The sequence below is a fragment of the Puntigrus tetrazona genome, chromosome 18, assembly GCF_018831695.1.
Source record: "Puntigrus tetrazona isolate hp1 chromosome 18, ASM1883169v1, whole genome shotgun sequence".
In the NCBI taxonomy this organism is placed as follows: domain Eukaryota; kingdom Metazoa; phylum Chordata; class Actinopteri; order Cypriniformes; family Cyprinidae; genus Puntigrus; species Puntigrus tetrazona.
This window is the reverse complement of record NC_056716.1, coordinates 13,270,592-13,414,770: the sequence shown is the minus strand read 5'-3', so window position 1 is coordinate 13,414,770 and position 144,179 is coordinate 13,270,592. Positions and strand designations below refer to the sequence as shown.

The window sequence follows — 144,179 nt, the reverse complement described above, 5'->3', positions numbered from 1 at the left end:
GTATGAGACAGTGATGAAGGGTTTGGACCGTAACGCCCCCTCAGTGCCGCCCCAGAACTCCCCACAGGAGGCCCAGCAGGTGGAGATGTGGAAGAAATACATCCAGTGGGAAAAGAGCAACCCACTGCGTACCGAAGATCAGACACTCATCACCAAGAGAGGTGACTAACAGGAAGATTCATAAACTAGGAGCTGCAGGTTTTGACAGTCGATCATTTGCTGAGTGTCTTCTTACTTCTATCTTACAACACCCATCATTTTACAGCAGCTTTGCACAAAATCATGATGTTATAAATATATATATATATATATATATATATATATATATATATATATAATCCCCATTATGTGTACATTAGAATTGAACAGGTTAGAGCTGGGTTTTGCAACCATGCATTACATTTTGCAACGATATAAACATAAATGTGCTAAAGTGCATCGCAAAATACGGTCTCAAATCTTCTCTGGTAGAGTTTAGTCTCAGGTCTTTTTTTGTACCTAATAATTTGTAATTTGTGGCTTGCAGTGATGTTCGCCTACGAGCAGTGCCTTCTGGTGCTCGGCCATCACCCGGACATCTGGTACGAAGCAGCCCAGTACCTGGAACAGTCCAGCAAACTACTGGCAGAAAAAGGGGTTGGTTTGCAGATGGTTTTGGATGAACCCTGTTTGACCTCTGTGATGGACAGGGGACTGCTTAAAAAGAGTTACCTTTTTTTCTCTCTTGTGCTGCATGTTAATCTTATTGCGCTCTCAATCTCCTCGTTCAGGACATGAACAATGCCAAGCTGTTCAGTGATGAGGCAGCTAACATCTACGAACGTGCCATAGGAACTCTGCTCAAGAAGAACATGTTGCTATATTTCTCTTTTGCAGATTACGAAGAGGTAAGATCTCGTACTGCATTAAAGGACGACCTGAGCCAAAGACTCAGAATTTAGTTTTTTTTTGTATTAATCTTTCACTTATTTTCTATTGTCTCACTTTTACAGTTTTGCTACTCTACCTTTCTGAATGTAAATGACCTATTTTTTAACATTGTATTCATAATTATAGTTTACTCTTATGCAAGATGGACCTGTTTAGTACTTAATGTGGATGAGTGCAGTCATGTTTTACTTTATTATAGTTATCATCAATATTTTAGAATTTCATTTGCGGTTTTCAATTTAAATTTCATTTTTAATAATTTAATTTTATGTTTGACATCTTATACATGCAGTTATGTGTTTTATGTAGTTTTTTATAGTTTTATATAATGTTGTTTTAATTTAAAAAAAATTTTTTTGACTTAGCTGACATTAAATACTAATTTTAGTTAGCTAATGTTTCTGGTTATATGATTATTTTCTGTTTAGCTTTTATTTTTCAGTGGGAGCTTAAACAATAAAACTCTTTTATAAGAGCAAAGAAGTCCTTTCTCTTCCCTGTAAACTGACAGTTTGACCTCTTTCTCAATTCATATTTTTAACTTGTGTTTCGCAGAGTCGCATGAAGTACGAGAAGGTTCATAGTATATACAACCGTCTTCTGGCCATAGAAGATATCGATCCTACATTGGTGAGCTCAGCTCTCTTTAGAGACAAATGCATGCGATATTATAATAATAATAATAAAAATGCTGGTTTGGAGAAAGTGCCTATTTTGTCTGATTCCTGTGTGATTCACCAAATATTTAAAATCAGTTCCTGATATTTCACCAGAAACATCAGGGGAATTTCGTTCTTTTTTCACTGTGAATAAAGAGAGAATGACCTTTCGATGTTCTTGAACTGATGCTCAGGTCTACATCCAGTACATGAAATTTGCCAGAAGAGCCGAAGGCATCAAGTCTGGCCGCGCAATCTTTAAGAAGGCCAGAGAGGATCCTCGCACGCGGCATCATGTTTACGTCACTGCTGCTCTTATGGAGTACTACTGCAGCAAGGTAACTTCATCAACACGTGTCTCTCTTTTATATTTATATATATATATATATCTACACATGTGTTTGTGTGACCCTGGACCACAAAACCAGTTTTAAGTCGCTAAAAATACATTGTATGGGCAAAAAAATAATGTTTCTTTTATGCCGAAAATCATTAGGATATTAAGCAAAGACCATGTTCTATGTAAATTTCCTACCATACATGTTTTAAAACTACGTGTTTATTGTATTGCATTCTATTGTATTTAATTATAATACAGTAAAACTGCAATTTTGCGCAGTAATACAATTTAAAATATACTATATTGCCAAAAGTGTACTGTCACCCCCTTCCAATGAACAAAGTTGAATTTTCATCATCATTACTCCGATCCTCACTGTATGCCAATTTTTGATTCTAAAGAAACATTTCTGATTCTCATCAATGTAAAAATATGCCATTGCTGGTTAATTTTAGTGTGGAAACCGTGTTTTTCCATAATGCCGTCTTCACAATAACACTACACACCTAAATGTATATCCTTTGCCTACAGGACAAATCTGTGGCCTTTAAGATATTCGAGCTTGGACTGAAGAAGTACGGTGACATTCCTGAATACATTTTGGCGTACATTGATTACCTGTCTCACTTAAACGGTAAGAACGCGATTCCCTCCATGCACACGTCTGATGAATTCGTGTCCTTTTAATCTACTGCCGATCAATCGGTGATTATATTTCTTACACCTGTACTGCTCCGTCACATTTTATCTGGCCTGTATCACTTTGGGTGAAACATTGGAGAAAAACAATTGCCGCCCAAACGCTGCGTATCCTTGACATGCCCTCGAGATGGCTGTTTATTTACACGCGTAGATGATGATGATATCTGACACAGGAGCGCTTATCAGACCAAACAAACCCTCCGTCTCCTTCATGAAGCGGATAGCTAGGAGACGGTGTTTGCCATGCAGTAAACATCGGCCGTGTTTATCTTGTCGCTAAGCCATTACCAAAAAAAGATGCATAAAAAGCCATTTTTGAAAAAGCATTTCAAAAACGAGGATGAATTATTGAGCTGTTTGCCCTTTCCTCCATCACAGAGGACAACAACACCAGAGTCCTGTTTGAGAGAGTCCTGACGTCCGGCAGTCTTTCCCCTGAGAAATCTGGGTTAGTGGGATTTTATTGATCATTTTTTTGCAAATATACCAACTTTTTGAACCTTTTGAATTTGCTCTTAAATGTTGAAAAGAGGTTGACTGAGCTCAATCAGAATGAGATTTGAATGGGATCGGAAGGAGGTTGTAAACCTGAAGTAATCTGACAGAAGCAAGGAAATGTTTTAAATCTGGCTTTTCTCGGTTGGATTCAAAAGCACCTTGATATGTAAGATGTGCAAACAAATAGTTTTTATAATGTTGTTATTTTTTTTTCTCTAGAAACAAATGTTTACATACTCCAAGAAAAAATGACTGAATTTATAAAAATAACCCCGTTCAAGATTTACCCTTGAATCTTCAGTTCCTGGATGAGCCATGATTCAGATTAAGGTTAAAAATGTATATCAACGGAACATTAAAAATCTGATTGGATTTGGATTAATTCAAGTCTGTGTAAACGCGTCCACTTTTCATATTTGAACCCTTTAAAGCCATGCAGTTAGTAATTGCGCAATACACACATTAGTCAACCTCACCCATATGTTTTTTTGCACTGGCTGATAATGATATTTAGAGATCATGTAGGCCAATATAATTTCCCTTATGTAAAATAAAATGTGTACTTAATATAAAATGAGACATTAACACTCACTTGCCATAAACGTTTTGGTATTATGCGAACTGAATATGAAAAGGCTGTTGGTAAATCCTGGATCTGATACAGTCTGAATTAAAAGTGTGAAATGTATTTTCTAAATGCATATTATTGTTTCGTTACACGTTTTATTTTTAAATGATGCTTTGGCTTTCAATTAGTTTTCTTCTATATTGTTTCGTCGCGGCTTTAACACAGGGTTCAATGTAATTTGAACATTCCTGATGTTGTCGCGTGATCTTTTTTGGTGTAACAGGGAAATCTGGGCACGCTTCCTGGCCTTTGAAAGCAACATTGGAGACCTGGCCAGTATCCTGAAGGTGGAGCGAAGGCGCTTCATGGCCTTTAAAGACGAGTACGAAGGAAAGGAGACGGCTCTGCTGGTGGACAGATACAAGTTCATGGATTTGTATCCCTGCTCCCCTAGCGAGCTCAAAGCCCTCGGCTACAAGGTTAGACAGGAAATGGAATCATTTCAGCTTTTTGCACAACGATGATACCAGTGGAGAGTAAACGTGCTGTAAATACGATTGCACTGTATGAAGCACGGCGCTCCTCTCATCGTCTGAACGTGTTGATTGGCAGGACGTGTCTCGTGCCAAATACGCAGCACTGATCCCCGAGGCGGTGGTCACTCCTTCTGCCCCTGCGCTGAAAGACGAGGCCGACCGCAAACCCGAGTATCCCAAACCTGACACCAGCCAGATGATCCCTTTCCAGCCCCGTCACCTGGCGCGTGAGTACCGGTTCAAGTTCGAGGGTCCCTGCTCTAGGGCTTATGGAAGCTTGCTTCTACCACAGATTCAAAATATAAGTCTTTACATTCATAAATATAATTTAAAAATAGATATTTTTCAGATTTTAGATTTTTATATATATATATATATATATATATATATATATATATATATATATATATATATATATATATATCAGATGAAATATAAAAAAATTACTTCTTGCAATTGAGGTTCTCTTGCTGTTCTGCCTTTTTCTTTGAATCCTAATGTCTCCGAATTTTTATTTATTTTATTTTTTTTTTTTTTCCAAAAGTTTACAACCCACAATTCTGACTTTTTCTCAGCTGCAAGTTATATATTTAATATATATATTTGATGTATAATTGATATTTAATACTAGTTTAATTTTGTAAAGTTTAAATTGACTTTTTTTTGTCTTGGAATCCCCGAGTTTACATCCCACGCAGTTGGAACTCAAAATTGCGAGAGGATTCTTTCTTGGAATTCCGAGATTGCACAATTAAGATTTTCATCTTAGAATTTTCTTCTAAATGTGTACATCTTAAAATTGTGGTAACAGTTTATTTTGTCAGTCCACTTCGTATTCATTCTACCAACGCAAGTAATTTAGCAACTGCATATCAACGAGGCGGTCTGCTTCAATCTCTTCTAACAATAAGTGCATCTCAGCTTTATCTACCGACCCTAAACCTGCCCTAACGGTCTGCTCTGAGAGGATTAATGGGAGTTAGTTGACATGTAGTTACTCATAGTTGGGATATCTAAAGTGGACTATCAAATTAAAGTGCCACCGGAATTGTTTTTTGTGTCTACCTTTTATAATAAAAAAAAAAAAGGAAATGGTTTATCTCAAAGTCTGGCCTGTTCCTCTCAGATTTGTGATTTCTCATAAGTCCTAATTCTGAGCGAGACTGTTTGCAGGGTATGTCCGTAGATCATTCTCGGTTGGCAGTTGTGGCTTTGAGCCGATCGTGTGCATTGATAAGTGTGGTGACGTGTCGTCCTGACAGCTCCCGGCCTACATCCTGTTCCTGGAGGAGTGTTTCCTGTCCCTCCCACTGCTGTCATCCTCATGAAGCTGCTGCCTCCTCCCAGCTGCTTTACAGTCAGTTCAACACCTCTTCTTCTTTTAAATGCTTTCCACCGAGCTGTAGGATGAAGTATCATCGAGATATATAAACTTATATGCGATCGTGTGTGTGTGTGTGTGTGTGTTTTTAGGGTCCGTTTGTTCAGGTTGATGAGCTGATGGAGTCTCTCAGAAGATGTGTGTTACCTGAGAGTAAGTCCGTGATTATCCTCAATACAGTATCACAACAGTTTAACAATAACCGTAACTTATACACGTTTAAAACTGAAATCATGTACTTGTTATCAAATGTTTAAGGCCAGTAAGATTTATTGTCGTTGAAGAAAATTAATATTTTTATCAAGTTGCGATGTTAAATTGATCAAAGTTAAGAAATGTGTATTTTGAACTATTCAAAGAATCCTGAAAAATGGTCGATTTCCACAAAAATATGAAGCTGCACAACTTTTATAATACATTTCTATTATTATTTTTTTTTTGAGAGCAACATATCATATTAGAATGGATTCTGAAGGACTAATGGGGTAATGATGCTGAATATTCAGCTTTGCGTCACAGAAATAAATTACGTACTGTAAAATATGAGAATAGAAAATCGTGATAATTCACAATGTAATTGTTTTTACCGCATTTTAAAAAAAAAGTTATTAAATTCACCATCGATGAGCAGAAAAATTTTTAAAATCTTGCCAGCCAAAAAAATAAATGGTATTAATATAATAAAATACACTGTGTAATTATACTGATGAGAAGAGAAAGTGGCTTAATTGCCATGAAAATATTATTATTATTATTATTATTATTATTACTTAAAAAAAGGAAATGTAGTTAAAATCAGAATAAAGGCAGTGTATTACACGTTCCACTGTTTGATGAAATGATTGGCATGGAAGATAAAACTCCTCCTCTCTCCAGCGGTAGATGCTGCTGTAGAGCTGATCACCGGGAAGCAGTTAGAGATGAGCAGCGAAGGAAACGGACCCGTGGAAAACCACGCCGTGGCTAACAAGTCCTTGAAGCGGCCCAACGCCGATTCAGACGAGGAGGAAGACAAAGGATCGATCGCACCTCCCATCCACGACATCTATCGAGCACGACAGCAGAAGAGGATCCGATGAGCCGACTCACACACACACACACACACACACAGAGACTATGAAGCGGCGTCCGGCGCACTGACTCCAGCCTCCACCCTGGTTTACTGTGAAGCCTGCACTCCCACGGCGATACGAAATCATGGCTCATCTCCATTCGGTTCAGTGCTTTCAAAGTTTCTTTTTAACAGTTTTATTTTTTAAAACTGGGTGGTTTATACTGTATAAAGTTTTTATTCTTGTTTGCCTCATAGTTCTGAACTTGCCATGTGTAGTTGCTGGTGATGGAAGAGTTGAATTCATTTTGTAGTGAACTGAGGATCACACACAACTTGCTTCCAATAAAACAAAATGATCAAGTGCTTGTGTTGTTTGTTACGGTTTGAGGAGCTTGTGCTCACCACTAGGATGCACTGTAGTGCAGTGGATGTCTTTACACTAGGGTAAGTACACCAGAACACAGCTTGAAGACATTTGTAAGGACTTGTCAAAAAAACAACACAAACCCCTTTTGAATTTATCTTTTTAACTGAATGTGCTGAAAATGTTCCACAACAATTATACAAAGTATCATTATTCACTACACATGTATTTGTCTTTTGGGACAAAGAATGGTGAAAATTAAAATTGAAAATTAATTTTATTTGATTTACATTTTTTTATCAATATTTTTAAATTTCTAAAAGTTTTTTTTTAGGTAGTTTGTTAGATGTCTCTAATATATATATATATATATATATATATATATATATATATATATATATATATATATAAATAAATAAATTATTATAGTGACTAAATAACTTCTAAAAAATATATTTTTTTTAATTACAAATAAAATGTTTCCGTTAACTATGCTAATCCTGATCTGGAAGTGAATATTTCTGGATGAAGCCACACACAAAAAAAGTAAAACTTATCTATTATAACTACCAGTAAGAATTTTTTTTCTTTTTAAGGCCGTTTTCAGACGCTTTCTCACCTCCAGTCAGCATAAAACCAACATCATCTTCACCAACCTTACTTTTTTAAAACAAGGCCACAGAAAATCTATATTAAATTGCCTTTGATATAACAGGATAATTATATAGACATTTGATACGATTTAAACATGCTTTTTTTAACACTAATCTATGCCTTTAAATGAAACTGATGATGGTGCTTCAGCATCTGTCTGTAATTACTAACCCACCTATTTCCTGCCTTTATATTCCGAACACATGTCGTCTTGTGTTTTGTCTTTTCTAATCCACCATCGTCAGTCTGTTGTTTAACCATTAGCAGCCCGTGATGTTTGCTGCCAGGGTCCCGTCCTTTTCTTGACGCCACGCTTTATTTTGTGCAGCAGGCTGCAGACAGACCAAATGTTCCCTTCAGAGCTCCGTCACGTCACAAAGAAAAGATTCATCCGAGACAGGAACCTACTGGCCCTGATTATACCGAGCACATGGGTTTATATGGAAAGACAAAAAAAAATGCACGTATTCTACAAGAATCTGAACTCTTTTTTTGGATGACAATGGACTGACTATTGAGTAACACTAAATAATGTGATCATGCCCAAGTATTTAATGTTTATTATATTTGTCGTGGCTTGTTTTAATTGCCTCTTTTTTTGTGCATATGAAATATATATCTAATTCTAATGCTGTTTGAACAATAAAAAGTATCGCAATGAGAGAAATGAATTAGAAGTATGAATGCATTTCTTCGGTTTGTAGAGCTGGCACGTTATGGCTATAATTCTTTAAATCATTTTTAATCTCACCAAAGCCTGTGACCTTGTTAAAACTCCAAGAAGCTTGGACTCACTTTTGTAACCCGTTTTATTCTTCGAAAGACACATTTAGTTTTTCTGAAGTATTTTAACGTAGGACCGTGTTCTAAGAACGTTGTTTTCTGGGCAGCGCGTGGTAATATAATATCATATCTTTGATGAAGAATAGAAAAACGATCAACAGATCTCATTTGACATAACAGCGGTATAAATACACACATATTTACAATACTTTTTACATATTATACATACATATAAAAAAATGAACCGCGTATCTTTAAATATAAACATTGGATATTCTGTTGCCAAAATATTGCACGAATATTTCGGGGTGTCCTTTGTAGAACTGTCCGAGCAGACGGCGCTTCTCTTTCAGAGAGAGCTTGGAGTTCTCGTGAATGGTTTTGAGTAACGTCCACAACTCTTCTCTGGTCGTTTTCTGCACCGTTTCCAGGTAATCTTTTCCGCTCAGACGCTGACAGTACGTCGTTCCTGAGAGACGGGAGACTCGTTTAAATGATCACGTTCTCATTTGTTAACATGAACCAACAATCGAGGACACTTTGAACGCGGTTCACTAATATTTCATTGAATCAAAAGTTGTATCTTTTAGTATACAAAATCAATACAGTATGTTTTTGTCTGAGTGTAAAGTGTCAGGATGTTTCATTACAGTAAAAATTTTTTGTAAAGATTTATTTGTTAAATTGTGTGTATGCTTAATACTTCTTTTATTATATCCGGTATGTATTTTTTACACGCTTGACGTAATCCGTATTACAGTACAGTTGCGTATTAAGCAAAAACGTATCTTCAATTTAGCTCAATTTAATTTTTATTTTATTACTGATTTATTTTAGCTTAAGGTGGAGCGAGCATGATACCTGTTTCACTATTCTCCTGTACTTTCACGCCGTTATATATAAATACAAATATATATATTATATATTTATAAATTATATAAATACAAGTTGTATTTTACGTGTATCTGTGGACTCACCTGTCATGAGATCGGGGTCTGATCCTTTGATGATGCCGGCCAGTTTATCACTTACAAGTTTGTGCAACGTGACGGGAATCTAGGCAGCACAAACGAATTATTGCAAACACTGTCAGTTCACTTGCGTCGAAAAACACAATTTTATGAAATTATAAAATTGCGTCAGAAACGCAATTTATTAAGAATACGATGAGCCGAATTATTGACGAGGCAAAGACTTTTTTAGTCGTCTCTTCTACTCATCAAGGCATTTATTTGATCAAAAATACAGTAAAAATAGAAATAATATTAACAATTTAAAATACCGTTTTTTATGTTTAATACATTTTAATTAATACATTTTTTTTCTGTGATAAAAGCTGAATTTTCAGCATCATTAGCTAGACTTCAGTGTCACATGATTCTTCTTCTTATTTTTATTATTCACCAACACTGAGAACGTTTTTTACTGTTTAATTTTAGTTGAATCCATTCTATTTTTTGAGGATCCTTTGACGTATCAAAAGTCTAGCTGTATTTCGTTAGCAGCACTGTTTAAATCGTTTTTGCTGTTTCAGAGGCCGGCTGCTGACTCACCTTGAAGAGGTCATGGTGGTTGTCCATCATGAAAAGAACCAGAAGATCAACCTTTCCTTTGGCTAGTTTGGTCCCGTACACAATAGCATTCGAGAACGCCCTCTTCACCGCCATTCTGTTCTCTACCTACAGAACAAAACAAACAGCTCGTCAAGTTTCTGTAGGGATGTAGGAACGGCATTTTCTGTAGGCGTGATAAACCATGTCCAGGCAAAAGCGGAGAAGAGGCTGTTGTTTCGAACTGCGAAGCTCGCTTTAGTTTCTGTTCGTAACAATGACACTTTTGTGTGACACAAACACTGCCGTAATTCACCAGAAGACCTCAGATCCGGTGCGGACGCGGTGATCCGTGATGGTTTTCGAATCGCGTTATGTCATCCATTTCTGGTTTTGCGAACACTTGAGTTGCCTGAGCATAAGAACGCACGCTGTGCAGTGTCTGATTCGTACCTCTTTGTGTAGTTTGATCTCCTGAGGGCCGGCGGCGAGGGCCATGAAGCGCAGTAACCTGCGGAGCTCCTCTCTGCTGCGTGAATCCTGCAGCTTCAGACAGAGCTGAAGAGACTCCAGAGCCTGCTCCCGCTTCCCATTCACTGCACACACACACACACACACACACACACACACACACACAATAATGTTACGTTAGCTTGTTAATAATGCCGGGTGATATTGGGTGATATTGGTAAACCGACGGTCACATGGTCTGATTTTTCTAAATAGCTAACATAGAGGTATAACTGGCTAAGCAACATTAACTGAAGTGAAAGGAAATACTTGTTAACAGCAACTAATTGCTTAACGGTGCAAATAAACAAGCTGGAGACACTGAAGCAAGTGTTATTATCCTAATGCAAACGTTACACAATAAGAAGCATGCTAAAGTACACTTCTTCACAGGGGCCACTAACAAGCCAAGTTTCATTTCGTATATCTTACCGAGCAGCTCGGAGACACCCGAGTGTATGTCAAAGACGTGGTTGCTGAGCAGCGGGGGGTAGTCGGACTGGCCGTAGTGCTGGACCAGGGCTCCGTACAGGAGCTGCTTGTACTGAGACGTCTCCTCCGCACACTTGGCCAGTCCTCGGCTCACCTCCACCACCAACTGATCGGGAAGAAACTCCAGACAGTCCACGGCCGCTGACAACCAGCTATCCGCTCTGTTAGCGAGAAGAAAAAGGAAAGAACGTGACGCAAAGATAACGCAGAATCAAAGACGCAGCCATCTAAACATACACGACTAAAGAAAATCAGAAAATGGGTGTTAGGCGGAAAATATGAGCGGGAGAAAACAACGTGCCCCATGTTCAATATAGAGCACAATATACAGCAGATGTGCATTTAAAAACGGAAAAAAATGATGTTATTGAAAATCTTCCAAAGCATGTTTTTACCGAAACACTTATTATTTTGTTATTTTAGGTTGGACGGATTTTGTAAGAATTGACGTATATGTCATTCACCCCATGCACGTCAAAAGTAGCTGAGAGTGACGATAAAACCAGAAAATAGTTACAATGCATCCCCCAAAAGGCTAGTCTCTGTTTATGTAAGCATCCATCCGTTCTGAATTCACGTGCGCACTGGCAAGGAAACATATTCAGACGAGCAGAGCTGATGCACAACAAAAATAATACTCTTCCGCGTGCATTTTTATTTTTTATAAAAATCACATAGTGTTCCGAGTACGCTCTGAGATTTTTTTAACATTTATGCTTTTTTTTACTCAACACTTTTGCAGTGCGGCAAGCACATCTCTAATAATCTCTTGCATGAAATAGACGCCCCAGAATAAAAAGCAGAGAGTTAAACGAGCATGTAATGGAACGAATCAGCGTACTGAGCTTCGCTGAAGGCCTTGAGGATCTCGCGGTCCAGGTAGCTGCTGGTGTAGAGGAGGTCTGGGTCGCTGTCCATGCTGTGAAGGGACGGGCGAGGGCTCTCCTGGCCCTCCAGCAGACTCTCCAGAAGCGGCAGCTCGATCAGCTGGAGGAGCCTCAGCACCGTCTGCTGCTGCCATACTTCATCCATCACTGACACAGACACACGTCAGCTTTAATACTTTCAAGACAGATTCGCCATCGTGCGACACAAAGCACGCACATCCAAAGAAAACGTACGTTCTTGCGACAACCCCAGATTCATCATCTGCGGCGAGACGGTCGTGCTCATGTTCAGATTTCCAAACACATCCTCGAGGGACTTGTCCGTTTTGACCGGCGAGCTGTTTGAATACACCGAATCTTCTTTCCTGGGAAAAAAATGAATCAGACGATATTAACGGGAACTTCGTACGTCTGAAACGGCTTGCGATCTGCGAAGGACCAGGCCGAACGGGTTTCTCGTAGGAATCGCCCAAATAAGGATTTTTAGTTCATGATTCACTGAGATCTCGACGTTTACAGAGAACTGGCTTTTAATAGCAACCTCGGTCGAGCTGAGGTATTTCAAAGTATAAAATCTCTAAGGAAAAACAATTCAGAGAATTTACCAGCCATCCTGTAAGATTTCTAGGCAACTAATGAAAGGTAAATGATTAACTAGTTTTACCTCGCAACACTTGACCTACTGTAAACAGAAACACAATTTTCGGCACTGATTTTCACAAATTGTTTCGAAGATATTCCCGTAAGGAGTTTTTTTCTCTCAAACCTCAACATTCTGTTACGATTCGGGCTTGTTGTAATTCTTCAGTATGACCGAAAATGAAATTGCAGTGAATGGGAGCTAATGCTTTCAGGGTTAAAAAAAGGATGCCAAACCATTGCAAAAATCACCATAAATCATAACATGTGGGCATTATAATACAAGTGGTCTGAAGTCAAGAATCAAATTAATAAATCCATCAGGTTATTCACGGAAACGTTTGACTTTATTAGCTTTTCATCAAATCAAAATAAATCCTAAATCAAACTTTTTGTTGATGAAGTTCATAACACCGAATGATTCCTTCACTTATCTGATTTAGTCGCAGAAGTAGGGAAGGTTATCAATGAAAACACTGCAAAAATGGCTTATTTTACTTTTTGTCTTGTTTCTTGTCAAAATATCTAAAAAATTAAATCATCTGCCAGCGGGGAAAGTAAAACACTTTTTATACGTAATTACATATTATAATTATTCACCACTAAGAAATAAATATCTTGAATCATTTAGCTTATCTAGTATTATCTCGATTAAAGAATTTTTCCATATTTTTCACTAGAAACAAGACATGTTCATCATGTTTTTGCCTCCTTTAGAAGCTTTTACGTTTCACAGATGAAATAAGGGTCTGAAAAGACACGGATTCCTTTCAGGACGCTGTCAGAGGTCTACAACCTCTCACACGTTTCTCCTAAAGCTATAATAAGATAATGTTTCTTATTACATTGACGTACCTCTTGTAGGGTGGACTGTTTGCGTTCCTGAGAGAATCGTACCCACTCTCGATGGTCTCTGAGCTGGACGCGCTCGGGGTCGGTCTGTTCAGAAACCTGTACAGGCTGCAGCCGCTGTCCTCAAACCTGGCTTGCCTCTTTTCTTTCCCGAACACCTTAGTGTCCACCGCCTCAAAGACTCTGGCCTCCATGAGGGCCTGGCAGAGGCGGACCGCTTTGGACCGAGGCACCTCGGCGTCTCCGCAGAACTTGCTCTGGATGATGTGAGCCAGAACCACGTCCACCGCCTCGGAGCCCAGAAAGCAGTCGTGGTGGATTTTCAGATTGTGGCGTCTCCTCTTCACCTCCACCTGCGTCTGAAGGTTGTTGATGATGTTCGTCCAGATGTACGTGGCTCGGAACGGCTTCCCAGCCATCCCTGTCTCTGTCGGGAGACGGACGGGGTGAGAAAGGCCAGAAGAACGATCTCAGCCGGCGTTCTTGTGCTTCTGATTTCCCACACATTAAATACATCTAGCTCACTGACTGAAAGGAGACGCGTTTAATAAGTTCAGTCAGGCTTTAGAAACTGCGGACGCAAACTAGCCGTTTCATGCCAACATTAGTGAACACTTTGGCGCTGTCTGTTATTAATACTGGAATAAGTCTACAAAACGAAGCTTCTTCAGACTTCTGAAACCGGACCAAGAGGTTTCAGCTTACCCGTATTTAATTTCAGCTCTTTATCATTATAATCAGCTTGACAGTTGCAGAACATGAAGTTTCCCATGTTTTGCTCTCACGGGTTTAACGGCGGACTAAAGAAAGCTTTTACAGATCCGACTTCCAACACAAAGAGCATCCGCTGCCAAGATCAATACTGTACCTCATAAGCTTTATAAATGACACCGGCGGAGGCTGATCTTTTTTCGCGAAGAGGTGCTTCCTGCTGAATTTTATGTGCAGCTCTGAAGTAATGATGAAGGTCTAAATGGCCCGTCAGGGATTGGGATATTTACTAGGGGTGGCTATGAATGTTGTGATTACACAGAGACGCACCCCTCGCACACACACACACACACACACACACACACACACACACACACACACACTCTTAGTCAAGTGGACAACAGCTGGCCGCGATATAAAAGATTCTCTCTAGACTCGAGAGTTTTGCTGGGAAGTCTGAGAGGCAGCGAACGGCAGATTAATGCTAGCTGTGTGAATATACAATATAGCCATTGTTCGACCCTCTAAAAAGCACTTTATAGCATGTTTTAAAATGAATACTTAATACAGAAATAAACTAGAATTTTGCTATTAAATCAAACGTATCATAGTTTAAATTTGTAGTGAATTAGTTGAACATAAGCTTTTTTGAGACGCTTTTACTTATATTAATGTATAAGTCCGTACTGTAATATGGTAAAAGTGCACTGACAAGTATTTATGACAAACTAAAATAAATCATTTCTATTGAAACCTGCATGTCATGCATTTTTAAAAATATTTATAATAATTTATTTGATAAATCCCTAATTTTGTACATTTAAACAAGTCAAGTAAAGTTAAAATTGTACTTTTTATGTATTCAAATTAGGACAAAACACTGCTTTAAAATGCACTTAGATAAAAAATTGTACCTTGACATTATTACAAAACACCTTTTAAATGTGTTAAAGAGCCTTGTAAATACCACTAGCATTACAGTATCTATATGTAATTTCATCTAGAAGTAGTTTTTTTTTCCACCTAACAAATAAATGAGCAAACGCCGCGGGCCATTTTATCGAGCCAGAAACTAAAAAAATAAAAGGTTTCTTTCCAAATGGCTAGATTTGACTAAACTCGTCAGATTCGTCCCTCCATCTGATAAACTAGCCGATAAGGAAACCTTCCTGTTATGTTCGCATCACGTAAGGCAGTTCATTTGCGTACCGCTGTATTATAACTCTGCAGAGATTTTATTTAAAATAATGCACTGCATATAAAAGTAGCTGAATCTTACAAACAAGCATAATGTCAGTGCACTACAAGAATAGAATGGCAATGCCATTGGACTCTACTTGAAGCATGATAAATGTTATATCATTTTTGGCTGATTTGTTAAGTGTGCATGAATAATGCCAGTGTTACAATATCATAGTGCTTCAAAAGTGAATCCAGTATGTACAGAACACCCATTAGAGGAGTCACCATGGTGTTTGTCCCCATGGACAGAGAGCATCTGCCGGGATCACTCCTCTCTTGATGGCCAGCACACACTCATGTGTTTGCCCAACACTCACATAAATAACCCCAGAGGGAGAAGACGGCGCATCTAGGCTATTATTATGACACAGAATCACGTTGAAAACAACTTCTGATGATTTGTCCTAGGCGAACAAGTTTGTCAAGCACAGGCAAGCAGAACGCTTTAAGCCTCCGGCCACTATAAATGCAAAACTGCGTCTGAATGAAAACATCTGCCACCAAAACCTCTAAGTTCACTTTAGAATTTAAATATAACATAAATTGAACGCACCTCAGAAATGCATTACTATTTTAACCCAAGACGAATCTTTAATGTAAAGAAAAACTTGAAACGATATTCGAATCTCGTCTGAGCTGTTTCGCATTTACGCTAAGAACAGCGCGGAAACCTACCTGGAGGTCTGTGCATGTGCTCGGGGTTAAAGTCGGTCGTGTCGCGCCGCCGCTGCATGGAAGCGGAGCATCCCCTTCGGTCTCGCGCTGTGAGCGGCTGAGGTTCACGCTCGCGCGCTCCGAACTCGTCCACAGCCCCGGCCCGCGCGCTCTCACACCCTCGCCGTGACGTCACGGGGGCAGTCCAGAGCTCGTTAGCATAATAATGGCACCTTTACACTGAGGCAGTCACCGAAACTCTGCACAGTGACAAATAAGCATCACGACGTGTACTTAAGTCTATTATAAATAAAGCTAAAAACTTATTTGGGTTTTTAAAAAGTTTTTTTTTTTGCGACATATTGACATTTAACGGCTATACAAGAAATTTCCATAGTAACCACGGTTCCCGCCAAAATACCACAGGATATCGTTGGCATTTCTACTTTAAAACTATGATGATCCTTGTAAAAAAATAAGTCTTATTTTACTGAACGTATACTTGTAGAGTACTTCAAAGCTTGTATATTAAAAAAAACTCGCATATAAGCCTAATATTAATGAAATGAAAATGAAAAAGATACTTAGCCTAAGTGTACTAAGAGAGTAGGCTAGCCTACATCTTTTTGACTGTTTCTTAACACACCTTTAAAAAATAACACTTCGTAATAATTTCAAATTAACTGTTTATTTTACATTTTCATTCATAACATTTTGATATTGTGCTATGTTGACTACTAAAGCGCATACAAGGTTTTTAATTTAAATTGTTGTTTGATATTTAATTTAAAGTTGATGGTGTATATTTTAAATGGCATCAAATTCATCATGTACAAATATAGTTTTAAAAAGCTGTATTGTAATAGAATTGTAATTATAAATAAAATGTAGCCTCATTAAGGGTCCAGAAACATATGTTCAATTTAGTTGAGTGTATTCTTTTAAAATAAGTAGTAGATATGGCCTATGCTGAATTACTTCAAAATATATCTTTCATTTGAAACAAAATTGTATTTAGATTGGATGAGATTCCATTTATGTCTATAACAGCCTTAACTGAAAGGCTATTTCAAATTGAATAAAGTTTGTAAAAAACACTATATTGCAAATACAGGTGATCATTAGTCTCTGGCGGTCAGATGAAGCTCTAAATGAAAGACCTGTGTCACTTGAGTAAATGCGGACGCTTATCAGCATCTTAAACAATTAAAACTTTATTTGCTTCACCTCGGTCTCAACTGGTAGAACAGGAAGAAGTCTCAGAACCGTGAAATAAACAAAGCTCTCAGATCAAGGTCTGTGGTTTTAAATGACATTTCAATTCTTTGAAACACTGAAAAGCGCAGACATGTTTGAACTTCAAGGAATGTATACTCAGAAAATACCTAGAAATATTAACAGGCTGTGGATAATAGGGGTTGAGAAAATTGTAATTTGATATGCATATTTAATGCATCACCGCATAGAGTGACCTCTGCTATAAGAAACCAACAGGCACATTTTTATGCTGTTTACACCCGCCATGTAAATCATTGCCAACGACATCTCCATAAAAACCTTCAGATGCATGTTATGATCTTTAATAGCCACCTTTTAGTGGATTAATGTGACTACAGCTGAATCCAGGAACAGTATAGACAACGTTCATAAAAGTAAGAAAAGGTACAACTTACCAAATGAGAGATTTTAAGCACTGAGCTCACCAGCAATGACATGTATCCTAACCAAAACCTAGTCCCGAGCATCAAAAGAAGAGTAGGCTTGAACTGTATTATTCGTACGTAAGTGTCAGTGTTGAGATAATAGCTAAACGTGGTAAAGAAAGCGGTTAGAAGGGGGAGGGATGGGATTTATCTAGAAAGTCCCTTTCTACGGCTCTTCCTCATCATGCTTTGTCAGAGATTCCAGGCCAAAGGATTGTACGAGAGAATTTGCCTCTCAATGCTAGCTTTCACACTCTTCAGGGGGTCTCATTCACTCCTTTTTCCCAAGTCATTAGCCCTTTTACTGTCCCCCTCAGCCACAGAGCACTTTTGCATTCCAATACACACAAACACTCTGATCCAAACGGTATGCGCCAGTCAGACAACCGCAATCATCCATATACCTCCACGAATCCAATTCCAGCGCCCTGCCATGCAAACTAGTGCATAAAAACGTTTAAAGGACATAGATAGCACACTTTCGAGGTCCGGGATGCCACAGAAAGCCGTAGGAGAGTACCCAGTCAGAACAGACTATGAGAAGTTTCCAGAGCAGAGTTGACCTCATGCAGAAAGCATTGAGTTAAAAGTCTATAAAAACTAAATAAGCTCTTCTTAAAAGTTACGCTTCCAACCACCTAAAACACACGCGTGTCGTCAGAACCGGTTCTGCCGCTTCTGCGTTCTCTTCATGAGTGATGATGTTGTTGTGTAAACCTGTGTCACAGGTTAAAGCGTTTTCTCTCTGCTCTTGAGTCAACACATTCCTACAGCTCAGGTTTAAATCATGCCGGAGAACCTGTCAGCAAGGTCACAGTACCTGGCTGCTGTTCCGGTTTTCTTATCAAGAACCCAGAGCCATCTTCCCTTCCCCTAAACTGAGCCATGTGAGCCCTTTATGCAGGGTGCTTTATCACCTGGGCTTTATGGGAACACAAGGGGCGTGATAAGCAATGGCATGCTAAAGAGGTAATTAATGATGACCGGGGCGTTACGCACGTCGTCACGTTTATTGGTCTGGTCCTGTTTGACGCATCACAGGACAGGTATGGAATGTCTTGAGGAACGCTGGAATCTCTCGGAGAACCAACCAGCTCACGTTTCCCCTGAAATCCAAATAATCTAAGGAGTAAATGGCACTCAACAGTGTTTTTGAGAAGACATTTTTGCACTATGATATGCTTTATGACATTTTTTTTTGGTGAGCCACTCCCCCAATTATACGTTTGCTCAAAAAGACTTAATTTGACACTTAAATATATACATATACAAATATGACAAGTGTAATACAGAGACAGAAAGACAAATACATAGACAACCGCAGAAGAATAGACAGAGAGATACAGATAGATCCATAGACCCAGGCAGACAGATAGTATTCATAGATAGATAAATAGATTCAACCTGCTAAGTTTTATTAGACCTTTTACATTCTGACTTAGTAAAATCTAATCTTGTTAAAACAAAGGCTCTGTTCCTGTCTGTTGTAGAAAGCATCTCCAGGACGGATGGTTAGCGGGTGGATCGCATCAATTGGCCATCGATTGTTCCCCGTAAACGAATTCCAGTCTCAAACCAGAACACTGAGTTGACAGACGTCAAAGAGTCCTTTCAGCTCTGTCCCCACACATCCCCAGCAGCACGTTCCTATCCATATTCATGCGTCTGAGACGTTTGGGACTGGACAAACATCCAGTTCTCCTAGCGATACGCAGCCTGGAATCTACTAACGCCCCTCACTAGACTCAGCTGTACAGTGGCTTCCTTCATGACGGGCCATTTGTGGACATTGAGGTCTTTGTTTTCAGCCACGGAGATGTTTGATTTTGCGGCATTGTGGCGCGCAACAATCATATTTTATTCAACAGTCCACTGACCAGCTGTGTACTGAAGTCACGGTTTTAGTCACGTGACTGAATAGTTTTTCCATGAGACAACTAGAGAGCAGCAAAGACACCCTCGTGAAAAAGAAGTGCACTTAATTGTATTGAATGTGCTACTTAAAGGATTAATTCACCAAAAAATGAATATTAGCCCATATTTTATACAATCTGAGATGTATCCTGGCTCTCCCAAGCTTATTAATGCTTGTAAATCAGATATATAAAGTTCTGCGACGCAAAACTAACCTATACAGCTTTGGGGGGTTATCGCATGTCCTCTGAAGCAGATTGAAGGATTTTTGTAACAAAATTATTTCTAGTTTTAAAATTATAACGTATAGTATATCCGATTTACCAAGCTTGGAAGAGCCAGGATACATTTTTTAAAAACTCATACACACCTAGGATGTCTTCGGGGTGAGTAAAATATGAGGTCATTTTCATTTTTGGGTGAACTATTTCTTTAGAGCAAATTTTTAAAAAACAAAGTAAAAGGCCACCTAACTGCACTTAAAGACACTCTTTCATGACTATTACTTAACGCACTTTTAATAATGTCAAAACAGATGTTTTAATTCAAAGTACACTTTATATCATTATTTTAATAGTCTTTCGTTGCGCTTTTAACAAGCACATGCGTTATATTTTTTAAAGGTTTTAAACCGCTTTACAAATCCAAAATTACAATGATTTGTTTACATACAAAATTCAATAAAAAAATCACGTTACAGTATATTTTAAATGACCATAAATGCTTGTCGGTACATTTGGAGGTACACTTTATCCACATTTCAATTATTACAATTAATATAAAGATTCACAGTTCACACTTAACAATACATTTTTAGATGATATTGTTTGCTAACGTTTCCGAGGGTGTATAGATCCGTTTAGAGATTTCGATTATACTCTCGTAGAGCACAAGGAACGCTTATATTTTATGTAATCATTTTTGTAATGAATCTCATTTTAAATCCAAAGCTTAATTTTTTTGCTTCCTAGATATAACCATTCCCTGTGCAAAAAAAAACAATCAATTAAAAAAAAAAGCTGGTTTGGCATTTAGTTTTCTAATTATGAATCAGATATCAGTACTCTTAACTTCCCAGACCACACAGACAGCGCACTTCATCCCGTAAAGCCGTGTAAAAGCAGCCTAAAGATTAACCAGCCTCTCCCAGTGGAGCTAAGTCAGTATGTCAAGTGATAAATCACCGCTCACAACTTCTGCATCACTGCAGGAAGAGCGAAAAGGGCAACAGAAAGAGATGTCACAGACTATGAAACGCTGCCAGAGAGCCCTGCTCCTTTGGTAAGGTCAAGGTGTAAGTTAGTCGTGTAGTTTGAGTTGTGATAATAAAGCCGAGCACTATCGTTTTCAAATGTTTTTCTCGTTATGGCTCGCCGTTATCTAACGTATGCCGTCACACTTTGTTTTGCCTACGTCAAGGAGCCCTGTGACGGGGTTTCACTGATAGCAGGGAGATCTGAAGTGGACTCAAATGTACAGACAAAACACACTGCTTATTGACCACGAAAGCACACGGTCTGATTTAAAGGGATTGGTCCGAAAAATAAACACGGCGTCAGCATTTACTCACCCTCTTGTAATTTTCACACCCTTATGATTTTCAGATCTGCTGTGGAACGCGAATAAAATTATGATTTTGATTACCGGCGCATAGACAAAATATATTCTTTTATGTTTTACAGGATAAAGAAAGTCAAGAAGCTGCGTAAATGATCCCGGACTGTTACTTTAATTATTTTGTGCAAGCGCACTATTTTAAAAAAGTATGCTTTTAAGATTTCGAGTACACTGCTAGTGATTTTGGACCATCGCGTCAAGTTAAAATGAAAAATGTCGAGATTTTAGTTAGCCTATTTGCACTACAAACCTGCAGGTTTATGCCTGCTATAATAAATTAAATTACAATGTTAATAAATACTAGTTTGCAATATCAAGCAGCATAACGAATACTGAAGTTAAAAATGGCTGTCTGCTTGAACAAAAGGCTAAATGCAGTTTATATCACCTGAGAAAGAACTAATGCATTGCTGCGTTGTAAACAAGTGGACAAATCATACAACGTACATACAACAGTTCAATAAATAACAAGTTATTGCTTACTTTTCCTCGTTTTTGGTCCTACAATGAAAGCGGTTCGAAGAAAAATGAAGACAGGTGCGTTTCCAAGCAACAAGACACATTTTGGTTCGTTCAGGAACGATACACATTTATCAATAAAATCAGTTTAGTAAATGAATCAGTGTCTAAATGTTTCACGAAGCCTCTTGCTTCATGTGCGAACAATTGAGTGAACATTTACTGACTCGCTCAGTCAGCCAGTCACTCGTCGCCACCTAATGGAGTAATGATGTAAGGCACAAGATACGAAACGAATCAGCTTTTAAAATAGTAAAAAAATTACTTGATTTATATTCCGAAGAAAGAATAGAACATGTGTATTTGTTAATAACAAATAAAAAAAAAGGTTATTACTTTTCTGACTTTAAAAAAAAAAAAAAAAAACAGTTTCTCTCAGTGGGCGGAACTAATACTCAAACAACAACGTCATTGGCTGGCGCTCACCTATTGACGTCCCTGACTTCAGCGAATCAATTTGAACGACTACATGATTAATATTCATGAAGCCAGCAGCGTATTAATCTTACTGCGTTTTATATTGTTATTAATAGGATTCGTAGTAGTTTTATTTCTATTATTTTTCAATTTTCCGCCTTTTTATAGAAACACTAAATGAAAAACAATATCTTAAACACAGACACCAGTCCTAAGCTCAGCTGACATGACATGCAGTCATTGTTATCAGTCAACGTCTGTCATCTTATAACGGTTAAATATACACAAAATAATATTATAACGCTAAATAAATATTATTGTGACGATTTTATTGCCAAGGTGTTAGTTGATAACATTTATGATAATATAGAATTTCATAGGTGTCTCTCGCAGTGCCCCACAGAAACATAAAAATAGTGTAGGTTAGTGTACAATGTTTTATAATAATAAATTAATCTATTTGTTGTCCATTTTAACATTTTTTAAAGTAACGTCGCAGCCCTGCTCAGATATAAAGAGATATATATACTGTATATATATATATATATATATATATATACTGTATATATATATATATATATATATATATATATATATATATATATATATATATATATATATATATATATATATATATATATATATATATATATATATATATATATCCTAATTCTGACTTTATAACTCACAATTAAAAGTTACAATTCTGAATTTTTCTCGTAATTGCATCTCTATTTCCCGTAATTCTGACTTAACTTACAATTGTGAGTTTACGTAATTCTGAGGAAAAAAAAAAGGGAGCCTGAGATAAAAAGTCGCAATAACCTTTTTTTTTTTAATCAGTGGCGCAAACGGGTTTCCACCGGTTTTCAGTCATCAAATGATGATTATTCATAAATAAAATACTCACTCAACTTCTCATTTAATAGGAAATTTATTTTCACATGTCAGCAAAAAAACACTGTAGTGTGTACCACAGCTACACCTGAAAAGCCAGAAAAAACTAATCCAATGCTGTCGGCGCAGTATTCGTTCGAATCGGTGGCAAACTCGCAAAGTCACCAAATAAAGAGCTTCCTATGTGTTGCATACAATGTGCATATGACATATAAACGCGTAGGCCGTCTACGAACGTACGACGAATGACCGCAATATTTCCTTCCGTGAAAAATACATCTATCTGTGAGATAAAATAAATGTTTCGAGGAAAAAGAGACGAGAGTATAAAGAGATTTTTACCTCAGAAAAAATATTTTAAGTAAAGGCTTTTTTTATTACAACAAAATATCACAAAAGCGGTATTAGAATTGCACCAACTCTGTTTGAACTAAAACGGAGTTTCCAAAGCACATCGGGTAAGTGTTCTATATTACGTCATGAGACAAGCTCTCTATACAAAATGTACATTTTTATCATATATAAATTTTGGCATTCGGATGTAAAAATGGATGATCTACATATATATCTATGTATAATTTCATTTTTTTAGAATCACCTAGCCCTCCAAACCGTAATTACAGACTGATATTATTCCTTTAAACCGGTTCTCAGCAAGACATACGTATCGCATAACACGTCCTTTTCGATAAGGACCTCGATTCGGTACAGACGACACTCAACTACAGCTAAAGCGGGTTTCCATGTAAAAACCGCAGTCCGCTGCCTCCGCGGATGACAGAAAAAAAAGCAGCCGTTTGGTCTATATATGTCCATTTGTTAAAAACCTCACAGTCTCTTCGTGCTGATGTCTGTCCTCAACAGTGCTTTAAAGCGGGTTCGTTGGGTTTTACGAACGCTCGCTCCCATATATGCTTGTCTATCAGCATAATCTAGGCTTCTGTTCAAAGGCAGGCCTGCTGCACCTGTGTCAGAAGCTCCCCGAAGCGATCGAACAGGCCCTCCACCCAGGCCCCGTTGCCCATGCAAGTCTGAACCGTCTCCTCCTGCCCCAGATCTTCACCTCGAGACTTCAACAGCCCAATCTGATGGGAGAGGAGAGAGAAAGACACTGAAGAAAGCGATACAGCAACATTGTTACATTTTCTAAAGAGCAACTGGATTCAAACCCGAATCTCCCATATGAGCACCGTAGCTACATGTGAGGGAATGTGAGTCGATGATAAGCGATTCATTTATTAAATCGCATGCAAAATTACAAATATAAATAGAGCAGGACAATCAAAATGGAACAGAAAGTGCTAAATACTAATATTTTCAAAAGCTAATTAAATAAGATCAGTATGTATATATTTTGAGTTTATGGTTTGGTTTGCTTTATTCACACACAGGGTCCAAGATGTCAAGAAATTCACAAAAGGGACTTCATGTGCAGAGAAAGCATTAAATGTAAGTGACGCGACTACTTTTAAGGTTTCAAATACGTTCCTGGGGAACAAAATGTCAAATTCTGGTTGAAATTATGTCACATTGTCGTTCGGTTTAACTGTATTTTTGTCAAAATTCAAACAACGTGCTTGTTAAAATATCCAAAAGGATAAGGAAGCGTATTACATTTTATTGTGTTTTAAATTAGTAAAAATATTTTACTGACAAATGGGCAAAACCTTACATAGTGGCAAACTGAAAAAACCTATTCGGGGTGAAAGTAATTCATCTTTTAACGTGTCAAAAATTGATTTCTGTTGTGAATATGACTTATGATGATTGTTACACTGAATGACATTTTAGTGGGGATATTTATTGGATCAGAAAAACAAATCTGATATAAATTTTTTAACAGAAAACAACAATTTAAAGCTGTATTACACTTGTTTTTACGGTTAAACCCTTTATATATATATATATATATATATATATATATATATATATATATATATATATATATATATATATATGTGTTTATAAAAATACATAATAAGAAATTAAGAAATCAATTAAGCGTTTAAAATGTAGTGCTTCAATTCATTATTTCCCTTCAAGTAATTAAGGCGTTCAGCGGACAGAACGTTTGGGAAACCCTGCACTAAACAAACGCTTAGGTCTTCTTTCGATTAAGCAAACAGCTCGAAGAGAAATATTTTACCGCAGAGGATAAAACGAGACACGTCAAAGCTGATACTGATACGAGCGCTGCTAGTCAAAACAAGATCCTTTCACAGATTCCCAAAGCTTGTCAGCGAGGACTAGCAGATTAGTTATCCATCCACGAACTCTCACGAACAAGCAGGTTATTGGCTCACCTCCTCCATACACATCAGGTATGTGTGGTACTTATAGTGTTGTAGAGAGTGATACAGGGAAAACCACTTTGTTTTCTGCTGATCCACCGTGTATTCCTGACAGAGCGGGAAAAAAAAGAACAACAAAGACTTCAGCTGCACATCTACAGGGACCTATAAGACAGTGTGGTATACCTCCTAGTGGCCAAAGGACTTCACTAGCTGATATCAGGATATTTGGTATTATGCAAAAGTGACTTTTACTGCTGGACCTGCAGGACTCACCAGGGGAAGTTTGCTGGGAGATTTGGAGGGCTTCATGGTCTTCCTGTTGTAAGCCCTCCCACTTAACCTCACTTTAAAAACAGGAGTCTCGCAGTCGGTTTTCAGCTCTGTCACCAACGACAGCTCAGGAAAGCTGTCTAACGCATTCTGACGGGATAACATGCATGATTAACAAATCCTGAAATCAATCCTAAGCTCATAATCATAAACTCCTACAAAAATGTCTATATACAGGTGCATCTAAAACTTTTGCCAACTAAGTTTCGAGTGCAGAAATGAACATACAGTACTTTGAAAACTTGAACTTTTCTGCTTTGCAAATACTTTTTTTGATTTGATTTTAGGAAGTATACTAATATTTTGAATATTTTGAATATACTGGATTAAAAAGTTTTACTTTACATGTAATAAATCTAATATATATATATATGTGTGTGTGTGTGTGTGTGTGTGTGTGAAAATATCACCTTTGAAAAGTTACAAAAAATTTTTTTTCACAATATTCAACTTTTTTAGATGCATCTGTATATATTTGTGCATCGAATGTATTTTTAACAAAATGCGTGTTCATGTGAAGAGCAGGGCTTTCTTTCACCAGCTGTATTAGAGAACGATAATGTCATCTAACTAACTAAATAATGTAATTATTCCTATTAGGAGTACATATTTTCAAAACCAATTACTAGTCAGCTGGTAGGTTTTAAAGTAAGAATTTAGCTAAAAATGCTGAAAATATCTTCACTCTCATGAATATGAGTTTGTTTGTTTGAGACATTTCTCATTGCACCACTTCTTCACCAATAGATCCTCTGAAGTGAATGGGTGCCGCCAGAACGAGAGTCCGAACAACAGCTCAATAATCCAGTCCGGTCTATCAGTTAACAATTTGTGAAGCGAAAAGCTGTGTGTTTGTAAAAGACAAATCCATCATTAAGGCATTTTAATTTTAAACTGTTGCTTCTGAAAAAAATGTCCATAAATCCATAATAACACTCCCTCGAGTGAAAAAGTCAACCCCTTGTTGTCTCTCACATCAAAATACAGGCCAATGGTTTTAAACTCTTTTGCTTGCTCTGTGCATATTTATATCCTGATTTAGAGAAAGTAGTATTATGGATCGAGGCAAAAGCAATAGTTTTAAGTTAAAACATCTTGATGGATTTTCTATTCACAAGATGTTGATTGATGGATTGGAGTGTTGTGTATAACTTGTTCTGATGTTTTTATCAGCTGTTTGGACTCTCATTCGCTGCAGAGGATCCACTGGTGAGATCTTGAAAGTGAAATTCTCCTACGATGCACTGACGGCAAAATGGAAACCGGTGACTCATGACTCACTTTGAAGATCTGACCCATGCGCAGTTTGGGCAGCAGCCTCCGTCTGTTGTCTGTGATCATTCCTTCCACCCTCTTCATGTGAGGCAGCAGCAGCTCGTCTGAATGCAGGACACACAGGTCAGCCACGCGCTACTTATTAAAAATCAGACGGTTCGATCCCCGATTTCTCACCGTTCTCTCGCTCTAGCGCGTGCATGACATCGGAGTCCAGGGCTATGCTGATCAGCAGCTCCACGAAGCTCTTGAAGGTCTCCTTCATCGTTCTGGTGTTCAAGAAACGTGAGGCGAACGGAACCGGAGGTGTAAACTCTAAGATGGGGATACATGGGATTGGGCAAAGGATGAGTTTAGACCAGTGCTTCAACTACCTTTTTATCTATATAAAAAAAAATAAAAAAAAATATACATATATATATATATATATATATATATATATATATATATATATATATATATATATATATATACACTTTATTTTAATCAATAAAATGTTTTAATAGTTTTAGATAATATGGAACAAGAAAATATTAGCCACTGCAACCTGAAATATTAAAAATAATTTAATATTAATTATAGTATTAATAATTTATGTATAAATAATTTTCCAATTTGAAAAATTGGTTCATTGCTAGAATTAAATGCATGGTTTTTTTTCGGGAATAGTAGAACCGTCTATGCATTTCATAAAATTTGTATGAAACTTGGTACATAATACGCATGCTATAACGTTAACTAGACATATTATATAATTTTATTTAATGATATTAATTGACATTTTAGATTACTCTTCGCCAAACATGTCATTGAACATATTTGTGCCGCGTTCTTGCTGACGTCCTTCAAATCAGAATGACCCTACTGGATGGCTTTTCCCCATCACTGAAGTACGCTGATGGACATTTGAACACAATAAGGTCACACTTCCTCTGCTATCACATGTCTCACCGTCGTCCTCGCTCACAGCCTCCGGTGAGGAGTCGGAGGGAGATGACGTGAACTCTTCTTTCCATTTCTTTCTCTTCTTAGGCGGCGGTTCAGCCTTGGCTTTCGGCTGCTTGGGTCTGGGTTTCGATAGAGCTCTCTGTTGTGTTGTTTTCTGCGTGGGGGAGTCCGACACAGTCGCCGCGGTGAACCGCTGGGCCAGAAGAGCTTTAGCCTGAGAGCCTCTGGGAAAAAAAACAACAAATAAATAAACGAATGTTATTTATGGAGTACAATGCGGAGATTATCGATAGCGTAGTCAACAAGGGAGCGGTTCTGATGGAAAGTGAAATACTGTGGATTTCGTGCAAGCTGGCTGGAACGGAGTAATGTGTGGGATCAGTCTGATGTTGAAGATTTCAAACACACTGGGCAGGAGATTGATGATCCATGGAAAAATATTTGGCTGAGTGGGATTGCACAATAGAAGCCTGTGGCTCGGCTTGACATTTTAGAATAGCACGCTCAGTTGTATGTGGTTCAGTTATATGTTGATAACTGATAGGAGTCGTACATACACGACAGATGTCAATGAAACAGAAGTGGCGACTGATCTCTTCTTTCATATTGTGACTTTAACTAATGTTGACAAACACAACAGATTTTTGATATATTGAAACAGCAGTCAAATGATTAATCGCATATTATATCATATATGTGTACTGTGTATATTTATTATGTGTATATATAAACACACGCGCATAGAGTATATATATTTGGAAAATATTTGCAGATTTATATATTACATGTAATATATATACATGACATATTTTTCTTAAATACATGGAAGCATTTTTATTTATATACGCATAATAAATATGCACAGTGGGCGTGGCCTTCAAAAATGGAGGCAGATGAATGTTTTCTTGCAGGGGAGGAATTTAAGTAAATGACTAAATGACTGGAAAAAAACTGCAAGAGAGACGTCTGACTTTTTTTTTTACAGATCCAGTAATGAAGTTTTTATTATACATTACAGGGGCAAAAAACTATTGAATGTAAGATATGTTTTTATTTCAACGTGATTTTTTTAGCCGTCTTGGTAATGAGATTTTACCGCAAGTACATGCAGCACTTACACGTACAGCCCACAAATGAGGAAATGAGGAAGTATTTTCTTCATTAGCTGAATTGACACTAATAGAGTAAGACACATAAGGCCTGTACCTCATTGAATGCATGGGCTTGCATCGTGGTTTCCTGCTGCAGACTCGAACATACTCCCGCTTGTTGACAGTGTCAAGAAACTTGACATGCACTCTTCTGTACATCGACTTAGCATCCCCAAAGTACCCCAAATACTATAAAAAAGGATAAGACACTGGCTGTTGTTCATGGCATTTTGAGATATCCATCGTAAACACACTATGATGCAACTTTAATTCATGTTTTGTATGGGCACTCACACTGTTGGTGGCAAAAAACACTCGTTTCCCGTCCCTGAGCTCCGGCACGAACTTCTGAAGCAGGGCTTTCTGAACTTTCCAGATGGCTGGTGGTTCAACCCCTGCCTTCAATGTGATCTACACCCAAAAACAACACACATCAAAGGTTTAAAGAGACAAAGGGTTTGATTAAACAAACAGACAGTCTGCCTTATGTCTCTTATAATTGACAAGAGGTGGGTGAAAACATCAATAATTGCTCAACCACAAATAAAACGTCATATGATGTAATTTTCACAATTTAGTGCCAACATGAAACGCCATTCACAATTTAGCTACATAATATGACACATGGGTCACACTTTGGAGACCAACTGTACTACTTAATAACTATTAACTACAATGTTTCCTCAACAAAAACCTAATTTGCTGCATTTAAAATATGGTTATGCAGAGCAAGGAATTAATATGTGCTTTTTATATGCTAATAAAAAAGAAGGTTTAAACAACAAGTTAAAAAAAAAGTCGGATGATTTTACTATAAGAACAAATGCCGCTTATTTCATACATCAAGTCAAATAGCCGTTGCCAAAAATCAGTGATTTGAGTTTGATTAGTTTAAAAACAGAAATATTTTTGTTGCTAAAACCCTTCAATCTGCTTCAGAAGAGATGTGTTAACCCTCCAGAGGCATATAGGTTAGTTTGATGAAAGATATATTCGATTTATGGAGCTTCAAAATAATGGCCACTATCCATCCTATAAAGTATTCCTTTAAGGGTTGATTGTGCGATGACTTCAACAGGCTAATAAAAGTCCCAGCATACCTCCAGCCTTTCAATATCCTCATTCCTAACGACAAACTCGTCACGTTCCCGGTACATGCCCTCCCCTCCACTATCTGACAGCTCGTCGTCCAGCAGGCCCTCGATAGCAACTGAGTTCAGTTGAGCAGCTAGCTTGTCTGGAGGTACATCCTTGAGTAACTCCTCCGCAGACATCTTTTGTATAGCCAGCCGTTGTTCTTGTGGCTTGGCATCAGTAGGCTGTGTGCTGGAGGTCTGAAGTTGCTTTATATTGTCACCTGAAGGTTTATGTTGAAACAGGAGAGGATGAACTAGGGTTATCATAATAGCAAACTTTCTGTGAATTTATTTACAAAAGGAAAATGTGTACATGAAGGGAGCTTTCATACCTAACTTCTGCTTTTTGTCTGAGGGCTCGTCTAAAGATGACAGTGCGGAGGTGATGCTCTTTTGAAGATCTTGGTTTTTCCCCACTGAATCATCTTCATCAGAGGAAAATGACGGCAGTGTTTCGAGGTTCCTCTGGAACTCTTCTTCAAGTCGTTTCGTAGAAATGACACTATGAGCGTCTGGAGATATCAATGGAGTTGAAGGAGCGGGAGGTTTAAAAGGAATAAGTAATGGATTAGGAGGCCTCTTGGAGGCAGAAGGCTTTCTAGTGCGATTGGGTGACCGCATAGGTGGAGATGATAGGTTTTGTCTGGATCCAGATTTAAGAAAGTCCAGGAAGGAGCCCAAGAATCCAGTTTTAACCTCTGGTTGTTTTTCTTCAACCTCTCTTAACTTCTGACGCATTCTCTCCTGCTGTTGGTAGCTTTCGTTCGAGACCTCTGGGGTGGAAGCTGAACTTGCCTCACTGGCACGTGAATTCTGACGCTTAACTTGTGTGCTTTTCTTCTGAGATTTGGGTTGACCATTTTCATCTTCAACAGATTGCTTTGAAGAACCCTTTGATCTGGGTCGCTTTTTTGTAAAGCCATCTGTAGGATGCTCACTAGCACTATAATCGGTTTTAAGGCCTTTCAATCCCTTCAGCAGGCTTATGTTATTTGATACGTTTTCAGTATTCGAATGTTCTGATTGACTGTGCTCCTGTCCAGACAACTGAAAGTCAGAGGAGGCTGTATTACTAATAACAAGTCCATTAGCGTTCAAAACAGAGCCATGGCTCGAGTTTACAAAATGTCCTTTGGGTAACACATTATTTTTCTCATGAATGCTTGCTGCCTTGCCAGATATATCCTGTGCAGAATCGTTTCTTATCTCAGGTTGGTTATTAGAGTTTGAGAGCGTAAACACTTGACGTCCCTCCGTTTCATCTTTGGAGTATGTCGTCTGAGCACCAATTATAGTCATGGCTTGCGAGTTAGTGATTATCATATGCTGAGATTGGAAACTATCAAGTCTGTTCTCAGCTGACTGAAAATTGCACTTGGAGTCTACAGGGCTGGACACTGATGACATGTCGACATCAGATGATGTGGATTTGACAAAGTCCTGTGGTGTGACGCCACAGGCGGCTGCGGTAGCAGCAAGGATGTCATCGACATTTGACAGGATGTTCCTCTCATCTGCCAAAAGCATGGAATCAGGAAAGCATACAGAACTGAGAGTAAAGTTCTGCTTTGCATCATGAGGATTTGACTGGGTGAAGTTGTCTTTTTGCGTTGGGTCCTGTTTAGTAGACTCTGTTGAGTTGGGCACTTGGTGAGAGACAACTTGCTGATTGTGACGCCCATTAACGGTCAAATTAACTGTGTCGCTGTTCATTTGGAGATACTGGACTGGAACGGACTGCATGTACATTGTCTGCTTGGGCTGATTTTGGCCTGATGTGAGCACGGGCTGTTGAAGGACAATCATGTGAGAGGGATCAAGGAGAACCTGGGCACTGGGAACCCGGATGAACTGTGTTTGGTCCTCAGACAGGTGTCTGGGATCTGTTGGTTGAACTCTGATAATCTGACCCTGAAGGTTCTGCTGCTGAGAGCTCGAGCCTTTCAGAAGCAGCGCATGCTGTTTCAGCTGGTCGGCACTCAAGGGTGCATGGGTGGAGTGCATCAACAAATGGTTACTCTTGGGGTTGGAGGGAGTATTGGCACTGGTAGCGAGCTCCTTTGAGTTTTCCAAATGTGTAAGGATCTGCTCGTCGGTTCGGGAGTTACTACGAATGACACTTTGGGTGTTGTGCCTGTCTTCCATTTTTGAAACTACATAAACATCATTTTTTGGGCTGTTCTGTGCTCCGACTTCATTGGCTGAAAGGGTTTGAGAGGAGGACACCATAGAGCCTTTCTGTAAAGCCTGCACATCCTCAAGAGGAAGCTCTTCAGAGCCCTCTTTTGAGGAAAGAAACATTCGTTCATCTTGTTGATGCGATTTTAACTCAACCGAGGACTGGCTGTTTGGTAAGGCTTGGGTGTGAGTGACAGGAGAGGAGGTTGATGACTGCACAGAAGACAAGTACTTCTGCTGTAAAAGCGCATTGTCTGTCTTGTTACCAGGCGGAGACTGCATTAAGACATAGTCCTGTACTGGGTTAGCGGATGATAAATTTCTGGCATGACTGGGTGAGAAGGAAGGGATGGTTGTTAGGGATTGACTTGACACATAGTTCTGCGAAGGTATGCTAGCAGATGCCAGCCCCTGGGTATAGAAACTAATGGTTGGCAGGCCCTGAGAGTGGCTGGAAGAATAGCTTTGAGAAGGACTTCCCATGCAAAGAGCTTGCACCTGTGTCTCATATCCTTCCCTGCTTCCCGCAGGCGGCAAGTCCTGCTGCTGACTCGAGGAATAAATCAGAGACTGGCTCACAGATGTCTCAGCTTCAGACTGACTAGCAAATGATGGGAGAGTCTTGTAAATGGAAGGAAGCTTCTCAGGCAAGCTAGAGGAGAAGACTTGTGCTTGGCTGAGGTTGCTCGACAGACTTTGAGATGTAATATAAGTGTGCGAGACAAGGCCTGGAAGCTGCGTGGATGTGTACGGCTGTGACTGGCTAGCGATCACTGAGCTTTGTTTCTGTGCTGGGGAGGAGTAGCTCTGCGGCTGCATGCCTGGAGAGCTTGCCTGGGCTTGAGTGTCTGTGTTCTCGCTGGGATGTTGAGCTATTTTGGAAGAACCGTCTTTAACCTTTACTCCAGATGAGCTGGAAAACCCAGGGGAGGGGGCAGAAGAAACGTAGGCCTGAGTTTGCTGCAGCGCTGCCTGAGAAGCTGTCTTCTGTTGTGTGGTGCTGTTTAGAGGCGAAGGGTCGCCCGCAGGACTACAGGGTAAGGGCGTATGCGGGGAAGGGTCCTGTTGATATGAAACGTCACTCTCGTCATGTAGATAACTCTGTAAGGAGTGCTGAGCACCGCTAGCCAGCTGCTCCTGAACTGGCTGGGTGCTAGAAGGCCGCTGATGGTGCTTGATCACACTACATTCACGCTGAAGTGCTCGTTCAATGGAGCCTGAGAAAACCGGGCCACCATAAGGCTGGGGGGCTTGCTGGGAGCTGCCCAAGGCTGTGGACAGCAGGCTGAACTGAGGCTGGAGGAGGTGTGGGGCTGACTCTTGTGCTGAGCGGTAGGTGGAGGACTGGGGTGGCAAGCCAGCCCCTAGAGACGTACCACCGAAAGCAAGTGCAGTTGGCACAGTGTACTGGGAGGATTTGAGCTGCAACAGAGGATCGTTAGGGGAGAGCAGGCCATTCGAAGAGCTGAAAGTGCTGTCCTGAACAGCAGGTGCTGATGTAGTGGTGAAACTTCTGGTAGGAAAGGCACTAGGGTGCTGGTAGGATGAGATCGCAGAAGGCGTCGTGAACGTTCCTGAAGGATGCAGGGCACCGGTGAGATAAAGTTCTGTTGAAGAGCTTGCACCTACAGAAGAAAAAATATAAATTTAAAATACTGCAAGTGGCACATAAATAGCACATTATCTCTAAAACAGTTTCCTTTTGCGTTAACGTGTCACTTTCCGCTGCCATGATAATTAAGAGGCTTGTCAAATTGTGATAAACTTTGCTATGAGGCTATTATTGGGGAATGAAAGAGTGCAAACTATAATGGACACGACAACAAAATCACAGCCTATGTCTAAATGCAGCAATGGACTAATTAATTGCACATGCAAAGAGGGAAGTTTATAAAGTTTATATTTTTTTAAGGGAAGGTGTAAAAGGTTAATCAAATACTAAATGATGGCCGATTGATAAATGAAATGCAGGGGAAATAAAATAAAATAACATTTAATCATTTTTCCTTCTATCAGCAACTTTATTTCACATAACCCCAACTATCTATGACACTTTAAGAGTGACTGGCAACTGAGAAACTCTCCAATTAGAGCTGAAAAGACCTAATGTACTGTATATTTACCAGTTTGCCAGGATGGGCTTCTAAATGAAGGGAGAAGAGTAGAGCCAGCAGGTCCAGCCTGAAGGATTCTAGACTCAATAGAGGAGAGGAAGTTCATGACCGATGATTCAGTAGTGTTGCTACTGGCTGTGCTGTGCTGATTTGAGTCAAACACTCCTAAGAGAGGGATAACATAGACAACAGGCCGTCAATGACTTTAAGCAGTAACTATATCTCATTACAGCCTGAACGCGTTGCTCACCTGCGGGATGGTGGGTGGTGGTAAACGTAGGCTGATGAGAAGAGGCAAAGGTCTGCCGTTGGAGGAGCTCAGAGTCCAACTGTGTAGAATCATAACTAGAACTATAAAGCAAAAAGGCCACCTTTTTCATTTTTGTACATTTAAAAATCCAACCACAACCTGAGCTCAAGCAAAGATCTTTTATCTTCAGTTAAGAAAGGCACATTTATATACACTTTTAGGTGCAACTCTAAACTATTTAGTATAACAAAAAAATTTCAGACATAATAGCAGATATTACACATGTTCTGTGTGATGCAGAGTAGTTTGGTAGTAATAGTGTATGTAATAAGCTAGTAATAGTTGCATATATTGGTTATATGTGTATATCAAGTTTTCTGTCATAACATATAAACATTTTAAATGCAATAATTATACTTTACAGCTAATGAGACAAAACGAAACTACAAAAAACAACGATATAAGCGAAAACATATGGAAGCTGTTTTAGTTGGTTAGTTTGTCTGTTATGATTTTAGCAATGCCACATCGCTTGCTAAACAGAGGAAAGTCCACACTATATATTTAGCCAAATAAACATCTGCGTGAGTAAATGTCACAGCTGGGGAGATTCATTTGGGTTTGTTTCCTGGCTGTTTTGATGGTTTCAGTGTGGATGTGTACGGACATCACACAAACAGACTGAATATCCATCAGCTAGTTCTAGTCTGTTGGAATCAGTGCTGGGTAAGGTACGCTAAAAACAATAATTACTAGTTACTAATTATAACTGCATGCATTACTCTCTCCAAAAAGCATTTAATTACTTAATACAAATTACTTTCTAAATCCGAAATCAATCTTGACTTGTTAATAAAACAAGGATAGACATGAAACAGTTCTTTTAATTCTTTCAAGTGGCAACATAAATTGTTCTGATCACATAGTTAATAGTCAGTAAATTAGTTATGTTTAAGAACTCTGGAGTACTATGGATTTAGAATAAGGTCTTGCAGAATAAGACATAAACATGAGCTTTTTAAGTAATAATAAACAGCCAATATAATGTATGCTAATGACCAATAGTTAATAATAATGAATGCTATGAAGTGTACTGTGTATAAATGTTCTACAGCCTATGCATTGAGTGTTATGCTTAATTACATAAGACATAACTTAAAGCAGCAGCCTAAATGCAACTACTAAAAAGGCTCAAAGTCTGATTATGAATGCTGAACAACATAATCAACCTACTGGAAGCTAATTGTGCTTGTAATATATTCTGATATATATATATATATATATATATATATATATATATATATATATATATATATATATATATATATATATTCTTATGGTACACTACAAGTTGTCATTTAAAGCCTATAAAGCATTCAAAACCATAAGCTGAAAGACGGGAACTTTGATTTTTGCTAGTAAGTGAACAGAACTACCCATTTAATTATTTGCATGCTATTACAGTGTAATAAACTAACTGTTCCTTGTTCTGACCGCCGAAGCACCTGGTGCTTATTTATAACACGTAATGCACAAGCAGGATTATATAACATAATGAACCACATTACAAATGCATATGTAAGGCGTTACGGCACAGCTAATAAGTCCTCATAATTATAACCATAGCAATAATGCACTACATGTTTATCTTTTAATAGTTTCCTGGCTGATGTGTCATGTCATGTGTTATGACGTGTTAGAAATATCCAAGCATGAAAAATACAACACATCCTATTATGAATGGCTCGATGCAGCACACACTTCATGGGAATTTCCAAAAATAAGGTCGCTAAATACCTAAGTGGGTCAGCTATAATGTGTCTGCCAGAACTTTCTTACCTGTCCAGCATCAGGCAAGATGCACTGCCTTAAAAACCAGTGTGTCTGACTACCATGTTTTGCACTCAAACGCAATTTTAATAAGCTATAACGCATAAATCATTCCAAAAGTGCACACCTGATGTCGTTTTCGTGCATATAGATATAATGCACCGGTGCCACGCGTGTGTACGTTTATGGTTAAATCGGTGACAGGCAGAACTAAATAAAAGACTTTGTGTAAAGTTGCAGACACGTGGCCCTTCTGCAACACTGATCGATCAATTGTTTACAAACCTCCTCACCGTCCGCAAACACACTCCGACCGCTGCACAAGTTTATACACGAGACAACAAAACTGACACGGTCCTTATCCCGCACTTTCGGGTGATTCATCGGGAAAAAAAACACACACCCGAACGGATAATTACGCGCGAGCGTTTGAGGTTTAAAGGTGATCGGCGATCTGAGCAGATTCGGCGGACGCAGCGACGAACACCGCGTAACTAAAAACGCATCAACTCCCGTTAAAACCAGCTTTGCGCGCGACTCGACGCTTTTCCGCGCGGGTGTATGCGTGCGTGTTTCGCTAGGCCTCCCAAACACCGGAGTTTTCTTCGGGAGGCGACCCGCCCCTCGTACCTGGGTTTGTAGGCCCAGGCCGCGCTCTGAGCCGCCGCGCCGACCGGCTCTGTGAAGCTGGGGCTCGGGTAGTTCCTCTCCATCATCCGCCTCGGATCGGGAATGACGCGCGTCCCCCGATGCAGCTACACATTCAACCGAGCGTGAGAAAATCACATATTCCTCAGCCGCCGCGCGTCCCGCGGCGATCCGAGCGCTGGTCCCGGGGGTACGACGGATGGTTTGCGCTGTGGATCGAGCGCAGGGTGAGGATCGCTGCTCGTGGCCCCCAAACAGTATCACAGAGACACAGACGCGCCGCCGCTGCCTCAAGTCCCCATTTTGGCGTTTTCTCCCTAACATTCACTTCCGAGAAACTTTTTTTTTTTTTTTTTTTTTTTTGCTTTTCTCCCTCCTCTGTCTCTTTCTCTCTCTCTCTTCACGCAAACATATCCCTGTGGAGACTTCATGTTACTAATATTAATACATTTATTAAACCAAAACACACCTTTACATTATTATTATTATTATTATGAATAGATCGCCCCTACTTTCGCATTCGTTCTTATGCAGGTTATCATTTGGCCCATATATTAAGTTTACTATTCTTCTGCGATTTAGAGAACTGTGAACATCCAACATTAGCAAAACATACAAACACGGCGGCCACAACTAGATACATTAAGGCCATTGCGTGCCAAGTTCATGCAGGTTTACTAATAGAAATGTGGTTTGGCAAAACAGTTAAAACTTTATAATGCAACATTTAGATCAACATAGAGTGCACAAAACGGCAAAAGGTAGGGTATAAACAATATATATTTTTTAAGGCATGGTTTGATGTGGTCCATAATTTTCCACAAAGCATGACTGCATGTTAAGTACATTGTTTTGTCACTTGAAAATTAAAGAGCTTTGTTATGTTTTGAGTACACTTGTGCTATATTTTCTGTAAAAGAAATGTTATGCAATTGACATTCATATTTTTGACGAATAAACACTAGTGGTAATTTTTTTTTTTTTTTAAAAAAAGGTCTCTTATGCTCAGCAAGTCTGCATTAACTTGATGAAAAATAGTAATTATTACAATTTAAAATAGCTATATTTGAATGCATTGTACGAATGCAATTTCTTTCTGTGATGGCAAACCTGTATTTTCAGCATAATTACTCATCTTCAGTCGCGCGATATTTTTGACGATTTTCTTCCGAAGAAACATTTATTTTTATTTTTACCGCTTAATATATTTGTGAACACGGTGATACACCATCATTCGAAAGTTTGGGGTAAGACTGATTTTTTAAAAAAAAAAAAAAATCATACTTTTATTCAGTAACCATGATTGCTTGATAAAAATGTGCAGTAAAGACGTTTATGATCATTCAAAACATTTATATTTTAATGAAATGCATCACAGCTTGCACAAAAATGTTAACCAGCAACTCAAGTACATTTTTCAGGATCCTAATAAAGTAAGTGTACATAAAACGATTTTAAGTAAGCCTCATGTAAATGTAAAATACTCAACATAATCCATAAACCTTGAATCTGCATAATCACTGTACCCAAAACATAATTTGGTGTATTAGCTTTAATGATTGCTATGCCAAGCATTTTCATCATCCACCAAAAGGCAACAAGACAACACTAATATACAAACGAAGAAGAAAGTTTATTATAAAGTGTATTAATATCCCTCTGACAGCAACACCAGAGCCCAGACGTTATCATTCAGAAGGCATCAAAGGGACGAAACCTGTACAGTATCAACCTCTTGGCTAAATGCCCTTTAAAGCTGGGCGCTCATGCCAATAGAATGAAAGGAAATCCCTAAATAAGATAAAAATCAACAATTAGTATGCATCCATATGCATTATGCTCATTGCAAACAGCACAGCCTGACGGAAGTGCCATGGTGTTAGAGGAGGTAATGTTTTTAGTGTGCTGATCACAGAATAAGTTCTCACAAAATGTACACCGAAATACTGATCCAGTAAATACACAAAGTCCCACTCTACTAGATCGTTAAGACGGACTATAGCGTACCGGAATAGGATAAAATTATTTGTCCTTCATAAAATCCCACCATATTAACAGTCAATATAAAACTGGTTTTGGTTATGAATTTGGTTTTAAATGCACACTATTGCAAAGAATTATTTGTCTAGTTAGCTCTGACTATCTACGCCATCTAGAAATGTTTTTAAGTCATTGCCTTGGCTACAACGCAGCTTTGTATTAGTGGTTTATTCCAGGGTATCCAATCCAAACGCCTTTGGTTTAACACCTTTTCAGTTCATAGTCGAGAAAAAGTGGTTTAGTCCATCCTGCTTCAGTTTGGAAAAATGGTGATATGGTTATCGTCGGACGCTGCCTGGCCTGGAACTGCGGACAGATATTAGATACGACCATATTAACATGGTTAATTACACTATAAAAACTAAATTGCAAAATTGATGCAATTTATATAATGCTTATATGAAGGTGTAGAATAGATTTTAAGACGGGCGGAAACATTCGGCTCTCTCAGACCATCCAAGATGCAGGTTTCCTCTCATGGATCTTCTGCAGTCAATGGGTGCCGTCAGAAAGAGAGCTGATAAAAACATCACAATAATCCACAAGTACTCCAAACCACTCCAGTCCATCAGTTACCATCTGAAATGTTTCAAACCCTCTATCACTATTATTGCCTTCTCCGATCAAAAAAGTGTCTTTACTGAAACAAGAGAGAAGTTATGCAATGATCAAGCACCGTTTACAGGAGAAAACAGTCCAAAATCGCTTAAAACTATATCCTGTGGATGGACTTTCTCCACTAGATGAATAGGTATGGATTTATAAGTTGGCCAGAGGTAAAAGTTTGAAATTAAAACGCTTTGATGATGGATTTGTTTCACTTCACAAGACGTCAACTGTTGGCGGTGAGGATTATCGTGATGTTTGGACTCTTATTCTGACGGCACCCATTCACCGAGGATCCATTAGCGAGCAAGTGATGCAATGCTCCAAAACGCGTGGTGATAAAGAAACCAATTCTTCTACGTCTTGGACAACCTTATCCTTATCTCATTCATTTAGCGTTTACGAGCAGAAAGTGATTACAACGCTGTTCTTGAGCGAATGATTTGCTGCCCGTTTTATTAAATGTGTGGTAATAAGCATTAAAATGACATAATAAAGGTGTGATACAACAAAACCATTACATAAGTGCGCAGATCAAATGAAAAGGCGTGTTAGTACCCAGGATACGGCGGAGGCGGGCCATCATGCGGTCCATTGATGGCGATGGCCTGTTCATAAGAAGGTAAACCATGAGCGTCTGGGCTGGCGTCGGAGCCTGTGTGAGGAATAGGATGCAGAGAGACCTCCTCCAGTCTCCGGATGATCACAGAGGCGTTGCTTCGGTTGGACCGACGTCTGATGGAACTACATTTAAAAGGAAAAACAGTGCGATCGGTCTCTCCGGCCCCTACAGTGAACGACGTACTCTTAGTAATTTTCATTCACACTTATTGTAAAGCCTTACCGTCGGAAGCCACGGTCTTTATTCCTCCCCTGGCAGAAGTACCAGATCAGGAGGCCAACTATAACAATAAAGACTCCAGCGGAGATGATGCCCACCAGCAATGCTGTGACATCAACCTTCGTTTGGGAATCAGCCTTATCTACGAAACCAGGTGGAAACGGTTATCAAAAATCTGCTAATCAAATAAATGTAAAATAAATGCAGAAATGGTTATTTATGTGCACTAATTCTTTGAAATAATAGACTTGGTACATACACCACTGGCCAAGGTTTTAAATATTTTATTTTGTCAAGTTTTTTTTTCTTAAAAGACCTATATTATGCATTTATTTGTAAAAAAAAAAAAAAAAACCAAAATACAAATCACAACAGTAACATTTCGAAGCAATTTAGGACTGTTTTCAATGTGAATATACCATCTTAAAAGCTAATTTAAGTTAAAAAGCTACATTTTCTGCAGCCATTAGTCCATTTTTGGTTCTTCAGCAATCACTCCCATATACTGAGCCATTAAGGTTTTTATTGACGACAATAATAACAAATAATCTTTGTTTTTAGAAACTGATATTTTTTTTAGGATGAATCTTTGATGAATAGAAAGTACAAAAAAAACGTGTATCTGTCAGCGGGAATCCTGTAGTTACTAATCACACATTATAAACTACGTCCTCCCGCAGTTATACAGTGAAATATTATTATCGATTAAATAAAAGTAATTTTAACGATCTAACATTCAAATGATCTTAATTCAAAGCATTTTATCGGTAGGATTACGCACGAGCATTTTCCTCCCAGACAAACACAATGAAGAAGAGCAGAGCTTTTGTGGACTAGGAACATGGTACGGCGAGGACTCTGGATGAACAGGTTTCTTTTAGCAGGTAAACATTTGACTGAGAAGATGAATAGATTTCAGCGTGTTTCTGTAAATCAGGTGTATGCGTGACAAAAACTCACCATCTGTGTAATGCCTCCAAAAGTCGTTCTGTCAAAGCACAAATTAAACGCGCATTAAAGCAACGTCCGGCATGAAACGAACAAATGGGTGTTTGTTTGTTAGTTAATGCTGGTTTATTAAGACCTGATAACCAGGCGTTGGGAGTGCAGGGAGTGTGTTTCTCCAAACACATTCTGGTATCACTTTTTAATAATCATCCTCATTTGTGCCTCCTAAAAATGAGAGCCGTCTGCCCCGAATCCAACCCATGGGCAAGTACTCGTGACAATGCGGTTTAACTAGGAGCGGTTGTCACGGCGTGTGTAATGAATAACATCATCGGTGGACAATAACAACGGGATTACTCAACTGTAGCAGGGATATTCTCAAAGATTTCCCGAGCCTCCTCGTAACTGCATTTCTCCTCGTAACACTCCCTTTCTAGATTTCCCGGGGTGAAGATCTCAAAGTCGAAGCGATTGAACAACAGGTGGCGTCCTAAAAATGTGTTGGCCTCCTGGTCCACAACAAACACTATACGGCACCAATAAACATGTTAAATGGGACTGAAAATACAGTTTTAGTCAATGATTGAAACACTGAGACGGAGATGACCGGCTGAGCATAACCATAAAAACACAATTAACTGAAGTAATGGATATCATTAGCCTTAATATAAGTCTCACAAACAGCTTATTTTATATAATGATAGGGTTTTAATGTGCTTCTGTTATAAACATTCAAGCGTTGCTCACCTTTACTGTCTTGATCTGTTGGTATCTGGCTTTTCCTCACACACACACAGTGTCCACATAAAGTGAAATGACACAGCAGGAGGACAAATATGAGCATTTCTAGTCAACTGCGGGGGGAAAAGGACAACTCAGAGACAGCCTGAATTCAACAAACACTCACATCGTGTCGTTTCACAAAAGCGCACCGATCCCATTAACAGCTCCCGTCGGTCTTCCCAGCGTCAGTTTTAACTTGAACAAATCAAACTCGATTTTGAGAGGAAAAAGGCCTCGGCTTGAAGTCGAAATCGAAAGAACGCGAAGGAGGCTGTCGAACCACTCACCTTTCAATGTTAGCTTATATTTCCAGAGGTCAGCGTTCAACTTTAATTAATTTCCAGAGAGCACCTGAAGACGTTCATGGTTTGGACGAAATGCCATTCGTTGTGTTACAGGAAACGACAGTTTCTGTTTACAACACACACACACACAAAAAAACTGTTGAATTGGGAAACACCTGCTCAGACCTGAATAATCGATCCGTCTTACCTAGAGCGCGAGGAGCGCGAGAACAAACCCCGGGTTCAACGAAACCTACTACGGCCAGGGACTAGCTCATGAATATTTATGAGGTCACGTGACGTTTGCGTAGAACGCCTACCTGGCTCGCCCGAGGGCACAATGTGAGGACCCCCCCCCCCTTCTTCTTATTATTATTTTGTATTTTTGTAATATAACTGCTTTTTATTGATTGGCAATGTTCACGTTGTGAGCGAATTATAAAGCGTTTTAAATATATGTAACAAAAAAAAAAAACAAAAACGGATTTTAAAAAGCGCATCACCGTCACAGCATTCTCTCGTAACACGTCAGAATATTTCGTTTTGGCTTGGCCATAGTAGGATTCTTAATTTATTCCCACGCGAAACTTCATGATGTTGTCATTTTCAGTTTCAATCAGTTTTGTTTGTAATTGTGATTTTAACTTAGTAAATATGTTTGGTCCACTGTTAAGACATTGTTACATTTTATATAAAAAAGAGGCAAGGGTCGTGGATACATTAACCTTTTAGTTTGCTCACCAGATTTCATATGCAAGGAACAATACAATTATACATACAAATATTTTTTAAAAAGGGGTAGTGTACCCAAAAATAGACATTACTCACCCTCAAGTTGTTATTCTGTTAAAATTTTATTTTTTATCTAGAAAAAGGATACAAATGAAGACAACAGAGACAACATCGTGTTTTTGGTTGCACACATTAATAGACATAAATTTATAGAGGCTGAGTAAATGAATGCGTACTTTTCTTTTCTTTTCGGGTGAATTATCCCTTTTAAATAATTTAAACCACAGCTGGAAGTTACTCTCACGAACCACTAGATGGCACTAAAGACTAGCTGCACACAGATCTTGTGGTTAAAAGCTTTGAACAAATGTTTAAATACATTTTCATAATCGTGTGATAATGATTCAAAGTATTTTATAAAACTAAATGGAAGTAGTAACACATAATATTAAACTGTTTTAATAATAGGGTAATTGATTATTTACTGAAAACTACATTTGACCTTTATTTTAAAGTTTACTCATTCATTTTAATTTGACTGAAATTCTGTTATAGGTTTTATGTAACAAATGTATATATATATATATAAAATGTTTGTTAACGTTTTAGTAATTTTGTTGTTTTTGCAATGATTTTACTTGTTTATTATTTTTCTAATAGTTGATATTAATAGTTGTTCATGCCTGTATGTGTGTGTGCTTATAATAATATTATTTTATAATAATATAATAATTCTAATAAATAAACAAATATTTACAAACCAACACTATACAATATATGTATATTGAGAAAAAGAAAAGACAATTTCCAGTTTTCAGATTTAAGCCGACATCTTAAATTTACTTTAAAATGTAAAGATTGTAAACCCTTCGAGAAGCACAGACTGCGATTAAGGGTCGGTTCCGAGCCAAACAATTCCCAAAAGCATTGTTAAATGTACAGAAGCACGTGTCTGCAGCTATAATAAACATGAACCAGAACCATATGTGTGTTCAGTGAGACTCTCACTGCATGACCACGCAGCTGATAAGATGATTCGCTCCATGGAGACCGCAAATATAAATACATTTTTATAGATATCGTGAGCATGTCAAACCTCATGAGTCTATAACCTGATGCTTTCTGGCCTCTGCCTCACCCAGGAGATCTCCAGCCAGGGGAAGTCCCTGGTTTAACAGCGGTGATGTATCTGTGCTCCTCCTGGAGGCCGGGGCTAATTGAACAGTAATAGGCTGCTCTGTTTCAGCGGGGGTCTGGACTCTGTTGCACAGGCATATGGCAGGCTCTTTTAACATTCAGTCCGAAATATAGTATTTTTTTTTTTTTAGCTAACTAGTATGTATTCCATTAAGAACTAGCACTTAGCTGCTAGTTTTTATTCTTTAGCCTCTAGTATTTAAATTTTTTATTAGATACTAGTTCATATTTATTCGATATTGAAGAAGCGCATGGAGCTGTTTTACTGTTAATAGTAACATATTTCACACGTTTACTATTTAATTCTATGTATATCATTCAGATATCAACAAAGACACGTCCATTAGATACTAGTATTACTTTTCATTAAATGCTAGTTATTCATTAGGTACAAGTACTTATTTATTAGTAAAAAAAATTATTTAATATATATATATATATATATATATATATATATATATATATATATATATATATATATATATATTAGTAAAAAATAAATGTAATGGATTATATATATATATATATATATATATATATATATATATATATATATATATATATATATATATATATATATATATATATATATATATATAATCTAATAATTATATATAATCCATTAAATATTTTTACTAATAAATAAATATATATGTACTTTAATATGTAAGAGAATCGATTAGTTCCCGAACTGATCTCCTGATTCTTTCGTACTAATTCAAGCACAGAACCTAGAGGATATTGCATATAAGTGAATGAACGAATCACATCCAGAGACGACTCTTTCTTCCCCAGTCGCATGAAAGATTTGTTCAATACGAACGAATCGCTCAAGAATCACTATTTGAAAGCTTAACGAAGTAATTTGATTTTCTCAGCAGCGTCTCCAGAACATGGCTCCCGCAGCAACACTGCAGCAAAGATAATAGCTCCGCCTTCTTTCTTTGCTCAAACGTTTGAACAGTGTTCAATGAAAATGAACACGTGAGGTGGAAAAGCGAGTGCTTGTTTAAATGAAGGAGTGTGGGCAAGTCTTTGGTTTTGAGACTTTGGTCTTTTCAGTTTTAAGGATCTTATACGTGCTCAATACAGCTTGTGATCCTCCAAAGAGAAAGGCACACTTGAAATCCCATCATACATGGGTTAAAACAGCATGCCGGACGCGGCCCTCTGCGCTAAACTGAGGCGGTTAGCGTCTGTCCGGTTCGAGCCTGGCAGTGAGCTGATATAAGAGTCACATTCCTGTCTTTATCTGCTGTGTAAGACCAGACGACGTTGAGGATCTTAAACATGCGCTCTGCTCTGGATGAATAATGACGGATAACTGGGGTCTGCTGCTGGAAATGCGATAATTTCTCTACAATGGGAAATACCAACTGCTATGTAACTGGATTCGTGTTTTATAACGTCGGAAACGCGCCAAGTTTACAAACGAGCGCAGAGGAAAAGATTTATTCTGTTTATTTTACCCCGAAATTAAGATATAGTCTTTCATCAGCTTTGGCAGAGCGTTTTAAGCTCAGCAGAAAATCACCCAACTGTTACTCAACCGCATGCACGCCTTTCACTGAAAGCATATTTTAAGGAAATATAGCACGAGCAAAGAGTTTTTTTTTTATCATTTTTGATCAGATATGGATGCAGAAACTAACTAACACTAATGTGGACACATTAATGTTTTTTATATTTGTGAAATATAAAATATGACCATGCCCCCAAACCCACTCCATGAATATTATTATTTATTAAATGTTTATTTATTTTTTAGAATACTTTTAATAATTATGGTTTTATTCAAAAGTTAGATGTTTCAGTCTTCATTTCAACCTATGGGCTAACAATGAAATCATCAATATATCAGTTAAAACATGGGCAAATAAATATGCATATGTTCATGTAGACCTACCTGTATATAGAATCAATTTAGCTTTCAGATTTTTTTTTCTCGGTTACTCAGTAATTTAAACAAATTGCTAAAATACAATTTTAATAAAATTTTAATTTATTATAATTTTTTTTTTTTGTAATGACAGTTGTGCACGTCTACACCTGCGTGAACTTAAGTAGAACAGACATCTATTTGCAATGAAATTCATATTTAAGCACGTCTTAAGTGCTTTGCGGGGCCACCGCATTACCAGAAAGATAAGAAACATTAGCTACGACTTCTCTCGGAGCAGAAATATGATTCACCGTGTATAAGATCATGATAAAACAGGGTCATGAAATCGGACACGGTGGAGAAAGGAGACGTAACTGGTAAATCTCACACAACACATCACTCGGGCATGAACCGTTAACCTGGGATAGTGAGAGAGGAAGGAAGGAGGAAAGACTTGCATTTCACCGAAACATTTCTCACACAGTTTATCTGCACTTTAAAGTGTTCAGCGTCAAAATCAAGTGTGCTGAAAATGTGTTGAAGTCGACTTTCAGGACCATCTCTAAATAATCGACGTAACATCCTCACTTCCCAAAGTTCATCTTTCTTCCTGCTAAACAAAGACACGTTGCAGTTAATTATAGCGATTATAGGAAATTCTCTTCGGTCTTTGACACTATACCAAGTATACTATTTTTATATATAATTATTAGTTAAAAGGTCTCTTTTATATAGTATGAATGCAATCCGAACATCCGATCACGGTCATATGATAAACCAGCATCAGATGCATTCATTCATTGCTTATAACATTATAAACAAGTAGAATATTGCAGCATAAATTACAAGGCGCCTATTCCTCTAATTTAATGTAGTCCTATATTATGTAATATTATAGTTTTGTTGTGCTATGGCACGGGATTAATATAATTTTGCTTATTTCTTATTGCATCAATCTTGCTTACGCGAAATAAAGTTCCCACTTTATATTAAGCGGCTTTTACTACAACGCACTTGCAATTGCATAGATATTTTAAAATACAAGTACAATGCTAAAACATGCATACACTCAATAAGTGCATTGTACTAAATGATTAATGTAAAAGTACATATTTAATGTAAAGCGGGACCAAAACAAAACTCTTATCCTGTGTCTTCATGGGATGTCTACTGGAATCGGTTGTAAGTCACCCAGGTGCGTTTGAACACGCTGCTTTGTTCACAGTAATATTTGCACAAACTATATGCGGTTTCGGCAGTTAGTGAGTTTCCAAAAATACTAATGTGGCTGTATTTTATTTACATTACTCATACTCAAAGTTAAATGTAAAATCACAAGGCTTGTTGGAGAGGTGCTTCTACTTCATGTGACCGGACTTAAAAGGCTTTTAATCAAATCGAGTTAATATTCATTCAGTCAGTCACTGTAAGAGAGGTAAAGCGCCAGTGGACTCTGAGGTTATGACCCCCTGACTGCCCGTTACCCTTTTAGAAGCACTGAGAGCGAAGCAGAAACATGGTCTTCACGGGTGTTTTATTGGACGAGTGTAAAAACAGAAGCAGCCGTGTCAGGCAGTGGGAGAGAGCGTCTGAAGGCTGCTCTTCACGGTAGCCAGATTCTGTTTCCAGGAGCACAGTGTGTCATACAGCTGCTGCCACTGCTGCTTGCCAAAGGTGCGGTGTGTGCTGTGGCTACAGGAAGTGAGAGACAAGCCAAGCACGTCAGTATGGGGAGATGTGCAAACACGACCCTACCACCGCCGCCACCGTCTTATTGCACTGGTGGGTTTCAATCGCTCTCAAATCGAAAATAGGTAATGACTTACCTCACCACGACCTTCCGTTGTGTCTGGTCGATCTTGCAATAGACCATTTTGGTCCGAACAGCTAGAAAGTCACACGAAAAGATTTTTTTTAAAGATTATACTTTATTGCCCCAACAGGCACATACAGACACGTTTGAAATAAAAAGAATTTAAATGGAGCCGCACCGTCAATGACGAAGGCCTCCACGTCTTCAGCACCGATCTGTAGCTCCTGCTGCATGGTGTCAAACAAGATCTCCTTCATCTCCACCGCCATGCCCATGAACGTCAACAGCCTCATTTTTGCCATGTTCTGCTCATGAGACAAACCTGAAAACACAACAGGAAGCGTTCGGCATTTAATTCGACCCTCGAAGTCGCAATGATGCTGCAGTGTCCCCATAAACCACACGCAAGCTGCTTTGATTAAAAGCGTCTGCTTAAACGACTAAATGCAAACGTAAATTTCAACTGAATCATTCACGAAGCTTCTGAAGTTGTTCGATCAGCGTTACGCTCTAAGACGTTATTGGTTGTAGCTGAAGAAGACGACGCTGACAGACTACAAACATTCACCATTTCACCCTCTCAACAGAAACTCTGTTTACGTTAATTATAAAATCATGACACGAGAAGCTCGTCGAGCCGTTGCCGCTAGGGTTCAGAGGGAGGCGCACACAGTTAGATCAACACTTCATCAGGACCGCCGGTCAATGGCAGGGAGGATCCCGCTCTAATTAGCGCTGCCTTTTAAAAGAACCAAAACTGCTGAGACTCAAATTCCAGCGAGCCAGCGACGGCACAGATAACAGACGCGTGTGTGAGTCTGTGCTCAACACTTCGGTGCATTTAAAAACAAATAAAAAGTGAGCAGCAAGACATTTTGATAAATGTTGTTTTAAAAAGAAAGCAGCACTCGTAAAGGCTAAAACTTTTACTAGTTATACGAGATCAACCACAGATAAAAATAAGTGCTTTTATACAAAATAACAAAAAACATACTTTTTCCCCCTGAAAATTATAAAAATGATACTTTTATATTGCAATATTTTCACATTAAAATGTACAAACAACATACCGACACCATATTTCTAATATTTGTTAGCATCTGTTTTTAAAGAGTGGAGGCTGATACCAATATCACGGCTGTCTCTGTATATTAGTTTTTATCCTACTAATATTTAACCCCTGACTACAGCAACATTACGGTATAATTGAGAGTATCAATTTTAACAATTCAAAATAACGATCTTCACGCAAACCAATAGACGTGGATCTGACAAGCATCATATTTTCTCTGAACACGTGTCCGTATTGAAACAAATCCCATTTGATGCTATCATAAAGACATTCTGGGACTGAACAAATGCACTTCTTAATTATGTTCTGCAGGTTTTATGGACCGATTAGAGGTTTCGATTCAAACGTTGACCACTGAAGTACAAAACAGCAACTTCAAAACCTACATAAAGTTCTTGATAGTATTTTAAGGCATTAAAGCTAAAGGGTTACTCCATCCTCAATCACTTACCCCTATTTATTTCACTAAATAACATTACGGTTGTAGCACTGATGGAGTATTCAGACGATGTCTTTCATACTTTTTTGAACCTTGACAATGTTTATAACAGCCAATAGGACAGTCACAAGCTTCCCGATCTTCATATAAAATAACTTAAATTACGTTCTGAAGATTTTTACTGTTTTTTCAGACTGCACTCACCGAGAGACTCAATGAAGTCTTTGTTGCTCTGGTAAAACTTCACATAAGCAGCAAGCTTTGCACTGACGAAGATAGTCAGGAGCTGGAACGAGAAAGAGGCGTTTTGTACAGAAAATGTCTTGAAAACGACTTAAAGCGTGCATTCGTTTAAAAAATATATTTTCTTACATCGTGGATGAGCTCTCCCTCCAGGAAGCGCACTGGTTTCAAGGCCAGGAGATGGTCGAACAGATAGGTGTTTGGGTCGTTCAGGGCACGGACGATGCACCTGGAGAGCAGGGCGTAGGTGTGAACCACTAACAAACAAAACCAGAACAAAACGGAGTCCCGACAAACATACCTGTGCGCATCCACTCGGGCTTGTGAAGCATTGTCCTCGGTGTAACTGCCCAGCAACTCCACCATCACTTTAGCTGCAGCTTCACTGAAGAGCGCAAGAGCGTAAAGTCAAGTGAACAAAAACCAGCACGCAGCTGACCTGAAACCAAACGGGCAGTCACCTCTTTTTGCAGTCGACCAGCGCTTCATACACCAGACGGAGCAGAGTGTGTTTCTTCTCTGTATTCAGGTTCCAGTCTGTGATCCACTTGCGCACCTGAACAGAACACAAAAACACGGATCAACGCTAATTACGAAGCCAAACTAATTGCAGCTAACGTTGGGTATACCGGTTAATATCACAAAATACATTTTCGGATCATAAGCATGGATGGGGCGGAGACTTCTATGCATCGGTTGTTGATTGGCCGTTCAGATGTGGGCGTGGCATTTAAAAGGCAGATAAAACGTGCCGGAATTTAACATTGAGATTGATTTGAAAAAATAACTAACGCAACATATGCAGAAATAAACGGTTTTAAATGTGATATATAACATGCATTTGCAAAAACTAAAAATGTTCAGGAAATAAAATAGTCTAAAAAACCTAACAAACAAGGCTTTATTGATGGTGATCGAATGGAGAAAGAAGGCTTAATCTCACACTCTGTGTTTATTATGACATGAAATATCAGCTGGACATAAAGACCCAAGACTGCCTTTTAAAAGCAGGAAAGAAAATAGTATTTTTTTTGGACATGGCGTCCATACCTGGTCCAGGTCTGTAGGTATGAACGCAATGGCATTGCAGGTGGCGGCCACTTTAATCAGACTGCAGTACACAGTGTACCTCACCGGCGTGTTCTCATCCATACCATGGAACAGATTGCTCAAGCTGAAAACAAAGAGCTTAATTAAAATCGGTTCAATTAAAGATCAATTAAAACGACACGGCGAAAGCACTCACAGCTGCATCCTGAGCGAGGGCCGCTCGCCCTCACGAAACTTCACCAGCTTCTCACACAGACTCTCGATGAGGGCCTCCTGCTTCTCCGTCTCCAGAATCAGCAACAGGGACACGATGCTGTTCATCACGCTCTCCACGTCTGCAGGGGAACACAAGATCTCCTGAAAACGCTCTCGCAGCTCTTTGCACGCGAAGAAGCTGCAACCTCAGCTGTCATACCTTTGTCGTCATCTCTGAGGCAGACGTCAGAGGCCTCAATGATCTGCGCCAGATCGACGTGCAGACCTCCTTCCGAGTTCTCTTCAGAGATCTCAGCTCCTTTAGATTTCAGATAGGCCCGGAGCTCTGACGCCTACAGAAGAATAAATACAAAAATGAAGTAACAAAACCGTAATCCCATTATGGTGTCTTCCCAAAAAAGCGTCCACAGGTTACAATGTGTGTAATATTTGTAATATGTCTGTTGTCAATAACCAAAGCCGATACTTGATTATTGATTCGTAATATTCTGGTGACATTTCTACCGCGATGTAAGCAAATAGCACACCCCAAAAAACGTGTTAAATAATGCATATGTACAAACATAAACGGCCAAACGGTTATCGCTGTATCAATGCGTTGTATTGAGACCAGCTAAGTGCTAACAGATGTTAGCATCTACGAACATGTTTCCGCAAAAACGCTTTTACTTTGCCGGACTATGCGCGTAACGAGGCTAAAACGCTTATAAACTATTTAATCATACCTGATCCTCCTCCGTTATATCAATAAATGCCGGGACACTCATATTATTAAATATTTTAAGAGCACAGATGAGAATCCACGCTCGCAGCCCAGGATCACAGGCCGGAAGAGAATTTGTAAATTTGCCGGTGACGCTGACGTACTTCCGGGTCACAGGCTTAAAGGGACCGCAACTTTTCTTTTCAGTGGAGCGCGTTAGTCAGTTTGATATAATTAATGCAGGTAAACATATAAAATAGCTTAGCGGCTCTGCTTCAGAAAACAGAGCTATTACTATATTGTCCTTGCAGTACAGAATGCAGCTCTGAATATATTTGTCCAGTGTTCACCCAAATCTTTTAAAATCACATGTCAGTGGGGAAAAAGCACTAAAGGCTCTTCATGCAGTGCAAGTTTTTAGTGATCTTAGTTTAATAACTGATAATAAATAATAACTGATTTTTAGTTATTATGCAATAGTTTTAAAAATACATTTCCACACCGAATTCTTGTTACCGTAACACACACACACACACACACACACACACACACACACACACACACACACACACACACACACACACACTTTTTTACTGTAATTTTCTCATTTACTTGGGGACACACACTCCAGGACACAATATTTTATAAAAAAATCACTAGCGAATGCAGTTTCCAGGTGCATTTAGTATCCTGTTATGAAATGAAATATGAGTAGGACACTTCACTTTTTGTGAGACTCAGCAGGCGAGGAAATGCTATGACTATGATTATGATAAACTTTTCGATGCCACAGGCCCCTAAATATAACCTTCTTCCCATTTTACCGTTTAATAAGAAGCCATATTACTTATTTACTTTGCTTAATTTGGTTTGAAACATTTCCAAAGACCCTCTAGCAGTTGTGTCTCCCTGTTCGACCATTTCTGCCGTAATATATAACATACGTTCAGCAGTGTGTGCTACATTCTTCTGAAAAAACCTCTGTGAAGGAATATATCAACTTCACTGAGTGAGTGAGTCGAACTTGAGAACTGAATTAGTTAATGACTTAGCAAATCAATCAGTTTTTTAAAGCAGATTCTTTTTAATTACTCGGTTGATCTTGATGAACACATCAGATTCGTATCAGCGATTCAGCTGACCGATTCAATGATCTGTTTGCAGCTGTTGCTGGGTTAACCAATCACTGCATGGGGGAGAGTGAGCAATGATGAATAATTACTGCTAATAATAATGACTAATATTTGCATCAAGACTAGGGAGGTACACATAAAGCACACGGTAGACCTGGGCCACTTGTATGCTTTTCTGTGTGTGGGTTTTAGATTTTATGTTTACAGTGTTGCACACCTTGTCCTGATACGGACACTTACACTTATACTGCCATATCAGCATCGCACAAAATCCATTTTCAGTAAAAGACGCTATTGTTTAAGTGCTGTTTGCCATAAAGTGAACAGTATTCGGCTGGTCTTGTGATCATAAGGTGTTGTAAATAAATATGTATTTATATATATATATATATATATATATATATATATATATATATATATATATATATATATATATATATATATGTATTTTATAAGGTTACTGAAGTCAGTGTATTTTTATCTCTTGTCAGTGAACATGATTTTAAAGCTAAACTGTAAAAATGTTTTTATAAGGCCTTTGGGTAAAATATGTTTTATATATAAGGCCTTTGGGTAAAATTAAACATTTGATTTTGAGTATCTCATTAATAACATTTTCTACATTACATAAAAATACCTGTTATAGTTATATAAGAATATCACATATTTATTATATATTTACATTTTCCTTTTCATCCACTTAATTTCACTTATTTATCTAGTGTAAAACATACTGAATTCAGTCATGCATTTTTAACCTTCAGGCGCACGGCATTTTTTTGCAGCGCAGACGGGACTCAACCGAAGTGAAAGGTATGCAAAAAACTCTTTCAACAGGTCATTCTCGGTTGAAAGTTTATGAGTCGCATAAGTCACTAGGCCCTAAATAAGGTCTATCTCGGTGTCTGAGTAATTCTTCCAGCATCCGGTTATCAATCTTACAATTAGAAGATTAAAGCCGAGCTGACCTTGGACACATAAAACAACAAGGGTGATGGTCTTCTGAAAGTTAGATGATAGTATTACGTTTCGAGCGCCAGTATGGGACCACCTTGACAGTTCCTTGTGTTCCTAGCCGAGGATTTATGCATCCCTTAGGTCAAGGCAATTGCGTTTTTCCAATCCTTGGATGTTTTTTCCATGCTGTGTAGGTTTCCTTATTGAGAAGATCTTATAAAAGCTAAACCTATGAATATTAAATATTATATATGAATGAATATACAAGCATCTAACCGGAGATACTGAGCTATAACATCATGCATGAAATAACGGAAAAAGCACACGTTTCTCAAAGAGTTTGAATCGTGTGCACCCTAACAGTGTTAGGGGCTTTTCAGAGTTATTCACTAATGTTTCTGAAATCGTTTAAAAGTTTCAATTTGATGATGTTTGGTCTGTGTGGTTTGCATTGAGTCACAGGGAGCGGTCTGAGATACATGTGTGACCTCCTCGCAATGCCAGAGGGAATGTGGGAGCATTCACAGATAGAGGAAATAGCAGAGATGGACCAATGATCGCTGTAGTTTTAAAACTACTAAACACTTTTATTGCATTTTCAGTTTGATGTAGCTCTTCTGTTGTATGTCCCAAGCCAAAACGGATGGAAAAATCAATATATGCATGTTTTTTTTATGCAAAACTTGGTGGTATGAACAGCTTGCCACTGAGCAGCTAAACCCTCTTTACCCCTAAAGGGTGCATATTAGTACTTTAGAGTGCCCTTAATATGAACTCGTTTACACTTTATTTTACAGTATGTGTTCTTACGGTGTTTTAAATAGTACCTACATGGGTTAAGGTTAGGCTAAAGGAACATTTTCTTTGGAAAACAGCATTTAAAATTTTTAGCCTCTGCATTTTTTCCTTGCGCCTGCTGCAGCCGGTTACTTTTCATTTTCTGTCGGTGTTAGCACATGATGTGACTACAAAAGAGTCACGTTTTAAATAGGAAAAATATACACTGACATAAACGCTAGCCAAGTATTTGAATAACGAGCAGCGAGCTCATTGGCTGCCGATACGAAAAGAACCAATCAGCTGCGCCATGCGATGATGATGTCACTACGCCAGATTGAGAATCAAGCCAATCTCACTGGAAATATCTAACTCTTTAAAAAGATTTCGCGTGATTACATACAACGTGATCCATCTAAAAATGTACTATTGTTAGAAAAATAATAAAATCATCCACCAATATCCAACTGTCAAAGTGAGATTGTACAAATTCATAAAAATTCACCAAAATGTAAAATTGTGTTTTTGGGGTTTTTCTTCCAGCAGCTCATGCAAACCATACACTTTAAGTCAAGGTATTTTTTTTTCCCGTCTGGTTCAGTGCTGGGATTTACTTCTGACGCAATTTCTATTTATTTAATTAGCAGCGTTGTTTGCGAATGTTTTTTTTTTTGGTTTGTTTTGCAAAAATGGGGTTTCAGAAAGCTTCATGTTACTGAATCACGTTGGAAACTGCAACCAAAGTTGGCCAGTGGAGTGGAAAACACACTCTAGGCTGACCGAGCTATAGAAAAACAGTTTTACACCATGTTCCTGGATCCGGTTTATGTTTGCCCGTGAGCGACGAACCCGTCAGGTTTCACGAGAAAATGCAACTGTTTTACGAAGTGCTGTTTTTGTATGATTTTTTAATAACGTGATTTGCACAAAAACACACAATTTTCGAAAACGCTCCAGCCCTAAACCTACCCATAAGTCTAAGCAGATTGTACGAAATTCATACAAATTAGCCTCCAGTTCATCAAAATGTCGAGTAGTTGCTGTCAAATGGTGTTGGTTGACAATATTTATATTTTTAAAAATTTTCACAAAAATAAATAATTCACCCTTCCATAAAGGAAGGCCTTCAAAGTATTAAATGAAACGCCATTAAATGTTGCATGCATTGCTAAAAATGTATAAACACCCTTAAAATAAATGTATCTCCGTAAAAAGTCCATATATTCCTAATAAAAAAACACAGGTATTTTTAACACTATCTCTATTCATATGCTTTTTTTGCTTTGTTTTTAAAGACTTTATATGGTTCTGCACATCAATAGTGTATGGGACATCAGAAACTACGCAGATGGAGAGCTGTTCCAAACTTTACGATTGTACGAACGATGTTTTGTAGAAAGTCATTAAATATTTGGAATGATTTACAATCGAAGTACCGTACAATGCTTTTTTCATCCTTTCCTCCAGGGTTACAATGAAAGCTGTGTCCTATTTGTTTGTGATAGATACAAAATAGACAGTCCAGACTCCGGTTCCCACAGCCTGTGTAACCGCCTTCCTCACCTCCCCGTATCAGGACCTCTCCTCTATCAGCAAGGTCAGCGACCTCATCAGAAAGCGCCACGCCTGGGTGAATCACACACACACACACACACACACACACACCGCGGGTGACTTGATTCTAGGGGCGCAGGGACAGACGGGGGGCTGGACAGGAACGCGGGACGAATGCCTACTGCCTGAGTGTCTACGGTGAATATTACTGGAGTTTATATAGTTTCCAATCTGCAAAGTGCATTAGCGCGGTTTCTCTGGAAAGCGCGTGCGCTGTATGCGTAGCTATTCTCGTTAGCGTGGCTATATGCCTGCGAAATGACTAAAGCGACGGCCCTGTTAAGGGATTACTTAATGGACTGAGTGTCTTTTGCTGGAAGTGCTTTGTGAGTCACTGAGCATCATGCATGAAGAAATAACACTGACAAATTAAACTGAGATGTCCTCATAGAAAAAAAATAGTCAATTACATATTTAGGACACCTTAAGTTGCATTGAAAATAATTTAAATAAATCTTTTTGCTTCGTTGCTTGCTAAAAAGCACGCCGCACGGAGCATTTAGGTCACGAAATGCATAGTGTTTTTATTTTTTAGCTGGAAAATGGTTTTGTAAGGGATTCCAGTGATAGTGTTTCTCTGTGTTGTTTTTGAAATCGCTGTACCGTGAATTTCCCTCTTCTCATTAGAAGTATGTTATTGTCATATTTATATACCTTGAATGGGCCTTAAATCATTTGAACCTTAAGTTCTACTTACAAGCGATTTTTAGGGTTGTTAAAAAAAATGTTCAGTCAAAGTTTTCTGTTGGTCACCATCAACCATGCTTGAGGAAAACTTGCTGATTGCACGAAATCACTATGATTTCAGCAGCAAAAATTTGCAGAGCAACAGTAAAAGTGACCGCAGTCCAGGGTCATTCTAACTGTACAATATCTCACTTTAAACCGTTTATTTAATGAACTTCTTTAATTAACTTTGCACGGTTAAATAAACAGTTCAAAAATAAACTAATAAACTTAATGTGATGCATATCTGTCAGTCATATAAAGAAATTTCCGCATGGCATTTATTATTAAAGCATCTGATAAGTAATGTTTTGAAAGTGCTAAGAACTGCTAAGAATCGGCATACGTCTATTTTATTGTGCAATTAAATTTATTCAGTTAAGAAATATGAAAATGGTTCAAAACATCTAGGAAGGAATATGCTGCTAAAATGTGTGAGATTTAAACAAACTGGCCTTATTGTAAATGAATCTGTTTATTGCATATATAAACCACATCCTGTTTATTACTACACTAGTAAGCATTATTTTAAAGGGACTTTTAGTAAATGTTTTATAACCTAAAATGAAGTTGCAATAGATACATTTCAAAAACATGTTAACTTATCATTTTTACAGTGTAGTACAGAAAAAACGCCTGCTTTATTTATATACGACTGCCAAATATGCATCACTTTAAGTTATTATTTTGTGGACTTATTATAATCACACACATATCAAATGCACAATGCACAAAACCTTGGTGATTGTCAGCAACATGCACATTATTTCCCAACACTGTGTTTAGAATACGTGGTGATGAAATCACATGGAATGGGTTTTTGTCGTGCGTTCTCATGGAATGGCTCATGCACTGTGTGCTGGGTGTGCGAGGGTGAAGATGTTAACTTCTTTACTGTAACTGATCAGCTGATCGGTGACCTTTCCTTCCTCTGCGGACTGACTCACATGCACCTGTTGTTGAAGAGAGACACAGATAGCAGGCCATTACCGCAACGAGATCCAGGTGCTTCACACCCTGCTATCCCACAGATATGAAGATGTCTGAAGACGATATATAAGCGCGCCTTTCTTTTTGAATTTCAGTTCCGAGTTCGGTTTTGCTGTCTGCTCTGCCTCATATCCAAATGCAACATATAGTGCATTTCCATATATTGAATGCATTGTCATAAAATGTAAAATGTTTATTTATATCTATATAGGTTTATGTATGCATTTTTTGTTATTTTATTATGTATAACACATTTTTTGGATATAAGTGTTAGGTACATCTGTCAATGCATGTTGATATTACATAGGTAAATACAAAAGATGGAGATTTAGAGAAATGTTTAAAAAATAGATAGGTTATAACATGTATGCGTTAACATATTAAATGCAAATCTAATTTTTTGTGTTGTAATAAAGTCTAATACATATACTACTGAGTGTGCACTGTGTGTATGTGTTATTTATATGTAAATATATTTATATACAATATGAAATATACAATATGATGCATATATATGCATCATAAGTAACACAATAGAAAATCAAAAATCAAAAAACTTAATTGTGATTAATCATCTGACAGTACTATATATATTTATATACAGTATATACTTTCTACACACACACACACACACACACACACACACACATATATATATATATATATATATATATATATATATATATATATATATATATGCTTTCTACATATAATACCATGTAATACATTTTCTATATACATATATATATATGAAAATAAAACCATAAAAACATTTTCATTACTTAAAATATAAATAAATATAGTTTTTGGAATTTTAGCTAGCTGCCAAAGCAACATTTCCCCATTATTCATCATTTTAGCTTGACGAATTAAATAACTAAAACGTAAGTAAGGAGGGTGGAAGGAGGTGTATCATATTTGTGTTTCTGTTTTTAGGTGTTTCTGTTGCTGTGATGACTGTACCGTGATATTATCTCTGAGCAGATGTAATCTCTTCGGCCTGATAGACGCTGGATCATCTCACTCATCCCATAAACTATCCTCAGGTCAGCTGAAAGCACAGAAACGTGGATGTTTAAAATCACTTGATCTTTCAAACACATTTGGTGAGAGATCCCTCTATAAACCCTCCCAGCTTCATGTTTTAGTTGATTTCTGTACATTCACACCTCGGATCAGTGTTGAATCCTAGGCGGGGTTTCGTTTTATTGTTTATTTGATGACGCGTATTTGTAAAAGGTCCAAAGAGTGGCAATAAGCCAATGCTGGCTTTTCTGCTTGTTTGGTAATGGATTCCTTTACATCTAATTCTGTACCAATTGCTCATCAACAAATAAAAGGGGATTTTTGCAGTTATGCCAGTTCTCTTAAAAGAACAGTATTTGCTTAGTGTGAAGGACATTTTAATAATCTGATGACTTTTTTGTTTCCACTTTTGATTTTGTCGCAATATAAAGACATTCCATGGATATTAAAGGTTCTTCATGGAGCCATGAAGGTATAAAGGCAATGAGTAGCTATAAATGAAAGTATAAATTAGGTTGGTCGAGTCATTCCAAATACACGATTTCCATTAATCGTTGAAAAATATTTTTATGAAAGGGTTACGTTTCTCTATTATCTGTCACCCTCATGGCTCTGAGGGGTTAAAACAGGCCTCCTGTAGCAAATCTATGCGCTATTGTAAGACAAATATATATGTTTTATATGTAATAAACACCTTTTTCTGTAGTCACTGTAAGCGGTCACGACGAATCACGTAAGTATGCATCGCCCAGTAAGAGCACAGGAAAGGAACACCAGTCTCCTCTTGGCTTGTATTGAAATCCTCTGACATTTTCCTTTACAAATCATCGGTTTTAATTCATTCAACCCCATAAATATTAGTGGTGATCAGTGTTGTGATCAAAGGCAGGTGGCATTGATTAATACTCAGGGCTGGTGGAGGCTGGGGATTTTGTAACAGTGACATTAGAGTGAGTAATTGATGACAAACCTTTCATTTTTAGAGAGCTGAAACGTTTATGGCCCAGAAACCCAGCAAGGACGTTGTTAAAGTAGTCCAACGATAAGAGAAAGCCTTTTGTGCGCTAAGAAAACACAAATAACAAATGTATTAAGCTATTTTTGCTTTTCTGTATCATGATGCCTGAACGAATCTCTTACAGGTCTTACAGAGTGAGTAAATAATGACAAAATTGTCATTTTTAAAAATGAAAAATAAGCAGTAACGACTGGATATTTTTGGTCATGTGACTTGTTTTTTTTTTTAAGTGACAAGTTATTTCACCATATTTGTTTTGACTTTGACCTTTGTTGACCTTTTGACACGTATAGTCACTGGATTACGAAAGCAAGCCTATTCTATGGAGCCCAAACACTTCCTTAATTTCCATTTTCTCTGTTTTCCCTTCTTCTTTGCAGCGTTTTTGAAAAGGGTAATTCCTCTGTTACAGGACATTGCAGGGCTTATATCGGTAAGTGCGACATGTGATTTTGATTTTGGAGATGTTGTAATATTTGTGCCCATTAAAGCTGCAGACGAAAAAAACGATTAGTGACGTGACAGACGAGCGAAACGCATCCAGTGGAGTTGTGGAAAAAGACCGACGACAGAGCCCTGGCGGTGTTTCTCAGCGTGACGTGAACGGATGGGAAAACATTGCGCTAGAAAGTTTCACACACCAGTGAAGTAGCGGAGGGAGAGCTTGAGTTATGACTCCTTTAATGATCCTGTTTAATGTTTCTAATCTTCGCTCATGTTCCGTGCGCAGAAATATGCAGAAAGATTTGTGTGAAACCGAATTTTTTTGTCTTTGCTTTAGGTGCAAAAGTGTCACAATACAGATTTATACAGCGCAGACTGTTTCAGAGCAGTAATAAACAGGAAAACAACGGTGGTAATGTATCATATCAGCTGCATAATGTCAAATGAATGTATCAAATTAAGCTTCAATGCAGCTCTACTGAAGACATCGTGCAGCTCAGTTTAGTTCAGTGTTGCTTCAGGTCGGATCAATAACGGGTTCGATATGCATCATTCAGCTCAAGTAAGTTCAATGTTGATTCAATTCAGTTCAATAACAGTGTCAGTGCTTTCTTTTCAAATACAGCTTTGCCACTTGATTAACACGTGCATCAATCAATTTAGCAGACACCTTTTTTCCAAAGCGACTTACAAATGAGGAATACTACATGCAATTCATCTTAAGGAGCCTTAAGCAATTATTGTAATTTTCCTAGACGTATTCAATGAAGTGAATGTCATTGCCCAATTGTGACATTCTTATTCAATCGGTTGACCTCTTTGAGACCTCTTACCTTTCACTGGCCTCTGCTGTCAACTGTTACATTATTCCCAAGAGCTCCACTAAGAGTAATTAAGTAATAAAATAGGAGAGGCTGTGTTACATGGTTTAATATTGTCACAGTTCCACTTCAGCCGGCCCGTTTCTCATGTTACAGTACATCTTTAAATGCTGTTATAAAACAAATTAAAAGAGCACATGACCATTTGGAACGACACAGGGGTGAACTAACCCTACAGCTTAATTCATAACGTTATATTATTAAGCCCATTCATAAGTGCACATTTATTTCCTGACAAATAAAAGCAGAAGTTAGTCGTGGGCCTCAAAAAGCAAAAAGTAATAAAGACTTGCAAAGTTCAATGAATATGACTGCATTTTAAGATGTAAAGCAGTTCTAAAAGAAACTATTCTCATTATTCAGCTAAGTTTAACGTTGATTCAATTTAGTGCAATGAGACACGAAGATTTATCAATTATTAAGCGAATTAAATATAGCTAAAGCAGCTCTAAGGCAATAGTATTATTAATCAGCTCGGTTAAGTAGATATGATACAGTTTTGATGGTCTTGATGTTAGAAAGATAATCGATAAAAAAAATGTACAGAAACACCCTGGATGGATGGATCGTCAGTCCATCACCACGTAGCTTTAATAAGGCTGCCGAATGAATTGTATACAAAAGTGAAATCTGGTTTGTGGTCTCTGGTGTCTTCAGTGAGGAATTCCCCCAATATATTCGGCTGTTATAAAGCAGATGATGCATGGATGAAGGAATCGGCTCTGCTGGACTCACTCATCCAGTTCTCAGCTAGCAGAGGTCAGAGATGCTATTTACATTTTCCCACCAGCACTCCAGATATCCATGGGCGAAGAGGTAAAGAAGGGGCGACGGCTGCTGAACCTTCTTCAAACGACCACCACCACCATCATCATCATCATCATCACTGCATGCCACTCTTCATTCGAAGTGAACCTAAACCCAGAACAAACTGAGACATATCTTTAGCGACAGGAGACTGTGGAACGCTCCAGCTGGAGATCAGGGCCTGCGAGAGACCAGATGCAACTAAAAAGTTGTTGCGTTGAAGCTGTTGTGAAAAGGAAGTTGAGATATTTTCTTTGCTATTGATGCGTGTCAAAGTGAAACGGCTAAACGTACAAGAAAAAATGTAGGCCCTTGTTCTAGTAAACGTCATCAGAGATGAGACGTCTACAAGAAGAGGGGGAGGTTATTTTGATTAAAGATAACGAGGGCACATTAATTAAAAATGTCCAGTTTGATTGAATTGTGGTTTTAAAGCAACTGCGTGCACTTTTGAGTGATTTTCACGCCTTTTCGAATGATGCCCTTCATTTTTTTATTCACATAAAAGTCTCCAAGCAGCAACTATATTTAAAAATGCAAAATGTAAAATTCTCCAGTCAGAATTGACCAAAGACTGCAGAAGGGTTTCAATGTCATATAAGACTCAGCATCGAGTTTTTACTAACAAGATTAAAAATTCCCCTTTTGCCTTTCATTCACATGTTTTTTCAAACAGGCAACAGACGGTGCTGGTATTTCACAATAGCGTTGCCCAATCCCAGTGCACATCCATCAGTTTAATTGAATCTTTTCTCTGACAACGCAAATCCCTAAGATAGCACTCATTTATACAGACTCAACACTTCAGTTGGAGACCCTTATCAGCATTCATTTCAGTACACAAACCGTTCTTGATTCCCCAAGAACATGCTATAAAGAATTTTTTCTGCCATGAGGAGTGGAACTTTTAAAACTTTGATAAAAATAAAAATTTGAGGAAAAATTAAGTTCTCTGAGGAACATCATTTACACAATTAGGTTTCATGCTAACCAAACAACAAACAAACACCCACACGCTCCCACCCACACACTCATGTTCACGCACACACATCCAGGCATTACTCAGAGGGGGACTGAAAGTGCTGTTCGAGTAAAAGATGAGTAAGGTACAGAAGAACTGACTTTTTTCACAACCCCGAGCTCTGACTCCTCCTCTGGAGATGGTGGGGTGGATTTTAGAGCTGACCGACCCAGACAAATGCTCAAGAGTGAAGTAACTCCAGCTCAAACTCTCCTCCAAACACGCTTCCCATCTCAGAAGCAGATAAACGTGCTCTCTGCTGGACTGCTGGGACCCCTTCAAGATCTTTTCTTTGAGATTTATTCCTGTAGCTTGGAGCGCAGGTTCCAGTCTGCAGATATTCAAGGGTGTCGCGAAAAAGAAAATCCTAAATGCTGACGGAGGCGTGCGGCCTGATGGGATCGGACGTCAGAGACCTGAGCTCCCTGCTTCCAGCGGTCCCGAACGCAAACTGTTCCCTGCCTGTCGGCGGAGCTCCGCAGTGGGGACCGATGCTGGACTTCCACCCTGCCTCCCCGTACGGATCTCTTCCCTCCCACTCCTTCGTCAAACAGGAGCCGAGCTGGGGGCCCGCAGACCCCCACGAGGACCCTCACTGCGGTCTGGGGGCCTTCACCGTGCACTTCTCGGGGCAGCTCACGGGGATGCACGGACCGTTTGCTGATTCTCCGTCCAGCCAGAGCAGGATGTTCTCCAGCGGGCCTTATCTTCCGGGCTGCATGGACAGCCCTCCTGCCCCGCGCAACCAGGGTGAGACCGCCGTCCCGCTCGGGGCTCACAGACTCTCTGTCCCCAGACTCCTGTTCAGAGCTGACATGAGATGTTTGAGGTTTGGTGTTTACGGAGCTGTTGATGCCAAGTTACTTATAGACGATCTCTTAAATGATTATTAAAGTGCTTTAATTAAGCATTTGAATTAAATAGTCAGGTACTTATATACTATAAACTATGCTATACTTATTATTATACAGAACTTATATAGTAGAAGTAGAACTTAAATAGTAATTATTTAAGCTAAGCTATTTTAATCATATGTCATATATAATAACCATCATATTCACAGTTAAACATGCATTTATTAATAAATGGCTCGGAGAGCACACGAGTAGTTTATTTTATTAAACAATTATATAAAAGAGTCACACGGATATACGAAAGTGAAATATTTGGATGAATATGATTCATACAGTATCTGATGATTTCAAGGAAATCAAATTCACTTTCTGATTCGGATGTTAAAAATACAGCCAACATTTATATTGTGTAAATGTTTTTACATATGCTGCGTCAGCTTTGATAGACATCTCGGATCTCGAAAGACACTTCTGACCTCTTTAACGTTTTTGGGAAAGCAGAATATTAATGCTCGATTGTTCAAAACGAAACTAGATTAAAACGTTTCCTAAAGGATTAAAGTAGTATTTTACATTAAACCAACCAAAAAGATACTGCAAACATTTTGAAGATAAAAAAGGTTTTTTTCTAAAATTCACTAGCACGAAATGCCATTTTATAGAATTATGGCTTACTAAACTTGGTTTTTATTCCATTTATTCCATGCAAAAGTTTCATGCAATATCTCTCTCTGCAAACTAGCGTTCACTTTTTGAGCTTCTCTCCTTTAAACCTGAGAGCTCTTAACACGAATGTCTTTTAAATGCACACGACAGTGTGTCTCCCATGTCTACTTCTGTAATTTATCATCAGATTATTTTAAGAAAATTCACACCAACTAACTGATTCATTGCATAAGCTTTTTAGTCTCAAGTGAGTTTATGCACTGTAAGTCTGTTGAAAAGGGATGTATTTGTGGAACCTTTTCTATGTTTACATTAGGTCATTTTCGAACGATTACTTGCATTAGAACATTTTTCCAAGCTTTTTTTTTTTAACAAAGACAAAGAACAAAAACAAAGAGCAATGCACAATTATGCAACAGTCACAGCTGAGATGTATTCAGTGAGAAAAAAATTCCCTAATTCATCTGTTTTTCTTTGTCTATTTCTCTCAGGTTATGGTACGGTAGCATTAGATGGAGCTCCCAGTTACGGACACACACCTGCTCACCACAATCCATTCCCCAACAACACCTTCAAACACGAGGACCCCATGTCCCCCCAAAGCACCATAGGTAAGGAACATCTACTCTCAGTGACGCATACAAAGCAGTAAATGCCTCTGAATAAAAGATGATGCGAAAGTGAACCATTTGCCGGTTAGTTTCCATGTACAGTTTGTTTGAGCATCCTGACCAAACTGACACAGAAACACTGATTTAGCCAATGGCGTGAGGGTGTAGGCAGAGCTACGAATATCAGGCGCTTTACCTTTAAATGCTTTGCACTCTCTTGTGTGAATTGTATTGATTGTGCACTTGTAGTCTACTTTAAATTTACTTACAGTATATTACATAACTATACTTGCAGATAATAAAATATTGATTAAAAAATACATAAAGGGTACATTTTTATAAACATGTTTTTTTTTTTTATTTAGTGCACTTTATAATAATGTAAAAGACATTTTGTTTTAATTTACTGTCCCGCTGTAACCAAGTACACTATAACATACTAAAACACTTGTAAATAAGTACTTGATTACAACTATAACTAGTGTATTATTTGATATTCCATTTAAATGTAATATATTTCAAATGCTCTAAATGGCAAGTTCATCATCATAAATGTTTAATTACACACACACACACACACATACACACACACACACACACACGTATATATAAAAACGCATGGCATATAGGTTTCAGTACAACATTATGTATTTTAGTTTACCATAAATAGCAACAAATGACATTTTTTACCCATTTTTTAAATGACAATAGAAATAAATGGACCAGGTGGGTTAAAAAGCACTCTTCCATTTCAGCTAATTCCAATAATTTTAACGTAAACTGTAATGCATTTTAATTGAATTATAAATTTGATGCAACTGAGTGTCCAAAAAGTGCCCGTGTATTATATTATTACCAAAATAACATCTCTTTTCAAAAGTATGCTAAAGTGTACTCCTTTTTCACAGGGGCTGTGTAGGATAGAGCAAAATTTGTGAACGCGCATTTAAGTATAGTATGACAAATAAGATGTATCTCTATCTGGAGATCTCTGTATCTGCAGGATCATCTCGAGGTTAAGTGTCAGATGGAGTTTTAATGTCAGGGCGTATTTTTTTCCTTCTTGTTCTCATTTTTACCTCCCCGTCTCCTTCCTCTCAAACACTCAAAACACTGTATGCAACCGTTTCGAAGTTCATTAAGCATAAATTATACTGGCATAAATTACCGTCACTCTTTTTTTGGGCTGGCTGAGAGGAGGAAGCAGAATTGTGGATGTGGAGAAGTATGTTTAGTGCTGCCGAGGGACTGATTCCCTGTCTATTGCCCTAAGAAATGAACAGAGCGCTCTCAGAAACTCCGCTGACTGCTTTATGGTCTCGGGGAGCCCTGCGCTGTTTGGATAACCGCAGTAAAGATGAGGCCACGCTCTCTGTTAGCTCTACTGTAAAACGCTTTGTTTCACTTGTAAACAGTAAACTGAAGTACATCAGTATATCTTTCAGATATTGCCGACGTACGTGGTCTTTGAGGGTCGTAACGCGCGCTTTGATTTTGTGAATATGCAGGTGAGCAGCAGTACTCCGTCCCACCGCCTGTCTATGGGTGCCACAGTCCTCCCGACAGTCAGACCCTGCTTTTGAGGAACAGCTTCAACAGGTACCTTCTTCACCATCGATCATAACTATAGCATAACATGATTTCCTAATTACGAGTTTTAAAAGTTAATTAATTGGCGAGCTAATAATTCCCAAGGTGTGATTCATCATGCATGAAATAATAACAATAAAGTGCAATAAATTGCATCACAGAGGAAGCAGCAGCGAATTACAAGAAGTTACAAAAATACGCCGAATTGTTTATGCAACTGTTGAAATAAAGGGATATTCCTGGATATTATCTAACAACATCATCTGAGACGTGCCACAGAAAACAATTTCTGCTTGTCCCTCAGTCCGCAAAAACATTTCGGGGGTTATTAAAGCAGGGATGTTATTATCTAAATCTGTGGTTCTCAAACATTTTGATTGTCAGTTTAATGGCTCATTTAATATAGTTTATTAAAAATCTATTTTTCTTTTTAAAATTCCAACTCACCCTCGCCTTTTGAAGTACCAGGATTCCCAAGGATCATGCAGATTGCTGTAAATATTAGAACTGCACGCCCACGTTAAACATTTCTGTAGTTATGCAAAGCTCTGAAATATTTCATAGAGTAGAAATGTTAGAAACATCATGGAACCTTTCAATACTGTTGGTGACAAAGGCATCTAGGTAAATGATTGTTTTAATGTTGGCACTACTGATCTAGGACGATATACATAATTTTAAATATACATAATCCATAAACATATCTATAAACAAGGATATACATAATTTTGTCATATGAAATTTAAATGTTGAACTTGCATGGTCATAACATGAGTTTAAAACTTGTGTGTGTGTATATATATATATATAATTGTTTACATGCAATCAGCTATAATTATAGCAATATAATTTGCTATTGTTTACATGATTTATTTTTCACTCTTTGAAATCCTCCACCTCCCCCAGCTCCACCTGTCTAGATATGCTGTGGCATTTATTAGCACCTATTCACGACCCGAGCATTTACATAATTTACTTTTGACGCTCTGAAACCCTCCACCTCCCCCAGCTCCACCTGTCTACATCTGCTGAGCGTTTATTCATGCAGCAGCGGAATATCTTACATCCTCACAGTCAAAATAATTCATTTGACACACTGGCTAATCAGCAACATAGCAGTTCTAGTCTCCCAAAGCCCAATGCGTTAACATACAAAAAATATTCCAATAGTTGTTGATATTTGGTTGAAATATTTGGTTCAATAGTTTCACAGCAACGCCTATTCCAGTGCAGTGCTTTTGCCCCATAGTCCTCCATTGTATGTCACGCTAAAGACTGAACTTGAATTGAACTCGGAACGTTTTTAAAAAGGCACATTAATTAGCGTAAGCAGTAAAATGTGTGTGTTTTTGATTTGTGCCTTCGCCGTGGCACAGACCCCTCTGGTTTCTGAGTGACTGAATTGAGCGTCAGTGAGGCCCATGTCTGGATGGCTCAGATAAATCCTGAATTAGTCTGCAGTGAGTCTTGCTGTCTGCACAAAGGTTAAGAACTGCACAGCAGCCCTCAGCAGGCCAAAATACACTCACAGTGATCTACTACCCGTTTCCTCTGAATTCCTCTTCCTTTCTCTGCCTGGCCCTCCCCAGAGACACAAGAGGACGCAGAGAAAGAGTTATGTATTCAAAAGAGGAACTTTATTTTGAGGAGAGGGGGGAAAGAATATCAGTATATAATATAACAATTGACGCTAGTTTTCAAAAGTTTTTGAGATATTATTAGCATTTAAAATGTTCTAATTTGACTATATTTTCAAATGCGTTTTATTACTGTAATGCAATGCATCGTTGGCCTGCTAATTGCTAATTGCTCCTCAGAAAAAAAAAAGTTTGATTATAGCATATATTTTTCACACTCTGAAACGCTCCACCTTCCCCAGCTCCACCTGTCTAGATATACTATCGCATTTATTAGCGCCTATTCATGAATCAAGCATTCGCATTATTTACCTTTGACGCTCTGAAACCCTCCACCTCCCCCAGCTCCACCTGTCTACATCTTGCTCACAGTTGGTCTATTTATTGACATCAGAAAGTTCACACTGGCTGGTCAGCAGCATAGAAGTCCCCCAAAGCCCAATGCATTAACATACTAACACTATTGTGGTAAACAATGATTTTTAAGTTAAGAAGTAGAAGTTAATAAGAGGAAAATCTATTTGAAATACTTTTTTCATAACACACTGAATATCTTTAAAGGAATAGCTATTCATTAAAGGAGAGAAGCAGTTGAAGATAAATGTAGTTTTCATTAGTGACACAGGAATTGTTGTGCATTCTTCAAGTACCGCCCTGATGTTGTTTAGCGAAAAAGACATCACAGAATCCGAAATCTAGTTTTGATAAGACACGATCGCAGCATCCTCACTTTTGCCCTTGCTGTCTCAAGATCAGAGTGCTTTTGGAAACCATCAAAATTCACACCCGCTTAAACAAACTCACTCGCTTGCATCAGCCTGGTACCGTTGCAGCGTGTTCCGGTGACCTCACAAACCTCCATTTCTTGCCAATAAAGTAAGATTAGAGAGGCGCAAAAAGGGGAAATTCCACCTTATTTACATGTTTGGCATAGAAATGCTCTCTCGCATTTTGAAACACTGGTATGAGCTGTAGTGAAAGCAATTTATTGGAAAGCAATGTGGCAACCAATCATAAAGTAAGAAAGTAGAAAAAAACCACCAACATCTAGTTTATTTTCTGATAATTCTATTCTATTCTATTTTAGAACACTATATTATTAGTATATAAAATTATAAAGATTATTTAACTATAATTAAGTAAATAATTAGAACTACAACAGCGATCACTCAACCAGCATTATTATTGTTAAATAATAGCATACTTTAATAAGTTTTGCCCCTCTGACCTTCAGAATCTGCTACTTCAGCCCACAGAAAAGGGACAGACAGCATATGAGTCAAGATCATTTCTCCAAATCCTTCCCACAATACCCAGAAATCTCAGTGACATCACACTATTACATGCCCGTGCCAGGCACTCGTCTCACCAGCCCGGACCACGTGAGAGCCGTGAGATACACCGCTTTAGAAACGTGTGTGTTTTCACTGTGCCAGACAGGCCTGCTTCTTTAGAAAACAGTTATGAATCAGTGATGATTAGAAAAAGACACCAGCACTACACAAATCCACACTTCTGCTCAGCGAAGGAACCAGAGAAATATAACACGGCATGAAAAAAGTAGAATAAAAAATGTTTTGTTGGTCAATAAATTTCTTTCTTTAGCTTTTTCCTGTTCTATTATTGGTATGCCTCTTCCCTTTTTAAAAGCGTTGTGCTTGCATTTCTGTTTTCTGTCCTGGCAGTGATAATCTCTACCAAATGACGTCTCAGTTGGAACGAGGACTTACCTGGAATCCCGTCAGCTCACTGACACCCAGCATCAAGAGGTACACACTCTCATTTCAACACCCGTGCCTTCAAAATAACCCTTCCTTTCATCCCTCTTCATGATGTTTTCTTTTCTTTTTCCTCTTATTTTCTTTCTCATTTCTTATTGTATACTTTCACATTTCTCCTTTCCTTTCCTTTCCTTCAACCCTGTTCATGATGTTTTTTCTTTTTCCATCTTTAAAGAACGTTTCCTTTCCTTTCCTTTCCTTTCCTTTCCTTTCCTTTCCTTTCTTTTCCTTTCTTTTCCTTCAACCCTGTTCATGATGTTTTTTTCTTTTTCCATCTTTGAAGAACGTTTCCTTTCCTTTCCTTTCCTTTCCTTTCCTTTCCTTTCCTTTCCTTTCCTTTCCTTTCCTTTCCTTTCAACCCTGTTCATGATGTTTTTTTTCTCTTTCCATCTTTGAAGAACCTTTCCTTTCCTTTCCTTTCCTTTCCTTTCCTTTCCTTTCCTTTCCTTTCCTTTCCTTTCCTTTCCTTTCCTTTCCTTCAACCCTGTTCATGATGTTTTTTTTCTCTTTTTCCATCTTTGAAGAACCTTTCCTTTTCTTTCCTTTCCTTTCCTTTCAACCCTGTTCATGATGTTTTATTTCTTTTTCCATCTTTGAAGAACCTTTCCTTTCCTTTCCTTTCCTTTCCTTTCCTTTCCTTTCCTTTCCTTTCCTTTCCTTTCCTTTCCTTTCCTTTCCTTTCCTTTCCTTTCTTCGTCTTCTCTGCCGTCGTCTGCCCTACTTTAATTAGTGTCTGTTTTGAAGGAAGGCCTCTCTGTCCTCTGATGTGACACAGCACTTTGAAACAAAAGTACAGAGAGAAGTAGGAGCATGAATCATGCCGCGGTGACAGCAGAGGAGATAGGAGTGGATCCTGCTCAGTCAAGCAGTCCAGCACAGATAGAGTGTCCGACCTTAGATGTGTTGAAGGGGTAGCATGTTTTTGTGTGTGAGAATAAGGCAAATAAATGTTGAAATGAAGAGATGCAGACAAGCTAAAGGGCAGAGGGGAAAGTCCCAAAGCGTTGTGAGAATTTTGCTTTGTGTTTTTAGCAAATGAGTGAACGCGTGCTTGTCTATAGACAGATGAGTAGGTGACTGGGATGCTGGACAGAATATTTATGCCGTCTGTCCAGATAAAATATTTGGTATCCACCCTTCTCACCCCCGTTGCCATGACAACAGGGTGTTTATCTACTGAACGGATGAATGGTCGGGCTGTGGGAGGACTGGACCAGCAATGGCTGATTGTGTAGCTGTAAGACGTGAAGTGAGTCGGACAAAGAAAAAGCTTTAGAGGTCTTCAGCTCTTCATCCGTTACTGCCCACACTACAAATCCCCCTCCAGACTAACAGTCCCCCTTGCTATCATTTATGACCGTTGAGGCTTTTACACAGTTATTTTTGGATATAGCAACAACTCTTTGTTAATAAGGAGGAAATGCTGAATTATACGTAGCAGCAAATCTGTCTTTTCTGAGAATCTCATAAAGGTTATAGAGTCATATTTCCATGTCGCTGAGCAGTCTGTGTGCGGCTTTGTTTTATCTGCCAGATTTGAATAACTATGGTTACGTGCAGGGCTTGACATTTAAAATGAGTAGTTAATACACATTTCAGTTCAGTATTTGAAGCTGAATTTAGCAAAGGATATATTGTTGACCGTTTTTGCTCCGTTTGGTTCATGAGAACAGCGGAACAGTCGTGCGTATGCAGCACACAGAGGTTCGTTAATGAATGATTTGCGTTTTCGAATTTTGAATCATTTGAGTCAATGATTCGGCGGCCCACTCACAAGGATAGGCACTTGCTTTTGATAGGCAGAGTCATTGAAATTCTGCCACTTAGTGCAGTATTAAGTCATATAAACTTGTGGCCAGTGAAAATGCTAAGCGGCTAGTAAATTTGGAAAACCACTAGCAAAAAAGCTAACGGTTGTGTGTAACTCCTCTCTGTCTTTGTGTTTAGTCACAGTGGTGGTTATGAGGCTGAAGCGCCTGCAGGAGCTCCGCTGGTGTACAGCTGCAGCACTCAGTATCACATACACACACACGGTGTGTTCAGAGGAGTACAGGTGGGGGACTGCACAACAAAAACAACACACACACACACACACACACACACACATATATCCATTGTATCTGTGCGCACAGACTGCATTCTCACTATAATATAACCATAAAGTGTGTTGTAATAAAAGGATAGTTCACTCCAAAATGAAAATTCTGTCATTAACTAATCCTCATGTCGATCCAAACCCTTAAGACCTTCTTCATCTTCAAAACACAAATTAAGATATTTCTGACAAACTCTGAGAGCTTGCAGACCCTGTAGGGGAAGCCACTGAATATAATATTCAATTATATCAACGTATATAAATATAAATCAACAGAACAAACACAAAAAAACGGTCATTGCTTTCAGAGGTGGATGCTTATCGTGCAAGACATAAATATATAAAACTTGCGGTAAAAAAACAGTAGCATTTGAGGTTTTACCGTTTTAAACTTAAGTTTACAATTAAATACCGTAATGTCATTAACCAATATAGTGATAGATATAATGGTGAGACTCATTGAACTGAAATATGCAATAAACTTTAATTTAACAACATTACACGTAACATGCCACTCTAGCAAACATAACCGATACGAAAAACAGTTATTTCAAAGAAAAAACATCTAATTTAAAATGCAATGTAGGGAATCATAGGAACATCAATTTTCATTTTCATTCTTTTTCACTTCCAAAAACAATATTTCACTGTAAAATGATCTTAAATGTCTATTACAGTTTTTCACCATATATATCAGGGGAAATTACCGTTAGCTATTTAACAGGTTTTTACTGTAGCATTTTTACAGTTTTTTTTTTAACATGGTCATTTTTTTACAGTGTACAGAAATACTTTGAGATTAAACAGACGCTGTCCCCTCGCTTCGACGGGCAAAATTCGTGTCAATTTGAACCCTTCAACCCTTCAGCACGTAGTGTTCATTTGGCCTGAATCGACATCCATCGGAGCTTGAGAAACCTGATACTGTCCAGAGAATAGCGTGCATGTATGCATGTTTACAGCTTTAGTTTAAAGCTTTCCTCTAAAGGCTTTTAAAAGCTAAATTGATATTTAACAGGCCACAAGATAAGACGGTTTGCTCAGATGCAGAGCCCATCCGGGGGTTTGGTAACGCAGCAGTTAAAACAAACAAAGGCTCAGAAATACAGCAGAACTGGCAAACAGTGTTTGCTGATTGCCAATTATTCCGTTTTCATTTTTTTTCCCTCCAGGACGTGCGGAGAGTACCAGGCATCACTCCCTCCATTAAATCATCAGAGAACAGTGAGAAACGGCCTTTCATGTGCTCTTACCCCGGCTGCAGTAAGAGATACTTCAAACTGTCCCATCTGCAGATGCACGGCAGGAAACACACAGGTGAGACAGGCGCCAACATACGCAGGTTATACGGAAGAAAAAAAAAAAAGTTTCCAGGTTCTCTTTGGGGTCACAAACAATCCAAATCGCTTTTATGGTCTAGCTTGAGATATCATTTGTCTTAATAAGCAGCAGGTAAGATTTACAGCGTTACGCAAGATGCATAACAAAGTGATAAATCGTGCGGGGAATCTATTTTTTTCAGATCTCTAATAAGAGAAATTAATGGCAGGGAATTAATTTTGAAGATACCTGGACACTTGAATGTCTGACTTTATTCTAGTGACAGAATGAGTCTGATAACAACCATTATTCACAATCATCAACACACACACACACACACACACACACACAGGTCAGTTATCCTTGTGGGCACTCACCATAGGGATAATGCTTTTTTTTACCCATACAGATCATATATTATAACGCTCTACCCCTTATAGGAAACTTTTTTTAAGCATTTTTTAATTATCCAAATACTTCATCCCGTGTGATTCATTAGCTTCTTTGACCTTGGGGACCTCAATTTTTGCAAAACAATTATTATTATTATTTGCACAACCTTAGAATAATCTCTAACAGCCTTGAGGGATACAAACAACGTCTCATTGTTTTCATATTACTTAACGTAAACGAACAATGAGAAGCATTCATGAATTTTAGTTATTGTTTATTTCAACATTTACCAGTACATTGTTACTAATATTGGACCTGATAACAAAGATGAATATATTCTGCAACAAAGTGTGTTAAAGTCATCTTATGGGGCCTTATAGTAAACGGTTTCCAAAAATGTGATTTTTAGCAGAGAAAACCACGGTGACCATAGCTTCAATGACATTATTAAACAATAATAGATCGATACGGGATACGTGTAAAAACTTTTTTTTGAAGGGAATTGTGTTAATACCAGTTTATCCGTCTATTTATATATTGGTGGAAATAATGTTATCATAGTAAAGTATTTGTCAGGGCCTCCTCTCGGTTTCTCAAGAATCTCCAGAATGAGTAAGAAACATCTGGACCCCATGACACGCACAGTTTCACAGATAGGCCTAAATCTACGACTATGAACATAATGAAGGCTGAATTCAATCGGCGCCCCCTTGTGGGAGCCCCGTGTTAACGGGAGACTGTGATTTGGGCCCCACGCAGGTGAGAAGCCCTACCAGTGTGACTACACGGGCTGCGGACGCAGGTTTTCCAGATCCGACCAACTCAAGAGACACCAGCGCAGGCACACGGGTAAGACGAAACACAGCCATTAATATCCTACGCTCATAACAAAAAAGGTTCTTAATTGGCATTGATGGTTTCGTAAAGAATCTTTCGGTCCTTAATATGTGACCCTGGACCACAAAACCAGTCGTTTTGACCAGGTAAGCTTTCCATTGTCGTGTGGTTTGTTAGGATATGAAAATGCTTTGCAGAGATGATCTTTTCTCAATATCCTAACGATTTTTGGCATAAAAATACATCATTTTAAACCATACAATGTATTATATCGGCTATTGCTACAAATATAGCCCACACAAGGTAAAAAAGCTGTCACTGGGGCAGTACCTTTTCAAAAAGTTTAATGTTTGTACCTAAATGGTCCATTTTGGCACCTAAAAGGTACATATTTGAACCTAAAAGGTACATATTTGAACCTAATAGGTACAAAAGTGTACCCATTAAAAAGGTACTGCCCCAGTGGCAGCTTTTGTACCTTTATTTCTGAGTGCAGTGACCTCACTGGTTTCGTGGTCCAGGGTCACATATTAGAAATAAGGTTCTGCATATTAAAAAAACAATCCTCTAGAGGAATGTCATCACTGCAAATAAAAACCGTTTGGACCCTTGGACCCATACTATGAGCATTTAGAAAAAAAGCTTTTTCCTCTTCTGGAAAAAAACATCAATATTGGTAACTCAGCAGTATATTTAAAATTTGTCCCAATCGGATGCTATTAAATAAAACGTCCCCACCGACCACGAACCCATCACTTGTATAAAGTATGTGAAGCCCACCACAGCTGTGTCCTGCTTTGCTCCTGCAGGTGTCAAACCCTTTCAGTGTGAGACATGTCAAAGAAAGTTTTCACGCTCGGACCACCTTAAGACCCACACTCGGACTCATACAGGTAAAACAAGTGCGTAAGCCTTTTTTCCCCCCGACTTCTTAAAAAGCATTTCTCGCATACCGCACGCCTCGATTGGATCACAGCGCACTAATGAAATAAACCGCGTGCTCCTCAGGTGAGAAGCCGTTCACGTGCCGCTGGCCCAGCTGTCAGAAGAAGTTCGCCCGCTCAGATGAGCTGGTCAGACATCACAGCATGCATCAGAGAAACGTGAGCAAACTCCAGTCTGCTGCTTGAGACGCTGTACATACACTGTATACATAAACACCCTCAACAGTTAAGAGCTTTCAGCCGGTGAAGAGAGAAAACGGTTTTATCGAAAGTTTGGCTTTTTGGATTTCACACGGAACGCTGCCATTCGCTGAAGTGCGTGTCTGCATCATTTTGGGTCATCTCATTTTGTAAATAAGATTTTTTTTGCCCATTTGTAATAGTTGTTTTTTTACATATATGGAAGTTAATTGCACTGGGTATACTTGTTTTTTTATTGTTATTTTTTTTTTTTAAATGGCAAGACGTGCCGGGTCGCTTTCATTTCTTAATTGGGAAAATAAATGGCGGATGAGTGAGAAACATCTAGTGTAAAAAAAAAAAAAAATTCACATGCACTGCAATTCCTTTGTATATATTTGTTAAGCGTCAAGTCTTTCTTAAAATGCCTTTTATAATAAACTACATTATAGATCCTCAGGAAATGGATCGTTTTAGTATACTCGTATAAATGTGTGCGTGATTGTATTTATGTAAACATACGAGACGTACCTGAGCGAATATATGCAGAAACGCTTCATACGTACACATGCTTATTTGCCAAAATTATTTTGAATTAGGTTTCATCATCAGTTTTTTTGTGTGTGTGTGTGTGTGTGTAAGCTGTATTTTCTGGCTAAAATTATTTCTTTAGAAACGACCAAACTGCAATTTTTTTTTTTTATTTGCAAAAACTGATTTTTCATTTTCCATCATCATGATTTTTACTATGTCTTCACGTTTCTGTTGCGTTGTACCGAGTCTTTAAGGTATTCTTTTCACCTCATCAGAATAACCCAGTGCTGTTTAGTTTGGTTTAACTCGAATGCACAATGAAAATTGCGAGAAAGAGTTGCATCTAGAATAACGTTTAGAAAAGGAACACCTTAAATGCAATTAATAGTTGAAAAAAAACCCCCATTACACTAGAATAAAGTTTGGTTTGGAGCATTTATTAAAAACCGTGTACAAAAACGAAACTGCATACAAACGTACACCAATGTGAATACGAGCAAGCAAGACCCCAGAAACGGTTCCAGATGAATGTTCTCAGCGTGGGGTCACACCGAATGCATCTCTATATACAGATCTAGTCCTCGTCCCGTTCAGCAAACACTGTATACCGTCATGGTTTGACTTCACCGCACAAAAACTGTTAATGATTGTCCTAAAATGGATGAGCGCTGAACGCATGCATTGATCAGGAAGACGTCCGGGCTTTCGACGGCCTTCGGGTTTCTATATTCAAAAACATGAAATGCTACTGCACGTTTGCATTATTTCTTATTGCCACTATGAAACACAGATTTGTTCGAAGCTTACGGGGTGTGAGATTTGTACTTGTTCTTGCAGAAAAACAAAAAAACAAAAGCGAAAGAAAGATCTCTTCAAGATCGAGGGTTAAAAATTAAAATCTTGCTCAGACACACGAATATATACATACACGTACATTCAAGCATCTAGAAATCGAATCGCATTTACGTAACATCAACATTACAAATGACAGCCTAGACTAGACTAAAGTGCGTTATTGCCCAGAAATACTTATCCATGTCAGAAGGGTCTTCTCGTCCTGAGGCAGCAGGTGTTGTCGAGAGGTCAGCGGGAGTGTTGATTGGTTTCAATCACGTATCGCATCTGAAAATTACGTCGCTTGTTCCAATCGAGAGGAACATCGCTTCAGTCATTAGAGTTCCCAGCATCAACCTTGATTTGCCGGTTAAGCTCCTCCCCTGCAGCAGAGCAAGGTCTATCATTGGTTCGTTCGAGAAAGGAGCTGATTGGTCGAGAGGTTTGGAGGATGGACCCTCTGAGGCGTTTCTCACGCCGTCAACTTCATTCGTCCTATAAACGAAGAGAAAAGTGAGAATTATATACGCAATCACGACTAATTCGTCAAGCTTTTCCAGTTCACAGGAAATACTGGACTTTTAAATTGTTGTTGCAATGGAAACCGCACAACAGAGCAACAACAGAAGAAGAATCCTTCATTTAGTTTTCACTTGCTTTCTCACGGCAACTTCTGCAAACTATTTTTAACCATATTTCGAGGTCTAGAAAGCTCATCTTACAGTTCAGACTCAAAGGGGGTATAGTTAGTCATAATCTCCCTCACTCCTCACGAGAAACACTCGCTCTGCTGAAAAACCAAGTAAGCTGGGTGACATTTTAGATCATTTCTAAGCAATCCTAATTATTCCACCAGATAAAATAATACGTTTCGGCCAAATTTGAAAGGCAGCTTCACATTTAGCTTTCACAGAGGGTCTGCCATTCACACCAATTACTTAACATTACTTGAATGAGTTACTGTTAATGAATTCATTCAGACACTGGCATTCAGTCATTGCGCTTTTTATTTTTACCGTGATGAGTCTTCTTTTGTGAAGAAAACTGGCCAGCCAGTAAGATTTGCTCACATGCTCAGAGCCGATGTTTTTAGACAAAACAAAACGGTGTTTATTAGCACCAACAGTGAAAAGCAGAGAAAGAATCCAGAAAGACTCTCTTTCTCTGTTTTGTGTACTGCCACCTACTGTCAGGGAATAAAACTGTATTGGTCTGAAAATTAAAAGAAAAGAAAACGATGGGAAAAGCTGACCGAATTTTCCTCCTGAACATGTGAACAGGAACAGATTAGCAATACGCTAACAATAAAAGTCAAGTCTCAGATTGTTCCATATATGAATTGTTTAAACGTTTCAATTAAAGAATTCAACTTCGCAATTCTTTTGGCTGTAGAATAAAGATTTAGTAAGAAAATACTAAGAAACCTCGATGAAAAATGTAGTAGAACAGAAGCATTAACAGTAGTTTATCCAAATTATTCCTTACTGCACTGACCTTTTTGCACAGAATATTCTTCTTTTTATTAGAAAATATCTCACTGGATTATAGACGAGAGCTGGAATCAGTATTTTACCCTCACGTGACAACAATGAAATCACATCATCAAAAACATTATTCTGTCACCACCACAGTGCAGCCCAGCCAATCAAAAGCAGAGCTGTAGGTGAATACATAAAACAACAAAATTATTTTCACCACTCTCTCACACACACACACACACACACTTAACACAGACGAACAGTGAATACAGTGCACAGTTGCAAAAAATCACAAGACAACGAGTATAAATCAATTGGACAAATACAGTAAGCTTGTACAAGGCCAAACAAAACTAAAAAGACAACAGCTGATTTACACCAATTTACACACACACACACACACACACACACAAAGCTTCCTGGGGTTAAAGGCGCTGTGTTAGATGGGTGGGCGTTGACCAGGTGACACGTGGGGCACCATGCCATGCTGAGCGATTCATGCCAAGCGACCAACCACATAAAACCCCACCTACCTGCCCACCGTCCCCAACCAATGGGCTGCTTCTGTCTACCTGTCTATCTGGAAACCAACCAATTACAGAGTCACAATGGAAAGAACAGACGTCCCCTTCACATAGCGTGACCTGTACTCAACGCACTGTCAGACGCTATCACTATCAAGGCTGTGATTATATGAGATTAATGCATTATTACATCAGATTATTTACAGAGTCTTATACAAGCAGGTAGATGTCTCTCTCTCTGCTCACCTGTGGACAGCTGACTGTGGGACCGCCGTCGGGTTGTGGGGGTCTTAGAGTTGGAGGAGAGGGTTGAGCCTGCGCTGCTGGCCCTCGAGATGGGGAGCGGCACAGGGGTCACGGGAGGAGAGTCCAGCTGTGTGAGAAACAGATTATTTAGAGGGGTGACAACCAGAAAGGTCTAAGTGAACTTTACAGGAGGGCAAAAGTGTTACCATACTTTGATAGGACTGTATACAATACCTTTTAATCGCTTATAACAAAAATGTGTAGACTCCTGGCTGACAGGGAACTTTTGCCAGTAGAAAGAGCTTTTATTTGAGATATATGTCCATTTCACACCATTCTGGTTCTCACGCCTTGATTTAGTCAATTTTGCATTTGTAGCACCCTATGAAAACTGTTATTTTTCCCCATTTTTTCCTTTATTGTTATACAAGTTAACATTTCATTAAATGTTTATAATGAAATGCATTTAATTTTCCCAATTTTCCATTTTATTTCTCGCAAATTATGTTTCTCATTTTAATTCCACTGGATTTAAATGTAAAAAATTGAACTGTAATAAATCACAAAGCATGTCTAAATTGAAACCAAGAAACATACTTTTTTTTTTTTTTTTTTTTTTTTTTTATAAAGTGTATCAAAACGTTTAATAACCAGAAAGCATGAGTCCAAATTTAAGTTGGCTATATGAGCACCATACTGTGAGTTTTCAAAACTATTTCTCAAATTTTAGCACACAAAATATATTATAAAATATGAACAGGAGCTGAGGAAAGGAATAATGAGTGCACTGATTAGTGTATTAGTGTAGTGAATGAGGCCATTGCAAACTAAAAGCTAGTACTGATCATATGAGCGTGTGTTTGTGATGCTGTACCTCCACGCTGTCATGAGTCGGAGAGGAGGATGTTGAGGAGTTCTCCGCTTGGCGGCGTGATGAAGACGAGGGCCCGATCTCAACTGTCCGTACACGCTGAGCGAACTTCAGAGAGCAAACCGACTCGCTGACGTTACTCTCCAGAGGAGACACCTGAGATACACAGAAGAATCAGTTATTTTTTTTTTTTTTGAGAAAGGGCATCAGAAGGAATGTAATTACAATAATCTGATTCTGAGAAAGCATTCACATCCTTGTAATAACCTTTAACCTCCAAATAACTTATGTGGATATGTTATGTGGATTTTGTGTTATTTGGAAACACTCAAAATTCTGCAGTAAAATCTTATATTTCTGTAGTTTAATAGGTATTTAATAATAACGTCAATGACTCATAACACAAAATTAAGACACACATTGCACTATACAGTTTAATGTAGTGAGCACAAAATTTAAATGCTAGTGTCCCACTAAATAAACACATTTATTAATAAAGCATTTGCTTGACTTGCTAGATTCAGGTTTTTACTACTGATTGCCAAATGAAACAGATTAATTTCACCATAGAAAAACAGAATTACGAGTAGAACATCCCAGGTTGTCATCTAGTAATTACGATAATGTTGTGAACTAGTTAAATTGTGCATCAAATTACCAAAATAAAAATAATAGGAAAATAATGTGTTTTGACTTCATTTCACCTTTAATACAACAGACCTCTGATTCCTGTAGTCCTCAATAAAGTGCTTTAGCATAGGAGGTGATTCTGTGGCGATTAGAATAAAACAACAGGAGAGCGTGTGCACAGACTGCTTAAAATACCTGGTCTGCTCGTGCTGTACCAAGCACAGGCTTCATCCCTAAATCCATTATAATCCACTCAAAATGTGTGGAGGTTTAAAGTAAGCCTCTCTCCATTATAACCCTGCTGACCCAGTGATCGCTCACGCACCTGCACCATCATGAGGGTCTTGCTGTCTCCGTTGAGCGAGTCCTGCAGCAGGTACGTGAGGCGGGAGTTCCTGAAGGGCACGTGCGAGTGTCTGGAGCGCAGGGCGTTGATGACGTCGCCCAGCGCAGACAGCGATTTGTTGATGCACTGAGCCTCGCGCAGGCGGCTGCCCTCGGCACCGGACTTGGCGATCCGCTCAGAACCCGCCAGATCCACCAGATTGAGCTTACCTGCAAAAATGAGGGCAAAAAAAAAAAAAAAAAAAAAAAAGCGAAGGTTTCGCGTTTGCCTTCAAATTATTTTCGGTTTCAACAAACAGCGCTCGTACCTGAGGTGCGGTGGCCCGTGGATGAGTTGAAACCCGCCACTGTGACGATAAGGAGAGCGTGAGAGCGAGAGCTGTGCTCGTTTAGATTGGTGCATGCTGTCGCTCGGTTCATGTGACCCAGGTCAAACACCTGCAGGGTCAAAGGTCAGCGGTTACAAACAATGAATTAAACTGAAATGGTGTTAATGCTCTCTCTCTCTCTCTCTCTCTCTATATCTATATATGACAGAATACTGATTTTACACCATCTGTGTTATACTATAGTTGTCCTTTTTATACTATAGTAATAGGAATGCATAATTACAAGCGACTAACTTTAAACCAAAGCCTAATCCCGTAGGAAGTACATGTATAATTACACTAACAAAGACACATTGACCTGTAATATCTGAAATAACAAAAACATCATTTACAAAATTAATGTTTAAATGGGAACACTTTCTCAAGAGTCCAATTTGTCATGTTTGAGAGTTAATTTTATTTCTTTTTAGAAATTAACTATATGGATAATCAGAGTTCATCTTAAACTATTACTTTTAATAATACACCATTAAAAGTTATGCTTACTATAAATGTACTTGATAAAAAAATCAATAATTTTAAATCTTTAACTTAAATTAAACTAAAAGGCCTTTTTGTTTGCTAAAACAAAAAATTAACAACCAGATGAAAATAGATTTTTAGAGTTTGATCATTTAGAGGCCTTAGAAATTAGCATATTCTCAACACGTTTAAAATAAAGAACAAATATGTAATATATAATAAACATTCATATATTAGTAATAATATATATATATATTTCACAGTTTTCAGAGGGGAGTAGCAATGGATATGCTTCACTTTGTCTGGTCTACCAAGGAAACTTCTTTTTTTTTTTTTTTAACTAATAGTGGTGATACTGGTTCACTAGAGAAGTTCATGAAGCTGGCACTGAAGCGTGACGACGGGCCGGAGGACTCTTCACCTTGTTAATGTCCTCCACGCTCTCCACGGTGAACTCAGTGAGTCCTGGCACATACAGCTGTCCACTGCCGTCCGGACACATCTTTATATCCAGCTTCTCGTTGGGATTGTCGCCCAACAAGTTTCTGTTAGTTTTGGACAAATACAGACAAATTCATTTTATCTGCTGACATTAAGGAACACGCAAAACTTAAAGTGGGGCACAGATTAACATTACGCAGCAGGCTGAATCAGAACCAATGCACATCTGTTTGAGTTACACAACACGGCAGGAAAGAGAGGGGACGGAGTGAGCGAGCAGACAGAGCAGGGGGAAATGAGTGACGTGTGATCTGTTTATGTCTTGCAGATGGCCTGAGAGGTTTTAAATCTAATCTGTTTTTACATAACTGCTGAACCGACAGAATCTGTGGCAGGTCGCACACACTTCGCTGTGAACACACTGGGACAATTATATAAAGGAGTGCTGAATACGCTGCGGTTATGAGCGTGCCACACTGAAGAGAAGCTCCTGTAGAGCTTTTATTTAACTTCTGCTGTCACCGTGCAGCTCTACTTGTGTCTGTTTTTCTCACCGAAGTGTCTCATTGTAGATCTCCACCATGCTGACAGTGATCTTGTAGTCCCAGTCAGGCTTTTTCTCAGACACTTCAGAGAAGAGCAGCCGCAGAGCACGCTGGTTAATGCCAGGGTCTTCAGGGACACCCTGCATTAAAAACACACACATTTTTTTTATTTTATTTTAAAAGATTACATTCAACGATGTTACTGAACTACTGAACTACTAATCCTAATAAAAAAAAAAAACATCTATATAATTGTTAAAAGCTTATATATATATATATATATATATATATATATATATATATATATATATATATATATATATATATATATATATATATATATATATATATATATATATATATATATATATATAAGCTTTTCAGAATTATTTCAGAAGGATCATGTGACACTAAAGAGCAATGGCAATGATGCTGAAAATGCTTGATCACAATAATAAATTACATTTTCAAAAATATTTAAATAGAAAAGTACAGTGTTAAAATTAAGAAAATATGGTTTTAATACGATATTAAAGACAAAAACAAATATATATATATACACACACACACATATATATACATATATATATATATATATATATATATATATATATATATATACACACACACACACACACATATATTTATTTTTTTTTTTAATATACGAATAATAATATTAAATGACAAAAAATACTATTAAATATTAATTAACATGTCCAAACACGCACTATATAAATAGTTTAAATATATTTTTTATATAAATATTAATTAGTGAGTACATGTAATAAAATTTGACCTTTTTGTTTGATACAAAAATATTGTCACAATATAAATTATCTAAGGTCCCGATGTGCTTGCTTTTCCTTTAGGACAAGATAGTTATTTCTTTTTGTTAGTTTGAGGATGAAATTTGGCAACATGACATACCTCCATGGTATAGGTCTTTCCAGAGCCGGTCTGCCCATAGGCAAAGATGCATACGTTAAAGCCATCAATACAGGAAGTGACCAGAGACTGCACTTCCTGGAACACCTGTCCAAATCACAAGAAAGTGTATAAGTGATATAACAACGAGACTGTGATTTACAGCCGGAGGAGAAAACTAGCTCAGGCACTAACCTCCTCCTGAGTGGCCTGAGTGGGAAAGACTTTGTCAAGTTCAAAGGTCATGAGCTTGCCCTTATTAGACAAGATAAGAACAGCATCATCGTCAGGGTCAAAGGTCACTATGTTTTTGGTGTCAGCAGCATCCGTTTCTCCAGCACATATGGGACGTACTCGGCACAACACGCGGATGTTTCCTGGCAAAACAAAATCTTTATAATTCGACCTTCTAATTTGCTAGAATCAAACGACGGAATTCTCACAGCTCTCTGCGGCCTCACCTTTGAGGCGCACCAGTTCATTGTGGCATTTCTTCCTCAGGTTCATCTCTCGCTTGTACTTGCGCAGCAGCTCTTGGTTCGCGCTGCTCACCTCGCCAATCACCTGACAGATCTGTGAACGCAGACGGACAGGACCGATGAGCTGCGGTCAGGCTGATGAGTCTGCGAGCTCACGTGTGCCGCTCTCACCTCCTGCTTCGCCTCAGAGATGGCTTTCTCCAGCATGTAAGGGAAGTCCTGCACCTGTCTCTTCAGACAGTTGTAATCGCAGGTGAGGGTTCTCAGAGCCGGCTGCAGCGTCAGGAGGTTCATCCGCACACCTGTTACACAGCAACATCATAAACTACATCAAATGGAAAATGTACAAAACATAAACTGAAGCGCTTTTGAGAAACATAGGCACCAATTCTCACTATTAACTAGTTGCTTATTAGCATGCCTAACGTATTGGCGGTGTGTTAGTGCTGATAAAGCACATATTCTGAATGACCATATTTGTACATCCTTAATCCTACCCATTATCCTAAACTTAACTACCTTACTATTAATAAGAGGGAAATCAGGAGTTTGAGGCAAGTCATAGTATTTTGTTAATAGTGAGACTTTGACCTTAAAACAACACTTTAAATATTATTATTATTATTATTATTATATTATTATTATAGTAGTTTACATTTAATTTTCAGATTTTATTTCCAATATTCCCAATGTTGAATCTGGTTAGGTTGAAGAATCCACCCTATTTTTTACTCAAATGAGCACACCTGTGTATGCATCCATGTATACATATAAATAGTATTTAAAATATTTAAAAGAAAGGAGATTTAAAAAGTATAATTCATTAAAAATGAATATTACACTAATAAAGATGCTGAATTAAAATCACTAAAATTAAAAATCACTAATAAAATATGTAGTAATCTTTTAGACAGCAACACAAAAGACAATATGATATGCCAAATATGTTAAGTATATTTCCTGGTTGTTTAAGGTGTCCTTGTTTATTATTATAAACATGTACAATTATAGGATATAGCTTAAGGTTAATTGCTTGTAATTGTGTATAATGTACTGTTATTACTATGTGTAATAAGTTCTACAAGAACGCTAAAATAATTACCTGTTTGGCATCGAAGTAATACGAATATGAGAGGAAAACATGCCTAACTCACGAAAATCCTAGTTTGTTTTGTTTAAGAACAATATGTTTTTTATTTTGACTTCAGGGTGAAACACGACTTGGGATCCGTTTAGACTAGTCTTAAAGTTAGTCAACTAATTTTTTATTAAACTCAAGATGAAAAGGTCTTATTTGTAATGGAAAAGTGAGAGCGATTATCCCATGACAACTACTAGTTGATAAAACTCTTAAGACGGTCTTAACATGGTGGCTAAGTTTACGAGACTGGCCCCTGGCCTCAAACAGGGTCTCACCTGCTAGGTTCTCATGGACAGCCTTCATCTCACTCTCGGCTCTGATGAAAGCTTCCTCGATCACTCGGTTCTTCTCCTCCTCCAGACTCTGCATCTCTGCCTCCAGCTGACCCTGAGCTCTCTCCATCTCACCCTCATACACCAGGATCTAACACACACACACACACACACACACACAGTCAATACATCTGACCCCAAAGTCAACAAACTCACTGAGCTCATAAGTTCTATGCACATAGTAAATGTTTTAAATGAGGAATTACATAAGGTTATATAAGGGAGAGATTAAATCGCCAACACACTGTATAATTTGTTGGTTGTACTCTATTGTATCAAGATCACTGTGAGTGTAAACACCTTTTTACAGATACTGATTTTATCCTATTCAGATGTAGTTATCCAGACATCTCAAATGGCAAAATATACAACCAAACAGTCCTGAACTTTAACCTTCATTTGATACCTGACCACAATAGCATTAAAGAACCAAGAAGAACTATATAAAGTAATAGTGTAATAAATTAAATAATACATTTAGGAAAGATGTGTGTGTAAACTACATCTACACAACCAGTCGAACATCTGATATACAATGCATTAGTGATTATGCTTCCTTATATTAAAAAAAACCCAAAATCAGCTGACCACTACTTTCCACCTCGATGCTAAACAATCACAACACAGCTTAACATCACAGAAGAGCACAGAAACATCCTACGTTCGACCCTATTTTAATAAAATAGCTTTACTTCTGACCAACACAACACAAAGCCAGTCATGACTACTAACCAGAGTCATTAGTTAGACTGATCTAATGCAGTTAGTCAAGTGAAAGAAGACCTGTGGGTGGGTGGAGGGCTGTCGGTCACACATGGGAGGAGCACCATCAAGACATACAAAGTACACAACAGGGGTGACAGACTATTTCACAGTAAATTAGACGGGATTACTAGTGTGGGTGGAATAAATAATAACCCTGAAGGGAATGTGAGCTAGTTACTCTGCAAAGTATCACAGGTCAAAAATGAGCATGAGTCAGGAATCTGACGCTCAAAACGGGACAAAGCCTCCGAAGTCTGCCCACTTCCTATAATCACGGTTGGAATCTGACCCATGACGCATTTTTGACCTCTGACCCCCGTAGAGTAATCTGGCCGACCTTGGAGAGCCTGTGGGTGACCTCGTTGTTACCCCCACCCACCGCCTTGGAGAGCAGGCCATACAGACGGCCGCGGTCCGTCCTCAGCTGCAACGCAAGTGAAGAGAGAGAGCCGTTAACCTGGCCTGAAACTAGAGCCTTGAGATTACCACCACAAAAACACAAACAGATTCATGGAGCCCCGTCTCAAAAAAAATAATCATTTACAGCATGATGTGGAACGCTGGCTGAATAATCAATCAAATATCTATAAGGACTAGTGTCTGTGCATAGGTTCAGGCACAGTAACACTGCTATGCAAATATGAGGTCTGCATGCTCTGGGCTGAATTCTGTGTAAAAGAGTGGCACAGACTCATCTAATAAAAAAACTGAATCATGTGCGAGTCTTATGGAGTTTACAGCAACCGTCATCTCACTATATGAGGACATGAGCATCATCTCCAGACCTGCTCTGAGAGTCACTACATTTAATTTGATAAAAACAATCATCACCAGACACATGTAACTCAAAAGGTCTTCACTACAACCATCCAAGATAAAAGTTGTAGAAAAGCATGTACTTCTCAAAGTGATATCAACAATACAGTTTGCTAATTTTTTTGAAGGAATAAATCACATAATGTGCATTTTGTTTCAGGTTTTAAACAAAAAACAAAAAACAATGCAAATCTCTGTTGTTCAGCACTTACTAGTTTTTTTTGTTTTATGTTAACTTAACATTTATTAAAATACTATTTACTTAATTGTTATCTTCACGCATCAATTTGTTTCCCATTATTTTTTTTAATGCATGCGCATTAAGTAATAAGACACATTTATAAAACTTTACAGATTTCTTGGAAAATAATACTGTAAACATTTTAATTAAATATTAAATTTAAAGTCCTTTCTATTCATTAAAATCCAGCCAATTTAAACTTGGATTAGGATTTCTTTAAACTTCCACCAAATATCTAGGCCTTAGAGAAGACATGAGATCAGATATCCACAGACAGGGTCGGATCAGCGCAGCATTCGGTCAGTTAAAGCAGCACACACAGGGAGCGAGTGTGTTACCTGCTGGCGGAGCTGACTGCTGGTTCTCTGCGACTCGTGCAGCTGCTGCTCCAGCTCTCTGAGGAGCTGCCTCTGGACGCTCAGCTGCTCCTGAAGAGCCTGGTTACGGGCCTGAGCCTCCATCAAAGCCTGCTTACATTGAGCAGACTCCACTTCAACCGTCTTGGTCACAATCTGCCAGAAGAGAGAGAAACAGATTTAATCCCTTCGGCGAGGAGAACTGCATCTTGCTTTCAGAGGCAGAGAATCAATATATTCAGGGTATTCCTCACAGCGAGCACTCTGTGAATTTTCAGGGTATTTGGGTATGCATTTAGTTGTAATAGAGCTCAAAAGGTTCGCACTTCAATGATCAAAAATGGTAACTGGACGCCACAGTGACCTTTGATATAACTGCCTTTTATTTTTAGGAACAATTCTAATTTTGTTTTTGCATTATTAAAAAAAATTAAAAATAAAAAAACATTTGGAAACTAATAATAAAAATAATTCAAGGCGAAAGAAAATCCACAAAGTGCATTTTAATAAAACATTTCAAATCTCATTTTAAATGTCTTATTTTGAAGCCTGTATTCTCTGTTAGCAGGATCATTTAAGTAAAACAACTATTTCAAAGTGCAGTAAAAAAGGAATAACAGTAATTTGCGGCTCATGAGGAATAACAATTATTTGTATATTATAGGTTACGTTTCTTAAAAATGAGACATCCTCTATTACATCATGAGCTGACAAATGCAGCATCCGGATAGAGCAGTCTTTTAAATGAGAGGCACTAATGCTTCGTCTGCTCAGTCTCACCTTGACGTGTGGTGTCAAAACAGCCTGGCGAGACAGAGCCTCCTCGGCGTCTTGAAGCCGTGAGGTCAGCTGCTCCTCGCTCTGGCTCCTGAGACGTGACGCCTCCTCAAGCTGCAGCTGGATCTGGTGTCTGCGCTGCGCCGCCTCCTCCAGCTGCTGCTGCAGCTGAACTACTACACCCGTCCTCTCCTGCACCTGCTGCTCCAGCGCAGCCAGCCTCCGCTCCCGCTCGCGGCACTCCTCGTCCTTACGACACAGCTCTCCTCGCAGGGCCTCCACATCCTGGGACAGACCGAGACAGAGAGAGGACAGCCGTCAAACACCGCAACATTTATAGCATGACTTCATTACGGAAACAGCCAATCAGACAGAGTACCTGGCTGTGTGGGCAGTGGCTGGTAGAGCAGCTGGTCTGAGTCTGACTGGCCTTCAGCTCCTGTTTGAGCCGCTGGTTCTCACTCTCCAGCACCTCGAGCTGTTTCTCCAGATCTGTCGCCCCCTAAACACAAACATATACATTTGCTTAGCTACATGAGGATTTTTAATAGTTTTATATACACAAAAAAATGTGTGTGTATGTGTGTGTGTGTGTGTGTATGTATGTATATGTAAATGAATATGTATGTACAAACGTGCGTATGTAAAATTAGCTCCTATCAATTAATTTTTTTAAATCAGTGTTGAGTTTTTTTCTCTCTAACAATTTTTTAAGAAACAGTGATCCATTTTTCTGGGGATTCTTTAATAAATAGAAAGTTACAAAATAGCATTTCTTTGAAATAGAAATCTTTTGTAACAAAAAATGTTGTTACTTTTACTTTTGAGAAATTTACTGCATCCTCTTCATTTTAAATTTTTTTAAGTGACTAATTTAACGATTCTTTTTATTTAATGCATTAAATAAATGCATAATAAATAAATTAATGTTCATTTTTTTCCAAAAGAGATGGTGCGGTTTTATTGTATTTATCTTTCTTCGGGGGACTGTAAAGTACAGTTAAGTACACCTACACCCATCAAATTTCAGATCAGTGCCAATAATAAATCGTCCAGAGCTAAAGGCACACATTCCTCTGCTATCAACAAAACAGAACTAGATCACCGGGTTAACACACCTTCCCCTCCCATCATAAAACTAAATCAGGTCAGCAGAATCCTGCAGGAGCCTGAGGTCTTTATTAAACAAAAATGTGGTTCACACAAGTGTGGTGACTCTAGCCCACCAGGATCAGCTGATTCAAACAATGGCACCGAGTGTGCCACAACTCTCCCCGTCCCTAATATTTCAGTTTCTCACCAGCTCAGAGCGCAGTCTCTCCACCTCCTGCGTCTGATCCAATAGTTTCTCCTCCAGCTCCTTGACCTACAAAACCACAAACCAATACCATTATTCAGTCAAATCCCTTTATAAAATGAGTATAGAATGAGTTTAATGCCTCCACCCTCATGATGTATCAATCTATTTTAATCTAAGTGGACAGAAACAAATGAAAATCAATGCATAAAAGGTTACAATACATGGTGGCTGAAGAATGTAAATGATCTGGTGGTGCTCTTGTGAGCCTGGCTTGAAAACCGAGCCCTATTCTGTGTGTGTGTGTGTGTGTGTGTGTGTGTGTGTGTAACATACCTGTGTGCGCAGCCCTGTAATGAGAGCAAGTTGTTCTCCCTTGTCTTTTTGCAGTTGCTCCTGTGAGTGAACTTTACTCACTTGCACAGCACTGGGAAAATCCACAGGTCTCTGTGTCAAAACACCAGAGCTCCTCACACCTACAAACACACACACAATTCAAGAAGCTTTTTCTAATTTTAGGTCACAAGATAAGCAATAAACACAGAAAAACTAAAATGTAAAAAAAAAAGAAAAAAAAAAGAATAAAATTTCTATTAATAATGTTTTTAATTGTGTGATGTTTATTTTGTGACACTTACTCCACCATACAAGCAGCTTTTCCCCCTCTCATTTTCTTACGAGACAATAAATAAATTTATTATAAAAGGTGTTAACTATATGAAAAAAGTACATTTCCAATAAAAAGTATAGAAATAAGAAAATAATATAAAAAATAAAATAATCAGAAATACAACGGTTAATAAAAACACTTTATTTTAAGGTGTCCTTGTTGCACGTGCAATTACAATTTATTAACAATTTATTATGCATAATTACATGTACAAGTAACCCCAAGCCAAACCTTAAACCTGACCTAAAAATAGTACATGTAGTTAATTACTATTACTCAGTTCTTTAGTGTATAATTACACACAGAAACAAGGACACTAATTAAAGTGTGACCAAAAATAATAATAATAAATGTAGAAACCACAGTCAGGTGTATCAGGACTCTCTCTCACCTGTCGGTGACGCAGCTTGGTTGAGCTGGCCGTCCTGCAGTCTGAGCTGCTCTCGAGGTTCTTGGTTAATGGACGAATGTTCGTCGTTCTGGTGGATGTCTTGGTTGAGCTGGCGGTCGTGTGTCTGCAGTCGCTGCAGCAGGAGTCTTTTTGCAGCGTCTTCGCTTCGCAAACGTGCCTGGAACTCACAAACTCTCTCTTGCAGAGTCTGCACAAACACACGAGAAGCCATGAGTGTCAGCCGTGCTAAAGCGACTTGGACGACCTGAACTACGAGGGAAACGCTAAAGCAGACAAGCTGGAAAAACTTTGAAGAGAGGAAAGGTGTAGCTATTTCTGAAAATGAAACTTAGAAGTGTTTGCACAAAGTAAAATAATAATAAAGCATAATTCACAGCCAGAACAGCTACAAAAATAAGTGACGAACCGCATAATGCAAAATCATACAAGTTTCTAATGAAAATAAATGAAAGCAAAATTAAACTATAGCTTTAAATTTAGAAGAAAGATTAATGGGCAAATAACTATTCTTACTGGCATGAACTACCTTGGATACAGCTTTCTCATGAAACCCAGAAGACTACAAAACCTCTAATAGACACATTTAAGCAAACAGGGTGGATCTATAGACTTTATTGCAGTGCAGTGCGCTTTGTAAAGTTGACGTCAGAACGACGCAAAGTAGCTCACAGCTAAGCACAAAGAAAGAATCAGAGGGAATTACGTAGGCAGACGTCCAGGAACAGGACAAAGTAACCTTCTGTACAGGTGAAATGGTGAGAAGGCAGCGCAGAGACGCACAAATGAAGAATGAAAAGGAAAAAAAGGAGAGCAGAAAAGCATGAAAACAAAAAGATGACAATCGTGACCAAAGTCTGAAACAGCAAAACAAAATAACTCGATCTTAAGTATCAGGAAAAACGTGCACGTACCACCTCATTTAGCTATATTTGAGAAATCCTGCATTTCAGAGATTCGTTTAGACTGGAAATCATTGCACCTTCACAGGTAACCCTGCCTGGTCAACACAGATAGATCTAGAGAAGCACATACACAAAGCTATCCTATGTCTAAACTATTGTTTGTATTGAGAGTCGTCGTCAATGCACTGAAAAGCAGAGATCAGGACACACCACACATGTGATCTCCAGCCAATCAGATCTCTCCTGTGCTCATGCTATGCTGAAAAGGCTGGAAGCTCCAGCGCACTCAAATCTCACTCCAGATTGTCTTTTTCAGAGTCCGACGTTCATCCACCCTTGGAGATCAAAGAGAAGAGGACTTTGGCCAGTGGATCATGTTAAGTAACTCCGGTCATATCTAGGGACGAGGGCCGGTTTCACCAACTGTGTGCAACTTAGTTACAGCTTATAACTACTGCCTTTAACACCAGCCTCTGACCAGAAGCAACGGTCGGAATAAAATGATAAAATGCAATCTTTTACACACATACATGATTATGTTTACACTTGTTAATAAACTACTTTGCTAGTGACTCTTTAACTTAATCTAAGCAGTGGCCCTATGTGTGTGTGTCCTTGTCCTTAAAAAAAAAAAAAAAAAAAAATCTATATTCTACTTTGGTGTCAGTATGCATTTATTGCTCATTATTAACTTAAAATACATTTTTAGAATTTTATTTGCATAAAATAAATTTACCTGTGACTAAGGAAAATAGAAACATAAGTTAACATAGACTGAAATTCAAAAGCACTAATACAACTTTAGCTCATGCATTTGAAAGCAGCTACTGGATTATTGAAGGTGCACGACATATTATGTGACAGTATGACTTTACAGAGAATTTATAAACTATTAGCAGCATTCTATGCTAAGATCAACTCAAAATGCAACCAACCAGGAGCACAACCTAACTAGTAATCACCAAACCTCCAGAGTGGACTTTGCATTCCAGATAAAAAAAAAACAAAACAAAACAAAACACTAAACCCAAGACTGCAAAGACTTGGAAACTTATTTTACTCCCAAGCAATCAAGAAGCAACCACACAGCAACACACAACACAATATTGTGTTCATCCACAGCTTTAATTGCCAATTAGTGGTCCAGCAAACTTTATCATTTTAAACTCAAGCATAAAAATAGTTTTAAGATTTGAAACGGACCACTAAACAAGATCACTGAATGAGCAAATATCAGCCCGTCTAATAAAGCAATTGAAATGGGATGTGCAGATGTGGGCCAGAGGGAATTTTAAACTCGGACCCTATAACGTTGTTTGAACACAGAGCAGCGCTGCCGGTTAGCTGTGACTTCGGTGTAAATACCAATTGCGCAAAGACCACACAGCTACAGTCATACAGAAACCAGTTCCTGAATGCAGTGATCTGGTGACGACGGATTCAAATCACAACACTTGAGAGTTTCATGTATATGTATATAGTACCATTTAAATGTTTGGATTGGTAGGATGTGTTAAAGAAACACTCCCCCAGTGTACCATTTCTGAATCCATTCAGCTGATCTTCGGGTCTGCCGATAGCGCTTTTAGAATAGCTTAGCATAGATTATTGAATCCGACTAGACCAGAAGCATCTCGTTTAAAAATGACCAAAGGGTTTTGATATTTTTCCTATATTACGCTCGAATGAGACTATAGTTCTTAGTCATATCGGCCTAGAAAACTGAAAAACTTTTTTATTTTCCATCGGGCTTAGTACATAATGTAACTACAGAAGAGTCAAGGTTTAATTAGGAAAAATATTGAAACTCTTTGGTCATTTTTGAATGCGATGCTACAGGTCTAATCAGATTCAATGATTTATGCCAAGTATGCTAAAAGTGCTTTCTCCAGACCCGAGGATCGGCTGAATGGATTCAAAAACGGTAAAACTTAGCTTTTTAACTCTGGGAGACTTGAAGAATAAGCCTATTTTCAAAAAAAGTTCCTTTAACGTTTTTGAAAGAAGTCTCTTATGCTCACCAAAGCTGCATTTATTTGATCATTAAAACAGTAAAATTGTGATTTTTTTTTTTAAATATCTAAATAAAAAATATTTTAATATACTACATTTTTTCTTCCTGTGATGGCAAAGCTTAATTTTTTGTCTTCAGTGTCCTGCATTTTCAGGATTCTTAGATTTTTACAAAATAAAAATCATACTGATGCATAATTGCTAAATAAAAGTATTAATTAAAAATACTTACTCCAAACTTTTGAATGGTAGTGTAAATATTCTACTTCTCAGAATCTGAAAGTAATGCGCTGCAGTAAATCCCTAAACCCAGTTATAAGCAATTGTAACGGTGATGCTGGCCTTAGTGAGAAGAACTTGTAATATTCATTTCCCAGGTTAATGCTAGGAGAGAATTACAGGGTCGTACCTGTATGAGCAGCTTCTGCTGTTCTGAGGTGGCCGTTTCAGAGAGGTCAGAGGTCAAACAGTGGCGCTGAAGGACAGTGTTGGGCAACGAGAGGAAGGAGCTCTCCTCCTCACCATCACTCATCAGGATATCCAGGGAACTCGCTGAAACTACAAAAAAGATAATAATATTGCTCATTCGTAATATTAACAAATTATTAAAATTAAATAAAAATGGACTAAAGCACTAAAAAAACAAACAAAAAAAAACAAACATGAAAAGCACACAATTATACAAAAAAAAAAAAAAAAAAGACTAAACTAAAAATAAAAGCCAATTAAAATATTATAATAGAAATATTATAATAGTATAAAAAAAATACTAACCCAGATAAATGGGTTTGTGAAGGATTTATTTATTGTTCACTTGTTGGACATACATACTTCTCATGAACAGATCAAGGAGATCGAGAGACATTATCAAGACTTTCCGTTAACAAAGGCTTTAATTTCACGAAACCACTGTATAATTTGAAACACTGTAGGATTTGAAATCTCTTATTTTTTCAAAAGGTCCATATCTATTTGTGTTCATTGTGTCTGCTCTCTCGCTGAATAATCTAAAGCAGCTTTGAAACGCTTCAGAGAAAGGATATTGTTCTTTTTGAGGTGTTTTTCAACCTTTGTTCCACTCACGTGCATTACATGGATGCATTTGACCATTTCATAGATTTTTTTTGCCATTTTGTCCATACAGAATATATTGATTTTTTAAAAGCTTTTAGTAAAAAAAAAAAAAAAAAAAAAAAAAAAAGACCCAGTCATGCAGGCCCCCTGGTGCTGCAGATGATTTTATAATATTAGCTTTTATGTCATTTTTCAATCCTCAGAGCTCCTTATTCAATGTTACTGCATAAAATGGTTAATGATTTCTCTGTTTGTGTTACTTGGTAGAAATAAAGTCCTTAAGGTTCAGAACAACATGAAGCTTGCATTAATGATGGCAGAATATTAAGTTTTGGGTAAAGTAATTCTTAACAGCTGACTGCAGAGGACACATGAATCTGAAAAAGGTCCTGCAGGCATAACAGAAACCACTGACTCACGATAAGATAACAGCCTGCTGCGAGTGATGCATTAACCTGGATTTCAACGCAGCCCTGAACCTTATAAAAAAAAACAACAATTACCGTTCTGTTTGTCAAACAGCTCTCGGATGAGACGTGCAGCCTCTCGCCGGTGCGGTTTACGATGACACAGCAGTAGAGCCGCTTTCGTAGAAGAGAGTCAGACTGAATGCAAACCTGTCACTGCATCACTGCAAAAACCAGCCGCTAGACATTTCTCTGATTTTCCTCTTTGTCTGCTTCCCGTTTTAGTCCTTTTTGGTCTTTGTTTGTCACACAATCGCTGTGCCTGTTGTTATATTGTCCCGTGCAGCACAGAGCGCATTAGCACACGTACATATTTTCCCTGGCACAACTAATAGCCCCCTCTGTTCAAGCCCTGCTCTCGTCTCTAAGGAGAGCTACCCTTCTGTACAGAACGCTTAGTTCGGTCTGAGAACGTCTGACCGTGTTGCTCCCTGTCGGTAGGTAAGAACGCATCCCTCGCTCTCTCCTCGATGACTGAGCTCTCACACACACACACACACACCTACTCCTGCATACACTCAAACATTCAAACATTCCTCAGAAGAATGTTGCTACACCGGTTTTGTAGTCCACCCATGTGACAGCACTTACCATCCAATGAGAGGTCTTTGTTCCAAAGCTCCTGCAGGCAGGGGGTGTGGCCGACGTCCCAGGTCTTTCTTGTGCCGTACATGACCGCAGGGCCGAGCAGACCACACCGCTGGACCGGCTGCAAACAGACCCACACACACCCCACAGATGAATATATGTGACATAGAATAAAGAATGAAATGAATCATTAACCCTGATATAGTCACACAATAATAATAGTCTGAAAAACAAAACAAAAATTATATACAGTAGTCAAAACCTTTCAAAGTTGTCATAAAACCTAAACCCCTAAACTTTTTTGATCCCCTTCAAATGTTGACTACTCTGTGTATATATAAACACATGCATGTATATATTTAAAAAGTTGTTTATACACAGAATATATATAAAAATGTATTTATTTTCATGCGATTAATTAATTGTATGACAGCACTTGTGTATGTGAATGCACACGTACACACACACACACACACATATATATATACACATATACACACACATATATACATAATTTAAACTTACTAACATAAAAACATGATATCAAAAGCTGTAATTTTTTTAGACATGCTTTGTAAATGAAGGGCCTTTTAGACCTTCTGAAAATACATTTTTATAAAAGTAGTTTGGATTTTTGGTTTGTTTCTTTTATGATTAAAGCTTTATTGTGGGCAAAATATAACAACGCAACTCAATGACGAATAAGAGACTAACAAAAACATTTCTTAACAGCCTAATTAACTAATACGGCATTTCTAAAAATCGTAGCACAGTGCAGTATAAAGTTCAAGATGTCTATCATACTGCCCTGAACAACAAACACACACACACACACACACTAAAAAGTCTATAAAGGTGAAATGCTGCAGAAATCTTGACATGTCTTTCATGCAGTCACGGGACCAGACGCTTTCCAATGACCGAACTTCAGGGCCACGAACAATCAGTGCAACAACAAATGAGATTAGATTGACAGGCCACAGGTCACACTGACAGACGAGGATTACACTCTTTAACGGCAGACAACACAAGAACCTGGACGCTGAACAGGCTAACTGACTAATGGGGTCTTCTACAAATAGACCCTGCTTTTTTGCTTACAAACAACATATATATAGCAATAAAAAAAAAATTGCAAGAAAATTGCAGTGTTTACTAATCTACAGCATTTCAATGAAAGATTTAGAAAGCCACTGTCTGTTAAATTAGCTAGTATTTGCATAAACATGCAAACGCATTTGAACAAAAAGAACAAAAACATCCTATATCATCCCAAAAATAGAAATGGGTGGGGAACCTATAAAAGTGCATTTTTACTGTTTTGAATTTTTTTTTTACTTTCTCTTTTCTTTTCTGGACTTCTATTCAAAAAATAAAGCATCGATAGATATCTAAGGAGCACTGATTTCAGCTTTGAAAACAATAAGAAATAACCAAATCAGCCTATTAGAATAATTCTGAAGGATCTTTTGACATTTAAGACTGGGAGTAATGACATTAACATTAAACTACACATTAAATTGTAATATTTCAAAATATTACTGTTTTTCTATTATGCTTTACATTGCTTTAAAAATGACACTATCATCAAAAATGCAGCAATAAAATAAAAAATATCCCATTAAAAAGTATGTGTAGGTGATTAATTGCCATGAAAATACATAATATAGTCGCTGCATAGCCTCTTCAGCGCAGCAACATGAAAAACAAAGGCTCTCTCTGAATGTTTAGTCTGAATTATTATATAGTGCGCACAAAAAAAACACTGTGTCACAGTACAAAAGGGTCATTGGCCGATTTAACAAGTCTGAGCTCAAAAAGAAAGTCAGAGGCAGAAACTGAGTAAACAGAAGCACAAGCAATCAGTCTCGACTCAACAATAAACGAGAGTCACGCTGCATATCTAATCCTCCCAGAGCATAGAAACCCCTCTAAGAGACGCTGGTCACACACACACACACACACACACACACACACACACACACACACACACAGTCCTGCTGTACCATCAGTCCAGCTTTCCTGCAGTCCTGATGAAGCGCAGGGCGATCCCGCTCCAGCCAGCTCTTGTTAATGAGTGATCCCATCCAACCCAACATCTTTATCTTCTCCCGTCAAAACAACCAAATAAACTGCTCTTAACCTCTTTACATCTTCAAAATGATGCTCATGTCGATCACATCGTAAGAAAAACAAACAAACAGCGTTTCCACTATCAGGTCTGTGAAGACGTCCTGTGCCTACAGAGACAGGGCAGCTTGCATCAAGTTCATTTTACCCATAATCCTTTAAGCTGTCAGTAGATGACCTCTTTTCACCGTGGTGGCAGGACAGACGTTTTTGGACTGATCCAATCCAGGCCCCACACCTGACACCTTCACTTTCCCTTGATACGGGAGAAAACATCTGAACTTCAAGCAGTTTTATTCAAACATGTTTTTTTTTTTAAAGGCTGCATTTATTTAATCCAATACACAGTTGTATTTTTAAACATTAAAATCACAATTTTAAATATTGCACAATACAATATTTTTGTGATGCAAAGCTGAATGTGTTTATGATCATTATTCCGGCCGTCAGCGTCACATGATCCCTCAAAAATCTTTCTAATATGCCAATTTGCTGCTCAAAAAACATTTCTTGTAATATTTCTAGCAATATTGACAGCATTTGTGCTGCTTCCTATTAAAAAATAAAAAAAAAGTTTTAAAGAACATTTAGTTGAAATAGAAACTTTTTGTGAGATTTTATCTTAATGTACTGTATATAATTTTGAGAAATTCTTAAATGTTTCCATTTAATTTCTCACTTAATTTCTGGATGTCCTGATGAAATACCAAAAAGCAAGACCGTATAAGCACAATATTTCACACTAAAAGTAGTTATGATTTAAATAAAACTGTAAATACTCTTATGATACGGTTTTCAAAGATTAATGTATTTCATTGATGCTGTAATGCACCTTCTAATGAGGAAACCAGTGTAAACTAGACAGGATGTGACTTTTTTTTTTTTCCTTCCCCAAACTCAAGTACCCTGCGTCCCAATATGCATACTATCCATCCTATCTGCCCTAATACTACATCACACACAATTTAAGATGGACGGTATTCAAACTGGGACACAGGTTAAGTGAGCTTTGACTCAAAGATGGTCCTTACCCGAGAAGAAACCTAAAAGCTGAGGTAGGGACAGAAAGAAGGTTTCTGGAATGAATATATCTCCGTGCCATTTATCAACCTGACCACCGGAGGGAGCAGTGAACATCTTGATTTGAATGCGAGTCACTCTTTACCAATTAGATTTATTTTTCACGAGGATGCACACGTCTGACACGTATAAACAAATATAACCTCTAATATTCCAACATAAGTGACAGTAAACAAGAAAACATTATGGCGTCTGAATTACCCCAGAGCCTCTCTCTCTTCCCCTAAGGTCAATTTACGCTCTGTCGTGGGTAAAACAACACTCGGGTCCTTCTGATGTTTCAGCAGAGCTCACGGTGGTCTCCTGGGAGGATCTCACACAACAGACTGCTCTAATGAAACATCTGATCAGCTTCTGTTCCCGATGAAACCTCACACCGCCGATACTCATTTCATGAAACGCTGTTTAGCTGAGGAAGAGCCAGCTTTTTCCATCACGCTGACATGGTTTTCATCTTCGGCAGCACACTTACACGCAGAGGAGTGTGTGAATCTCATTAGCCTACTTCCTCTCTCTTTGTCCCCCGTGTCTCATTTTCTATTTTAGTTCTGCTACCCACATCCACTGACGGACAAAAAAAAGCCCCAAAAAACAGCCAAATCATGTACAACCCAACTGCTGGTCTACAGACACTACACACATCTGAATGCACCTTCATGAGATGTCAAAGCCCTTTAAACGGTTAAACACAACCTATGGACATGAAATATGAGATTATAGAAAAACTAAAGGTTTGAATTTGTCCACCATTAGTTTTTAAATAGTTCTTATAATCAAAAATAAATAAGAAAACAGGCTAATGCATAATCTATCTTAACATTTTTCCAAGACTGAACAGTCCAGTCTTCAAACATGAAAGTCAACTGCACATATATTCACATTTATATGCCCTGCAAGGTACATTTGTAGAAGCGGATAAAAAAAGCAAATAAATAAAATGAAATTAAATGTATTTAAAATAAAACATGAAATATTTCATAACCAGAAAATCCATAAAAAAAAACTTCTGTATAAAGTTCAACGTACTATATATTGTTTTGCATATTGATGTTTTACCTGTATTTAAAATTTTTTACTTTGTTGCATTGTGTTTTAAGGTTAAATATGAATAAAATTAACTGACAATGTCCAGGCAGAATTTTTTAAAAAAATGCAAAACCAAACGTCTGTAGCATTTTAGTCAGTCTATAGCATTGGCTTTCTACAAAAAGCAAGAATATTAATAATCATTCATGTTGAGAGCAATGCAAATGAGTGTGTGGTTTTTGAATTAAGTCTTTCAAATTCATCACTGGAATATAAAACAAAAGCTGTTAAAGTACCCTGTTAGTTACTGCTGACCAGTTATTCACTCCAGCCTACAGCATCAATCATTTATACTGTATCAGTCGATGCATGGACACACACACACACACACACACACACACACACAGTCTGCCACCAGTGAGCAGTTTCAAGAATCCTGTGGTCCAACAGTCTGTCGCTGTCTGTCTGATTTCCCTGCATCCTTCATTCACCCCCTGAGTGTGTCTCTATCCATCTGTCTGTCTGTCTGTCTCTCTCTGCTTTGTCTAAATCACTGTACAAACACAAGGAAGCCAGGGACGCAAGCACATGCAACTTCTCAGGCCCATGAAACATTCATCTGAATCCAGTTATTACAGCTCCCCCATCCCCCCATCATGAAAGAGTAAAATCACCCTCTCCTTCCCTCCCTCCGCTCCTGTAAATCCCTCCATAGCGCTCCGACACAAACATCTGTCTGCGCTGGACGCCGTGGCATTAAACGCTGCATGCAACGTCCGGCACCACCAGACCTGTGCATGCATGCCACGACTCATAAAAGACAGTAATGCATTACATTTTAGACACCAACATGTATCTTAAAATGTGAGCAGAGCAACGGTACACGTGGTTGAAGTAAAAGGTTGCAGCATCCTCTCTGAACTCACCTCTGTCCCTGCGGTCTCCTGCCGTCGCTCATGCCTTCATTTTATAGCATTTATTTGGAGCGCGCACACACTCTCATGTACACACACACACCACCGCCGATTTCAGTGCCGCTCCGCCACCAGCTAAACCGTCCCTCTCGCGCTCGCTTTGTGTGTCACACGCACACACTCGCGTCTGCATGCAGCTCCTCTCCTCACACACACACACTCTCGTTCTGACACGAACGCCGTTCTTCCTGTCGCTGTTCCTTGGTAACGGTGGAATCTGAGCCGCATCACGGCCCCCCGCGCTTCTGCCCTCCTTCCCCACCTATCCCACAATTCCCTCCTCCCTCTCTGCCGCTCGCCTGGCTACAGAAATAAATATTTTAGCATGCAAATGTAGCGTGGTGCTGCCTCTCCACCAATGTTTGTGTGTAGCATCCGCCTACAATTTGGCGTTCTGATATATTTTGCATTTATACATTTGGCAAAGGTTTATGCAATTATGTTGCATTTGAGGATATTATATAAGGATATTATAAAGTTACATAAGGATATTATACAGAATTGAACCCACAGCCTTGGAACAATCGATGTACAGAAATTCATTTTTTGGTAATGAACTGTAAGTGTAAAACAGATCTGCTTCATGTTAGTTTTATAGTTATAGCTATACTACTTTCAAGAAAGGTTTACTTACTATTATAACAAATAATTATGTATAATTACATGCAAGTAACTAAGTGACCCTTTATCCTAAGCCTAAACATAACCATACATACACACACACATTATAAGTAGTTAGCTTTAATGAGTAATTCGTAAATATCATTCAGTTTTTGGTTGAGTAGCACAGCACTGTAAAACCTGAACTAACCCTGACTTATTAAAAAGTCAAATAATCCAATATGGATTTACTGACCCTGAAAAACAACTATTATAGTCAGCAGTGGTTTTATGTCTTGACAGCTTATTATTTCTAACATACAGCAATAAAACAGTCCAAACTACTTGGTTTTCATTTCATTTCAGAAACTTCATGCTTAATAAGAGTTTTCTTCATTATGCTATTTGTTGCTATCAGTATGCCGCCACCTTGACATTTATTGAGGTTAAGCGGTCTGATAAAAAAGATTAAATGAATAAATATTAATTTGAATTCAGAACAAAAAATATATACTACACATATAAGGGGTTTATTGGAATTACTTGTGTGTATGAAATAAACTAATCTATGCAGCTGTATAAATTAATAAATGCATATAAACACAAAATCTGTTTATAAATATTTCTCAATCAGAGATCATTTGACAAATCATGTTCCATATATTCAATTCAACGGCAAAAAAAAAGAAAAGAAAGACAGCCATGACTTTTTTTTTAAAGCCGGTCACAGCGGGTGAATTTGCTCACTCATTTGTGTGGTGTATTAATTGACGGGCCCCTCGGTAACTACACTGACACCATTCTTCTGCTCCCACGAGAGCTAACTCTCTCAGGCACTGCTAGGTAACTGGGTTACAAACGCAAACATGAACTAGTACAGAGAATGTGGCATGCTTCAGGAACATGAATAACTGGCTGACAAACACTACAGATTGCAAGCTGTTGCTCTTCAACAGAGCACAAATAACTTTATGGTCAGCATTATGAAACCCTTTCCAATACAGTACACTGTAAAACCATGTAAAGCGTAATAAAGGTGCTTACAGTATTCTGCAGAGCTATTATGCTTGTTAAAAGTTTACTAATTAAGGTAATAACACTTCAGTGCCAGCTTTGATGGCAAATCTGTGTCGGCTCAGGATTTTTCCATGTATTGACACGACAAGCCTGTTAATGATAATCCAATACTGCCATTCTAATCGCTGGTCGTGAGCAAGTAAACCTAAACACCCTGAAACTCACTGCAACTAAAATGAAATGTGCATGCAAGCTACTTGACCGACATAAAAAAAAAATAATCTGTCTTGTTGTGCTTCAACGAAAGTGGCAATAATTTCTTTAAAATGTGCATCACACTCACCAGCAAAGGTTTTTACATGCACTCTTAAAAAAAGTACTTTATTGGCATCTAGGTTTCTATGATTTCATTTATCATAGAAACCTAGATTTCGGGGAAGTTTTTTTTTCCAAGTGGAAGCACTCTATCAAACCAATTCCAGCAAGAAGAGATTTCTGGTGATCCAACAAGTGAAACAAGATTAAGGGAAGGGAACAATGGTAGATTGAGCCCATTCCATATGAATTAAATTACGATTAAAGACGACAGGGAGCTCTCTGTTTAACCCACTGCTTACATAACCACTCAGGATTATATCCGCTAAAATGGTCCATCAGACAGCAGAGAACATTAGAAATAGGACAGCATGATAAACACTGTTCCAGGTACATGAAAATCCCCATGCATTGTACACTCTGAACAAGAACACACTGATTTTTTTTTTTACAAATCTTTCACTTTCTAAATCACTCGTCTAAAAACAGCTGATCGCACAAAACAGCTGAGAACAATTGGATGAGCGACGGAGCTTCTTGAAACACATCCAATTGACTAAAATAGCTCTACTAGACATTCAGCAGTCACGGAAATTCACACTCCCAACAGTCCAAAGAACAGGAAACTGAGCCCTAAACCTTCAACCAGCAAAGCGTCTGATGTTTCGCTAAATCAATAATACAACACTCATGAATAATTAGAAGAAATCAATAAATAAATAAGTGCATTTTGGATTAAATGGAGCTTTTCCAGCATCAGCGTAACACGTGAAGCCATTTCAGCTCCTGAATGGATTGATTAAAAACAATAACCTCAAATAAACCTCGTTTGACAGTGATCAGTGTGTATGTATCAGTAAACTAAACAGACCTGAAGATCAACCTCACACACATTCCCTTCACCTCCACTTTCAATCTCACCTGTGATTTCTTTCTCCTCTCATGCGCATTATCCAGGTGCACAGATCTTCTTTTACTTGCTCTGCTGGGTCCATCCAAGCATCTTTCAAAGTCATGCTGTCTAGACACTCTTGAGGTCTCTACCGGTCCAGAACCTTCATGAAAGTGGTGCTTGTTCCTCTTCTTGCGACCCAGTTTGGGAACATCTGGTCTGTGCTGCTCGGGACCCTCAATAGCCTTGGGTTCAAAGGGTTCCTGGACTTTGGGTCTCTTAAACAGGTTGTGGAGAGACAGCAACACCAGTGTGCAAAGCACATACATGGCAGCACTGACTAAGAGTCACAAATAGGTCTAACGACACGTTCAGCCAGAGAAAGAGATGGAGTATCCTTTAAAAGTCATTCCAGCCGATCCCGTTTCAGGGTCACCGCAAGCAGAGAACCCTATCTTCTGGTTGAAGTTACAGTCCTGATATCAGCTCTACTGTGCTGCCCGGTCTAAAGGTGAGATTGTGTCAAACTAAAGTCCAAAAAGTCCAAAAAGCTTGTTTCCCCGCCAGTATTCACACGCAGAGCACGTTATTCAGACACCCCAGAGCTCGACGACTTCTAATGCTCATTTAGACTGATAATCTGTCCGTGATCTGATCAGCAAATGAGATGGCTGCGCTCATCTCTCATTCTGAGGGAGGATGAGGGAGGGCCAACTAATGCACACCTGCTTTTAAACCCCACAAAGCTTACCTGGACACATCTATAAAGACACACCCTGATAAACAAGCCAATGCAAACACACGCAAACGTGCAGAATAATAGATGACTAGTTAGCTAATCAGGAATAGCTTCTGAATGTTGGGTCCTTATCTCTTACGTATCCATTCCGTCCAACGTTAACCTGGATAACAATATAGGTGTATTCCAGAGAATCCACAAATCTCCTTTTCAAAACTGAACCATAACCTCCGCTGGCACAAGCTGATGTCCAACAAATCTTCGCCTCCTGTTGAGTCACTAATGGTTTTATTGTATTTTTTACAGGGTCTGGATTGCAGGAATAAAACTCTTAAAGGTCAGTCCACTCCTTCTCTCATAATGCCTGGTATTGATAGTCCTTATCCCAGTTTTTTGTCCATACGACTGTGCAAACTCCAAACGGTCGCAGTCCGGCTGCTTCTGCACTGCGGGTGAAGTCCCACACCTCTGCCGAAAGAGAAAATTCACTCTTTCTCCCTCCCTTTTCTCGTGGTGTCCATCTGTCACTGCAGTACAGAGAGCTTAGCGTCTCTTAGCGATGATGTAACAACTGTTTGCATCTATGCAAAAAGAGGAAAATCAACTCAAAAATGTGTGGATAAAGAATCCTGCCCATGATTGGTCGTTTCCATGGTGAGATGACCTTGTCGAACTGCGTCTTACAAACCCGTCCATCATGCTTTTGACAATGAACTGAAAATAATATACACATGGGCAACTTAGGAAACAGTAGTTCACAGTGAGAGCTGATAGTGTTAAACTTGAATGCTGAATTATGATTTGTGGTCATGAATGGTCACTGAAGCCTTGTTCTGGAACTTCAGGATTACAAAAAATGGTGTCACGTTCTCTGCATGTGCGCAGACAAACAAAAGACCATCTTCTGGGTCATTACCCTTTTTAGGGGCCTGTCTGTCACATACTTCAGACCAAGAACAAACAACAATAGTGCCTGTTCTAACCAAATTAACCAATAAAGTAGTCAATGCTCAGAAGACTAAACGGCATATTACACATAATGTGGGAAAAACTTTAACATTTCACTGCAGAGGAATGCACACGCACACACACACACACACACACACACGAGTCTGAAGCGCTTGATTAAGGGCTGGGTGATAGAATAATAATAATTACTGCAACATAATGTTCCTTAATGAAACAAGAACAAGACTTGGCTAAATGGTCAGTATATGATGTTTATTTAAACATCAATTTAAACATCAGAATTAAAACGCTTTATTCATTTAAACTACACGGACCATCTAGAAATACAGTACACAAAAATACAGTCAGAAAGCTTTTCAAATCTACAAACCACCATCATTTACCATACATTTATGTAGTAACACTAACTGCACCACGATATTATCCATTTTGACTAATAAGAAAAATTTCACTGATTTTTTTTTTGGCTAAATTCTGCAGGACAGTGACCCACCAGGAGAGGGATGTACACCATTGTAACTAATTAAAAAGGTACAATCAGTTCAGGACTATAAAAAAAGATAGGAATTGAGGCCAAACCATAAAACAACAAAGATATGACAACAACATTATGAAGATAAAACCTGACTTGTCTTGATGACAAAGCATGAATAAGGTCATCTTATACAAGAAACACAGGACACCAACAAACCACAATATAATTTAACTAAAAACCACATGGGATGTCCACCATAAAACCATACTGTACATTAGAACAGCATTGCATTAAAGTTTGTTTTTATTCTAAAGAATGAGATTTCCACTCCATTATATGCAACATGTAAACAATTGGAAATATCTGCCATGCTGTGATTACATTTTTCCAAGATTCCAAAAGCAAACGTCTTTTAATGGATGTTTGCAGACACTGGTGTTATGCATGCTATGAGATATGCGAGCTAATAAAAAAAGGCAATAAACTTGAAATTATACGACAAGTGAAAACAAAGACTCTAGTGCTGCTATGAATAAAACAATACAACTGTAATAATGTGGGTATGAGTATGGCAGTATAAACAAATCAGAGTCTTCACAAAGATGTTTTCCAAATAAGTTTGAATGTTTCTCCTTATTGAAAAAGTAAAAAACAAATCTTGAAGAACTTACATACAAGCACATATTCCAGCTGTGTTTTATATAATTTGCGAAGATTAAAGTCTTCTCTTTTTTGTTTAGTCTTTGAAACGAAAGGCCAGTGTATGATTCAGAATTTCTCCTTTTGCGTTCCACTTAAGTACATTATAAAGTTTTAGAACAACATCGAAGTCTAGGCAAAAATGACTCTGAAAAGCAGATTATTTCTGAGGAAAAGGTTATAATTATAGTTAATTATAAGGTTATAGTTTTCAGTATAGCTAAAGTGTCTAATACTCATCACTAAAGGTTTTTCCATATCTATACATCCGTTTCAAAAAAAGGATGTTTGTTGGCTAAGAAATGGTGAGAATGTGTGTGACGGTGGTGAGTATGTAGTCACATTTCTTAAAAATATACAAAAAAGTGAATTCATTTGATTACAAAATTCAAGGGATGCCATATGAAGGTGATTCTTCTTAAGTTCACACACACACATGCTAGCATCTAGAGCAGGGGTGTCAAGCTCAATTCCTGGAGGGCCGGAGCCCTGCAGAGTTTAGATTCAACCCTGCTAAAACACATATACTATGCATGTCTGAAGTACTTGATTAGCTGGATCAGGTGTGTTTAATTAGGGTTGCATCTAATCTCTGCAGGGCTCCGGCCCACCAGGAACTGAGTTTGACACCCCTGATCTAGAGTATCCACAAGTGTAGAAAATCACAAACCATGAACTAACTTTAAAAAACTAGAAAGCATCACAACACTCCTGTCTTTATTTGAAACAGTACATCTAGACCACGTTTTGGTGAAAAGATGTGCTTGTGCTTTCTTTCCTTAAAAAAACGCTTTTTGGTGCAACTCTAGCTCTTTGCACAAAACCTTCAGTGGAATTTCATTGTTATCTCAATCTATCAATGAATTACGAAGTGTATGGGTGTATGCGCCAAGTAGCTCTTTTTAGTTAAGAGGCTAAACCAAATGTAACCACATCGGTTAATAAAATCCTTCATACAAGCCATTTTAAAGCCCAAAAACACTGCACCCGTAGGCATTCGCACAAGACAAATATTTGCACGAAACATTCAGTGGAATCTCATCGTTATCTTTACTTTTCGAATGAATTTTAAAGTATATGCGCGCAGGTGGCGTGCAAACGCCCAGGTGTGCAACTTCTAAGACGCTAAACCGAACACGACCACCTCGGTTAAGCAGCTTACAGTAGAAATATTTCAGCAAAGTGAGCAGTGGGATTAGGAAAAGCTGACAGCTGCCACCACTCTCATTCAAGCCCTTCACAATTAATGCAACGAGACAGTGAGTTCAGAAAGGGAAAGTCAGCAGAGGCTTGTTCAGCCTTTCTGCGTGTCTCCAGGCAGCGATGAATTTCGTTTCGCCGTCACACAATGCCCTCAGTGTGTGCTATTTCTGCAGCAAATTACAGAGTAACAGAAAAGGGCGGGAAACCTCGAAATTACAGGTTTAATGTCCACTAGCGTATGATGCAATACTTCGGCTTTCATCTTTTTGTTGGCGAAACGGCCAACTGGAACAAGGAACTGGTTTCTTTGGAGGACACTGGTCTGGGCAGGACGGGGGAGAAAAGAGAGGATCCGTGCAAACTTGAAAAGTCAAACAGTGGAAACAGGTTTGACCCAACCTACTGGCAGCGACCTCGCGAGTGAGTCAGAGTCTCCTTCGAGGCGTATATGTACAAGCATGCGGTCAGACGGCCATGTTCTGGGTGTCTGACATCTGTTGCGCACGTTGCGCTTTACAGAAGCACCCAGTAAAGTTTACCTCGGGTTGGAGGGTACAAAAAGAAAGAAACCGGAAGGAGGAGTCTTCAAAAGTCAAAATGCAAAGGACATCCTAGTTTTATTTCTTAAACTAATCAATGTGATTTTCTCACATGAATCTTTCTTTGGCGCGCATCGTGGAGCACAGCACCATCTGTTGGTCTGGACCGTTTCGTGAAGACGGTCTCTGATTCAGTGCAATTATGTAAGAAGTCGTCTTCCTTGTGTTGCCAGCACACAGAGGGTGTGACGGGGTGTCTCGGGGAATTCAGCTGTTCAACTAACATATAATTAGGAAAAAGAAAATGATGGTAATATGCAACACAGGATATTCCTTAATTATACGACTGTACACAATGAAGGTGATGCTGTGAGAGGTGTCGCTGATTATCTTCTTAAAAAATAGTCATTTTAAAGGCATGCGATACTAATTGTTAGTTGATGTCAAGCAATGAAAGCAGTATGATGTGTATTCCTTAATCTCAAAGTAACTTAAAGCAACATTTTTGGAATTTGCCTATAATTATACACACCGTTTGCTCATTAATAGAAAGCTGCACAGAATATGTGCATTTAAAAAAAAAAAAAATAACAATAATGCTCATTGCTCATCTCATCCATTCTGATGAATTTAGAATGACCTCTAGGGATGTAATGGGTACAGTAAAATGCGTTTATTATGTACTGTACCTCAGTTCAGGGGTTAGTATAGTAAGAGAGAGAGAAGACACCTGTACCATTTTTCCACTTGGAATATGTGGACCGTCACGCCTCTAGTGGACACGTTTAATATAAAACCATTTTGATAAAGACCAGTGAAACTTTCAGACTGAAAAGAACCAATTCAAGTCAAAAGTCACTCGCATGGTTTCCGTGCATGCTTCTCTCTACACAACAGCGGTATTGGAATTACCTCGACGAGCTTAACCTGCCCGAGGACACGACAGGCATCGAGTCTGACGGCAAACAAGCGACAGTTAGTGCTTTCCACCTCAACAAACACACACGGCTCTAGGACGAAGAGCGCCGTGGTTTGTTCTCACTGACTCTTCGCTGAGGAATGCACTTAAGGGCATATTCAGGAATCGCTGAACACGAACTGGACAAGGCAGCCCGACACGTCTACCTGTCAGAATCACACCCCATCTAACAAAGAAAAAAAACGTAGGAAAAACGCCGTCTACAACGCACTGCAATGACAGTTGTGCAATTCAAGCATATACGTTTCATCGGTTACTATGCTTTGGCCTCTAAAAAAAAAAAAAAAAAAAAAAAATAATAATAATAATAATAATATTTTAAATAAAAACTAAAAACAAGGGCAAAAAATGCCATTAAAGCATTGTAAAAAACTAAATTTAATCATTTATTATTTTTTTTTTAAATTATTTAAAAATGTTAGAAATCTCATGCATTCTCATGTAACACGGTTGGATGTAATGCAACATTTGCATTTGGTTTTCGGCCTCCGTGTCAAGTTCCGTCCCGTGTATTAAACGGTTCATGCACCTCTGATGCATTCAGATGTGAATGTGGATTAAACTTTTAATTAGATTCACTGATCTGAAGTGAATCGGTATTCAAGAACTGCACGCTCAATTTTTTCCACGAGATCAAGATTAGGAGGGAATGACTTTCTTTCATTTTGGGCTGTTTCTGAAACAGATCTATGGCATGGCTTCGTAAGAAACTTCAGATAAAAATAAACATGATGCGACTAAATATCAGTTAGTTATTGGTGGAGGTGGAGGGGGGTTTCTGGCACAAACAGCTGGACCGGTGGCAAACAGTACGAGCTGTCCTCCTGTCAAAGATTCATCAGCTCGGCATTCACACGATAACGTTTAATCAACAGCTCGGCCGCTATCTAACCAAAGAAGTCAAGCACTAACTCTAAACTAAACTAACTCGACTGATGTGACTTGATGACTAGTTTACCGAACATCCGCTGGATAAACCGGGCACACCCGGACTTTGATACACCCAAAAACACAGCTGTATAAACCTTGATTTACCACTTAAACATTCCCTCGATGAATATATAGTTTAGCTTATATGTTAAGTTTCAACCAAGTGTAATGGAATAATCATAACTGTTTAGACTGGAGAGAGCACAGCTGATTAAGTCTTTCGCCGCCTCTCTCTCTCTCTCTCTCTCTCTCTCTCTCTCTCTCTTCTCTCGAGAAAACGCAAGCAAATATTTTTAACGGGATGTTTAGTTTATGATTCAGGATGTCCTACAACTTATATGTTTCTTTATTAAAAAGACGCACGTCTGCATTCCTGTTTTAAAAAAAACTGCACGTGTCCTGCACTTGTTTGTTTTTTTATAACGTCGTCATGGTTTCGCTATATAGCGGTTTAATATGTAAAGTATAAAGCGCGATATATGAGTGAAAGAATGTGCTTACGTCTCAGGCCAGCACGCCAAAGAAAAACTCCTTCTTCCTCCGCCCCGTCTTCTCTCAACCCGTTTCCTTCGAGTTTTATTCCACCCTCCTTCTGTCCGTCTGTTGAAAAGCAGCGTTTTATCTCGCGGCCGGACGGGTTTAAAGTTTTGTAGTCTGTGGTGAAGCGGAGATAAACACGCCTGAGCGAAACACGCAGCACGAGACGCGCGCGCACAGCTGACTGCAGTGACGCAGACGCTCCTCCCGTTCAAGCGAAGGAAACATGAACGCGTTTCCCATCCTATTAGAGACCGCGGGCCGCTCTTCAGCTCTCATTAACTCGGACTCAGTCAGCCCTCCTGATGTTAAGAAGACTTGTAATAACGCGCACTGCAAAGACTTTAATCACAGACGGGATACATGTCTTTAATTAGAAGCTACACGTAAAATTTTGGACAAAGATGTTAGGTTTTGCACGTTTGCGGATGCATTTTAAAGAGGCATGTTGTCGGACACCCTTTGTTTCAATGTTGCGCAAATTATGCTTTTACTCTGTGTAGCTTAATGTACAATACATATGCACAATGCACGGGGTATGCGTTTGAGACAGTAAAAAACAAAAAAACATATCAGTCATTCAAAATCTAATCTTATTTAAACCTGAAAGAGTGCTCACGAAATAATAAAGTTGTTATTTAAAATAATATATATATATATATATATATATATATATATATATATATATATATATATATATATATATATATATATATGTTACCACACACACACACACAGACACATACACAGTTTATTTGAAAAACTTTTTTTTTTTTTAAATCATGTCTTTTAATATATAACCATTATAATTTTACTGTTGGACCTGATTGTACAACATGGCAATAAATAAACTATTTATTGTGTTAAAATAGCTTCTTATAATACATATCTTCATTTTCACAAGTGCCTACTCCACTTCAAAGAGTATTCTCGGAGGTTTAAACTGAACTGTAAAGCATTAAAATCATTAACAATGAGACATTCATCTCGATGTACACCGAAGAGTTATATAAACATTTAATTAACCAAATCTCTGGGATAATGTTTCATACAGCAATCTTATGTAAAGCTGACTCATCACTTCGCTAATCCGTTAGCAAAAACCTTGATTAACCATAATCATCATACCTGATGTATGGCAGAGGTTAGTTTAAGCTGTAAGATAACCAGCATATATAGCATACGGCTTATTCGATACACTAGCTGACATACAAATCGAAAAGTCATAAAGAAATAATTTGCCTGACAAAAAAAAATCCTGACCCTCGTGTCGTTCCAAAACCGTTTTAAATGTTTTTGTCCATATAATAAAAGTCTAACTATTTAAAACAACGCTGGACGCTTTTAACTTCAATGGAAAAAAAACAGTGCAAGTAAATGGTGACAGAATTGTCCTTTTTTAGCTAAGCTATCCGTTTAACAGCCGGCCCTGAATGTAAAGTGTAGTCGCAGTCAGTTAGCAAACCCATTATTGTCTCTCCTTTCCCGCCTTTACATATTTCCTGCCTCTGGTCTTCTGGAGCAAGAAAAAAAACAATGAAAAACTGCTCATTCTTCCTGTGCTTTTCCTGACAGCGCGTACGTCTGAGAGCGCGTCTTATTTGGACGAGTCATTTCCAGGAGCATTTACCCCCACATCCATCCAGGGCCTAGTTTAAATCCACAGCACCTGGGATAAAATATTTATGGGTCGACTTCCGGCCCCCGAGACCAAAAAGCAGGTTATACTGTAAGAGTGGTTAGTGGGCCCCGTCACAGGACTTCTGTATACAAAAATAGAACAGCTATTACATGCAATCAACCTAATTCCTGCCCGCTCTTTTAACCTCTCATAAGGGCTGCTTGAGACGTGAAAGAATGAGTCTCAACAAATGCAAATGAAAAGTATGCAGTAACTTCCATTTATAGATTTTTTTGGTGCCCGCTCACACTAGAGGTTCAGCACGAACTGACCTGGAAACACTGAAAAATCATTCATAATTGATTGGTACTCGTAGTACATACCAAAGCACATGGAAATATCAGCGGGGTGTTTTGGTCTTCTGAAACAAATTTGACACGGCCTAGCTTTCTAGAATCGCCATATAAAATAAATGTAACAGTTATATCCAATAAAGCATGAAAATTGGCAATGCATATATGCAATATGCAATATTACTTTGTATATTTGTGTATTTAAAGCAACTAGACAAAAATGAATGCTCTGCCATTATTTACCCATCTAAGCTGATTTGGTGTAAAAAAAATAAAGAAAGTCAGATTTGGAACCGGTTTCATTTTTGGGTGAACTATCCCTTTAACATGTATAGCTTGACTAGAAATGTAGTTGTACCATGCGTGCGTGTGTAAGGTTGTGTGCAGAGGGAGTCCGCTAAGGCAATAACAGACAGGATGTTGGAATAACATGCAGAGCAGCAGGCAGTCTTGGAATTAGAGCAGCGTGCGCTGTGGAAAATAGTCAAGATTACTTTCCATTACACAGAGTTCTGCTGACCCTAACGGCCCTTCAGTCCTAAACATCTATCAAAGGCCTTAAAGGTAAGTCAAGGTGATGCATCTAATATTTTCAATGTTAGTATATTTGACTTATCCCAGCATAACATACAAAGACAACTATAGGTGAGCCAACGGGTTGATTCTAGTTAAAGATGTAAACACTGAGACGCCAGTCTCAGAGGCGGGGCTAGCCGTTTATCTGGCCAATGGCTGATGGCGGAGTGTTCAGGAAATGTTGCGGCTCAGGGGGTATTCCAGAAAACAGGTTATGCCACATACCCGGGTAAGTTTATTGATAAGCAAACAGATAACCTCAACTTTCGGGTTCCAAAAACCGAGATAACAGTCGTAGCAAGTTAATCTTCGAACGTTCAGCATGTTTCCTATTACGGAGGTTTCAATTTTTATACAATATTATATGCATGATCATATATTGTTTTGTAAAGCAATACGATAACATGAAGCTATTTTTATTTTCAACAAGACATTTCCGAAATAATTTAAAACTACAATAAAAAATAAATTTGATATTACCTTCAAATGAACGTGGAAGCAAAATAAAATTATTTTTAATTACTATTTCTAGTTGTGTTAGCTTTGCTTTTTTTATTTACTAATTTAGTATCAAACAAATAATATATTTCTCACGGCAGTTCGTTCATATTTTACAAGGTGGTTAATTCGTACGAATTGGTACGACTTCACACGTACAAATTTATACAAGTTTTTGCATGAATTTGTACAAATGGCCTACACCTAACCTCGCCCCAAAAACTACCCGTCGCTACGGTTGAACGAATTCTACAAATATGGCACCTCGTGAAATACATACGAATTGGTCGTGAGACTGTGTTGAAAGGTTAGGCAATACAGGAGGTATTTATTTATTTATTCAAAAAAAGTACAGTGTACTTTGTTGCACGCCTTTCGAATTGAGAAGACTTGTATGTGTGTGTTCACCGTGAACATACTCAGAGTCGACTGAACTCTCTGCTATTGGAACCGTTAACCAGAAGAAAGATTTGAGAGTGAGTTAACTCTACTTTCTGGAATACCTGTCAGAAGCTCACTTCACTTTCAAATAAGATTTAGGGCATGTTTATGAATGTTGATACTCGAACCTCGGTGCACACCAAACAAGCGGACTCAGACCTCAAGAAAAGTTAGGTCTCTGCCCACTTCCCAAAAATCTTTGGTGAAAAATACGAAAGCAATGCAGACAATGTGAACGCTAAGCAATCCAGGGTTAAATGTACATTTACTTTTTGAACCAGTCCAAAAGAAAACCTTACTATAAGTGTAAACACACCCTTAGACACTGTAAAGCGCCACTGTAAAAATGTAATATTTTGAGAACTTCTAGTCAAATGTAGGTCCTTCAGATATTGTGCATCATCTTGCGTCAAATGCCTTAAAAACTCTGATTACGATGAACTTACTAGAAGAACCAATGGAAGCTTAAGAGTTCTCTCAGGAACTTATAGTATGTTTCTTTTCTGAAAAGATGCCTATAAATTCTCCAAAGAGTCTTGACTTGACCTGGTTGAAAAGCATGTGTAGGACTTTCACCAGCATGCTACTACAGAAAGCATGACGAGGGTTGTATGCATCGTGCCGTTCTTCAGGCTATCTACCCTATCCCTACTCTGGTCTTTGTCCGTGCCCTCATCCTTTCTCTCTCTAGTCTTCAGTTTTGCTCTGCTCTTCTGGCTCCGCTCCCTCTCCGGGACTGACTTCCACGGAGAGGATCTCCTCTCCCTCAACACGGGGAGTCATGCGGATGATCATGGTGCTGTCGGTGGTCTCCGATACCATGTCATCTTCGTCCGGGACACGAGGCCGGGGAATGGGCGAACGGCGGTGCATTGGGGACGGAGGGGGCACTGGAGCTGTGGAGGTCCTTCCGGAGACGGGAGTGGACGGCTGAGAGAGAGAAAGAGAAAGACAGGACAGACATAAGAAGTCGGGTCATAAGAAGTCAACTTTACCTACACAAGATCAGAGCGTTGTTATCATCGGTTATCAAAAGCGATTCTTTTATCGACGTAAAGGTAGTCGCATACACACTGTTCACGTTAAATGAAAGTAATACCGCTTGCACAGGTCCTGAACAGGGTGTGGGAGTGTTTTGCACACAGTTCCTGAAAGTTTTGGTGTCGCAATAATTTCCACGCACACGTCTAAACTAAACAGCACACACAACAACACTTCTACAATACATTGGCAGAAGGCACACGATTTGTGCTCAAAATGAGCCTAAACGTCTAATTAAGGACAAGCAATGATCAATTTCCAAAATCCCAAACATGAAATAACACAAAAAAATTAAATACAATAAAAAAATGTGCATATTTTTTATTTTATGATTTATTTATTTTGTGTATTTGTAAAGCCACAGCTTTTTTGTAAAACAATACTGTTTTGATCTGTTTGCTATTTACAATCTTTCGTAATTTGATTTTGGTAAACTGTCAATTTGACCCGCAAACATCATAATAATCGTAATCGTAATCATAATTGTCCTCATTTTGAATTCTTCAAGCCAGTTATTGTCAAGGTGAATCAAATGTTTGAAGAACATGTTGCTAACCGTGGTTAAATCAACAATGATTGGTTAAACCGTTGTCGGACATAAATAACAACACGCCCTCATACTTACTCGCCCTCATGTTGTTCCAAACCTGTAAGACCTTCATTCATCACAACACAACTTAACACAAATTAAGACATTTTTGACGAAATCTAATTGTTGATTTCATCTCAAGGCACTAATTCTTCAGTCTTTGTTTTCAAAATGTGTTTTTAGCCTAAAGCATCGCTCCAGGGGATATAAATACCTCTAGAGTTGCTCCCTTATACGACTCCTTCAGCCTGGCAAAAGTCTCTCCTGTGCCAACCTCCAGCGCAGCCTTGTATAATTTGGGCGTCTCTGGCCTCTGCGGGATGACCTCACCCGTATCTTTAGCCTGGCCCTTCTCATCTGCCGGCTTCTTATCTTTGGTCAACATTTTCCTATGGAAGAAGGCAAACTCATTAGGATGACAGGAAGTTGAGTTGTAAGCTAGCATGTGCGTCGCTGAGACCCTAACAGGAAGCGGCCCTCAGTAGGGTTTGAGGTGACATCAGATGACACGATCTCAAGCATTTACATAACATCATTCACCACACACACACATAAATTGATCTCACGGGTGAATACATCATGCGACTCATATGACCACATTTACCTTCTTCAGTTTTTAATAAAATCAAACACTAATCTCCTAAGTTTCTCCTCGAATTAATGAAAAAGTAGGGTGAAAGATGGATGTGGAGAGAAAGACAGAGAATGCAATGTTTAGCAAACATGCCTAATCTATAGAGATCTGTGAGTGTGATACAGAGCAGTAAATGGCTCAGACCACTGCGCTGGATGAAGTGTGTGTGTGTGTGTGTGTGAGTGAGGACTGTTGGGGCTCTTGGTTGAGGTTCAAGCTCCGATCCCTCTCACTTGGCCTTCTTGCGCAGCAGCTTCTGGGATTCGGGGTAGTGCACTAAGATCTCTGCCAGGTCCTTCTTATCCAGGATGAAGAGATTAGCAAAACCGTGGGCCTTCACGTTCGCCGTTCGCCGGTTCCCGCCACCAACCGCCAGCAAACTGATAGAGCCAACGCACACAAAAAACAGTCAGAGTTTGGGTTTTCACACATAAAACGTGATTTAAAAGAACAAAATCATCACTTCCCGGGAAACCGGTCGAAGTTTCACTAAAACGCTAGTCGCATGAGCACGTTTTTGATGTGCATTTTAATATTTTAATTGCATCTTTTAAGATTTCATTTGCAACTTAAACAGGTTTACACAGTTATACAGGAACAATGTGAGGACGAGTGCATGTTTACAACAACTGCACTGCATTGTGGGAAACAGCATATTTTGGCAAATGTAGTAGATAATGCTAGTTATGTAGAAAAATACAGTAAACATACTGCATACTGCAAGAATAAAATAGTGCTTTTCCTATTAGCTCTCATACAGTTTTATTCAGCTGTCATAATTAGTGTTGCAACTAACGATTATTTTGATATTTAAAGGACATTTTTGGACAAAAACACATTCTGTACAATGTACTTCAAACAGACACGTCACCTCTATAGCAATGCCCTCCTACACCTTTCATAACAGCTTGGATTCTTGCGGGCATTGTTTATGCACTTTTTGGGTATCTGAGCTCATAGTTAGCAATAATTAAAGAGCTTTTTCTCTCCCAAAAATATAATCATGAAAACATTTTTAAACATGAATAATTATTATAAGTCATAATATATTTGAAGCTCACCTGATTAGTACACGAGGCACGAAAGCTTCACCCGCGGTGTTTATCACTCACCTGATTTCCCCAAACACAGAGCCAGCTCTCAGAGTCACAAACACCGTCGTCCCATCAGGCCCTCCAACCACCTGCACCTCTCCAGCTTTGATGATGTACATCTCTCTGCCGATCTCACCCTGACCGGCACAGCCGAGCGGGACAAGAGTCAGTTCAAAACGCTAACAGATAAAAGGCTCTTTCATGGTGGCTGTCTGATGCGACCTTTACCGAGACAACCTATATCGGACATATACTGAGATGATCTGCTAGAGGTTGCAGCAGCAACGCGTGCACAGTAACGAACGGCAAATGATACATTGCTCACTTTTTTGCAAACAAAGTCTCCAGGAAGGTAGACCACAGATTTCAGCCTCTTTAGCATGTCAAATATCATCTGTCTGTCACAGCCCTGGAACGAACAAGAGGCAAAGACGTCTCAGCGGCTTTCGCAACTTATTACAGTATTATAGTGTCACATTTTTAACAGGATATTCACAGAGAAACTAAAAAGTTAATCCATTTGGAACAACGAGAAGTGATATCTTTGTATATTACAGATGTTTAGACAACAATAACTCTTTTAACATTAATAAAAAAAATGTTTTTTTTTAAATAATGGAAGAACACAAATTTTACAGTTACATTATTTGTGATAAACATGATAAAGTACTTGCAAAGGTTGTTTTTTTAAACATTTTTTTAAACTGTATGGACTTAAAAAATTTTTTTTTCCTTTTAATTTGTAATAGGTATTTTTATTATTATTGATTTTAAACACAGCGTACGTTTTTAACGAAACCATAAGTATATTTAGAGAAAAATTATTACATTTGGCTGTAACATGATGATACCATTTTTTTTTCATATTGATAAATACATTCATTAAATGACTAATATGATATGATCTCATAAATATGAACACATAAAAAACAACATATATTTATTATATTTGTGTTTAACTTGTACTTGAGCATATTTCTTGTTGTAGGTGTCTCAATTTAAAATGAACAGATTTCAGATAGTTCAATGAAATGTCTGTGTTATATTTTAGTTGCCTTTGTGAGCTATGTAACTGGTTGGGTAAATGAATATGCTAAACAATATCATAACATCGATCCTAAATCTAGTGAAATTTGACCTGAAATACAGCATTTAAATTTTTTGCTGTTTATGCACTTTTCATTGACAGGACAGATACCGCTCTGGGGATATTCTGTGCGCTCTTGAAAACAAGAAAAGAGCGAAATAACAGACGATCACCTGAAAGAGCGCCACTTTACTGACAATGCTGTAGTTGACATCTGCAGCGATGTCCAGACGCATCTTATCTGGCAGCTGTATGAGTAACTCCTGTTCATCTGAAAACAAACACATCGTGAAACACGGCCAAGACGCGCGCTTCGTATGCAAACATCTAGTGCGTTGGAATTCTGCTTACCCAGCATGCCTTGCGACTTCCAGGTGTAGTCGTACCAGACCTTGACGCGGTTCTGGACCTCGCGGGGGATCCTGTAGGAGCTCATGTATTTGACGGTGCTGTCCACACAGTGTCTGTAATAGGCCTCACCTGCAGTAGCAGCTCCAAATACATCTCTCATCTAAGAGTACACACACACACACACACACAGCTCAGAGGGAGACAAGACTTTACAATGCATAGAGTTTTAGGATTTGATTATTTTCAAGCGGCATAAAATATATAAATCAGTGGCCAAAGCGTATTCCAGTTTAAAAACTAGACAAAAATAAGAAATTATAATTTGCATTAAGATATTTAATTTTAATATATTTTTATTTTAATTGTAATATTATTTTATATAGAATATTTTTTGTATATTATTGACATTTTTATTATAATTTTTAAAATGAGATTTTTAATTGGTATTTCAGAGTTAGTTTTGGTTATTTTAGTACATCAACTTAATGCTGAAACTAAATACGGTTTTAGCTTTATTTATTAGTTTTAGCTATTTTTACATTATTATAGTTTCGTTTTTAATGGTTTTTAATTGAACTATAATAAGCCTGATTAGACAATACTGCATTAAATAACTACAGTAAAACGTGTTTATTATTTTCATTATTTTTACACAACTACCCCAAATCTCATTACTATCATTACTACAAGTATTTATACTTATACTTTATACTTATAATACAGTAAAAGTCTTATTTTTTACATTTAGGGAAATCGTGATGAAAATAATGTTTCTTTTTGTAGTCCTCAACAGCAGTCTTTATGTAAAAATGATTTGGGGGTAAAATGTGACCTTGTCGTTTATTTTACAATAAATGAGATTCACCCAGAACTGTTTCCCGCGCGACTCCCACCTGACCAATCATGATGGAGAAAGCAAAGACTCCCACGAAGTAGTTGACGAGTTGAAAGACGATTTCAAAGACAGTGGTGGGATCAGGCAAACCTCCGATGGTGATCAGAGTCTTCACAGCGAAGTAGTAGCAGCGAATATAACTGTAAGCCACAAACACAGACTCGTTACATTACTGTATCTCCACTGTGCACGATACAAACAGCCTGAGAGCGATCAACTCACCTGTTTCCTTTGCCATTATAGACCCATTTGGTAGATCCCAGTCCTTCATAGTCAGAACCCCAATAGAAGATACAGGCATTACAGTGCAGAGAATACAGCAGGTACGCACTCGTCCGGATCACCCTGCAACCCATCCAACCAGTGCCATTTTTGGGTGAACTGTCCCTTTAAGAGCTATCCGCTTTGAGTTAAGCTGACCTCCAGTGGTGGCATCTGGACTTACCTGTAAATGTAGGCCTTGCTCATCACAGCTTCCAGACGATCATTAAACTCGAAGAATGCATTGTACTGGAAAAGAGGCATTGAAAAAAAAAGTGTGAGTTTTAATGACGCGTGTGGGACGAGAACAGGTGTGTGTCTGCGCTTTACCTTTAGAAGGCGAGGGAACCTCAAGAGGGATTTGACGCCTGTGAAGAAGTACAGCAAATCCAGCGGAAAGAGACTGATCACATCCATCTGAAACATCCAACGTCAATGGAGGTTGACTTGAAGTTTTTTGTTCGCCGTCAATGCACAGATTTAGTAGAAAATAGGTTTTACCTTGAATCGTTCTGTTTGCCTGTAGTTGTCTCTCATATCGTCTTTGTCACACTGAGACAGACAAAACATAAAAAAATAGACTTCAGCGAAATAAATCAAGCGGTAGCTTCAAAACATATCCAGATGCTTAAAAATGGCATTGCATTATACTGAAACAAAACATTAACCTAGGGACGTATTCCCAATACTGTATATGCACTGAGAGTTTCTATCTCTATTTTCAGTTTATCTCGCACTCCGCTTTTTGTTTCAGCAGGTCTGAGTTTCTATCTCGCCATTCTGAGTTTTTATCTTGCAATTTGATTCTTTCCAACAACTGTGAGACATGAACTCAGGCAAAAAGTCTGAACGGGTCATCAGTAATTTGTACTTTTTTATATTCCGTTGCTGAGACAGGTTTCCGCAATTTCAGGCGAAACATTCACAAATGCAAATTTGTGCCTGAAACGCTAAAACAGTAGATTCGGACAAAAAAAAACGTTGCTACACTTGACATGAGCTGACGCTGTGTTGGGTGCTGCAGGTGCTCTCGCTCACCACGATGTCCCCTCCTCTCACGAACTGCAGTCTGGGCTGCATAACGAAGATGTCGAGAAGATAAATGCCGTCACATAAGTAATCCATCAGCAGCCACCAGTGAATGTTGTCAGGCGTCTGGTACGGGAAAGTGCAGCGCACCGGGATCAGCCAAACATTCCAGTTCCACGCGAACGTCACAAAGAACAGCCACACCACGTAGATCAAGTCTGTGAAGAATCAGTAGTATACAGTATGCAGTACGCATTATACAGCCCATATTAAACTTTTATTCCTGTTATTTTAAGTGCACTTAAAGAGTCACCTCGCCAGCATTACATTACATATATATATATGTAGATCTCACCTGTGTAGGGATCAATGCTGGATGGGAAACGGTAGTTCAGGATGGCTCTCAGCCACGCAGGAATCTGGGGCATTTTGAACTGAGGAACCGGGAACTTGTATCCCATAAACTCGTAGATTTGAACCTCCTCTTCAGCCTTCTCCTCATCATCTTTCTTTTCCTCTGGAGGAGGTGGTGGAGGTGGGGCTTCACCAGGCTTTTTGGCCGGAGCTAGGGTTCGAATATGAAAGGCGAGGGATCGATCTACCCTTGACCTGACATCGGTGAACCAACGCAGTAAAATAAACCACAAACAAAAAGTCTACTCACATGCTGAAGGGCTTTCATCATCAGACTCATCTGGATCGACCAGTCTGTCTCTCGCATGGTCCGTTCGCTGCTTAAACAGCTTGACCAGCTCCTGCAGACGCTCATTCACGACAATGCTTGTCTGGCTGGCTGCAGACGCTGGGCGCTCAAGACCTCTACAGGAAATAAGAGAGGAAGCCACGTCAGATTGAAGCATGGCATCTCAGCTGAGTCTAAGGAAGGGATTCGAGTCAAAAAAGCAACTCTTTTTAAAGACTCACTCATTCACATTAAGCAGATCAGACATGTTCAAGTCATCTTCCTCTCCAGGAGCCATCTCCTCCTGCGTTCTTCTGAACAACAGCACACCATACGTATTACAGTCTATACTACAGCAGCTGCAGTTTTACAAACTAGATAAAGAACAACTTACTCTGAATCCACAGCTTTACTGAGGGAGAGCAGAAAAAACAGGACTTTTAGAGAAATAGCATACGTTTATGGAGAATATTCGGACAATATGGACAAGCGCTGACCTGCGGGATGTCAGATTGGTTGCAGGAACAGTGAGGGTCATTGAGTCTAACTCTGAGGGCACAATGATTTGAGGAACGCTCATCTCTCCGTCCTCCACCTCCTCCACCTTCAGTGCTGGCTTCACATGGGCGTTTTCTGAGAGCAAAGACAACGACATTTCAGCACTAATTTTAGAGATTCTCAAGCGACTTTTAATTAAATACCACTTGCAATCAAAGAACTCAGAAAGAAACACACACACAAAAAATTACGGGACTGAATCATGCTGTGGGTAATAACACAAAAGGTTAAATCCACATTTTTTATAGCGGCCCTGAATCGTTGAAATGAGTCGATTTTAAAACAAATACCAAGACGTTTCATGTAGACATCAATGAAACATTGACATATTGTGCTTTTGGTCTTTTTGCGTTGGTCTGAAGGAAAATGTGAATTCATTCTTTGCCAATAACAGCAGATTAGCGTCACACAAAGTAGGGGTTTGGAAAAATTAATGGTTAAACAAATTATTTGGGAGTTGTTGAAGGAATAGTTCAATAGTTCAAAATCTGTATGAGTTCCTTTGCCAAACACAAAGGAAGATATTTTGAATAAAGTTTGTAAAAATGTAAAAGCACATTAAAAAAACTTTACAGGCACAATTTCCTTAGTTAAATGCCAAATTAACAATATTAACAAAAAAAATCATATGCATAATGCAAGATGTTTAATTATAAACAAACCTGAAATATACCAGGACTTTTATTCTGAAAGGTATATAATCTAATATTGCTGGGTACCAATTTTAAAATTATTGGGGATTTTAGTTTAGTCACAAACGAAACACTTGCACTTTTAATTCCTATGCTGTAAAACATTTTGGTGCCTAAATATGTGCAAATCAAAAGACCCCCAGATCTCTTTTCACAGTCCGAACACAGTCAATAAAAGGAGTTTTTTTGTCCACAACAGGATGCAAGATCTGAAGCAAACTTCATGTCAATAACGCACACTATGTGGTAGAGCTTGGAAAAGGCCATAACCTTAAGTGTGAACTATAGTAACACTGCTACTTGCATTAGCAACAAACAACTAGCGACAGCATGGCACAGCACAGCACTATCTAGCAGTTCACCTGAGAGATTGCTGGAGGTCTGGAGTCTTTCTGCAACTGCAGGGCACTTCAAAGTCATGTCTATAGTTGTCAAGCATTGGACGATCTGGATTTTAGGCTACTTCGGCATTGGACATTTTAAGAATAAAATCCACTAGCTACAAATTCTAACTCCAAGACTACGTGCTGCTGCTGAGGCGTTCTACATGGGCTTGAGGATGTTGAGGCGGTGGAGAACGTTCTGGAAGCACTCGTTGGCTTGTTTCGGGAGCTGGGACATCCCCTGGTATAGCAGCAGGAGATCGGAGGGCATCTTGGGCAGGGGAACGTTACTGCTTTTCAGCAGATTCAAGCTGCTCAGACATGCAGAAGCAGGGGGGATGCAGAGAATCCAGCTCTTTACGCCAGTGCAGCTAGCAGGTGCTGCAGACAGGCAGACCACTTCAGTTAAGCTCACATTACATTGCATTGGTTATGCGCAAACTTTCATTTAGTTCATACTGCACATGTTTCATACTACTCGTGTGTGTTTGTGCATGTTTGCACCGACCTCCGCATCCTTCTTCAGCAGGTTCCTCTTCCTGTAACAACAGATGATGAATACAGGAAACATGTAAGAATGCAAAGGTGAGTCAAATATGACTAATTACCCAGCTTTTACAATATTTCTAAACAATTGTAATATATTAAATTGGTCCCACTTTATATTAAGTGGCCCTAATGACTTACAATTAAATGAATCATTTAGTACAATGCACTTGTTGTGTAATATTTTATACTATATTAAAATGTATAAAGATTGATATATTATTTTATTGTAATCTGTTTTATTTACGGTACATATTCTTTTACAATGTAAAATACATTTACTTTGAAACAAAGATTATTTCATTCATAAAAAATATTTTATTCAATATAAGGTTGCAATTAATCGAACAAAAATAAATAAACAAATAAAATAATACATGTATAAATGACTATTTCAGGTTTAAATCTGCGTTATTCAGAATATCTAATAAAAGAATCCTGTGCTTGATTATTTATGCACTAACTATGTTCCAATTTTTTCTCATTCATCCCATTAATTTAACATTTTCTAAAACTATATAACTATATAATTCCTGTTAGCAATGCAATGACTATATACTACTCCAAGGAATGAATGAATCGCTAAAATGTATACTGCAATTTATTAATGCAATGTAAGTTTCTTTTAATAAAACATCATAAAAACATTAATTTCAAATAGTACATTTCCAAAATTGCACCTCACTATAAATTACTCAGAGTTTGCATGGTTGAGAGAAAAAAAGATGCATACTGCAAGTCATATTTGATCGTTATATTCAAAAATAATTAAAAGCACTATAAATATTCTCATGTTTATCTAATTCAACAAATCAAAATGTGTGCATTTCATGCACGCATTGTATTCATGATGCTAATTGCATTATATAAGGCACTACTAAAAATAAATCACAGCACATTTTGTATGATAAAACATGTGTACCATAATTTAGATTTTAAATATGGCAGTAGTAATGTCTGTTATTGATCAATTATGTTATCTTGGTGAAAATAAACATCAATTTCTTAATAAAGTTACAATATCTTCCCAATCTTTCACAGGGTACCCTGATAATCTGTTTAAAGCAATGTCACCTGGTCAGCTTCAGGAGGTAAAGATGCCCGTTGAGGCTGAGCGGTCACAGGCTGCGGCGGAGGACTTTGGGGAGCCTGATCTGAGACCTCAGACTCCTGCGGCGAGGGCTCCGCCGGGCACACGTCCACCAGGCTCCTGAAAAAGGGTTTTGAGCAGAAGTCTAGTCACGGAAACACAACTAGTCAATCACGGGCGTTCAAAGGCTGCTTAGCCACCAATCAGATCTGCAGGTGTTGACCAGGTAAAACTCAAAGAAGCCAAAAACAAGTTATAGGATTTTCAAGATTCTCGCAGATGATCTCATCTGTGCTGAACGGATGTTTTTAAAACCAGGCGCAGTGAAAATGGCTTTGTTGATGTTTTTTAGGATCTTTCCTAAAGAGATTATAGTTTAAGGAATAATGTGCTCACTCTCAAAATCAGAACAATCCAGACATTTAGAGAAAAGTGGCATTACATCGCTTGTTCCCCTTCAGTGAACAGGTGCCGCCAAAATCAAAGTCCAAACAGCTGATAAAAACATCACAATAATCCACAAGTAATTCACACCACTCCGGTGAAAGAGAAAGTTTTTGAACCCCTCCAAGTTTTGTGAGTCCTCTTAATTATAATAATACTTTCTCAAGAGAAAAAGTCATCTCGTCTGAATGAGGAGAAATAGCTCTTTTTTTTTGTTGTTGGTGGGTTCTGATGTGAGAGGTCTATACAGGGGAGGGCTTTGCCTGAAAACTGTACATTTTTAACGCCTGTAAATTTTACAGTATAACACTGTAATTTACAAAAAAGAAAATCTGAATGTAAACCATTAAATTCAAAACGCACACTGCTATTAGAATCTGTTTTGTACCTTTAACATGCTGACAACCTACATGCTGAGAAAGATACATGAAGAATCAAATCTCAAATCTAAAAAAAACATCATTATTTAAGCAAAATACTTTCAATAGTGTCATGCAGGGAATTCTGGGAAAAAACATTACATGACTTTGTTCTAATTACTTCTAAAAAGTGTACAATTAACAACATTTTACAGTAAAATTAACATTAATTTTACATTTAATTTTAGCTAGATGTTTTAGTTTTTCCCTGTATTTAGTTTACTGTTAACCTAGCTTTTTTTGCATAGCGTTTCTACTAGATTTTACAGTTAAAATTACACTTTTATAGTGTACAGTTAAAGTTAAAACGCCTTAACGGTGGATTTGTATTGTACAAACATACTAAATTTCTTCCACAATACACTAATTGATGGACTGGTGGTGGTGCGAATGACTTTTGTATTGTTGTGATGCTTGGACAAACTGCGACGGCACCCATTCACTGCAGAGGAGCCACTGTTGAGCAAGAGATGTAATGCTACAAATTCATCTCGGACGACCTGAGCGTGAGTGAATGTTCAGCAATTCTCATTTTTTCTCGTGAGGACTACCAGGATACACAACACATTATATGATGAATGCTGGTCTCGGCACCTCAACTTTTGTTTTCCTTTCTCAGCTGTAGCATAACAAAAGAATGCATATTACTAGAATATTAGCTATTTATATAATTAAGCAATTCAGTAATTAAGCACATATTAATGTCTTATCCTACATGACCTTATCCGTAATCCCACCCAATTCCTACACCTAACAGCTAACTATTAATAAGCAGCAAAAAAGTCTGAAAAGTCGTAGTTTATAGTAAATAAACATTCCCTGTTCTAAAGTATTATTAGTAAATACTTTCTGTGGCATATCTTATACATGTCATAGTGGAATATGAGTAGGATAAGGTGTAACGTATAATGTAAAAATCTGTTTAATAGTCACAAACTAATGCAGGCCAGTCTAACGTACCTTTTCATGTCGGCACTGTTTACAGGGGATGGCAAGATGGTTGCGAAATGTTGATAAAAAGTGCACATTTCAGTTTAATTCAATGACTTTCTTTCTTTTTTGAATTCAGCACTGCAATGAGCAGCAGCAGCAGCAGCAGCAGCGGATCTGAAACTGTGTTCTACTTCTACTTAAGTGCTTCGGCCTAAAAGCTTTTTTGGTATCAGCCGTTCTGGTTTTCTGACAGAACGGTTTATAGTGACACGGTAAAGCAGAATGAAACCTAAACGAAGCATCTGACATCAAGCCCGAAATAACGCAAAGTGCTCAAAAGTGGGTCACTTCTATGTTTGTAATGGTTCTGCTTGTTCTAATTTATGTGATCTTTTTAGTGTTGTTGAAAGAAGTCTCTCATGAAGGTCACCATGGTTGCATTTATTTGATCAAAAATATGCAACAATATTGCTTAAGATTATTGTTTTCCTATTTGAATATATTTTTAAAATATAATTTATTTCTGAATTTTCAGCATTATTAATCTTCGTGTCACATGATCCTTTAGAAATCATTTGCAGATTACTTTTGATCAGAAAAAAAAAAAAAAAAAAAAAAAAAAAAAAAATATATATATATATATATATATATATATATATATATATATATATTTACATATTTTTTATTTTTTAAATTAATTAATTATTTTTTTCTTTTGTGGAAATTATTATTTTTCTGTTTTCAGCATTAATAATAATAACAATAAATGTTTCTTGAGCACCAAATCAGCATACTAAAATGATTTCTGAAGAATCACGTGACCCTAAAAACATGTGCTTTGCATTTAATTTTAAAATATATTAAAATAGTAGATATTTCAACGTTAGCATATTTTTAAACAACTATTGAGATGTTCATGTTTACTGAATATCAAATTAAAAGTTATTTCACATATTTTGTAATGTATATCAGTATATATCTGCTATATGTATAATACGGCCCAGCCCTAAAGACAGTGTAAAACACTGCATGAATATATGAAGTGTGTATGAGTACTGGGGACTGTGTAGATATAACAGCAGCTAAAGCATGTGTTGCAATGTGACCCCGAAGGACCCTGCTATCACTGCTTGATTTTTCGTGTCATCTTGCCCCGGTAGTGTAATGCTCAGGCTGCTTAGCTCTGAGGATGAAGGCCTTACTCTGTGTTCTTACTATCCTCATTCTCCTCCTCGCTCTCTTCACAGAGCGGCTGTAACCTGTATGGTGAGCCGGAGAGGACAAACAGCACTTCAGCTGACACTCAGGAGAATAACGTATCGGTACAGCAGTAAAGAGAAGCAAGCAAGAACTCGCGTGCAGTCATAATGTGAGCTGTATCACACACTCTGCTGTGAGGAAAGACGCAGCACTGAAGGGTTGGAAGCAGAGTCCAAAATTAAGTTTTTGCCACACCTGTGAATGGAAAGCCAAATACTTGCCATGCAAAATATATATAACATTTGGATTATTGAGCATAAACATATAAACATTTTTATTTTCCTAAGTTGAAGTATGTTTTACAAGAAAATGTCATTTCAGTTACCAGCAGTAAAATGGCCAAAAATTTTTTTTTTTTAATAAAAAATTTAAAATTAATTCAAAAATTTCTTTAAAACCTAACCATGTACCATATATTAGTCACTAGCAGAAGAGCTCATTGTGCCAGTAGAAACATCATGTAAGATCATCATTTTAAGAATTACATTTATTTTAAAGAGGAAAAAAAAACGCATGAGCAAGATGCAACTTTTTTATCATATTATATGTATTTTATATATACACTATGTTCAAAAGGTCAAAGAAACTAAACTTTTTTTCAGCAAGAACAACGTAAATTGATCAAAAGTAACAGTAAAGATGTGTGTAACGTCACAAAAATGTCTATTTAAAAAAAATGCAATTCTTTTCAACTTTCTATTTACCAAAAAAACCCCATTTGATAACAGTTTCCACTAAAATATGAAACAGCTGTTCTAAAAACTGACCATAATTAAAATAATAGCAATAAAGTGATTTCTGAAGGATCACGCGAGGCTGAAGACTGAAGTAACAGTGCTGAAAAATACAGGAATATATTTCATTTTAATTTTAGTTATAAGTATTACTGTTTTTAATGTATTTTTGGTGAACATAAGAATCTTTAAAAAAAAAAAAAAGGATTATACTTACACCTTTGTATATCGTAGTATTATTTGTAGTAATGGTAGTATTAGTATTGCTGTTAAAACGAGGAATATGCACACGTTCGTAATGAATGGTAACGTACCGAAGCGTGCAGATGACCGAAGGAACGCAAAGCCAGCTCTACGTTTTTTGTTATTTGGCGAGTGTTAATTTTGGACCCTGGCAGAAAGCAAAGAGCGAGAGCGGAAGGGAGCGGAGACACTTACTCTGGATCTTCTTCATTCTCTTCCTCCTGGATATTTGGCAGTCTTTGCAAAACAAACAGTGAACAGGTGAATTCTGAACACTGTAACTGTGTGTGTGTGTGTGTGTGTGTGTGTGCGTGCGTGACAGAGAGAAAGGGATAGCATGAGAGATACAGAGACACAGCGCATTGGCCTGACGTTAGCAGCCGCTTCGTGGTCGATCACACCCCAGATCTCAGTCCTAACAAACGGCAGAACAGGGATGCCCTCGGAGTCTGTGGTGTGTTTGTGACTTACTGCTCCTCGTCGTCCGGCTCTTCGGGTTTGGTGTCGATGACGATCTGCGTGGTGTGCTCTTCCTCCAGCTGTCTGACGGCCAGTTCGGCGGCCTGCCGGGCCAGATCCTCCGCCATGCGAGCCGCTTCCACGCGCTCCAGCTGCAGTCTGCACACACACACACACACACACACACACACACACAGTGACCTTTCCCTCTGTAAATGCTTCATTTTAATAGATGAGGTAGTTGTTAAGTTTAGGTATTGGATAGAATGGGGTCATGCTGAATAAGGCAATAATATGTGATTAATTCACACTATTAAGTGGCTAATATTCTAGTAATACGCATGCTAGTAAACTAAGTAAAATAAAGTGTTTCACTGAAAAAATATATTGTTTGAGGATGTATTTATGTGCAGCCTCCTTTTAGGAAAATCATAATTGTGATAATTCTGATACCCGAGTCATATCCTACCATCATACAAGAATGTGTTTCTGTAGAGACCTGTATGTCGTTTTGGTCATTATCTTTAAGCACCGTGATCATTTTCATGCGTTCTTTTAAACTAGGTTAAGGTTATTTCTTTAAACGAGTCTTAAAGGTACAGTAGCAAAATAGATTGTTTAACTCTGAGGGTCAGTGAGAAGGTTTTTACCTGAAAAACAAAAAAAAAACAAACAAACACTATATATATATATATATATATATATATATATATATATATATATATATATATATATATACTTTTCATTATCAAAATGATTAAAATGTAGGTTTTTTTTGCCTTCTGTCATCTATTTATACTATTTATACAGGTAAAATGCTTTGTTTTTTAGTTTAACTTAAAAAAAATGTACCTCCGGCTCATGGCTCACATGTCTTTACCAATTTGTATATGCAAGCGTGAGAGTAACTTTTATATTGTCAGCAATATTTCAAAATAAACACCTGTTGGACTGAAGGACGACTATCTAGACAATTATTTATAGCAAAATCCTATTAAAACGTATCAAACCACATCCAGTTCACGTCATCATCGTACTGCAGTATTACCTCCACAATAAAAACTAGAAAAAGCTGTGATCATAAAACGAAGCTTCTTTAATGTCATCATACTGAGGCATATTATTAAGATACGGCGTGACAGCTGATATTTAGTAGTCTCTTATACTACTGCATTACATATCAAGGTTACTTTTTGAAACTGCATTTTTTGCTCAGCATGCAGCGTATTTTTCCTTATTGTCCTGTATCATAAAAGCCTACTTAAAGGAATAGTTCAGCCAAAAATCGAATTAATTTATAATTTAATCACCTCTGAGCAATCCCAGGTGTATATAACGTTCTTCATCCAGACGAACACATTTCATTTTTTTAAATGAAAACTTGGATGGTGACCATTATTTTGAAGCTCCATGAACTGGATGTATGCTGCACGACCGATTTAAGCTACATTTTTTGTGTTTTTCTGAAAGAAGAAAGTCCTACCAAGATGGCTTGGAAGTGAATATATGTATTTATTCTTGGTTGAACAATTCCTTTAACAAAATCGTTTTTTTTTAATTATCATGACTAAATTTCAAAATGCGTCTGGCTCAGCGTGGATGACCCCACCACAAGGCCCTCACCTCTCCTCTATGTTGGCTATGGCGGTCTCCTCGGCTTCCTTCTTGATGCTCTCGATAAGCGGCGTCCAGCGCTCGGTCTGGGTCTCTGCGTCCTCCTGCTCCTGCATGGCCAGCACGTGAGGCAGGATGCTGGGCAGCGCCTGCAGCAGGGAAGAGCCCTCCTGCCCCGGGCCCTGCTCCCTCTGCTGGGCCTCCCAGTCCGAGTCCACCTCCTCCAGCACCATATCGCACGGGTCCTGCAGGATGCAGACTGCGCCAGGAAGAGAATCGTGCTTCGTAGGTCACAGAGACATAATTCCTGAATGTTTTTGTAGCAGTGCGTCACAACTGACGTGCTTTTCTCCAGATCTGAAGCATGCGGATACACTGGATCTTATAATCTCAATTACGATTACGGATTTAAGATGATGCTAAAGATGTGTTTTCTTCTCTGCAGGTTAAGGGTTTTTCCGTTGTTTCAATTTCAGTTTTAGTATATCATCACAACACTGTTCATAGTTTTGCTTTTATTATTAAAAGAATAAACCAATCCAGTGTATGACTGACATTTGAGGCTTAATGCTATACTATATAGAAAAGGTATATAAAGGTGTTTTCAGCCTGTATATGTTCGATAATCGTAATTAATAATCGCAATTACAATTTCAAAGGAGTAATCAACAATTAGGATTTTTGTCATAATCGTGCAAAAACGGCAAAAATCGTGATTCCACTGCAGCCTCAAAGTATATCAGTGCAGATTAGGTTGGTTTGGGTTTGGATGGTTTTAGTAAGATTTGGTGATTTTTTTCAGCTGTTTATTAAAAGGCATATTAATATGCCCTAAGGTCATTGCACTCGGAATCCAAAAATTTGCATTCAAATATAAAAAAAATAAAAATTGTCTCACATTGTGTCAATCAGTTATCAATACATATGATATGCCGTACGTGCTTAAACTTACTGAAATTGAATGTATTTGAAAAATGTATGAAATCATTTTAGTCCAAGTGTATGCGCAAAAATATTTTATGCACGTTTCTGCTCCGACCACGCGACAAACGATCTGCTTTTTTGAAATCATTTATTTATTATCGATTTCATACAGCAGACAAAGTAAGGTAGCTGCCTGTGTTAGCAATAGCCTTTCACATTAAAACATGAACATAAACCACATCAATATACAGCACGGGAATATTCCAGCTTGCTGTAGTGAAGCCTGATATTGATGGACTGCACACAGTGACTTTGCTAACATCCTTAGCATGGTAAAACAGCTCATAGGTTTTGTTTTTCAAAGCATTTAGACTAACTCTTGCTTTTTAGAGCAGGCAATGTAGATTGGCAAACGCATTTAGTGGCATGGGGATTTATGGGCGCTTTTTTTGTTTTTTTATGGCAACAATATTGCATATAATTGACACTGCATGATTTTCTTACTCAGGATTTTTTCTTTGCTTTCCAGAACAAATTTAAATCTTAAACGGCGATGTCTTTAAGAATCAAAATTATGTTAACAAGTCTTGCTATTTGAGCGTTTATGAAGTTATGTTTAAAACAAGAAAGAAAAAATACACACACACACACACACACATATATATATATATATATATATATATATATATATATATATATATATATATATATATATATATATATATATATATATATATATATATATATATGACGTTTGCCCTGTTTTATATAATAGGTAAAAATAAATTCCTTTTGAATTATATATATTTTTTCTTGTTTTAATCATAAATTATTTTAGCAAAATGAGCAAGAAAATACACAGGAGGAAAATCATTAAAAGCAGTGTTAAAGGTGAAACATCCTTAATGTTTAATCTTATCCTGGTTTAATATTCATAGACAAAAGTTCATTTCCTCTAAACGTGAAAACTGTGGCTCTGTGGAGCTTATAAAATCCTGCACGCGGGTTTGGGGCCGGACTTTCGGACCAATCAAAGGCGTAAATGTTTAATGTTTAGTGACGCTGATGGCGCGACCGTAGACGGTATATAAGCAGCAAATGAGATTGTAAACTCTGACTGGGCCACTGTGTGTTTACTGCATGTCTCCGTGAGGTAGCCTAATCATCAAAGCGCTAAAGCGTGCTAATCTGTAATACAGTGAACTGAAATCACCGAGGAAGATCAGATGAAAAAGCACCGCTACAAATGTTCAAAGCTGACGTAGCTGCACGGAACTAGAGGATATTAGCATGTGTATCTGTCTGAACATCTCTCGCTGTCTCTGCGTGGAGGTAAAGACTCTCCCAGTCGTCTTCTCCTTATGTTTAAGGGGCTTTAACGACCTTCTCCCCTGAAACAGAAGGAGAAGAGGAGCTGAGTTAACACCTCCACCTACAAGTAAGCAGTGAGAGAATAGCAATACCACGGATATATATTTAAATATGTAATCTTGGGGAACAAAACACCCTGTCTCGCAAAGCTTTCCGCAGTTATTATATCTATGCGTGTTGAAATAACTTACCGTTTTGAACGATGTCAGAGCTGTCCTGCAAATAAACACAGCGGGAATGGGTCAATTTCTTGATTTTTACACACACTGTTTTACTTTAAAGGTGACAGTGCGCTAACAGCTTACCTCTTTTGGTTTCTGCACTGGTTGCGGTATGATGCGTCCGAGCCCCTGCACTATCCAGCCAACCATACTTGAAAACAAATGAAATATTACGCACGTCATTGGACTGACTTGCATGTGAAAGCATTTTACATTTATCGAAACTATAAATGGCTTCAGACACATGGTACGCTAGCGAAACGAAAAATACAAGAAAACGAACAAAACCAATGAAATCAAATCAAAAACAAATAAATAAATATTTTCAGTTTTTATTTTTTTTCCCCTGTTTTTGTGTTTGATTAGTTTTTTTTGTGATTTGTTTTTGTTTAGCATTTTTTGTTATCTTTGTTTTGTTTGCTAGTTTTTCTATTTGTTTATTTTTATATTTTTGTATATATATATATATATAACACAACATATGTTTCCTAAATATAAAACACATATGTTATGCACACAAAAAGTATTATTTTAGATGTGGGATTAATCATTGCCCAGCACTAAAAAAACACAAAACTAATAAAAAAAAAAAAACTGAAAAATAAAAAAACAAAGCAAGCACCTAAATAAAAAAACGAACAAAAATAAAAATGGAAAATAAAAAATGGAAAACACAAAAGTAAACCCAAAAATTATTACAATGCAAAACTAAAACAAAAAACAACGCAAATGCAAAAACAAAACACACAAAAACAGAAAAAACAACTTCAAACAAAACTCAAAAACAAAGAAAAACAAAACAACGGAAAAACCAAAAGCAGTACTAATGCAAAACAAAGCCCAAAATAAACAAAAAAACCCCCAAAAATAAACGTCCAAACTGAAAACAAATCAATGGTATATTTAACCATGGAGTCGAAGCTTGTGTTAACATTGTAAGGGAGGCAGATGGACACTTACTTGGTGCCTTTGGATTCCTCGGCTACTTTAAGCTGCTCAGGAGCTGCAGGTGCAGGTGGAGGAAGGGCTGCAGGGGCAGGTGGAGGTGCAGGGGCAGGAGCAGGTGCAGGAGCAGGTGGAGGAGCAGGAGCAGGTGTGGGTGCAGGTGCAGGTGCTAAACAGAGAAAAGAAAAGGTCAAAAAATGCCACTCTCACCAAAACGGCCTCACGTTCTTGATTGTTTTAAACGTTACCTGGCTCTTGCTTGCAGGGAGTCACCGGTGCAGAAGCGGCCTTCTGAGCAGGTGCATCCGTGCCAGCGGGAGGACGAAGGTGGACAGGAGACTGGGGGACTACTTTCTCAAAACCATGCTTAAACCATTCTATTACCCTGAAAGACAAAGAAACAGACAGGTTAGTGTTCAGCCAGAACGGGGGCCTCCAGATTAGCTTCCGACAGCTGATTAGCGTATACCTGGGAGAGAAGGGCACGTTCGCAGCTTCTGGCTCCTCGTCAGACACAACCTCCACCACGGCGATGTGAGGCAGCGGCTCGGCATCTGGTGAGAGTGAGAGTCACGTCATCAGCTCATCGCTACGCCATTTCTCAAAACCCAAGTTTACACTGTTCTACGCGAAGAAGCTGGACTCACCGCGAACTTCTCTGACCTCTTGCACCTGCGAAGAGACGACAAACACAAAGAACTCTCTTACTGTCAGTTCTCCATTTATCACGGACCGGGTGATTGGCTTGTGTTTCAGAGTGCATCATCTCAAGCGGCGTTCCTTCATGAACGTTTTCGCAAGGAGATTTTTAAATGCTGCGAGTGACAGCGTTTCTTCCACTTCAGGCTTCTGGCTTCGTAAACTCCGAAAATGTCAAAAATGAACTTTTTTAAAGTTTGCTCATTTAGGTTTGTACCTACATCTCGCATATTTTTGCTCATACTTTAACACGTCGTTTTATTTTACAGTGGTCAAATTTTACAAATTTGCGATCCGTTATTATCGAAAGCGTTTTTTACGCGCATAAGCGCTTTTATAAGAAATTTATAACAAAAGCATAGGAAAACCAGCCACGAATAAAGTTGCGTGCATGCTTGATTTAATGCATGCTTTTTGTGCTTTCTGATGTTTTTGATGCAGCATAGTTATAGAATACAGCGAGAAATGAGGCTCAAGTATATCATGACAAGAGGGATTTGTTTTGAAGACTCAAGCAGTCCTGAAGCTCGTCTGCAGCGATCAGCTTGTGTTTACAACCTTAATTCGTTGCAACGCTATATGCCGTGATGATAACATAGCTGTAAGGAATTAAGCAGTCATTAATATTCAGCAGTTTGGACTGCTTGTTATAAATGGTTCTTGTTTACACGTATTTAAACCGACTGATTACTGTAAGCAGACGGAAACGCAGGCGAGGATCAAAGGAAGGAGTTTGTAGACCAAATAACTGCAGTGAACGTCTCTGTTTATCATTAAAGGGGACATACGATGGCACGCTCGGTAAAATGAAACTCTCACATAAGTTCTCTTAAGTCTTGAAGACACTTTAGAGACTGGTGTGTGGACCTAAAAATGAACTCCAATAACTCTAAAATATAATCTAATGTAAGTAATATTATATAATGTGAAAAAAGTGTGATTAATATATTTTTTTAAATATCTAGAGTCCTCAATGTTTATCTAATAACAAACGGAAAAATTTAAACCTCAAATAAATAGCGAAAATTATCTTTGGTAACACTTAATAACTGCACAATAACTGTCTTTAAGCAAGCATTAGTAATAAATTAGTAGTAATAAAGCATTTATTAACACACCGAGAAACTGTCATAAGAAGACAAATTTATTACATTTAAATAGTTTATTAGTAATTACACTTTCTAAATGATCGTATGAACCACTAACAGCTCAAAAGTTTTTTTTAAATAGTAGGTTTGAAAATAACATAATTAAAAATTCATTGTTAATAAAGTATAAAAATACAATTATAATTTTTTTACTCAATTACGAAACGTTTATAGGTGTATTTATAAAGTGCTTACTAATGTGCTAATTAATGTGGAAATATAAAGGATAAATTGACTATTTACTAATGATTCATAGTGTAGTTATTGATCTTCTTTGCTTATGAAACTTTTTTTTTATCATTTTACCACAGTCGTTCTTCTTCAGTTTTAATCATAAAAAAATTTGACTTTTAAAAATAACAATGCATTCTTGTTTTAATAATTCACATTTTAAAATTAAAATTAAAATAATAATAATAATAATAATATTACGTACAGTTTCAAAATTGTATTAAAAAATGCAAAGTATGCATTCATTTGAATATTTTTTAGTATTTAAATCATTAAGTAAAAGACAGGTTAAAACAAGAAATAAGATTTTAAAGTGATTTTTCCAAAAACCTTCTAATATTTTTACTGTACATGGATAGTTGACGTATTATTGTGTTCTATAGAACAATGTCCCACTAACATTGAAGACAAACCTCTCTCATGCTATCTGTTACTCTAAGAATGATGCATTTCTCTCATGTTAACTCGTCTTCGACATTTTTGCTACGTCACGCCACGTTACACAGTCCAATTTTTACTTGTCATCTACCCACATTATGAGTCTCCAGGACACACTTTGCCAAATGCCTATTTTCGTATCCCGTGTTAATTCAAATTTCGAATTTAAATGAACTCGAAATGAATATTAAACACGTGGATGATCACTCTCCTCAAACGCAAACGTTCATGAACGGCATAAAAATGCGCTCATTGATATGCTTCGCGAATTCCGACATGCCTAACTAATAAGCTTATTCGGTAAACTTGTAGGAGGAAATATTATAAAAATTGACTTGGTACACAACCAAATAAGCAATCGGCCCGCACAAAGCCTCAGTGTCTTATGGGATTACTGAATGTGAGCGGTGTGTGTGTGTGTGTACCTCAGTGACCTCCTCCGGCTCTGTGTGACCTTTGTATTTCTCGTCTGGCTGTGGAACCACTTTTCCCAGTCCCTGCACAATCCAGCCTATCATTCCAGCTCTGATGGAAGAGGAGATACAGTAAAGTCCATCAGCTGCTCTGGGCATGAGAGAGGATGTGAATGCATGCAAATAAGCTGCTTTGCTATAAGTCGACTCTAGATGGCGGCAGGGGACAGTCAAAACAAGCAGTGAAGCACTAGCCGGTGCTAATAAAAAATGCTCCATTTCAGTACTGTTCTTGTAGATTGATGTTATATATATATATATATATATATATATATATATATATATATATATATATATATATATATATATATATATATATATATATATGCATGCTCTAGGGAAGCCAGTCTGCATATTACAATGCTTAGGTTTATGTCTGTTCAGCATGAGGGTCTTTTGCCTTGAGCTGTTAATATGGAAATACAGCTCAGTGCAATAAAGTCTTTTGCGTGTGTTGCATGCAAAGGATCTCCATGCTGGTCTGCAGCAAAGCTCTGCATGTTTGTGCATGACCTAATATCTGCTACGAGCTACTCACTGGTCCGATGAATTACTGCCATCCACGATACAGCGATGGAAAGAGGTGTGATACTCATCAAAACATTCATTTAACAGGTACACACACACACACACACACACACACACACAGATACAGATGAGAACAAGCTTTCTCACATAACTACACGAAGATATAAAAAAAGCATACCTGCCGCTCACCGCATTTCCCTCATGCTGTTCAATGCAAAGTAAACAAAAAGAATAAAACATGTTTGTATGATCTCTACATGTAAGTTAACAGGCTTCTGTAAGTCAGAAAGCATTTGAAATTCAAAGATAAGAAATAGAGAAAAAGATCATTTAAAGTTTTTAGTGTTTACGAAAGGTAGTAATTAAGAAATTAAAGAGAATTTCTCATCAAAGTAACTTTCAAATAATCGTACAATTACATAAAGGAACATGTTTTTCTCATTTTTTTTAAGCATGCTGTTAAGCTTCAGGAGATAAGACACCGGATGTTAAACTGAACGTTAAACATAGCCGTTTTTGACACTTTGACTGAGCTCACACATGAGCTAAGTTCATCTTCAGCAATGTCTAAAAATAATTTGTATTATTTTTTTTAGGTGAAAATCATGATTATCGAGGAAGGTGTCTGCACATAATGACAGATGGTCATGTCTGTGTCATGTTAAACCCCAAAAAAGTTCAACTTCCATCCTCGTTAAAATGCTCACAACGCTCCGTAAAACATGTCGCACGCTGGTGATCTAACAAAAATGATATTTTTGCCTTTTCTGAGTAAAGGTCCTCGCACGTCAATCTGAGATATTCATATGTGTTACTTAGTTTTATTTTTCGTATTTGTCATCTTTTCCTATTCAAATGCTTGTTGTGGATACGAAAACACAGACAGCTGAACCTGATCTGAATTGTTTTTATGATGAATTAAGTTTTTTTTTTGAGTTTAGTGCACAATGACCTTCTGTTTCAAATCTGAATAGCAATTAAATACAGCACAAAAAAAACTGTCTCAAGTTTAGTAATAAAGTATAATGACTCAAAAACAGTACGTTTTCCCATCAGTTATCTATTTTCAAATGAAGAGATTTACAGTTTGTAAACTGTAAAGATTATAAGAGCGTCAGGCTACATACCTAAATGAAAATGAAACACTAAATCAGTCGTCCTTTCGGTATGTTTTTCTTTAAGCATTACGCGGTCTCTCGAATTAGTCGTTTTTTTTATTTACGAACGTTATAATTTCAGCTCTGTTGTGTGAACATGCAAGGCTGGGGTCGTGGAAATACCTTAACTTCATTGTTGCCCAGTTTTGAGGAGTTTACTGGCTGAGGGAGAGCGCTGCTGAACCCATGAGAGAGCCAGCTCAAAACTCCACTCTGAGAGCTGGACACACACACACACACACACACACACACACACACACACACACACACAGAGAGAGAGAGAGAGAGAAGGAGAAGGATAGAGAGAGGGATAGAGAGCAGTAATTAGGTCTGGCAGGATTACAGCGTCTAGAGACGCTGAACGCACATATGTCCCACACACACACACACACACACACACACAAACAAACAAACTCCAACATAACATCACCTGTTTTCCTCCGAGACCTCCTCCGTTGACTTGGAAGGTTCTGTAACATAACATCATGAAAAAATGAATGACCAATCTCAGGTCTGTATTTTTCCTGTGCTGGTCATCACCGAGTGCATAGTTACCTTGTTTTGCATCTTGTTTTTTCGTCGCATCCTAAAGAACAGAGCAGAGGCGGTGAAGACATGCATAAACAGTGAGGGGTGACTCAATGTACATGTACACACACTCACAGTCGCTGGAGCTGCGGTGGGAGCATTGGTCTGGTCCTCCTCTGCCAGCTTCCCAGGAGATGCTGGAGGCTGGGGAACAACCTTTATCACCCAGCTAAACATGCTGTCAGAAACACAGAGCAACACAGCAAGAGTCAGTGTCACATAAAGATCAAAACACGTACTTAATTCTAACTAAAGCGGCAACTCCACTGTGTAGAAGTAAGCTATTTGAGCTTTGAGCGGAGGCCACGCTGTTTTAAAGCCTGAATATTATTATATTACAGTAATAATCGAGCGCATTCGCGTAAACAATCACATATGACGGAGAAAGTCAGATTCAGTAAAGCGAATCGGTTCATCGCAACGCGGAAGTAGGCCCTGTGTATGTGAATGTGGGAAACCTCCGATTCATTATATTATATGCTGTAACTAGAGGAGTAACAAAGTGCAGCAAAGGGTATATTTGTGCTACAAACCATTTATAACTATCACAATACAAAAAAATACCAGCGCGTTATAAACGAGTACGATTCATTCTAGTGAATCGGTTCGTGCTAAACAGTCCGAGCGCTCGGCGCTTCAGTGGTTCATATTGGAATGATTCACTGAATCGAGTCTTTGTGTTATGTGTCGTTTTTAAGTGTTTGTAAGTTGCATTTAGTTTAGTTTTACCAGTTCAAGTTGGATATGTGCCTTTATTTATGGAGATTGTTTCAAACATCAGTGATAAATAAGGAAGCAGTGATTCAGTGCTGCAAACAAAATTCAATTTTACTCTAAAGCAGCTCTTGAAAGACAACAGTAAACAGAGTTGAAACCTGGAGTTCGGTTATTAAATTAATTTAATTTATTTAGCCTAAAACAGCTCTCTCACCAATTAGACACTTTTACATTTAGCCTAGTAAAAGTATATGTTTTTTTTATTATTTAATAAAATTAATTTTGAACGTCGTGTCATTTTCATTAAATGTAAATACATGTTACAACGCATATCCGTTCATGCACAGCCACAGCGTGACACAAGAAGTGTTTCTTATTCTACACACTTCAAGGAGAAACACGTGAATGCTAAATATAATAAACACTTCATAATCATGTTTCTGCCAGACTGGAAAGCTAGTTTAGATACAGCTGAAATGCCTTCAATACTTTCAAAAAGAAGAAGCGAGCCAGCTATACTATCATCGCATGCTTCTTGCAAAATGATTATCTTCTGAAAGGCTTTTGTGTGAATTAACTGTCAGTCATTTTGCACATTTGAGTTCGCTGAAGTTTTAGACAGGAGGTGTGTGATTAGAGTTAACACAAATGAGCTGAAATTGCTTGCAGCACCTGCCATAGTTTGAAACCAATCGACATGACATATGTAATATAAATCGAACCGTTTCTCGCTCTTGGTCACTGGGGTTTCTCCAATGGGATCATGGCTGTTTGTGTGGGCTCCTGTCAGTGCTAATCACTGTTAAATGCATCTGACCCTAATCTCTCCTGGCTTGAACACCTGCGGAAACAGAGCAGGCCAGCTGTACCTGTCTGCCCACACTGCTCCACTTTACACCTGAGCGGAGAAAGATGGACTCCGTTTTCGCGGGTGGGCTCCCGTTAATTCGATTTGCTCACTCCAAACTCTCCACTGCAGGTCAGAAACCGCGCCGTGCATCACCGGACGTGCTTCGACTGCATTCAAACCGAGACTATACGCTCCCACAAGTGCAGATTTTAAATCACAACACAACTTCGCGAATAACACCGAGCCCAACTGAGGAGAGAAGTTGCATGATTGTGAGCGAAATGCAGGATGCAGAAGAGTCTCGGAGCAGATGGGTGAAGACGCTGAGCCGTAGAGGAGATTCATGGACCGGTGATTTACTGCTAGTCAAACCAGCTGTCAGGAGGTTCATTCGGGCTGACATTTGAGGATCGGTGAGGAAATGAGCTGTGACCCACTTCAACTCAAGTATTCTCCAAAAACAGAGTTCGACTATACGCGTGGAAAGTCGATTCTGATAAATATTAGGGTATTTAAATATTAAATCCAATTATGGAAAGTATTTTCAATGAACAGAAAATTTGTTAACGTTAGGTAAATGCATTAACATGAACTAAAAATTAAAGATATCATTCATTTTAATCAATATAACTGGTCTTTCTTTACCTTAAATTTTTCAAAACCTGGCTTGGTTGGTGTGGGCTACACAAATACACTAAAGAACCAGTTTTTACTCGTACGTTGTTATTAAATTTCACAATTAATTGCACAGAAATGGCGAGTAATGCATAAAATTCAACACAATTTGAAGTGAAAATACTTACTATGTTAAGTATAATCTTTTATTTATAAAATGTAAAACGACAGCACCCATAATACACTATGCAAAACCTCAAAAATACAAGCATGCACCTATTAAATGGACATTAATATGGATATTTCAAAGTTATGCTTGTTAAATGTTGGCAGATGCAGAATTTACCTGAAGTGTTCAGCAGAAGACGGTCATCCCAGAGAGAGACTGAGGCTGAAGGACGGCCAGGTGGGAAGTGGAGGGATTATCCATGAGAAAGCACAGCTAACGGGATTAGGCTTTCTCTGGGACGGATGGAGAGGGAGGACCTGGACTTGGACTTTGTTAGCTTCCCACAATCCCTCTTGGAGCTCTGAGGGGTCCAGAACAAAGACTGGGACAGAGAAACCCTTCAAATAGGAGCCAATGTAGCGCAAATATAAATTGTGTGTCCTGAGCTGGTTTGGTTGCCTCATACATTTTACCTTAATGCATTATTATTATTTAGATTTTTAAGTAAATCACAGGGTAAATAAAATAATATCTGCCTTTAGC

The 144,179-nt window shown here is 38.2% G+C and overlaps 8 protein-coding genes across 17 annotated transcripts in view; 2 read left to right on the top strand and 6 right to left on the bottom strand.

Annotated features, from left to right (window-relative positions):
• The window catches only part of cstf3 (cleavage stimulation factor, 3' pre-RNA, subunit 3), a 15,021-nt gene extending 7,992 nt beyond the window's left edge, over positions 1-7,029 (top strand). For both annotated transcript variants that reach the window (XM_043264706.1, XM_043264707.1), the window contains 12 exons: positions 1-161; positions 527-636; positions 771-887; positions 1,486-1,560; positions 1,784-1,927; positions 2,461-2,563; positions 3,010-3,079; positions 3,981-4,176; positions 4,310-4,460; positions 5,496-5,590; positions 5,707-5,767; positions 6,491-7,029. The exon at positions 1-161 is cut by the window's left edge and continues 2 nt beyond it. In XM_043264706.1, coding sequence (XP_043120641.1) covers positions 1-161; positions 527-636; positions 771-887; positions 1,486-1,560; positions 1,784-1,927; positions 2,461-2,563; positions 3,010-3,079; positions 3,981-4,176; positions 4,310-4,460; positions 5,496-5,590; positions 5,707-5,767; positions 6,491-6,693 — 1,486 coding nt within the window. In that variant the 3' untranslated portion in view covers positions 6,694-7,029. The remainder of the gene's footprint in view (positions 162-526; positions 637-770; positions 888-1,485; positions 1,561-1,783; positions 1,928-2,460; positions 2,564-3,009; positions 3,080-3,980; positions 4,177-4,309; positions 4,461-5,495; positions 5,591-5,706; positions 5,768-6,490) is intronic.
• A 1,448-nt stretch (positions 7,030-8,477) lies between these two features.
• depdc7a (DEP domain containing 7, paralog a) lies at positions 8,478-18,560 on the bottom strand. Of its 3 annotated transcripts, XM_043264708.1 has the most exons (10): positions 17,680-18,559; positions 16,028-16,266; positions 13,403-13,826; positions 12,143-12,273; positions 11,863-12,055; positions 10,962-11,182; positions 10,473-10,615; positions 10,023-10,148; positions 9,447-9,525; positions 8,478-8,938 (listed from the first exon to the last, which is right to left on the bottom strand). In XM_043264708.1, exons 2-10 carry the CDS (start codon positions 16,083-16,085, stop codon positions 8,724-8,726), a joined length of 1,590 nt encoding a protein of 529 aa, XP_043120643.1. In that variant the 5' UTR covers positions 16,086-16,266; positions 17,680-18,559; the 3' UTR covers positions 8,478-8,723. The 3 variants fall into 3 exon arrangements, with proteins under 3 accessions (XP_043120643.1, XP_043120645.1, XP_043120644.1); XM_043264710.1 differs by lacking the exon at positions 16,028-16,266 and having other exon boundaries at positions 17,680-18,560; XM_043264709.1 differs by lacking the exons at positions 16,028-16,266; positions 17,680-18,559 and adding an exon at positions 14,268-14,475.
• A 4,531-nt stretch (positions 18,561-23,091) lies between these two features.
• On the bottom strand, positions 23,092-37,565 carry qser1 (glutamine and serine rich 1). Its single transcript, XM_043264782.1, has 13 exons — positions 37,210-37,565; positions 34,750-34,850; positions 34,509-34,664; positions 30,540-34,010; positions 30,172-30,428; positions 29,366-29,482; positions 29,127-29,260; positions 27,924-28,144; positions 27,150-27,287; positions 26,979-27,076; positions 25,641-25,787; positions 25,377-25,472; positions 23,092-24,158 (listed from the first exon to the last, which is right to left on the bottom strand). Exons 1-13 carry the CDS (start codon positions 37,293-37,295, stop codon positions 24,018-24,020), a joined length of 5,163 nt encoding a protein of 1,720 aa, XP_043120717.1. The 5' UTR covers positions 37,296-37,565; the 3' UTR covers positions 23,092-24,017.
• Positions 37,566-38,563: 998 nt separating this feature from the next.
• On the bottom strand, positions 38,564-43,069 carry prrg4 (proline rich Gla (G-carboxyglutamic acid) 4 (transmembrane)). Its single transcript, XM_043216487.1, has 8 exons — positions 42,938-43,069; positions 42,733-42,856; positions 42,410-42,516; positions 42,025-42,188; positions 41,675-41,702; positions 40,718-40,856; positions 40,432-40,617; positions 38,564-39,573 (listed from the first exon to the last, which is right to left on the bottom strand). The coding sequence occupies exons 3-8, from the start codon at positions 42,504-42,506 to the stop codon at positions 39,546-39,548; spliced, it is 642 nt and encodes a 213-aa protein (XP_043072422.1). The 5' UTR covers positions 42,507-42,516; positions 42,733-42,856; positions 42,938-43,069; the 3' UTR covers positions 38,564-39,545.
• Positions 43,070-48,057: 4,988 nt separating this feature from the next.
• On the bottom strand, positions 48,058-52,224 carry eif3m (eukaryotic translation initiation factor 3, subunit M). The gene is made up of 11 exons (XM_043216713.1): positions 52,099-52,224; positions 51,573-51,705; positions 51,354-51,492; positions 51,158-51,281; positions 50,569-50,663; positions 50,409-50,492; positions 50,237-50,336; positions 50,069-50,150; positions 48,532-48,675; positions 48,367-48,427; positions 48,058-48,232 (listed from the first exon to the last, which is right to left on the bottom strand). The coding sequence occupies exons 1-11, from the start codon at positions 52,138-52,140 to the stop codon at positions 48,109-48,111; spliced, it is 1,128 nt and encodes a 375-aa protein (XP_043072648.1). The 5' UTR covers positions 52,141-52,224; the 3' UTR covers positions 48,058-48,108.
• Positions 52,225-60,686: 8,462 nt separating this feature from the next.
• On the top strand, positions 60,687-76,842 carry wt1b (WT1 transcription factor b). 2 transcript variants are annotated; one of them, XM_043264611.1, is made up of 10 exons: positions 60,688-60,985; positions 61,099-64,220; positions 65,482-65,601; positions 67,110-67,200; positions 70,514-70,597; positions 72,557-72,662; positions 73,877-74,021; positions 75,177-75,266; positions 76,064-76,156; positions 76,263-76,842. In XM_043264611.1, the coding sequence occupies exons 2-10, from the start codon at positions 63,842-63,844 to the stop codon at positions 76,382-76,384; spliced, it is 1,230 nt and encodes a 409-aa protein (XP_043120546.1). In that variant the 5' UTR covers positions 60,688-60,985; positions 61,099-63,841; the 3' UTR covers positions 76,385-76,842. The 2 variants fall into 2 exon arrangements, with proteins under 2 accessions (XP_043120548.1, XP_043120546.1); XM_043264613.1 differs by having other exon boundaries at positions 60,687-64,220; positions 76,064-76,147.
• Positions 76,843-77,328: 486 nt separating this feature from the next.
• kifc3 (kinesin family member C3) lies at positions 77,329-112,235 on the bottom strand. Of its 6 annotated transcripts, none has more exons than XM_043264609.1 (23): positions 112,000-112,235; positions 96,935-97,052; positions 95,212-95,360; positions 91,867-92,074; positions 91,142-91,281; positions 90,809-90,874; positions 89,888-90,010; positions 89,512-89,793; positions 88,714-88,887; positions 87,656-87,742; positions 86,497-86,644; positions 85,252-85,382; positions 85,063-85,174; positions 84,797-84,978; positions 84,605-84,709; positions 83,687-83,817; positions 83,113-83,236; positions 82,149-82,278; positions 81,821-82,050; positions 80,869-81,021; positions 79,995-80,121; positions 79,758-79,804; positions 77,329-78,241 (listed from the first exon to the last, which is right to left on the bottom strand). In XM_043264609.1, the coding sequence occupies exons 2-23, from the start codon at positions 97,014-97,016 to the stop codon at positions 78,233-78,235; spliced, it is 2,940 nt and encodes a 979-aa protein (XP_043120544.1). In that variant the 5' UTR covers positions 97,017-97,052; positions 112,000-112,235; the 3' UTR covers positions 77,329-78,232. The 6 variants fall into 6 exon arrangements, with proteins under 6 accessions (XP_043120544.1, XP_043120540.1, XP_043120543.1 ...); XM_043264605.1 differs by lacking the exon at positions 112,000-112,235 and adding an exon at positions 104,995-106,096; XM_043264608.1 differs by lacking the exon at positions 112,000-112,235 and adding an exon at positions 102,094-102,369.
• A 2,897-nt stretch (positions 112,236-115,132) lies between these two features.
• Positions 115,133-141,574, bottom strand: cngb1a (cyclic nucleotide gated channel subunit beta 1a). Its single transcript, XM_043264195.1, has 35 exons — positions 141,367-141,574; positions 141,253-141,283; positions 141,128-141,167; positions 140,821-140,917; positions 139,719-139,744; positions 139,551-139,565; positions 138,965-139,064; positions 136,671-136,695; positions 136,493-136,577; positions 136,272-136,408; positions 136,039-136,192; positions 135,163-135,229; positions 135,049-135,073; positions 132,572-132,821; positions 130,961-131,107; positions 126,441-126,576; positions 125,329-125,359; positions 123,685-123,820; positions 123,582-123,599; positions 123,430-123,501; positions 123,170-123,324; positions 122,861-123,070; positions 122,515-122,723; positions 121,978-122,028; positions 121,807-121,893; positions 121,661-121,725; positions 121,438-121,560; positions 121,214-121,355; positions 120,321-120,480; positions 120,143-120,240; positions 119,208-119,291; positions 118,901-119,019; positions 118,022-118,168; positions 117,369-117,543; positions 115,133-116,454 (listed from the first exon to the last, which is right to left on the bottom strand). Exons 1-35 carry the CDS (start codon positions 141,460-141,462, stop codon positions 116,212-116,214), a joined length of 3,756 nt encoding a protein of 1,251 aa, XP_043120130.1. The 5' UTR covers positions 141,463-141,574; the 3' UTR covers positions 115,133-116,211.
• Positions 141,575-144,179: the final 2,605 nt, after the last annotated feature.

Coding starts and splice junctions, on each gene's coding strand:
- eif3m (XM_043216713.1), bottom strand. CDS start 52,140: ATGAGTGTCCCGGCATTTATTGATATAACGGAGGAGGATCAG. Junction 51,706..52,098: donor ATATAACGGAGGAGGATCAG/GTATGATTAAAT, acceptor ATTCTTCTGTAG/GCGTCAGAGCTCCGGGCCTA. Junction 50,337..50,408: donor GCCCGAGTGGATGCGCACAG/GTATGTTTGTCG, acceptor CCTGCTCTCCAG/GTGCATCGTCCGTGCCCTGA.
- depdc7a (XM_043264708.1), bottom strand. CDS start 16,085: ATGCAGCGGCGGCGCGACACGACCGACTTTAACCCCGAGCACATGCAC. Junction 13,827..16,027: donor GCACATGCACAGACCTCCAG/GTAGGTTTCCGC, acceptor GTCTCCCGACAG/AGACAGGGATGGCTGGGAAG. Junction 11,183..11,862: donor AAGGCCTTCAGCGAAGCTCA/GTACGCTGATTC, acceptor TCTCGCTAACAG/AGCGGATAGCTGGTTGTCAG.
- cngb1a (XM_043264195.1), bottom strand. CDS start 141,462: ATGTTTAGCTGGGTGATAAAGGTTGTTCCCCAGCCTCCAGCATCTCCT. Junction 131,108..132,571: donor ATAGCCAACATAGAGGAGAG/GTGAGGGCCTTG, acceptor GTGTGTGTGCAG/ACTGCAGCTGGAGCGCGTGG. Junction 123,071..123,169: donor TGATGAAAGCCCTTCAGCAT/GTGAGTAGACTT, acceptor TTCGAACCCTAG/CTCCGGCCAAAAAGCCTGGT.
- kifc3 (XM_043264605.1), bottom strand. CDS start 105,294: ATGTATGTGCTTTGCACACTGGTGTTGCTGTCTCTCCACAACCTGTTT. Junction 97,053..104,994: donor AGAGGAGAAAGAAATCACAG/GTGAGATTGAAA, acceptor GTCTGTTTGCAG/CCGGTCCAGCGGTGTGGTCT. Junction 84,979..85,062: donor TGAACTGGTGCGCCTCAAAG/GTGAGGCCGCAG, acceptor TTGTTTTGCCAG/GAAACATCCGCGTGTTGTGC.
- qser1 (XM_043264782.1), bottom strand. CDS start 37,295: ATGATGGAGAGGAACTACCCGAGCCCCAGCTTCACAGAGCCGGTCGGC. Junction 34,011..34,508: donor AAGCCCATCCTGGCAAACTG/GTAAATATACAG, acceptor TTTCTTCTGTAG/GTGCAAGCTCTTCAACAGAA. Junction 29,261..29,365: donor TGTTTTTTGCCACCAACAGT/GTGAGTGCCCAT, acceptor CCTTTTTTATAG/TATTTGGGGTACTTTGGGGA.
- wt1b (XM_043264611.1), top strand. CDS start 63,842: ATGCTGACGGAGGCGTGCGGCCTGATGGGATCGGACGTCAGAGACCTG. Junction 64,221..65,481: donor TCCTGCCCCGCGCAACCAGG/GTGAGACCGCCG, acceptor TATTTCTCTCAG/GTTATGGTACGGTAGCATTA. Junction 75,267..76,063: donor ACACCAGCGCAGGCACACGG/GTAAGACGAAAC, acceptor TTGCTCCTGCAG/GTGTCAAACCCTTTCAGTGT.
- prrg4 (XM_043216487.1), bottom strand. CDS start 42,506: ATGCTCATATTTGTCCTCCTGCTGTGTCATTTCACTTTATGTGGACAC. Junction 42,189..42,409: donor AACAGATCAAGACAGTAAAG/GTGAGCAACGCT, acceptor GGTGCCGTATAG/TGTTTGTTGTGGACCAGGAG. Junction 41,703..42,024: donor TTGAGAATATCCCTGCTACA/GTTGAGTAATCC, acceptor GTGCTTTGACAG/AACGACTTTTGGAGGCATTA.